The sequence below is a fragment of the Cornus florida genome, unplaced genomic scaffold, assembly GCF_030987335.1.
Source record: "Cornus florida cultivar Cherokee Brave unplaced genomic scaffold, ASM3098733v1 CherokeeBrave_3.0.0_Hap2_Chr11, whole genome shotgun sequence".
Taxonomy (NCBI): domain Eukaryota; kingdom Viridiplantae; phylum Streptophyta; class Magnoliopsida; order Cornales; family Cornaceae; genus Cornus; species Cornus florida.
The window spans coordinates 43,912,855-44,057,033 of NW_026775581.1; the positions used below are offsets into that span (position 1 = coordinate 43,912,855).

At 35.7% G+C, this 144,179-nt stretch overlaps 5 protein-coding genes and 1 pseudogene across 13 annotated transcripts in view; all 6 read left to right on the forward strand.

Annotated features, from left to right (window-relative positions):
* Positions 1-11, forward strand: part of LOC132281009 (uncharacterized) — a 465-nt gene extending 454 nt beyond the window's left edge. Inside the window, exon 1 of the mRNA XM_059782751.1 lies at positions 1-11. This exon is cut by the window's left edge and continues 454 nt beyond it. Within this exon, the coding sequence (XP_059638734.1) occupies positions 1-11 (11 nt within the window).
* A 23,573-nt stretch (positions 12-23,584) lies between these two features.
* On the forward strand, positions 23,585-23,683 carry LOC132287384 (small nucleolar RNA R71; annotated as a pseudogene).
* Positions 23,684-30,436: 6,753 nt separating this feature from the next.
* LOC132284346 (uncharacterized) lies at positions 30,437-41,018 on the forward strand. Of its 2 annotated transcripts, none has more exons than XM_059786443.1 (9): positions 30,437-30,601; positions 31,308-31,388; positions 32,115-32,174; positions 33,424-33,526; positions 34,442-35,033; positions 38,237-38,372; positions 38,557-38,724; positions 38,804-38,923; positions 40,522-41,018. In XM_059786443.1, the coding sequence occupies exons 2-8, from the start codon at positions 31,308-31,310 to the stop codon at positions 38,858-38,860; spliced, it is 1,197 nt and encodes a 398-aa protein (XP_059642426.1). In that variant the 5' UTR covers positions 30,437-30,601; the 3' UTR covers positions 38,861-38,923; positions 40,522-41,018. The 2 variants fall into 2 exon arrangements, with proteins under 2 accessions (XP_059642426.1, XP_059642427.1); XM_059786444.1 differs by having other exon boundaries at positions 40,531-41,018.
* A 3,114-nt stretch (positions 41,019-44,132) lies between these two features.
* LOC132286351 (SNAP25 homologous protein SNAP33-like) lies at positions 44,133-53,918 on the forward strand. Of its 3 annotated transcripts, none has more exons than XM_059788674.1 (6): positions 44,133-44,560; positions 45,618-46,203; positions 52,523-52,616; positions 52,865-52,995; positions 53,388-53,485; positions 53,620-53,918. In XM_059788674.1, the coding sequence occupies exons 2-6, from the start codon at positions 45,727-45,729 to the stop codon at positions 53,717-53,719; spliced, it is 900 nt and encodes a 299-aa protein (XP_059644657.1). In that variant the 5' UTR covers positions 44,133-44,560; positions 45,618-45,726; the 3' UTR covers positions 53,720-53,918. The 3 variants fall into 3 exon arrangements, with proteins under 3 accessions (XP_059644657.1, XP_059644658.1, XP_059644659.1); XM_059788675.1 differs by lacking the exon at positions 44,133-44,560 and adding an exon at positions 44,692-44,877; XM_059788676.1 differs by lacking the exon at positions 44,133-44,560 and having other exon boundaries at positions 44,910-46,203.
* Positions 53,919-75,559: 21,641 nt separating this feature from the next.
* LOC132281679 (uncharacterized) lies at positions 75,560-99,448 on the forward strand. Of its 6 annotated transcripts, XR_009471731.1 has the most exons (6): positions 75,561-76,177; positions 76,448-76,509; positions 93,875-94,005; positions 94,131-98,875; positions 98,967-99,168; positions 99,271-99,448. XR_009471731.1 is itself a non-coding variant. In XM_059783358.1 (5 exons), the coding sequence occupies exons 1-4, from the start codon at positions 76,117-76,119 to the stop codon at positions 98,846-98,848; spliced, it is 291 nt and encodes a 96-aa protein (XP_059639341.1). In that variant the 5' UTR covers positions 75,562-76,116; the 3' UTR covers positions 98,849-99,168; positions 99,271-99,448. The 6 variants fall into 6 exon arrangements, 3 of the variants coding, with proteins under 3 accessions (XP_059639341.1, XP_059639339.1, XP_059639340.1); XR_009471730.1 differs by having other exon boundaries at positions 75,560-76,177; positions 93,879-94,005; positions 94,131-99,168; XR_009471729.1 differs by having other exon boundaries at positions 94,131-99,168.
* Positions 99,449-114,878: 15,430 nt separating this feature from the next.
* LOC132286188 (uncharacterized) lies at positions 114,879-117,101 on the forward strand. The gene is made up of 4 exons (XM_059788468.1): positions 114,879-115,104; positions 115,696-115,826; positions 115,982-116,147; positions 116,250-117,101. The coding sequence occupies exons 2-4, from the start codon at positions 115,717-115,719 to the stop codon at positions 116,541-116,543; spliced, it is 570 nt and encodes a 189-aa protein (XP_059644451.1). The 5' UTR covers positions 114,879-115,104; positions 115,696-115,716; the 3' UTR covers positions 116,544-117,101.
* The last annotated feature ends 27,078 nt before the right edge of the window (positions 117,102-144,179 follow it).

Sequence of the window (144,179 nt, forward strand, 5' to 3'; positions counted from 1 at the left end):
AGAGGGTTTAGATAGACCCAGGGAGTAGTGCCAACATCATCACAAAGGCAGTCTTTGAGCAGCTAGAGATTCCATCATCATCAATTCGGGCCACCTCCAGCCCATTGATGGGGTTCGACGGTACAAAGGTGGACCCCCTTGGGGTAATTGACCTATCTGTAACCGTGGCAAAGAGGACACTGAAGGAAAACTTTGTCTTAACGGAGATCCACCCTTCCTATAATCTTATTATGGGAAGAAGTTGGATCCACCAAATGAACGGGGTTCCGTCTACCCTTCACCAGGTGATGCGATGTTTGTCTCCGGACAGGAAAGAGGTTATTGACCTCAGGGGAGATCAAGTAGCTGCCAAAGAGTGCTACATGTTAACACATAATGAGGTAAAGAAGGTAACAAAACAGTCCTAACTGATCACACCTCCGAGAGGCAAATCCAAATAACAATTACAGAATCCTCTGCCGAGATATCTGAAAGCAGAGGATGAGGCCGAAGCGAAAAACCCTACCGAGGAGTCTCTGGAAGCTGTCGAGGTAATCCTCGGCGATCCTCAGAAAATCACCTACATGGGTTCTTCCCCCACAGCCGAAGAAAAATAATCATTAATTAATGTCATTCGACGAAACGCAAATGCATTTACTTGGGAGCATTCAGACATGGTGGGGATCAATCCTTCAATCTCATACCATAGCCTAAAAGTGGATCCGGTATACAAACCAGTCAAGCAGAAGCACAGAAGGTTCATTCCAGAGCGCAACCAAATTATAGCTGAAGAGGTAAGCAAGTTACTTCAGGCAGGCTTCATCCGAGAGGTGTACTACCCACAATGGCTCTCCAACGTGGTGGTAGTTCAGAAGAAGAATGGCAAATGGAGGGTTTGCATAGATTTTACTAATCTCAACAAAGCCTGCCCTAAAGACAGCTTCCCGTTACCCAAGATTGATCAGATGGTTGATGTCACTACTGGTTTTGAGAGGCTCACATTTCTTGATACATACTCCGGCTACAACCAAATTCTTATGAATCCAGAGGATGAAGAGAAAACTACTTTCATAACAGAGAAGGGCACCTACTGTTACAGAGTTATGCCTTTCGGGCTCAAGAATGCTAGAGTAACTTACCAGCGCCTTGTTAACAAGATCTTCAACGAGATGTTGGGAAAGACGTTCGAGGCCTATATCGATGATATGGTGGTTAAAAGTGTGAAGAAGGAAGAACATCATAGGCACCTCCAAGAGGTCTTTGACACGCTAAGAAAATATGGCATGAAGTTAAATCCTTCGAAGTGTTCCTTCGCAGTTTCTTCAGGATAGTTCCTCGGCCATATTGTGAACAAAAGGGGAATTGAGGTGAGTCCAGCTCAGGCTCAAGCCCTTATACAAAATCAAGAACCAAAGACCCGCAGGGAAGTACAAGTATTGACCGGTCGAATCACAGCTCTTAGTCGATTTATCTCTTGATTGTCTGATAAGTGCAAACCATTCTTTGATGCAATAAGGTCCAAAAATAAAGATATATGGGGACCTCAACAGCAAGCTGCTCTCAATCAACTGAAATGCTACATGGTGAAACCCCCAATTCTATCAGCTCTGAAGCCTGGTGAGACTCTTATCACGTATTTAGCCATCTCCAGCATAGCCACGAGTGCAGTATTGATCAAAGAATAAGGTAAGAGTCAGTATCCAATCTTTTACACTAGCAAGACAATGGCAGATGTAGAAACGCGGTACAGCAAAGCCGAGAAGATTATACTAGCATTGGTATATGTAAAAAGGAAACTTCGACATTACTTTGAGTCACACAGCATCAAAGTTCTTACCAACTACCCCATGCAAGTCATTCTTTCTAAACCGAATTTATCCGAAATGGGCAATCGAGCTTAGTTCCTTTGACATATCCTACGAACCAAAGGTGTCGCACAAAGGGCAAGCACTAGCTGATTTCCTCTTAGAGTATGAAGATAAACCCGACGAGCCAGGCCCTTCTGAACCACAATGGGAGCTTCGGGTGGATGGTTCCTCAAGCTTAATTAGTGCTAGGGCAGGAGTCGTTATCACAACTCCCGAAGGCACCAAGCTGCAGAATCAATCCGATTGACTTTTCCTACCACTAACAATGAGGCAGAATATAAAGCCCTGCTCGCAAGACTCCGGTTAGCAAACCAGCTTCAAGTAAGGTGTCTAAAAGTTTTTAGTGATTCTCAACTTATTATGAATCAGGTAATAGGCCAGTACCAGCCCAAGGAAGATAGAATGAAAGCTTACAAAGAAGCTGTGGAGAGTGCCTCACGAGGGTTCGACCAGATCGAATTCCATCAGATACCTCACAAGAAATTCTAAAGCAGATCAGTTGGCTGCAGTAGCATCTTCTTTGGATGAATATCTGGTCCGGATCGTACCAATTGACATCCTGGACGAACTAAGTATAAGCCCTCGGCAAAAGATAAAGGTGATCCTAGATGTCCCACGCAAACCATGCTGGATGGATCCATTGAAGGCTTACCTTAAGGAGGCGACTCTCCCAAACCAAAAGGCCGAGGCGTGGAAACTCAGTCTCACCGCAATAACCAATTATACCGAAAGTCATTCTCAGGTCCTTACTTGAAATGTTTAAGCCCCACTGAGGCTTTCATGATTCTGAAGCAAATTCATGACAGGGATTGTGGCAATCACTCCGAAGGAAGATCTTTGGCACATAAAGTTCTGACTCAAGGTTATTTCTGGCCTTACTTAGCTCGGAATGCTGAAAAGTATGCCAGAATGTGAGATAAGTGCCAGCGACATGGTCCAATGAAGCATCAACCCGCCGAAGATTTGCACACGATGGCGAATCCATGGCCATTCGCTTAGTGGGGGATCGATATGGTCAGTCCTTTGCCCAAAACGGTGGAGAAAAAGTAATACGTGTTGCAAGCCACTGATTACTTCACTAAATAGGTAGAAGCCGAAGCCTACTCAAGCGTAACCTATGAACAAGTGAAGAGTTTTCTCTGGAACAGCATAATTTGCCGATTTGGGGTGCCAAATGTTATCATGATGGACAATGGCCCAAATTTAGATAACCAAAGCACAAGAAAATTCTTTGCCGAGCATGGGATTAGGCAAAAATTGGCTGCAATTAACCATCCTCAGGGGAATGGACAGGCAGAAATAACTAATAGAACCATCTTCAGCGGCTTAAAAAAAGAGTTGGAAAAGCTCAAATCCAAATGGTACGAGAATCTGCCTCAGGTATTTTGGGCGTATCGAACCACCCCCCGCAGGCCAACGGGAGAAAGCCCTTTTGCCATGGCCTATATGTTAGAAGCTGTCATACCCACGGAATCAGTAGTTCCGACTCTTCGGAACCACTTGGTACTCGAAGGTAACAATGATCAACAACTCGAACACAGCCTCGATCTCTTGGAAGAAAAGAGGGATGCCACGACAATTAGGCTCGCTTCGTACCAGTAACAGTTGCGTAACAATTACAACAAGCGCGTTAAGTTCAAACGTTTTGTGAAAGGAGATTGGGTGCTGAAACAGGAAACGGCCCATGTAAAAAAGTTGCAACCCAATTGGATCGGACCTTACAGAGTCACTGAAGTAGTGGGGAAAGGAGCTTACCGATTGGCAGAAGCTGATGGGCGTCCAATTGCACGTCCATAGAATGCAATACACTTGAAAATGTACTATCATTAGATGATATAGTTTGTTTACTTTCTACTCACAGACAGCATACATCTGTTTTCTATCCAAGTATGGCTATTTCTAGGCCTATATAATAAAAGTTTCTTGAGTTATGCACATCTTTACTCCTTTAGTAGAGTGGGGTCTTACTTCTTTTGTCATAATAGGGGGCAATACATGTACCCTACTATTGATATTACAACAAAAGCATGTCTCATACACCCTACTGTTGATATTACAACAAACGAAGGATATCAACACAAAGCAAACAAAACGAATAATTTTGACTTTTTACTGGTACTTACATATCCCTTTTTCATACAAAAGCACAAAAGTACAAGTATGTACCCTATTATTGATATTACAAGTCCTTTTTTTAAATGGACATTTAGGCTCTATCTAAATCATGAGCCCAAAGGTGCTTTACAGTTTTTTCATTTTTAGACACAAACCACAAATATGTGTAACTCGGAGCACTTATCTACTATGGTCCCACATCGAAAAAAAAAAGCTATTTCTGTACTACCTTTATATAGGGAAATATTAAAGTATTTGGGTGCATTGCAACGAGGGCCCGTTGGCAACAGTAACAGCCCAGCCCAAGTTGTGTTCAAAGCCCTAGTACCAACGGGCATTCTTTACAATAATTTTTGTTCTTTCCGAGCAAACCAGTTTTGTGGCTCATATATCCTTTGTCCCACATCGAATAGGAATACCAAAGGTATGTAGTAAATATAGAGTTGGCAAGCTGCGTTTGGTTGCCACAAAAAGAGTCCTTGTGAAGGAAAGTCTCCCAAAACAAATGAAAGGGGGACTTCCCAGTCACAATTACTCTCTTTCTTGGCCTCATATCATTTTTGAATCTTCGGCCAGCCTGGCATATTTAATGATTTTTCCTCTCATACCCACAGCCGAGGAACATCTCGCTTCGAACCCCAAGAGTTCAACTTAATAAAGTTCCTCCTAGGCTCACAGCTGAGGAATACTTCGCTTTGGACCCTAAGAGTCCAGCTCAGAAAAGTTCCTCTCAGGCTCACAGCCGAGGAACACTCTGCTTCGGACCCCAAGAGTCCAGCTCAATAAAGTTCCTCTCAGGCTCACAGCCGAGGAACACTCCGCTTCGGACCCCAAGAGTCTGTCTCTGTAAAGTTTCTCTCAGGGCCACAGCCGAGGAACATCTCGCTTCAGACCCCAAGAGTCCAGCTTAATAAAGTTCCTCCCAGGCTCACAGCCGAGGAATACCTCGCTTCGGCCCCCAAGAGTCTAGCATAAAAAAGTTCATCTCAGGCTCACAGCCGAGGAACACTCCGCTTCGGACCCCAAGAGTCCAGCTCAGTAAAGTACCTCTCAGGCTCACAGCCGAGGAACACTCTGCTTCAGACCCCAAGAGTCTATCTCAGTAAAGTTCTTCTTTGGCCCACAGCCGAGGAATAACTCGCTTCAGACCCCAAGTGTCCAGCTTAATAAAGTTCCTCCCAAGCTCACAACCAAGGAATACCTTGCTTCGGAGCCCAAGAGTCCAGCTCAGTAAAATTCCTCTCTGGCTCATAGCCGAGGAACACTTCGCTTTGGACCCCAAGAGTCCAGCTCAAAAAAGTTCCTCTCCAACTCACAGCCGAGGAACACTTCACTTCGGACCTTAAGAGTCCATCTCAACACAGTTCCTCTCCGGCTCATAGCCAAGGAACATAACTCCTCGAACCCCAAGTGTCCAACACAATATAATTCTTCTCAAGTTGATTGCCAAGGAACACAATGATCGGACCTCAGGACTCGGTTGCAGTACAGCTCCTCCCAAGCTCATTGCTTCGGACGTTAGGAATCCAGCATAATACAACTATTTTTAGGCTCCTAGTCAAATAGTATATCACCTTGGACGATTCAAGTTCAAGGTTGAGCCAAAAAGTGCCACTTCGAACAATTTAAGTCCGAAGCTGCGCCAGCAAGGTATAAGACCAAGCGGGGGCAAAAGTTCTCTATGGCAACACACCCACAGATCCTTACTTAATTGGCTAATGATACATAACCCGTGGAAAATTTCATCCCACATCGAAATAATATAAGGAAAACAAGTATTGATATATCTATTCCTTACAAATCAGTGGCAAGAAGGGTTCCCTTGACGGTTGGAATGTTAGATGAAGAAGCCTTCCTCAAGTAATAGCTAAATAGTCAAAGGGATTCCCTTCTTATCATCTGTCCTATTTTTGCTTCGGACCACAAAAGATCCAAAGCTCTCAAGCAATAAGCTTTCCTCCCTGAGGCGATGAGCATATTATTACAATATAATTGTATAAAAACAAGAGGCATTCATAAACATGAAGAAAACTTCAGAATAAATGTAGTCATTGCATTGTAAAAATTATGGTTTCTACATTTGTTCTTTCAAAACAAGGAAAAGAAAAGATAATCACACAACTCTACTTCTTTTTTGGATCAAAGGGAGTAGAGTCAAAGGCATCCACCACATTTGGACTGGTGGGAAGAGGAGTCGGCAGGTCAGAAGATAGAGGAGCTGGCAAGCTTAAAGCTGGAGGAACCTCTAGATGAGCTTTCACCATTTCAGCAAAGAGCACCTCAGCTTCCTGGGCCTTGAGACCCTCAGCATAAGGAAAGAACACCTCCATGTCAGCATTGAAGGCTTCTGGGTCCTTCGATATGTCACCAGAGCCCTGGCTAAAATCGAACCTAAAAGCCTTTGCATTGGATAAGCATACGATGGTGGAGTATCATCCTTGCATTTGCCTCCCAGCAGTAATGCAGGTACCAATGGCATCATTCAAATGCTGGACTTTAGCCTCCAGAGCTTCCACCTTCGCCTCAAAAGCTGTCAGGCAATTCTTATAAACATCCATCACATCAGAACCAATCTTCACACTCATAGCCCAGTGTGAAGACTTCTTCTCAGCGTTGCCTAAGTCCCTTTCCAATTTCTTAATGAAAAGGGACTGGGCTTCAGTAGTGGCACATAGTGTCATAGTCTGATACAGACTCTGCATGGTTAACAATAACAATGTTAGTAGATTTGTGGTGAAAAGAAATCTAAAGAATTGAACAAGTAGATGGAAAAGAGTAAACCTTCACAGCATCAATTGGGGCAGATGGTAGCAGCTGGTCCAACCCCGGATTCCCAATGATCTCCTCATCCTTGGGAAACCACATCCCTCAAGCAACTGCCAATGCAGCAGAGGGGTCAGAGACTATAGAATCCCGGAATAAAAAACTGACTTGTCAGCCCTTGAGACTCCAAGGTTCTCCAGACTCAGCCTGAATGTAAGCCCGGACTTCCTCCTCCGGGTCAGTCTCTCCAGCTTTCTTCCCCTTGCTTTTGGGGATGGTCTTGCTCTTGCTACTGGAGGGAGGATTAGATCTTGTCTTTTTGAGAGGGGGTTTATCCACCTCCTTCTCGTGCTTAGTTGATCTAATGACCAACAAAGGTTGCTCCTCAGCAGCTTTCTTCTTCAGAGCTTCAGCTCTCAGCTTTTCCTCCTTGGTCAGGGGGAAGCTATCGAAAGAGGGAACTGCCAAGTCCATGAGATCTGCAGCTGAAGCACTAGCAGAAATTTCCTAAAGGTTGGATGAGGTGAGTAGCTCCTCAACCGAAGGGGGCTCGCTCTAAACTTGTGCTTCGAGAAAGACAGCCTCTTCTTAGCTACGGATAGACCTGTCAACGGATCGGATTTGGACCGGATCATGGTCAATCCGATCCAAATCTGATAAGCATAATGAGTGATCCGGTCTGGTCCAATAATCAGACGGATTTTTACTGAGTCAATCCGTATCCGATTTGTTTGATTATCGGATGTCCAATCCAATAATGTAATTTGCACAAATCAACAAACAAACAACAAATTAGGGCATCTTGTAAACATAAAAACCAAAAAAACTGAATAATGTCTATCAAGTTCGATTCGTCGATTCGTAAACAATACAGGTAATATAGTACGAAATTTCAACATCACAAATACGAATTGGTGTAATTCAACATATAATATATATATATATATATATATATATATATATATAATGATGCAGATAGAGTTAACTCGAAAGAGCTCGGTTTGGATATCAATTTCAATGTTAAATCTCATACCAGTACGCACTTATCTATTGCTTATAGCCTTTTGGTTTAGGGCTTAACTCTTAAACCACAGGCAAGGCTCGAAACTGGTACACATAGAAGGGAAAATTTACACCCCCAGGTTACTTTGAAGTATTTCAAAATACCTCTCCTTTTTTTACTTTCAAAATAAAATAATATGAAGAGGAGAGAAGTGAGATCAGACGAGAGAGAAAGGAAGAACACTTACCTGAGAGTAGTAATATTTTGCAGCGGTTGCCAATCGATGAGTTCGTTTCTCAGCTCTGCTACGTGGGAGTGGGGAGGTTGTTTTGTGGCAAGGGTAGTGAGAGAACAGAATGTTGTTGTGTGATATGGTTAGGGTTTAGATATTAAAAGAAGAATGGGCTTGGGCTTGGGAATAAGAAGTGGGCTTAGAGATGGGTTTTGGGCTGGACTCTTATATATATATATATATATATATATATATATATATATATATAATTTTAATTCGGATCGGATCGGTAAAATCCAAATCCGATTTGTTAAGCAAACGAGTTATCGGATTCGGATCATAAACGGGTTATCGGATTTTTTGTTCAATCCATATCCGACTAATCGGATCGGATTCGGATCAGAATCCGATCCATTAACAGGTCTAGCTACAGAGGAAGGAAATGTTGCTAAAAGAAGACCAAGAAATTCATAAGTATGGTGAAATAATAAAACTTGACATGGGAAACAATCAGAGCATTTTTCTTGAAATGAGGGAAGATACTCTATACCTAACTTCTCAAATTTGCGAGAAATGGGAAGGGAATTTGATTTATCCACAAACCAGTTTCCCTTCACGATTATCATCCTCTCCTTCCACTTCTTCTCGGAGGAAGGGAGGTTCGTGCATATCCTCTGCTGAAGAGGAGAAGTGAGATAAAAGAGGCCAGGCTCAGTCCCATGCCTGGCGATGGTGTAGATAGTGAGTAAATCAGCAAGAGTCAAGTTAAGACTTTCCAGCCTTCGGCGAATTAGAAGAGCCAAAACCACTCGAAGGAAATTAGGATTCACTTGGAAAGGGGCAATCCCTAACTTATTAAAAACTAGATGATAAAAGGGATGAAGAGGGAAACGAAGAGCGTTGAGATGCCCAACTGATAGAAGCAATTCATTGTCTCCTACGCCTTCACCGAAACTAAAATCAGCCCCTTCTGGGTATACGACAATGTCAACTCCATCAGGAATTTCATAATCTTTTACTACAGACTTGATAGAGAACTTGATGCGGTGAACAGACAAAATCAACTCTCTCTTTCTCTTAGTAAACACGCAATCGAACCCTGAAGTGGATGCTTCAGCTTGTGAAGGGGAGACATCCATCTGAATAACTGAATTGTTCATGGTTTCAACGAGGTCAGAAACCCTAAAGGGAGGAATCCTGATGAGATTGGGGGAAGAAGAAGGGGTGGAATCCGAATCTACCAGGTCTATACAATCGTGAGTGGATGAGGAGCTCATGATGCGAAAGAAATTAGACAAATGAATGAGGAACTAACCTGAGATCGTGCTGAAGTAAAGAGCAAAGTGAACGTCACAAGGTCAGAAACGAACTATGAAGAGGCCTTTTTTGTCAGAATGGCAACAGGCACACCTCGAACCATCTTTTGAAGAGTTGGCAACCGTGTAACTTCAATTCCCTTTTAATTAGGAGTCGTGATCCAATTAAAAAGGGAATTGGGGGCAAAGTGTGGAGGGAAAAAATCCCCCTTCTAGTAAGACTCGTCCACGTCGTCACACTACAAAAATACTCTAGATACCACAAGGGCCCAATCGGTGCCGAGCCCAAATTGGATAAGCCCAGTCCAGAGTAAGCCCAGACAAAGCCTTGGCTCCCACATAGATCACAGACCCAGACCATCCGGCCCAACTTCCAAGCCCAGACGTCAGCAGCCTGTGACACCAACGGTGAACTCCAAGCCCATTAGTTGAATCGTCTGGGTCAGCCCACATTTAGCCCAGTCTTGGTCAAGGGAAGTGCAGTCCTGCTAAGCTAAGGAATCACAAAAAGAAGCAAGTTCTGTACAAGGAAAACTCCGCATGGAAAGAACTGTAAAGAGGAAAGGATTATAATTGTAAATAAAATCATATATGGAATGAATTGGAGGACAAGTCATGCGAATCCTACCAAAATTTCACCACTTTATTTCTTATAAATAGAGGCTTAAACTTCCAATAAAATCATCGAGCATTATATACTTATTCTGAGTTTTATTCTTGCTTATTCTGAGTGAGTTGTATATTTCTCTTTATTTATTTCAATAGAGACAAATTTTGCACCTATAGTAAGGGTATTTTTGGAAGAGTAAAAGGGTAAAATGGGCATTATATTAATTGAGGAATGTTTTCACACAAGTTAAAAAGAATAAGGGTATTTTTTGTACACATTTTTAAATATAGACTAAAAGTGCTATGAAATATATACTTCATGATGTTTTTTCGCACTTACCTCGTATTATATCTATGATGTTAATTAACTAAGTTTGTGCTTGTTTTCCTTCTAGTATAGGTACTGAGAATGAATTTATGATAATCGTGCTCCCTATTTGTTGAGCTCCCTATTTGTTGAATCTGATTCATGCATGTAGGATGCAAACCTAAACTAAAGAGAAGTATATATTGTAACCTGCAAACTCGCTATCAAGCCTAAACGGTCTATAATAAAAATAAAAATAAAAAATTCATAGGAATTTTATTCTCCATAGGAAAGTTTGAAACAAAATTTGCTATAAATTAGACTGAATATTTCACTAGAAATAAATAATTTATTTTTGAATAAAAGTTAATAATTAAATTAGTTTTTGACTTTGTGGCTCTGTTGCTAATAGCTTTTTCTTGGTACTGGTAATCTTGAACTGGATAAACTTTTGTGTGGGCTGTTGTTGACATTGGCTCGGGTTCTTTGAGCACATCCCTTAGGCAAACAAAATATATTTTTTTTAATGCTTCAAACAAAACTCTCTTTTTGTAAAACAATTATATATATATATATATATATATATATATATATATATATATATATTTATTTATTTTAGATTTTACAAAAATTCATTAATTGGTATAAGCTAGTTATATTTTATTTTATTTTATTTTAAAATAATAAAATATATCTTTCCTTTAATATAATTCAAACTTTTTATTTAGTCTAACCAAATATGAGAATGAGAATGATTATTCCATTCTTATATCATTCTTTGGTTAGAGTCAAACAGTGGAATGAGGTTCAATTGCTAGTTAAAAAGCTCCAATCTAATCTTCCAACCTCCTAAAACATGTGAGGTGAGAGTAACTTGTCCAACGGTTGCTGAGCCGTTTTTGGAGAGATTCAGTTTCTAATTAAAAAGCTCTAGAGTAATGTTATACGCACAAAGCTGAAAGTTGAAATCTACTAAACATTGCAATTAATAAACTGAGTATTAATATGTATCTTCATGTGAGATTTATATGATTTCCATTGATTTTAAGTTTTTTACTTCGAAATGGGTATTTTAATGGCTAAGAATTTAACATTTTTGTTTCTGCAGATTCCTCAAATTAGTAATTTTATAAATAAACCTAACTTATATGGCCTCCAAAACTCAATTATCAAAAAATTTTCAAAACCTGTATTTTAAAAAAATAGAAACAATTCTATAAAAGAAAGAAAAAATCATATTGTTTCCTTTCATTACTTATTAGGGTTGTGGGGTACGAGTGTGGTTTTGAAGTAGAGACACTGGGGGGATTTTATTAGGAATTATGTCTTAAATTCTTATTTTAATTAGTTTTTTATTTTAGAGAATTGTAATGTTTTTCGAACTCTATAATTAGATGTGGGGTTGAGCGCAGAAGGTTGTTAGGAGAGAAGAGAGTGGATGAGAGAGATCCCAATTGACTGGTTGGGCATTCTGCATAGTTATATATTATCTCTTCTTGATTCAATCTAGTGAAAAAAAAATTCTCTCCATCAACTTAGCCCTAATATTAGATGAACTATGTAAATTTTGTATTGTATATTGTTTGATTGTTGCGTGATTGGATCACCATGTTTGTAATAGTGATTTGTTTACGCTATGTCAAACGGAGGAGATTCAAATCCCAACACGTTTAAAGATTACATAGAATTGTTTGGAGCCACGAAAGATGACACAATATTCATTTACACATTTTGATTTGATTCTTTGGATTCTTTAAACATTTTTATATATGCATTCAAACTAGGTTAATTACAAATAAAAGAAAGAACTGATTAATTTGCCCATCTCTCTCTATTTTTGCCTATTCCATTTCAACAATTACACTTTAACCGTTACACCTCTTAATAGTTCTTGATTTGTCCATCGTTGTTACTCTGTCTTAATTTTTCATAATTTATTTTATTTATACGATGTGAAATGCCAAGAATACTACTTATCTCTGCTTAACGCCAAAAGTAAAATGTATATAAAAATAAAAAGAAATAAAAAAAAAAATGTGATATTTGCACTTCCTTTTTTTATAATTGCACTCTACTTTCTTTTTTCTTTTGAAAAAATTTCTTTTGAAAAAAGTGACAAAAAGGTCGATAAACTCATTAATACATTACTCTTTATTCTATATTATCATAACTACCCTTTACATTACAATTTTTTTTTTTTTACCTTATTTACTTCCTTTAATACATTTTTTTTCTTGTCAAAAGTGATAATTTATTTAATAAAAAGAACATTTATCAATACTAAAATGAATTGTTACAAGGCATAAAGGGATTCAAGAAGCAATGGAGAGAAGTCTTTTAAGTCTTATCAATATATTCGTGTGTGTACAGTCTGTGTTTCATCTTGTTGGATTTGTTTGACTGTCTCATTAAGAACGCAATTTGAAAATGCATCGTTGGTTGGCCATGAGAAATAAGTCTTTCTCGATTTCATGCATTTCTATATATTGATAAGAGTTAAGTGAGAAAGACATAAGAAATTATAAGATTTATATGATCATGTCATTGAAAAAGAAAAACGAGGAAATATATAGCATAATATGGAAGAAATGTTAAATCAAAATTTGATTAGGTAGGATAACCATTCAAAATTTCTCCATAAATTAGTTAATTTGATTTTTTTGTTTAGCTGGTTTATACTGAATTTGATTATTATTTATAGTTTATTTGATTTTAATTAGGTTCGCTTAACACCCCTGTAGTATGCATATAACAAACCTCCTAATGTTTATTGTAGGGATAAATAAGGACCTCCTATCAATTGGCCTTTAATGGAGTGATAAAAATACTAAAATATCCTTTCTATAATTAAAAAATAATAAAAAAAATTAAAATTTAGTTAATATAAAATTACCATTATAGCCTTTGTTTTTTAAATTTATAAACAAAAGGGAAAGGCATTTTGGGAACCAATTAAGGGTAATTTTAGTATTTATTAAATGTAATCAGTCATGTGTCAGGCACATGTTTTTTTAATCATTCAATTTTAACAGTAACAGTCAAAAAGTCTTTCTTTACAACATTTTTAAATTTTTGAAGAAGTTATATACCCAAAGCAAAAGAGGGGTGTTATTTGCTCAAAAAGTAAACCTAGGAGTGTTTTAGATGCTTATCCCTTTTAATTATATTAATAGTTACATTTAAAGAATTGATTCAATAGGAGCGCATTATATTTAATTTTCATGATCTCATAGATTAAAATAAATAATAGTGGAAGTAAAAAATTAAAAAATAAAGTTTTTAGTAGAAAGGGTATTTATGGTAATATAAAATATGAGGTAATACATTAATGAGTTTAAGGACCTTTTGTCATTTTAATCGAAGAAAAAGAAAAGTGAAGTACAAATATCTCCACCAATAAAAATCTATGCACGTTTAATAGTATGTTATTTTGAAGAAGTGAAAAAAAAAATAATAATAATAAATAAAATAAAATTTGAAGAAGATTCATCAATATGTTTTAGATATTTATCAAACTTTGCATTTGTATTAAAAGATAATTATTATTCATTTTTATACTTTATCTATGGTGATTCACCATAGATTTTGAATCCCGTACAAAACACGTGCTCTTTCTTAATATAAATAAAAGGTCTCCGTTAATAGGAACCACATATGAGAATAATCCTTTTCAATTTCTCCATGCCTCTTGTTCTCCCTTTATATTTCTTTTTGAAAATTTTGTTAACAAGTATGTTGTCCCTTGTGGTGAAATTAACCAATGAACACCACTTTTTTCAGCAATTAGACAATAAATAGTATTATTAATTGTACAGATATTCAATATTTTTATATGATAAATTATGAATCTTATAAGTGTTGTTCATAACTCCAAAAGTTCACAAATTATTGAAAAATAATGCACGTTGATATAACGTCGTCAAAATTTGTTCCCTTTGAGATAAAAATGGTTACATGGAAGGATCTTACTTTTTCTTTCTCAATGATTTTTTGGGTACATTATTCTTCTTTAAATGTTTAAAATAGTAAATATTAGTCACATATGGAATGCATTTAAACCTAAATGATTATGTGGGCGCGGCGCCGGGGGGGGGGGGGGGGGGGTCCCTTCTTAAATTAATTAAAAGTGGAATAATGAAATGTTTTAAGGTTCTCAATATTATATATGTAACTAGTTAGTGGTTATATAACTTCATGTAGTTTGTTTTCATTTTACAATTTTTTTTTTTTTAACGGCTTTATTAAATCTTTTAGGATCAAAGCATATTACTTTTAGGATTTGGGTCTTAAATTATATTTATATTTTTGGAGTTATCTTATATGGTAATTTCTTGTAAAACATGTCTTGGCCTCTAAGGAATTTTATGTAGGGCAAGTATTGTCCGTTAAGAAATTATAATCCTTCTCCACCAAGAAATTGGGTGTGAGAGAAAGCTCTCGGTGAGAGGGAGTATACATGTTATTTCGTTGTTAATTCTCTAAAAATTTTAATATCTCCTCATGATTATAGTGGAATCTCCTCATCCATACATGTAACTCTTATTCATGTGAAGGGGGGTCCCTTCTTAAATTAATTAAAAGTGGAATAATGAAATGTTTTAAAGTTCTTAATATTATATATGTAACTAGTTAGTGGTTATATAACTTCATGTAGTTTGTTTTCATTTTACAATTTTTTTTTTTTTAACAGCTTTATTAAATCTTTTAGGATCAAAGCATATTACTTTTAGGATTTGGGTCTTAAATTATATTTATATTTTTGGAGTTATCTTATATGGTAATTTCTTGTAAAGCATGTCTTGGCCTCTAAGGAATTTTATGTAGGGCAAGTATTGTCCGCTAAGAAATTATAATCCTTCTCCACCAAGAAATTGGGTGTGAGAGAAAGCTCTCGGTGAGAGGGAGTATACATGTTATTTCGTTGTTAATTCTCTAAAAATTTTAATATCTCCTCATGATTATAGTGGAATCTCCTCATCCATACATGTAACTCTTATTCATGTGAACGATGTATATCTTGTGTTGTGCATGTGTGCTTTTGCTTTATTGTTTGGTTGGATCTTCCACATGTGCTTAGGATTCGACTGCGTATTCTAAGAAGTGAAACCGGCTGCACTATTAACAACTGGGCGCACTTTCTCGGCTATGATTTCTTGCAGAGTTCAATCAATCGCACTATTACCAAAAGGTCACACTTGTTTGGTTCGTGTTATTGTGATTTGTTTGTGCTTCTTCTGTTGTGCGTGTTCCTTTTAAGTGGTATTAGAGCCAATGGTTCAGCTTGGAATGTTTAGTCTTTTTGTTCAAGAAGATCCAAAAAACACGAAGTCTCAACAAGTGTTGCAACGAGGTTCCATTACAGGTGGAGTCAATCGATTGGCTTGTTTGATCATGATGACCAATAAGGTTTGCTCTTAGCCCTGAAATTCTCTCTTAGACAGCAAAAGAGAAGGTTTACTTTTTAGCCCACAAAGGCAACATGTAAAGAAGTGATCGATCATAGATTAACTAGTATCCATAGAAGCAAGACCACAATTCATTATGGGTTTACATGGCATGGAGCTCGAGTCAAGTGAAGCCTTGAGGGATGATTAGAGGTGCGCAAGATTGAAGTCGCATGAGTTGTGTAACCTATGTGGGGATGAAACTTCAACATTAATGCAATAAAACATAGAAGAAAAAAAAAATGTGTGAGCGCTAGATAGTATTTTGAAAAATTTATCTTATCTTCGTATTCGGCTGCTTTCAACATCTGGTTTCTTGTTTGTGGCATCAATAACAACTTTGGTATTCACTAAACCAAACCATCATGGATTAATCTATAAAAGCTTATAATTTGAAGATTAATTAGATTGTGTTGGCTATTAGATGGGAACCAAATTGAATTCCAAGCATGAGTAGATGAAACTTGAAGGAAATAAAATTTGATCTTTAAGTAAATTAATTCCAATGATGGGTATACATGAAAGAAAAGGGTAATGAGGATAGGTAACAATTGTGGTTTTCTGAATCAAAAGATTGGAGCTTTTAGTTGCTTTTGATAGGCGTTTTAGGAAGTGAGAGAAACCTATTTGAGAGACAATGATATTTAATCAAACTCGGTTGACAAAATAATAATAACGATGGATTAGTAATTTCATTCCTCCAGTGAACAAAGTCAGCCAACAACAACCGACAAAGGGTTTGATTGACATTATGCAAACTGTGGGGAATCTAACTACTGACATATAGACAAATTGCAGATGGTATAAATAAATTTGGACAATACGTAACTACTCACCGGCGAGTAAGAAGTACATATTTATCCTGATGTGGCGCAAAATTAGTGGAACGTCCCTACAACATAAAATTATAAAAATTAAAAGATTTGACAGGTTATCCGGATTAATTCCAATATGATCCAAATCTAACTTTCTTCCCCTCTCTCACGCTACTCTTTTTGTCCCGGGAGTGAATGAGAATGGGATCTTGACTGTAATGTTTCCAATTTTTACTATTTTTTATTTTCTGGAATTTTCTGTTTTTGCAAGGGCATTTTTGTCTTTTTTTGTTTTGGGTGCCGGACACCGTCGGGTGATCGGTTGGTCAATTAAACATCAACCTTCGCAATAGCACGAATTATTGTAAAATAGGGCTATTGGTCGGGTAAGTCAAACCACTGGGACTGCGCTAGTCTATGGCAACCTAAGTGTCTAGAATTGTTCTTAGAATGATAAGGGGTTTATAGAGGTTTTGTTGGATGTCACTTAAGCTAGGAAAGTAAAAGTGCATAAAACAATAAATTGCAAGAATTCAAGGGAGTGAAGTACAAGTAAAGAAGGCTAGGGAAATGAATCCACCTCCATCCCTATACACATGCTAGGTTAAGATTAATTTAAAGGAAAAACAACATATATGATAGTCATGATACATAACAATACTAGGTTGCTATAATATCCTCAAGAAGTTCATTTAAATAGGAAAGCAAGAATAAACCATCAAAGGTTCACATGATCAACTACCTAAACTAAAATGTAGCTTAGAACATGCTTACTAAGTCAAGGATTATCAAGCCCTAATTTAAATGGTGAATGCACATAAAGCAAAGAATCAAGTATAGACCATCAAAGGGAAACCCTAAGCCATGAACTATCTAGGTTCTCCAACTCCATGCCATTAAAACCATTCCATGATCTAACTTCCATTGTCACCATGGAAGTGCAAGCAATATGATTAAGAAAAGTAACCATCCAAGACAAGATGAATAACTCACAATAATCATTTATAAACATTCAACATTCATTACAACAAAAATGAGGCTCTTGATCATGGAAAGACTATCAAAAATACATTGTAATCCCCAAAAATAAACTATACTAACACATGCTTACAAGGGAGGGGTTTCATCACCTCCCTAGATGAAGTTTAGTTGCCCATTGGTGAGCTAGAAGAAGGAAGAAGCATCATCCTCATCTTCATTTTCGTGCACCCTCTTTGGAGCTTGAAGAACCCCTCTTTCTTGCTCTCTTCTCTCTCCTCTATCTTGTAAAAATGAAGTTTAATGTATTGTGTGGCTTCCCTCTCTTATCTTCTAGAGATAAGGCTCAAAAAATCCCCACCAACCAACATCTCCAACCAACCATTAAAGAGGGAAATTAAAATTGAGGAACCCAAGATGTAAGTGGCTGAAAATGGGCCATTTACGGATGCAATTCTGCCCTAATTTCGAGCACTCGAAATAAGGGCTCGAGCACTCGAAATTGGAGCAGAATGCTCCATTCTTGCCTTGCTCCGCCCAGATCTACTTCGGTTAAATAGCCATAACTTTGCGCTCCGAACTCCGAATGACAAACCGTTTAAAGATTTGGAGAGCTGATTCAGAGCTTTAAAAACTTCATGTTTTGATGAAGACCCAAATCTCAATTCTAGTTGGTCAAAAATGGGGAGAAAGGCAGTACTTTAGTGCTGCCAAGCAGTTCTGCGCACTTCTGGTAACAAGGCCATAACTCTCTGCTCCGAGCTCCGAATGATGAACCGTTTGAAGATTTAGAAAGCTAATTCAGAGCTCTAAATCTTTCATGTTATGATGGAAGTCCAGTTCTCTAGCTTTCTGGGTCAAAATGGCGAGCAAAGTCCTGACTCCACTGCTGATCTCGTGAAGCAATCTGCCCTAATTTTGAGCACTCGAAATAAGGCCTCGAGCACTCGAAAATTGGCCAGAATGCCCTATGCTTGGTTTGCTCCGCCCGGACCTACTTTGGTAAAACGGCCATAACTTTGCGTTCTGAACTCCAAATGATGAACCGTTTGAAGATTTGGAAAGCTAATTCAGAGCTCTAAAAACTTCATGTTTTGGTGGAGATCCAATTCTCAAGGATGGTTGGTCGAAAATGAAGATCAAGGCAGAATTTCATTGCTGCCAGGCAGTTCTGCGCACCTCTGGTAACAAGGCCATAACTCTCTGCTCCGAGCTCCGAATGATGAACCGTTTGAAGATTTGGAAAGCTAATTCAGAGCTATAAATATTCCATTCTATAATGGAAGTCCAGTTCTCGAGTTTACAAGGTCAAAATGGCGAACAAAGTTCGGGCTTCACTGCTGCCAGAATTTGGCACCTTTGATGTTCAAAACTCCACAAAGCATCCTTCTTGCTTCTTTTTGGCCAATGGACCTGAAAATGTGCAAAAACATACAATTGGAAATAATCTATATAAAATACACAAATAAAGAACTTAACTAATGCAATTTAGGGCGCTTGAATATACAAGATTCGGCGCTTATCATGGGGTGTGCCGTGTGTGTCCAAGAATTGGTTGGGAAATTTCCTTGAGTTCAGGACTCTTGAAAATGTAACGGTTGTCATTTCGGCATTTTTTCATTTTTCGAGCAGGGCGGTCCCGTGTGGGACCCGCTACCGGAATTGTCGTGTACGGGAGTTTTGGTGGGGTTCATTTGCATTTCATTTAATACATTTTATCTGGGTTTAATTTAGTTTGTATGCAATTGTGTGTGTGGAAAAAAAAGAAAAAGAAAAGTCAAAAAGGTAGTTTTTAGTGGTGGGACCCACCACTAATATAATTTATGTGGCCAAGAGGCCACTTAGCCTTACATTTCTCTCTCTCATTCTCTCATCCCTGGCACCATTTCTCTTCCCCCTTTTTCTTTACATTTTTCTTTTCTTTTTCACACAAAGCTTCAAGCTTCAATTAATCTTCAATTCTTTGGAATTTTTTGGGTGCCGTTTGCGGCAAAATGGAGAGCACGGCGAGATCTATAAGTGGGTGTAAGAAATCTCAGCTTTGGTGCACCCTAAGATTTTCAAAATCTAGGGTTCAAATTGGGGGTTTTCATCATTTTGGAGGTAAGGGTGTTTAATTTACAATCTCTTGTATTTTTGTGAATTATTTCCCTTAATTTGTGGTTTAGCATGCTAATTGTATTGATTTTCCTCTAAAATGATGAAATTGTTGCAAATAAAGTATGTGACTGTGTTTTAGTTGATTTTACATGGACTAACATGCTTGTATGAAGTAGAATTCATGCCTTATATGTTTGCTTTGCCAAATTTTTGTTGAATGCAAGTATGTTTTATTTATTTGAAATTCTTGTAAAGCATGCTATGTGTTTTAAGCTTAAAGTAGTTGTATAATGATGAATATTAGCATAATTCATTCATATGTATAAGATTGTGAAGCATGAGGCATCCATGCATAAGCATTGGGAAAGAAATGGGAAGTTGTTTTGAAATAAATGAAAAAGGGGGTTTTGGGAAAAGTTTTGATAAAGGGCTTTTGTGAAAAACTCAGACGCTGGGGAGGTATTAAGGGTTCGTGGCGTTAGTGTAACGTAGAGGGAATTAGGAAAATCACCCTAGCGTGGTTAAGCAATCTGGGCCCCAAATGACACCGCAGGGTTACCAAGGGTCAGGGACAGTAGCCAATCCTTCTCTCGTGTCGCCGAAGAATCACCGAGGGACAGGTTCTGTTAATGGTTTGAAAAGTGATGGATTGGATTTAAAAAAAAAAAATTGGAGAGTGACATACATGGCATTTCATCTCATGACATGAATTTGTTTTATTATGACTTGAACTTGTGTTGTATTTTTCCTAGTATGGCATGATCACGTTGCCTTTATTTCTATTCATTGTTTGTATTCACAGGGTCTCAAGAGGTGTGCCTCAGGCACTTCCTACTGAGTCATTGTGCTCACCCCTTTATTATTAATATTTTTCAGGATACGGAAAGGAGGTGGCGGACGACTATCCACCACAAGTTTTGACGGGATTGGATATTTATATTTTGCTATTTTTATTTTAGAACTTTAATATTTTGTAAATGTAAATCTTGACTATTCTATAAAACTATAGTATAATTTGTATAATATTGTAAATTATGGACTTTTGATTTCAGCTATATTTCATGGACTGTAAATTGATGTAATTAGAGTATTTCCCTTATAAATGAGTATAGGACTAGGTAGTGGACTGGCGCTTCGATGTTTTTTTTGAAGGAATTGGAGGAACGAGACTCTTTTTATATGTATGTTGTTTTTTTGGGAATGTTTTATATTATCTGCATTGTGTGTAGGGACAGGCCAGTTAGATAAGTTTTGAAGGTCCAAGAAAGGTCATTGCATTTTTATACATTTAAATAGGTTATTGTACGACTCTTTTTAGCAGAGGTCATGCCGAATTTTTTATTTATTTATAATAGGTATTATTTTAAAGTCGTTACAAAATTGGTATCAGAGCAATGGTTCGAAAACCATTAGGACGACGGGTAGAGGCCTACCTAGGGTTGTGTGGGAAGTCATATGCATTATTTATGTGACTATTTGCTAAAGTGTTTTGTTGTTTGAAAAACATGCTTAACTGTCTGCTTGTTTACATGTTTATGTGCTTACGATTTTGAAAGACATGTTTCCTTGCTATGTTTGCACATTTATATGTTTATATGCTAAAGTTTATGTTACATGGCCATGTACAAGGAATAGTTAGATGATCTAACCGTGTAAATGAAATGTGAAAGAAAAGAAAAGCATGCTGATTATTTATGTGACGAGAAGTGGTAGGCACAGTGTGTGCAGTTCTAATTTAAATGCTAATGTGACAAGTAATAAGCATGGTATATGCAAACATGTTTCGTGAAGTATTGTGGGCTTCATTTATTTTGTATACGTATATGTCTATATCCTTATGTAGTTATACGGTTAAGTATTGGGATAGTTGCTAGTATATTGGGGTACTTATCGCAGCATTGAGAGTTGTGTAAGTTTTGACTTGAGTAGGCGAGGAACTCGGTTACTCCAGAGTTGTTTGGGTACCGGTTCTTGTCGAACTAATGGCATGGGCTTCTGGCTAGTGGATTAAGCTATTTGGCGTGTAGTCATCCTGATCTTGTGATACCCCTCGAATCCGAGACATGGGTTGATCAGGCCTAAGCCCAAACCCGAGGAATATCAAACAATTAATACTTAAAGGAACACAGATTACAAAATGAATTAAAAAATAAATAGTTAAAAGCTGAAAGAATTCTAAACTATAATCCTTTGAAATTAAATACTTAAAATCCAATAATCCAAAACCACCAATAGTTAAACAACTCGGGAATCCATCTCTAGTGGACTCCTAATAAAAATCCAAACTGAAATGTAAATAACTGAAAGAACATCTAAAGTTAAACCACGGAGAGAAGTCTTACGTCATCGGAAGAGTGAGTGATAGTCTCTGCTCAGCACGATAAAGCCTAAGACTAAAACTGTCGAATACTTGAAAAATAGAAGTGGGTCAGACCCACGAATAAGTTCTATCCTACTACAATCCAAACAGAGACTCGATACACATGTACATCCTAAATAACTCAACAATAGCTATATAGTCCATACATATATATATCCACACTACGGGACTCTCACTGGACTATGTAGATGGTCTCAACCTGAATAGAAGGCAACATGCAAAACGCACCTGAGTGGGCACGAGTACCTAAGCCTAACAGGGTATACCTCAACCAACATAGCCAGCTACGCATCCTACTGCATATACGCTCCCTAACCGTCGACTTTGAGACTCAGGCTCATATCGCGGTACCATAAAAATATATTTAAAGTCCTATCTTATCCATTCATAAGAAATCCAGCTAGCCGTTCAGGTTGTTCAGCTGCACAGACTTACATATAAGTAGGATTTAATCTTATAATCCATTCCCTTATTCTGGTATAGGTAGGATGTAGTATTTTGAAACTAATCTGTCCCTAATATGCCACCGTCCCATACCGGTGCATACAATCCATACATTCAGTAATTGATAATACAGATAATGAAAGTAAATATTAACTAATCCATACAACCAACAATTGATAATTAAAATATTAAATATAAACGTCAATTGTTCCATACTAAGCATGATAAAACTTTGTAATTAACAGGCTTATTTGATACTACTCTACATAATCCAATAATTAATAATACAGATAATACATGTAAACATCAATTAATTTCAAATAAGCATAATAGAATAAGTAAATTCACATGCTTATTTTATAACATTGGAACATGATTAAACTATAAAACCATTCTCGAAAAATTGCTAAGATAATGCTGAACAATTTAAATCCTCCGCATCCAAAAACAGTACATCAATTTATGTAAGAATTTTATATTGGTCAAGCTATAATAGAAAGTGGTTTATTATGCATTAACAAGGCCCTTGGGAGTTTTAAATAAGCTTAGGACACCTCTGAAAACCTCCAGTATAGTTTCTAATTAAACTTAAAGTTCAAAATCCAAGTACCGAAGCAAAACCATCGCTAAAATTAAAAAAAAAAAAATGAAAATCCACAAAGGAGCCGACTCCAAAAACATGTGGAGCCACCTCCAATAAGGTGTGGAGCCGGCTCCACTCTAACGGAGCCGCCTCTATTGAAGGGTGGAGCCACCTCCACTCTTCCCAGCCTCCTTGTTGGTGTGTCGCCGCACCACAAGTTTAAGAGTGTGCAATTAAGGCAAGGGCCAAGTTTTACATTTATAAAAGCCACTACTACCTTCACTAAAAATATAGTTAGGGTGAGTAGGGATCGTCCCAAGGGATTGGAGTCGTACTAGTTTGTGGAATCGTAATTAGGGTTAGTAGGTCGAGTGATCAAACAAATGGTTGGTTGGTTGATTAAACTAAAGAACAAATTAAACTAAATAATTGAATGCAAGAGATAAGGACTTCATTTCAACGGCTATTTCATTTGAGTGGTCGACTTGATGTAAGCTAACACTCTTCCTACCTTGTGAATTTCTACCATTCTTGGATGATAATGTTCTATGCCTATCAATGTATGAGCCACCCATGGAAACATCAACCATGCCTTTGTAATTGTCCGATAAGCTCTCAAAGAAATATTGAACTAATTGCCATTTAGGCATGTCATGATGTGGACACTTCCTAAGCAATTCATTAAAGCGTTCCCATGCCTCATGAAACATTTCTCCATCCCCATGTGAAAATTCTCGAATTGAGGTTCTCATGGCATTGATCTTAGAAACCGGATAGTACTTCTTCAAGAACTCTTGTTACATTTCTGCCCAAGAAGTGATTGAAAAAGGCCTAAGATTGTTAAACCAATACCTTGCCTTGTCTTTTAAGGTGAATGGAAAAAGTTTGAGTCTTAAAACCTCTTCCGGCATGTCCGTATATTTCACGGTGGAACATACTTCTAAAAACTCATCCAAATGCTTGTAAGGTTCTTCACTTGGAAGTCCATAATAGTTAGGAAGCATTTGAATGGTTTGTGGCTTAATTTCATAGTGATGTGCTCTAAATGGTGGCAATTGAATGCATGTGGGTGCATTATATTCATTAGGCAGATAGTGATCTCTTAAAGCAAGTGGAGGATTAGTAATTTGAGGTGCAACATAGGCACATTGATTTTGATTTCCTTGAATGATGGGAGGTTGTGGAGCATACATTGGCCTTGGCATTCCAAATGGAACTTGGCCCTGTTGTTGTTGTGGTTGGTGAATGAATGGCCTAGGCATGCCTAATGGTGCTTGAATGTTCTCATGGTGCACATTTGGATGAAGGATACCTTGTTGGTCTATGTGACCAAGGTCCTCTACATTCTCTTCATTATGGCCTTCCATTGATGTAATGGATCGGATAAAACTAGAACTTCCTCTTCCTCTAGGATTTCTAACTACGGATTCAAGATGCAAATCAAGAGGGACAAGAGTTGGTCTTAGTGATCTACGACCATGCATGCACAATGTAAAAACACATAAACACAATGAATGATCAAACACTTCAATTTCATAACAATTTCAATGAAACTTCCTCCACAAACACTTAACCCATACTCCTATGCTTTAACAACAATGATGCAAAGAACAATTAATGATACAAGCCTCCACGCGGGCTCACGATTTATCTAAGAAATTAAAAACAAGCCTCCACGTGGGCCGACGATTTAACTAAGGGATTGAGTAAGAAAAAGCTCACAAAGGTCCTTTAGCACTTCAACTCCAAATTTATAGCTTAGCTTAGCAATTTTTTTAAATTTTTAGCATTTTTCCTTGCTTGCTTACTTGGATGCTCCCTCAATGCTCCTTGGCAAAGATGAACAAACACAATAAGTAATCAAAAGAAAAATAAAAACAAAGTAAAGACACAATCAAAAGAGTACTAATTCCTAATGAATTCCACAAATACGACGTTGCCTAATCCCCTGCAATGGCGCCAAAAACTGTTGGTCTGTCGCCGCACCACAAGCTTAAGAGTTTGCAATTAAGGCGAGGGCCAAATTTTACATTTATAAAAGCCACTACTACCTTCACTAAAAATATAGTTGGGGTGAGTAGGGATCGTCCCAAGGGATTAGAGTCGTACTAGTTTGTGGAATCGCAATTAGGGTTAGTAGGTCGAGTGATCAAACAAATGGCTGGTTGGTTGATTAAACTAGAGAGTAAATTAAACTAAATAATTAAATGCAATAAGGAGTAAGTAAGAGAGAGAGAAATCTTGGGGTTTAGAGGTCACCACCAAGCAATGCTTTTCTATACCCTTGACAAGTGACTAATGAGGGTAATGTGTGTTGCAATATTGATGTGTGTGTGTGTTTGGTTGATTCAATTAGCAAAGGTGACCAATTAAGCATACATTATCTAATCAACATGTGAAGAGCACAATATATCTAGCAATTAAGTATATATTGTCTAAATAGCATGTGAAAAGCACAATATATCTAGCAAGTCATTAATCCTTTCATTAAACTCACAAGCCAAATATACCACAAGGTTAGAGACATATGCTACTTGCATTCAAAAGTATGGAACATTAAACAACAAGCATGGATTGTCCTCCCATCTAACAAATATGCTATCACTACACTACAATTAAGCTAATGACATGAAATTAAACTAATTAAGCTAAGGGAGAGGCACAATCCATCAAGAAATGAGCATGGACTATCTAGAAAATCACAAGAGCATTCCTTTAAGCACTATGTTTTGACAATCTCTAGATCTATAGCCTTAATACACATAGACATGCATCAACAACACAAGAAATAGAGACAAACACATGAACATCTATTCTAGCATACATAGACATATGGATAGAATGAAATGATCAATTGGAAGCATTAAACCACATAAATCATTGAATAAACAAAATCTATATATATAAAAGTGCCAAAACATGCATTACAACACTAATCCCTCAATAATACACAAAATCAAGATATAGAAAGCATGTTTGGGGCTAACTCTAGCCCCAAGAGGATGTCTAGCCACTCATGGTAGTGCTTCTCCAACCCTCAAGGGCTAACTCCATGGTAGAGATTTGCTCCTTGGTTGATGAAAAGTCTCCAATGGTGTCTCTAGCCTCCTCCTCCTCTAAGCTTGCTCTTCAAGAGATGGTATGATATGGTATGATGTATGATGTATAATTAGCTCTTTTGTAAAAAACAATCCTTATCCTTATATAGGTATGTCAAATGACACCCAAAATGAGCTGGGGTCGTGCATACAATATTCCCCAATGATTGGATAAAAGACAACTTTCAATGAACTGAAAATTTAACTTTTTCGCACTGGAGGAAGTTCGATCGATCGAACCTTGGACTTGGATTGATCGAACATGGCTGAGATCCATCGAACTTATGCTGGATCGATCTTCATTGGTGGCGCTTTTTGGATAAAGACAAATCTGAGATATTTTGAAGATATTTTTGGGAAAAGACAAAAGTGGTTGGTAGAGTGGCACAACTAGATAAGATCAATCATTTGGATAAGGACAAAGCAGTTCGATTGATTGAAGAATGATGTTGGATCGATCGAACTTTTGAGATCTCTGAAAATGTCATTATGGCTCTAATCCATCTTGAAGTGCTGAGATCGATCATGTTGGATCAATTGAACTTTGATCTGAGATCGATCGAAGATGTTGATTTCCACCTTTTTCTTCCTTTTCCTTCCACTTGGCTTCTTTCTTTAATTTATCCCAGAATTGCTTCATTTCTGCTCTTATTTGGCCGAGTTAGCTTATTTTCGGGATAAATGCCTGAAAATAGAAATAATACGAAATCAATCTAAAACGGTAAAGTAAGATAGATAAAGGTACTAGAATGCTTAAGCTTAAGGGGTTTAAATACGCACTTTTCAGCACTCATCACTCCGTCTTCTCCGACGCCGGCTAATTTCTGACTTTCTGATCATCTGTCCTCCATTCCTAAAGTTCCTAGGTGTCTAAAACTAGGTCCAGTGTGTTCCAGAAAATATTAAATTCATTATGCATCAATTAACATCAACTAAATCATGAATTACACAATAAAGATTTAAAACAAACAATTACTAATTTATGAACACATACCGATTTAATCAAATCTAACATGCAAACCAGATTAATCATTAATATTTATTTACTCCTGGAGTTGTATTAGGCATGTAAAGAACACGAGCCCAAGGAAAAGAGTTAGGAGTAGAACTTGCCTTTAGGTCTCAGTTTGAAACCTTGCACTGTCTTCCCAAACTGTTTCCGGCGATTCCTATTGTTCGCAACTCCTCTGTTTCTCTCTGCCTCCAATATGTGAATAGGGTTCTAAAAACCCTTGGCAGACCAATACTAGTATATATATATATACGTCTAAAACCCTAAGTCTAATCCTACTTAGAGAAGGAAAAGAATACTAAACATATCCCTAAGTCGGCTAACCCATAAGACCATAAAACATAAAACCCTAATAAAAATTTAATAATTAATAAAACTAATTAAATCAATTAAACCAATCAAGTCATTTAAATAAAATAAATACTACAATTACCATGAAATAATTAAAACAATGGATTCAAGTAAATAAAATAAATAATACCATTAAGTCAATTAAATCACCACAATTAAAACAATTAAACAAATTAGTAAATAAAATGCCAAATAATCAAATAAAATGCCATAAAATAATAATTAAAATGCCGAGACTATCCTTTTAAAATTAGGGGTATTACAGATCTTTTTAGTTGCATTTTGTGCGGTACTTAGAACACGACTTTAGAACGGGTTCATATATATTTCATGGCAAGGTGCCCTTGTTATGTGTGAGTTTCATGTGTTGGTGTATGGGTTCTGGTGATCGTGGAGGTCAAGTGTACGAGTGAGGGTTTCGGTATGACCTTAAGAGGTCAATGTTTCTAACTTAAGTCACGGTTTGGTGTGGAGGTTCTATTTGAACCGGTCGTGGTAGGTGTGACGGGGGTTGTTTGAGTCACGAATGTAGTCTATGGATTGTAAATGTGTATTTCGAGCATTTTGGAACGGCTTAAGGAAATGTGTTGGTTTTGACTGTCGTGGGAACTTGTTGGATTCTGTAAGTCTATGGTGATTTAGGACCGGTTACAAGATGTAGACCATTTCATAGTCTTGAAGGAGTCTGTTTTAAAGATTGGTTTGTCGAGGAGTGATTCTCATTTCGGAGAGTTACAGGGGTGTGCTATGGGTAATCGACTCTCGGTAAGTCGGTTGCATGGCTCGGTCGATGAGTGGGGTTCTGGATTGGCGTGGCTATCTAATCTTGAGGTGGTGTATAGCGGTTACTTTTAGATGTGTAGTGCAGGATTGCACAATAAGGTAAGTAATAGGGGTCATTGGAGTATTTGGTTGTTTGCAGATGAAGTGATAGCTGGTGAGTATTGTGCTATCAAATAAATTGTGTTCTAGAATTTGAAAGTTGTGGATTAGGGTTGTATTTCAGATTGCATCTGGAGTATCAGGAGATAGTGCATGTTGTTTGAGGATTCGAAGAGATAGACTAATGATTGGAGTGATTGGGACGAGATTGATCTTATAGGTTAGTTGGTAGCCCCATTTGATTTTTTTGTCGGGGCCAAGGATGTTTTAAGGAACGGGAATAAGGAAAAGTAACGATGTTGAACTTAGGGTATGAAGTTTTCTTGTTTAGATGTGTAGATCATTTAGAAAGAGTGGTTTGATGTTGTCGGTTAAGCGTTAATGATTGATGGCATCGTTGATAGTATTGAGGTGACAATTGGGTGTTGAGTATTTTGAGATTTATGCTCATTTTGTTTTGAGGGTTTATAGGCATGACATTGTCGTATGGAGGTTCTTTTCTAATGGTAAATAATGACCATCCACCACAAGTTTTGACGAGATTGGATATTTATATTTTGTAAATCTTAACTATTCTGTAAAACTATAGTATAATTTGTATAATGTTGTAAATTATAAACTTTTGATTTCAGCTGTATTTCATGAACTGTAAATTGATGTAATTAGAGTATGTTCCTTGTAAAAGAGTATGGGACTAGGTAGTGGGCTAGCGCTTCTATGTTTTTGTGAAGGAATTGGAGGAACATGACTCTTTTTATATGTGTGTTGTTGTTTTGGGAATATTTTATATTATTTGTATTGTGTGTAGGAACATGTTAGATAAGTTTTGAAGGTCCAAGAGATGTCATTGCATTTTTATGCATTTAAGCAGGTTATTGTAGGACCCTTTTTAGCAGAGTTCATGCCGAATTTTTTTTTTTTTTTTATAATTGGTATCATTTTAGAGTCGTTACAATCTTGTTGAAAAAAAACATTTTAAGTTAAAATTCTTAAATAAAATAATATTACAAGATACAAATAAAATTTTGGATGATGAATAGAAAGAATAACTATAAATGTACATAGATATTTGTTTTCCGCCAAAAGAAAAAGAAGATCAGAAATAAGCAATAACAATCTATCCTGCAATCAACAAATCATCTATCAAATCATGTGAACCAGATTTTATATAATTTGGTGTACTTTAAATAAAAATAATGATAAGTATATATAAGGATTACACATTAAATTATTAAAGATAAAAGTCAAAACTTCCACTAGGGTTTCAGCGGAATAGTTTGAGAAATAAAAGGAGGGGGAGTTAAATTAGGATTTGATTTACATTCATTTAGGTTGACCCGATAAGCATTCAAATTTTTTAATTTTTATTATTTTTAATTTTAAGGACACTTGTCACACTATTTTTGCGCCACATCAGCGGTAAGCTTATACTTCCTACTCACTGACGAGGAGGCAAATATTATCCAATAAATTTTACCCCAAAAAAAAAAAAATCATCTTGTATTTATTAAATATAGCAATGGTGTGATATCTTAGTTGTACTTTTGGTGGAAACAAAAGTGAGTGTGCAAAAAAAGTACCACCTATTTATTAAATATTTGTCCGTTGGACAGGGACGGACCCAGCAGGGGACTAGGGGGGGGCAGATGCCCCCCCTGAATTTTTAATATTTTCATTTTATACCCTAATGTTTTTAAAATTTATGAAAATGCCCCCCCTAAAATTACAATTCGCCCCCACTGGATTCTTTTTTTTTTAGCATTTTATACTTCAAATTTTGATAATTTATGAAGATGCCCCACTATAATTATAATTTGCCCCACTGATTTTTTTTTTTTCATTTTATACTTAAATTTTTTTAAAATTTATGAAAAAACCCTACTAAAATTACAAAAATAAACCCATCATATAATTTTGTACCCACAAATTAAAAATTCACCCCCCCTCACCAAATTTTCTGGGTCCGTCACTGCCGTTGGATGTCTCTCATTTGTGTTTCTATGGCACAATATAAAGAGTCATATAGGTCGATAGTTTTTGTATTCATTTTCTTAAATGCATTCTTATTCAAGGAGGGCAACCCGAACCAGACCCATTGCCCCGAACAACCCAACACATCTCAAATTTCAAAATCTATATAAAACCACAAATAGGAAAGTTGAAAATAAAACATTCTTTTATTATTCCCAATATTTTAGTATATTAATATTCAAATTATTTGAAACAACAAACTATTCATCGAACTCTCAGCTTCTGAATTTTATGCTCTTCGTGTCGTGTAATCTTTAAGGAAAAAAGAAAACCCCAGAAGAGGGTACCAAGGTATGTTCTATCTGTAACTTCTGTCTTTGATTTCTTCATCTCGTATTCGATTTTCTACTCAATTTTGTTTTCTGCAGTTTAATTTTATATTACTGTGAGAATGATGAACATTGTGTGTTTGTGTGTGATGTATTTCGATTTCCTAGTTCTTTGTCTTTTAATTGATATCATAACATAGTTGTTGAACTGACTGATTGAAAAGTTTGCTTTATGGGCGCTGATTTGTGGATTAGGGCTTAACATCAACTGGATTAAACCCTTAATTTTTTAGGTGTTATCGTGTTCAAAACACAATGATTTATTGGCTTCAATTATTAATTAAATTAAATTAATGCAGAAATGCATTCCTACTGATTTCAATTAGGGTTACTTATGTATCTATGCATGCGCATGTCTGTGTGTTTATATATATATATATATATATATATATGAGATGGGGAGGCAGAGTCTAGGTTTCTCTACCTTTTATTACATTTTTATTTTTTCCTTAATGGGATGATTTTATATACTATGAAATAAAGTACATGGACAAAAGAAGGCATATCCCCTTAATACAGAACTGAAATGGAGAATGCCCTTTTTCCAAAAATACAAAATAACATTGAATGTAATTTTCTGGTGTTAGATTGTTTTTGTATACCGTTTTTAGCTAATCATAGTTTTGTGACAAGTTCTGATGGTATGTTGTATATACGTATGATTGTAGATGTCTAGTCGCACCAGCAGTGGTAGTGTCAACTCTATTGACATTGAAGAACTGTTACAGATTGGTACGAGATGTAAAGAGGTATGGTTCCTGCCCAATTCCCCACTTGGAGATATTTTCTTTCTTAAAAGTTGAAGCATCAGGACATTGTTGTAAGAAACATCGTTTTCAGGTTCAAGAGTCTGAGTGCCTTCTTTTGTTGGTTAAAATCTTTTAGTAATGTGTGTGATATATTTAATGCATATAGATAATTGTCACCTGCTTCTTTGTCGATAAATAGCTTAAAAAAGTAACCGTTAAAATTATGAAAAAAAAAAAGTAACCATTACAGCTTTTTCTTTTTCTTTTTTTCTTTCTTTTTCTTTTTTTCCCTCTAAAATTGAGTGACTTTACTACTTCTGCTTTGATTTGAAATTCCTGCGAAGTTCAGTTACAGTAATCGATGCATAGATAGACAAACCCAAGGTGCTAGTAGGAAAATGCTGGAATTGGTAAAAAAGTGAATGTGTAGAGAAAGTTAAATTGGCTGGTAAGCAATGAAATTTATGTTAGACCTTTGAATCTTCCTATCCCAATCTAGGGCAAAATTAGCAAAATATTACCATTTCTATAAAAATTGGTTTAACTGTGTCAGCTTCTTATTTGATTATGATGTCTGTGCTGTTGTTACGTTGATTGTGTTAGCCTAATGTTTCACTGCAGTGGCTGTGCTATTGTAGTGTTGCTATGTTGTAGATTTAATGTTAGTTAATTAGAGAGCTCAATTTTCATACTGATGAACTTTGCAATTATTGTTTGGCAATGTAGCTAAGGAAAGAGAAGGATATGTTGAGGGAGTCGCAATCAGAAAGCTTCGAATTGATCAGAGTAATTTTTTCTATTAATTGCTGCGCTTATGTTATTAAATTTGTGAAACATATTGCATATGATGGACTATGGCTGGTTTATTTCATCTTTGTGACACTTGTGGAATGTTTGGACAATTAGACCTCCTGCATAACTTGAATGCTTAATGATAGAAAACTGACCTCATAAGGTGAGTACAAAATCCACTTCGGGGAAGTTGGTGACGAACTGAAATAATACCAAGTCATAGAAACCTTGAAATCTCATTTTTCATCGTTTAGCAGTGGCTCAGATTTCCATTAGTAACCCTTTTATGGATTATTAACTTCAAATGTCATGTAAAGCCCATAGAGGCCATTCACGTTCGGTAGGATGTTTAAATGTGTCCTTCGTTGTATCCAGTTATGTGTGGTTAGTCGCACGAGCTTAGCTTTAGTTTCATTATTAGCTGTTATCTATTCAAAAAAGACTTATTTTTTTAATTTGTTTTGTTTTCCTATCAATTAGTGGTGCCAGTGTGAGGTTGTCAAGGAAAAAGCAACTTATTTCTTTAATTCTTTCTAATGTTAGAATTTGATGGATTCTCTTGTCTAAACCTTAATGGAGGGAAATGATTGCACTTTTAAAATCCTATTACTGCTACAAAAAAAAACTACTTGAGTTGGCCACTACTGCCTCGAGTGTCTTATTTTCAGCACATGTAGTCCCGAACCCTGATAAAGGAACAGGGTTGTGGTATGTGGATGGGTCAACATCGAACTTATAGTCGCATCTTATGATTATAGTTCCCAATATTATCTAGTTGGAGCCTTCCCTGCTAGTAAATTTGACATGGATTTAGCAAAGAATATGGCTTTTATAGAGATCCAATTACAGAAGATGGACCTGTATGCTAACTCCCAATTAATTGGGATTGATGCTCATTTAATTGAATAATAAGATTAGCCATTTGTCTTCTTCTGCTTCAAGTACAGAGGCAATTTTTTTTGCCTGAAAAGGTTCAGGATCGGCATTTACTTCCCCCACCTGTGTATAGAAAGTTATGCTGATACAAATTGTGAAAATCATATTGAAGCAACAATAAGATTTCTATGAAATCGTGGACTTTTTGGGTTCTTTGGGTCCATAGGACTCCTTTTTTAGTTTCAGTATTTGTATAGCTCTCGGGATGCGTTCCCCTTTTGAACGCTTTCTATTACACTTTTACTTATCAAAAAAAAAAAAATGATTTCTATGTAACAACCTAATTTTTAGACTTTGGTTGATGCAGAGACTGGAACAACATGCAAAGGCATTATCTGAAGTCCGCACAGAAGACAAGAGACACATCCATGATTTGGAAAAGGAGTTAAAGAATTGCTCTCAAGAAATAGGTAGTGATTCTTGTTGTAATTTTTCTTCAACATTCTTAGCTGCTTTGGTTTGCACATACCCGTGGATAGCTCTCTCCCTTCATTTTATTTGATGCATACTGTCACTTTTAGTAATTGTTAGTGCATGTAGACCGTCCTATTTGGTATGGATACTGATTGTGGTGGTGGGTGTCGACTTTGCAAGATGTAAGGAGTTCTAAATAATGTCCTCCAAGTCTCCTCCATCATCCAGGCCTCAGCAAACTATTTTGTCTAGGATGCAAAAATTCATTAAATTCTACAAAGATTATCAGTGTCATTTTCAATGTTCAACAGTCAGTTTTAGTGAAACACTTGAAGCCGAGAATTCTACCTAGCGTGTGTAGCTCTAACTTCAATAAACCCTTGAATGCTAAAGTTTATTGTAATTACAGTCTCAAAGTGACTAAGTAGTGAAGAAAATTTTCCCGTATCTTCTTTCCTAAAAGAAACCACAATGTTAATAGTTTAAAATTAGCAATGAACAAGTTTGTTTGTGTTTTCAATATGAGGAATCATTTTAGGAGTTACTGAGTTAGGGATTAGAAACAGTGTACTACGCTGCAGTACAGGTTTTAGGAAAATAATATATGAAGCTGTGGCCTTGTCAGTGAAATGGCTTGTGCCAAGTTGTCAAGAGTTCACCCTTCTGATGTTTCTTATCATGTGACACGTACGATTTTCATATCATTTTCCTTTTCCTTCAGAGTTAAAAAAAAGCTTACTTATGAGGTATATCTCTTGGCGCTTGTTAATTGATAATTTTATTTTATATGTGGGTTACAACTCTGACCTATTAAAAAAATATGTGGGTTACAACTCTGGCAGCCTGGCAGGATGCTCTTCTGTGTTTATGATTGTTTTATAAGGCTTAACCCAATTACAATATCCTCACAGATTACCTGCAGGACCAATTGAATGCAAGGAACATGGAGGTAAACTCTCTGGGTGAGCATGTACACAGTCTCGAGTTAGAACTTGCAGACATGAGGAATTTAGAGGAGAATGTGGGCAGGTTAAAGGAGGAACTGGAGAAGTCCACTTCAGAGCGCTTCTTGTTAATGCAGGAATTAGAGAACAAAGAAGCGGAGCTACAGAAGTCAACTTCATGCATAGAGAAACTAGAGGAGTTGAACTCATCTATTACACTGGAGTACCAATGTGAAATAGAGAGCATGAAGCTTGATCTCATGGTCTTGGAGCAGAGTAATTTTGAAGCTAAGAAATTCCAAGAAGAAACTGCTCTAGAAAAAGCTAGGATGAATGAGTTGATTCAAGATTTTGAGCTTCAGATTCAGGATGCACAAAAGGTTATTGAATGCTTAGATAAGGAAAACAAAGAACTGAGTGAGAAGCTTGAAATTTCTGAAATGAATGCCAGCGTATTTTGTCGAAAGATGGAAGAACAATTTGGAAAATATCTGGAAAACAGCGCTGGAGTTCAGTCAAGCACCCAGTTTTCATCAGGAGAAATAGAAAAAGATACAAGGTATGTTACATTATACGGAGTCTATGTTTATATGTGTATATATATATATTCCTTTTTAGTTTAATTTATAAATTTGGTACATCTAATAGACTGTTGTATTAGTGTGTGATATAAGAAGAAAGAGAAGCAGCATGCTTTATGGCTTGCATCTTGCTGATTGGCAACTAATATGCTTAAGCTACACTTTAGCAGATTTTCACAATTATATTTCCACCTTCAGAAGCATAGTTGTTGAGACTATGGGATTACAGCTTCTTTTTCAAAATTGGCCATTGCCTCCTACTTAGATTTGATTTTTGCATTGGTCGCGTATCAATGTGTGTTTCTCTTTACTATAAATGAGTTTTCAACAGTTGACTTAATCATAAAAAATAAAAATAAAAATCTGAGGCTTGAAATGTGGCCTGACCCTGGCTCATGCCAGTTCGGTACTTTGGCCCAACCCAGTAAGCTGATGGGCCCTGCCTGGTAGTTCATATTTTTCTGAAAATAAAACTTTGAACCTCAACGACCAAAAGGACAGTTTAGCAATGGGTTTGGCAGCTGAATATTTTCCCCCTCAAATTGTGATAAAACTGCTGAGAGTTACAGATAGAGAGAGGAAGAAGAAATCGATTTAGGGTTTTGGAGCTTCTCTCAATTACAGAGAACCCTAAATAATTACACCATTACCCAACATACCCCCTCAAGCTGGAGCATAGATATTTATCATTCTTGGCTTGTTACATAATTCTGAAAATTAGGAATTTTTCCAATGCCTTGGTAAATACATCTCCTAATTGATCTTTCGATCTCGCATAAGTAGTAATTATCCTTTTACTCATCACCAAGTCTCTCACAAAGTGACAATCCACCTTTATTTGTTTAGTCCTCTCATGAAACACCGGATTACTAGAAATGTACGCAGCAGCCTGATTGATTATCACAAATCATTCTCATAGTCATGGTGCTAAAAAATCTCATCTCTCGTAAAAGAGATATTACCCAAATCATTTGTAAGTTGTATGAGCCATTACTCTATACTCTGCCTCTGCACTTGATCAAGCCACAACATTTTGCTTTTTATTTTATCATGATACCAAATTACTTCCTGCAAATGTGTGGTATCCAGATTTAGACCTCCTATCCATTTGGCTTCCTGCCGAATCAGAATCTATGAACCCGACAATATTTATGTTTATTGAGGACTTAAAGACAAGCCCTTTACCAGGAGCTTCTTTCAAGTATCTTAAAAAACGATATATTTCATCCAAAAGAGGTCATCTGGGTTGTTGCATAAATGATTACCACCCTTACAACAAAAGTTATGTTTGTCACAATCAAGTATATTAATTTTTTGACAAATTTTCGTTATCTTCCCGGATCATCAAGAAGATTTTCTTCATTGGATTAAATTTTATAGTTGAATCCCTGGGATTATCACACGGTTTTGCCCCTAACATTCTTACATGCATACTTCATTGAGATATGCACACATTCCTTTCTGAGATGTTAATACCTCTATTCCCAAAAAATATCTCAATCGGCCCAAGTCTTTCATATGAAAATGCTTGCTCAAAAATTGCTTCAGGTTATCAATACCATTTTCATCTTTTAATCTTCACAACAATATCATCTACATTAAATGCTTGGATGATGGTGCTACTTTTGCAATGTCTCAAAAAAACAGTGTGTTCCATTGCCTTGGAGACTATTTTAACCCATATATACCTTTCTTTAACCGACACACTGGGTGTGTCTCTCTGTGAGCAATAAGCCTGAAGTGGTTTCTCCGTGTAAACTTCTTCATGAAGATCTCAATGTGAGAAGGCATTTTAAAGAAGCAAAAATGGCCTATAAGAATTTCATTGTCTTGATCGAGGAGGAGGGGCATAAGGGTTGATCAAAATGGCTTAAACAGATACTATTCCAATTTCTTTGTTCATAGTGATGGAGAATAGAGGCCTTCCAAAAATGCAAAATGACATAAGAAGCAAAAGAGAGAAGAAGAAGAAGAAATAATTTTATAAGCATACCGTTTAAGTTAAAAATCCTTTATAGAGGAATTTTAGAAGTGATTAATTGTGATTAGGTGATATATTCCATGTTCGATATTGATTTTATTGAACAATAAATAACTTTTTATTTTTATTTTTAAGTGCAACATTTGTGCAATGCCAGACGTGTTTTGATTATTATTATTTTGGGTATAACATGTGCACATCACCAAACGTGTTTTCTATTTTTCTCGACAGCAAAGAAACACAAGTACAAGTATTTTGCTTCAAAACACTTTCACAAAAACAGCAGCAACACCAAATGAGTCCCAAGTCTAATAGTAATTACTATACAAAGTACCTCATACTTATCATAAGCACTTAATATGTATATATTTGTAAATATGGAGTAATAGTTTCTAAATATAGTTATATGGGAAGTTGTATAAGGTATTTAATTTTTATATGTTTGTTTAAGACTTGTTATTGTTCTGAATTAACCAAGCCTAAAACGGACTAGGATGAAGCCTGAAAGGAGGGCTGATTAGCTTCATTGAGGCCGTAGCCCAGCCCAAATTAGGCTGTAAGATGATAACAAGGCCACCCTAGCGCCGGTGTGCCCGTGCTTTGCATCTTCTTAGCCAGTCTGATTCATTGACTGGTCAAAGCTCGCTGGGCTTGGGCCTGGGCCTCAAATCCTAGGGTTACTTATGTTGACTGCACTTTTTATAAATCAACTTTTTCATGTTGTGAAGATAACATGCTGTAGTAAATATGGAAAGCACTTGATTTGATATTATTATATCATAAACTTTTTAGTGAGAAACACGTATCGAAAATTGAATCCGAAGAAAGGGTTAATCAAAGGATGATTTATGTTAATTATTAAAATGAATGAGCATTCCAATATCTTCCCGCTGTTAGATTTTTATAGCTTCTGTATCACCCAACTTTAAAGGCCATAATAATGCTTTTCTTTTGACCATTAATTGCTAACCCATTGTTGAACCAAAAAAATCAAACCCTCCAGCTAATGAGATATTGTCAAGATTGCGTTTAGAATGAAGTGTCCTATTAATTTTTTATTTTCTATAATCCAAAAAAATATTAGCAGCGTCATATAGTTGTGCACTTGTCTGTCTAGTAACCGCAAAGCTGCTTCATTTGGTTGGTATCAGGAGATTCCATCTTCACATCGTCTCTAACAACGTACTATTGTTTTTGAAGCATTTGTGGGAACATTCTGGGTCCACTCCTCTCCAGACTGGCGATGATAGGAGCACCGGACAAAATTTTGAAGGACAAGATGGAGGAAATGGCATGCCAGATCCATGAATATGAACTTCTTGTGAAGCAGCTTAAGGTATGATCATATGACCATTCATGGGAACAAATTACATTGGACTGTTGGACATGACATGATTTTAAGAGATCAATTTGTGCACGCCAATTTGTTTTGTCGAATCGACCAAGTTTGGATTCAATGCAATTATGTCACAGCATAGCATGAAACTTCCTAAAGCAATATATATATATATGGTTTCTAGGAAGAATTGAGGGAGGAAAAGTTAAAGGCGAAGGAAGAGGCAGAGGATTTAGCTCAAGAGATGGCTGAGCTAAGATACCAAATAACAGGTTTGCTTGAAGAAGAGTGCAAACGTCGTGCTTGCATCGAACAAGTGTCTTTACAGAGAATAGCAGAGTTGGAGGCTCAGGTATGGGTATTTTGATTTGTTCACTCAAGCATTGGACTTTTACTCAAGTGTCTCAACTTCATTTTTCCTGTTGATTTAGATTCAAAAAGAACGGAGGAAATCCTTTACTTCCATCAGAAATAGCCGTGAAGCATAAAAAATGGCTGTATCAAAAGATTCAAAACAATGGGGGTTCAGTATTTACAAAATGTGTAAAGAGGTTTGTTTCTTCATGATCTTCTTCTTAATCTGTTTGTCTTTAATCTTTCTCTCTTGTTCTACATGATACTTATCCATGCTTCTTCTACATGATATTTATTTTTGGCCCCTTTGTATGAAGCGATGGATTTAGTTGATATGAAAAAAATACTAACCAGAGGACATGGTTTCTTCGTGTGCAAGTGTTTTGCATTTTTGCTTAGACATGTTTAATACTTGTCCATGTGAAGGTGCCTTGCGAACCTAGAAAGAGTAACACCTTTAATTGCCATATTAAAACAGGAAAATAAGGTGGGAATCACAAGCTGTTTTTTTACATTGGATTACTTATCAACTATTTCCATATAGCGTAGTTAGCAAAAAAAGCCTTTACCAGATGATGGGATCCTGCTTATGTGTGCGTGTTGAGAGGGAAAGGATAGACTGGATTTAAATCTAACTTTTAGCATTTATCCTCAAACTCAGACCTTTATTGTCATGCTGGGGTGGGAAAGTGGAGGAGTGGGGAGGGGGTTTGGAGAAATTATTAGCATTTATCTTCCATTGAATTGCCTTTCACGAGAGCAAGGCAGTCACGTGTCACCTTGACACATCACATGGGAGACTTTAAGGAGGTTGTGGTTTAGTGGACGAAGATGATATGTGCTAGCTACTTGGTTATACCACGGAAATTGCGCCACTGAGTTATACCACGGACAATACTGAAGCATGTGCATGAGGAGGCATCTTAGATTGTGGGTACTGGCTTCATGTGCCTGGCCATTACATGCGGCCTTGTCTATTATTACCTCTTACACTAATGACTAAATGTTTCCCGTCACTCTACACACTACAAGACAAGGGACAATGTTCTCTCCTTCCCCTCCTTTTTTTCCTTCCTCCAACATGACATTCGTGTACCCCTAGTTAAAATCTTCAACATAATTGCCGTTGCTGTTTACTTTGGGATTATTATTATTTTTTTTTGGCATTTGCTGGTGGGCTCTGGCAAGATGCTGAATTACCATTATGGTCAGTTGTCCTTACTGTTGGGGTGAGGAGAGACCCTAAGATCAAATGCACAATACACACATTCATTATTTGTGCTACAAAATTTTCCTTGCAATTTAATTGACATCAAATAGATGTCTATTGAACACTTCCCGTTTTTGATTATTCTCAAAGGACTGCTGACTAGTTGTGATTCCTTATGGTTGAGTTGAGAAGAGACCCTAAGAACGAATGTACAATTTCACAACTGAAAGCGGAAACATACATTAATTATTTCTAGTATAGAATTATCCTTGCAATTTAATTGACAGCAGATAGATGTCTATTTCTTTTTATTTAGTTTATATAATCAAGGACAACTATTATAACACCGTATATCGGTATATGCCCCTTATCCTAAGACTGCTGACTGACTGTAATTGACATGGAGTCATTTCCACCATCTGAGCCTGATTAGGTCTAATATATTAATCTCTTTTGTCGGTAAGTATAACATTCTATTAAAATTCTTTGAACTAACTTTGTCTTCTTCTTTTTATTTTATTTTATTTTTTAGTATCACTATCTCCTTCTAACCCACAAAATTTTGTACAATCCATTTTTTCCCAGAGGTTCCAGCATTTGTCCTGCACACTTAAATTCTGTAAGCAGCAGCTTTGGTTTAGACTTTAGAGGTGCTGACAGTTTCGGGTTTCTAACAGCTTCTGCACTGACTCTATTCTAAGCCTTTGACAAACATGGTATTGCACAAATGTGGTGAGTGTGAAATCTTGAAATGTTTTTGTTAAATTGCTACAACAAAGAGCCTCCAGAAGCGAAAACTTTCAAATTCAGTATATCAGCTGGTGCAGTTCTTTGTGGGGCCTCTAGATTATAAGAGTGAAGAAGTCGGGTAACCAAAATTGGTTGTCGGCGAACAGTAAATTGTATTTATGCAAATGTCTCTTGTTTGTTGTGATGTGTAATCGAATTTTTCTTGAATACTCATCAGCTTCCTGAAAACTGTATAGTGCAAAGAGTCCTGTAAGAATATATTTGATTATGTGCATCACATTGGATGTGGAATATTTAATGGAGTTGGAAATTGCCAAGGACTGCATTTGTAATCATCAACTGTAATGTTATAACAATTGCTTTGTTAAGTTAAAGCAGTAGTTGCTCTGGTTTATGTTTGAAGATGATACATGTAGCAAAAAAATTCTAATTCCCACTTTTTCTTCACTGATCCATCCTTTAGAACTGAACCATATTATATTTATAATTGACAAAGTTGAATTTTTTAATATTAAATACTCCCTCCGTTTCAATGGGTATTTTGAAAATTGTGACTCATTTTAGTACTTATAAATAATTGACAAATATTAATTTTTGAAAAAAAGTAGTTATATATTTCAACTTTGTCGATTACTCATACTAAAAGTTAGTTTAGCTCCTAGTGTGCTTGACTTGCTTTCCTAACTGTTTTCCATGTTAGTCCTTCAATTTGTTATTAGGACTTTATAAGGGAAGATACAGCATTTTTCTCTTTCAAAATTATCAAGATTTTATTTTAAATTTAAATATGTATATTACTTGGTTTTGAAATTTTTAAAAACTTAAAAGGGTAATTATGGAAAGAAAAAAAAAACATAATTTTGCTTTGATTTTTCACATGAAACATCCTAAATGGAGAGATAGATACAATTCGCGAATTGAAAGTCTGAATTGCGAATTCAAAAATTTGAGTTCGTGAATTTAAGACGAATTCACTCCCAACTCGTCTATTAACACGCGGAGTGTGTGACTGGCTACCCCCTTCTCATCTATTAGCGCGCGAAGTGTGTGACGGGCTACAACTTAGCTAGCAAATGGTACACTGACTACCCTTTTCCAAATTATACGACTTAGCTAGCAGATGGTAGACTTGATGGACTTATTAACTGATTCCCGTATTAGGAATTGTGGGTTGGGGGAGCCAGACTCTAGGTAATATAGAAGAAAAAAACACAACAATAATAGATGGCGTCAAGTACTGAACTATATACACTTAGCTTGAAACAAAATCACTCATACTACGAGAAAATAAATTTTGAAAGCAAACAAACAGTGTTTCATAATCTTATGAGTTAAAAATTAAAATCAAACAACTAGTGTTCCTTTTTCTTCTTTTATCATTTTTTCTTGTGTTTTTTATTAGAACAGTTTTAAGAAAAAGTTATCTAAATTGCCAAGAAATAGTTCTTTGCATGAGCAAGAGATCGATGTAAATTCACGGGTCTCGTATCCGGTGTGAGTTTTTCTTCTTTTTTTTTTCTTTCGAAATATACTATTTACAGATAAACTTTAAGTGTGATCCTAAAATTTATTGAAAATAGATAGTTTGAAAATAAATATAACTTGATTCTTTATAATTTTTTAAAAAATTCAAATTGGACCATTTTGACCATATCTTGAAAGAACAATTATTGTGAAACAAAATTTAAGTTAATTTTTATTGTAATTCTTACCGAAAAATACATGCTAATACTTTTAATTGTCACTTGCTAAATGATATTTGTATGACTACTTCTTGTATAACATACTAAAGTACAATAAGTATTTTGTTTTCTTAAAAGTTACGAAATTTTGTTTAGTTAAAATTATTTTGTTTTCTTAATCTTTCAAGGTAATAATGATATATGAGTATATATTTTAGAGGAAAATCAAAGTACTCTAAACATTATGAGAATTGGAATTTTGAAAAATAAAAACAATTCCTGAAAAAATTATTTAGGTTGCTTTTATTTTTTCTTTTCAATTTTTAGATTCACTTCTTGATTGGGTTGGTATTACCAATACTCAGTCATGGGAGTGTGGTCAGACCATAAAGGTGGGAGAAACCGGCATGAGGAATTTGGGAAGCACGAAAGTAGGGGTATTCAAAAAATTTCCGTAAATTGAAAAATCGGATCGGATCGGATTGGACTGAATTGGACGGTTTGGGCTAGTTATATAACAGTTTGTTCCAGGGCACACCACCCAAAGATGCAGAAGACCTTTAGCCAAGGAAACTACAAGAAGTTCACTGGGAAGTGTTTCATATGCGGCAAGCTAGGACACCAAGCTAAAGACTGGGTCCAAAATTATGAAATCGTAATTTTTCGGTTCGATCCTGGTTTAGGTTCCTACTGGACCAACCCGGCCCAGACCGAACCGTTATATAACTTATATTATATTTTATATATATATATTCTTTTCAATTTCATAGTGATTAGTGAACTAAGTCTATATACTTTTAGTCACGGCAAGAAAAAATTATGATAGTTGGGGACTTCAAACATTAGCTATTTCGTATTTGATCTTTATTGTTTTTTGAAATTTTGAGTTATTTACTTTTTTCCTTCCCTAATACCTCGTAAATGGTAAACAAGGAATGCTGTATTTTTTTATTTGTGGTCATTTGGTCACTGTCTGTTTGTTTTTTTCCACAGGTGCTTGATATTATTGATAATGCATATGTGATTGTTATTTGGTCATTGTTGGTTTCCTGATGTATTATATACAGGGAAAAATAAGAGAATTTATTTTTAAAAAATAAAATAAAAAGGAAATCAACTTAAACCGAGAAACCGAACCGAACCGAACCAAACTGGTTTTTCGCGGTTTGGTTTGGTTCCATAGACATTATGGTTCGGTCTGTTTTTAAAAATAGTGAAACCGATATAAATAGTTTGGTATCAAAAAACTCCCAATCCAATCCAAACCGAGCGTGTGCACCCCTACATGAAAGTATGTGTGTTGAGAGAGGAGTAAGTCCTTTTTGTCTTTTAACATCATCTTAATGTTTTATTTTTTTTCACCTTATTTTTTTTTTTTTTGAGAAGGACATTGTTGTCATTTTACTACTACATTAGCAGAGTCACTAAATGTCATTATTTGCACAATTTTAAAATTTCGGGTGTTTATTAACTGTCAAAGAGGTATTTGCACAAGTTTTATATATTAGGGATTTTTTTTTTTTTTCTTTTTAACTCTTTAACCTTCAAAAAATTCTTATAAAGTTAAAGTGAAGAATAATGGACTATTGAGGGAAAAAAAAGTAAAATAAAATGATAAATAGATATTTAAGTCCAATTATAATGAACCAACATTTTTTTTAGTACACTTATATTTTGTGGTATAATCATGATGATTGACATCAACTCAACAATAAGCATCCCTATTGAGGAAAAGGAAAAGGAAAAGGAAAAGGAAAAGGCGAGTGGTAATTTAGTAATTAAGGGCAACACTTAAAAAATGTACGGAGTACATTATTTATAGAATTAAAAATTTTTTAATTTTTTTTTTTCAAAAGCAGGACTTAGTTGTCTCATGAAAATTTTATGTCGGACTAAAGAGTAATTTTCTCTTATTTTAAATCGTTCACAATCATGACATGAGGAGGGCATCTTCTCACACACAAGTTCAAAATCTGCTTCCCAAAAAATTCGTAATCAAGAAACCCATTTAATTAAGTATCTGAAATTTCTTACCAGTTTCCTCCTACTTAACATTGTTCTAGACTTCTATTTGTACGTGTTCCCCTTCTTTTTCACATCCAATATACTCTCTTTCTCTCTCTAGATTCCATTTTGGAGGCACGCTTTATATCTAGTCCAAGATTATATCCACCCTTAGTGGAATCAAACAGGTATTTTCACTCATTTTTTCTTTTCAAATTTTTATTTAAATTTGAACTTAAAACTCTATAACCGTTAGATTTTAGTATATGGGTATGCATATACGGATAATGCCTGTGGTGGACACTTCAAATAACGACTATTAATCTTTTTTTACTCTTCTTGAAAGCATCGTCCGGTTAATTTGTCTTCATCTTTGTTTTGTATATATTTTTCATTTCATCAGATTACATGAATACAGGTTTTGTTCTTTTGTCTTGCTATATATAGACATCTACATTTGATCTTTAAGTGATCTTTTTCTTGGATTCTTAGTTCAGAATTTCAGGTACTTTTTGTTGATTTCTCCATGGGTTTGGGGTTTTTTTTTTTTTTTTTTAGGCGTGTTTTGTTGCTAAGGAAACTCAGGATAAGTATCAATTTTGTGTTTGCTATTTGTTTGATTAGAACAATTCATTCCAATTAAACCAAATAGATGTGTTAGTCACATACTCACAGTGGCTGGAAGTTTATGGTTTTCTTGGTCCCAAATCATGAAAAATTGGAAAAGTCCAAAAATCTCCACTTTTTCTGTTAATTTTTTTATTTTTTATTTTCTTTCTCTCTCTCTCTCTCTCTTGATAACAAATAGTGCATATGGCAATCTGAATTTGTATTTTTTTTCTTGTTGTTGGACATAAGTGATGGTATAGCTTAATTTGTATTTTGGCCATTTAATGTCTCTTGAGTTGATTTTTTTATTATTCTCAAATTATTATTCATTTTGACAATGGGAAAAAGTAAAGGAGCTGAATCTTAGATGCCCTTGTCAACTTCCATCTTCTTTCCCTTTATTGATTTAGGGTTTAGTCTTGGATCACCTTTTTTTCCTCCATGTTTGTGTTGTTTCATATTGGTTATATTTGATGTTTTAAAATATGGTGTCTCAACCTATCTTATAGTAATATTACACCTTTAACAGTGGAGTGGTTTCTTACTTTGGTCTTTTTGTTCTTTATTGTCATTTTCTATCCCTAACATAGTCTAACAGTTTGGTCTTTTTTTTCTTTTTCTTTTTTTTTTTTTCAGGCACATCGTGAAAACTCTTATCAAAATTTATTGCAGCTGTTTAATTTTAATTCCGGTTCTTCAACCCTTCAAGGGTGATAAAAAGTCCTTCATTTTTTCCCATTCAAAGATGCTTGGTCTTAAGAAATCTCCATTAAACAAGGATCCTAAACAGAACTCAGTTAACCCCGGTTTCCGCAATCCATTTGATTCTGACGATGAGTCAGATAACAACCAAACACTAAAACCCTCAAAGAAAACTTCTGAACCCAAGTTAGTTACCCCAAATTTGGGTACCAACCCTTTTGATGACAATGCGGAAAAAGGGACCTCCTCATCTTTGTACTCTCTCACTTCAGCAGCAAGAAGCACATATAGGAATGATTTCCGTGACTCAGGAGGAATAGAGAACCAGACTGTCCAAGAATTGGAGAATTATTCTGTATACAAGGCTGAGGAGACTACAAAGACAGTCAACAACTGTCTGAAGATAGCTGAGAACATAAGAGAGGATGCTACCAAGACTTTGGTTAACTTGCATCAGCAGGGTGAGCATATTACCAGGACTCACACAGTTGCTTCTGGCATTGAGCATGATCTTAGTAGGGTATGGCTTGTTTACTTTTCCAATATTATTATTCTATTGTCTAATATCTAAAAATTTATAGGTTTATCTACAAATGTTAGAAATATGCAAGTTTAGAAACATATAAAATGAACTTCCTAATATAATTAACCGGACATTTTTCTTACAATCTGCTTTTCACCAGTTAGTTTACAGTTTTGGGGATCTGCATGTTTTGGGATGCATTTGAAGTTCTAATTTAATATTTATTTGGTTAAAAAATTTCTGTATTGCCCATTTTCTTGGATGCTATGAACTTCAGTAAACCAGTGGATTATGACGTTTAGGACGTGCTTATAGAAATTTGATCAAAAATGCATCTCTGTTGGCAGTTGGATCTTTCCCTGATTCCTCCTAGTCACATTACTTGTATGAGAGGTTTTATACTTTAAGCCTTAAGGATTAGGAGAGAGAAATTTATGAGTGCATATACTTTGTGAATTGTGGTTATAGTGGGACTAGTACTGCCAGCACTAGTAGATATAAGTTTTTAATTAACTTCAATGTAACACCACTGTCATCACCCTTTGCTACTTAACCTCAAATATACTTTATGAAGTTTTCCAGTAAAAGAAAGAGGAAAGGGGGGGAAAAAAAAGACTAGCAGCGGAGCAAGCCAGCACTTGTAACACAATGAGTTGTTAAACAATGCTGCATGCATTGGGATTTATAAAAAGGTTTATAGGGCTTCATTCTGACCACATGCGCAGTTCCAAGGAAATAAAAAATCCAATACCATCACTATCCCCTTCCTGCCTTGAACATGAATCACAGGTGCCCAATCTGTGTGTGCATATATATTTCATCAAGAAATAATAATATGTAAGAAAGGGTCTGTAGGATACCCTGTAGCTGTAAAGGTTAGATATGCCATGATAAACAGATGAGGTTTCACCCATCAGTTGATGGAGTTGTTTTAATAAATTACTTGTCTAAAATTCTTAATTGATGGGGCTGGCTTTCATTATTTTACAAGAATTTATAAGAGTACATAAATTATCAGCATTGCTTACATGGAACTTTTTCCCATATTGTGGTACTTCTATACAAGCTTGTTTATCCTGTGTCTTCATTGTTGTGCCAGCTGTTGTACTCTTCAAACCACAAACATGAACACATGAATCAACCAAACCTGCCTAATTATATGATTTCTGCAGATGTATATGTTAGGCAGACATCAGAAATGCATAGAAGCTAGTAACATACATTCGTGATCATTTGTGTCTGAATCTTTAAGTTTGTTTTTTGCCATTTGAAGAAAAGATTTAATTGATCACACAATTTGGATGACTTAATTGCTCTAGTTGATTGTTTGAAACAAATTATTTTTTTTTGTAGATTTTTTTAAAAACAAATCCATAGTTTTTTAGTAGATCTTACTTATTTATTAGGACCCACCTTCCTTTTCATCTTCAAATTTCCTGCTTTTGTTCTGTACATTACTATTATTATTATTTAAATGAGTCCACATCTACTTCATAACTTCAAGGCACTTCCATTTAGTGATTTTGCGTGGCTTCTTGAAAGAGTTAATCTCCTACGCCAATTGCTGCATAAAATTATTGGCAATAGAAAATGTCATAACAGTTGGAAGATTCATTGTTATTGTTGTATGGTTAGCAATGGGATTGGAGTCCTTGCATCCATTAGATTTACAATTTATCAGTTAATTTATTGGACTTTGTCGATATACTTTATTTTACCAAAAGATGATGCAGTCTTGTTGAACCCTTTTTCGCATGTTTTATGACCAAAGGAGATCTTGTCTTTTTAAATGTTAGAAATAAAGGAATGGAAAAATATGATATTGTATTGTATTGAATGAAGATTACATAAAGGTCCTATATATAGAAGGTTTGGGGGTAGGTGAGTGATGAATAAGTAACCTATAGATACTAATATGGTAGGTATAATCATATATGGTAATTTGTAGTATGCAAGAACTTATGTGGTTGGTAAAGGGGTAAACTTGTAATCTAACATCCCCCTTCAAACTCAAGGTGAGTATGAACCTAACTTGAGATTGAAGGCAAGATCATGAAAGCAACCTGACGAAAATTTGGTGGAGATGGGTTTTCACCCATGATGCAGATGGAGGCACGGTTAACAGTTGACGTGGCACTACTGCTAGCATCGTTGCTGACTAATAGGGCAATTGTCATGGCAGGTGATGCAATAATATTGTTGACTGTGTCTGAGGATGAAAACGAAGCGGAATTCTGGCACTATTGCCGTGAAACTGCGATGATGTGTCTTGGAGGCTGATTAGGCGGCCAAATAAGGCTTTTGCTGATTATGAACTTGAGATTGAAGGTTAGGTGCAAAAATATAAGTTTGAAGGTTGATCGCCGTCAAGGATGGGGCTAATGGTGCCATCCCCGGCGGTGACTACGATAAATTGGTAGATTATTTACCAAGAGGTTCTGATACCATGTTAGAAATAAAAGAATGGAAAAATATGATATTGTATTGTATTGAATGAAGATTACATAAAGGTCTTGATTTGGGGGTAGATGAGTGATAAACAAGTAACTTATAAATAATAATATGGTAGGTGTAATCATATATGGTAATTTGTAGTATACAAGAAACTTATGTGGTAGGTAAAGGGGAAAACTTGTAAGGGATAATTCTACAAAAATGTTGTTTTGGTGATCAAATGCCAAAAAGGTGGAGTCAAAGTCAAGTTTTCCAAATTAATGGAGTTTTATGAAGTGCTGACATAGATATGGAAATTTACTGTAAATTTTCTTTTAATTCCTAAACTGCCTTGTTGCAAAATGACCTAACTACCCATTCAATTGATTGCCCTCTCTCTCTCTCTTTATCTCTCTTTATCACTTTAGGGTTTCTTATTTAGTTATTGTCGACGCCTCTTTGTCTCGCCATTGACACAGCCGAAGAAGAGAAAAATTTCCTACCAACGAATACTAACTCCTGCCATTGCTAGATAACACCGGCAAGTCACTCATTTTTCGATATTTTCTTAGTTTCACTTCTCGGCCATTACAGTATTGTAATGGGTGATTTGTCTTGGACTCTTGGTGCTTGCTTCAAATATCTTAGTTTCTTTCAACTTTGATTTATTGGTTGATTGCTTGTTTGAAACTGCCCTATTAATTTTCTTTCTTTCTTGGTATCAAAGCAAGCAAAGCATAACTAAACAAACTAAAAATTCAAACCACAATCTGCAATCATTTTGTGAATAACTAAAATTTAAAATTACTATCCCCAAGACCTATCCATCTCCTCTAGGTTATATTCGAAACATATATGCCACCCTCGTACCTGGTAAATGTGTAGAAATTTCACTACTGTCATAGCTATTACTCAGATTGGCTGAAGTCCCAGGAGGATTCTTTGGAGAAAAGTAAAAAAAATGTAACAGCAACTATATACTAAAAGGGGGTTAAAATATCAATGAGAAATTGACAGGAGTATTTAATTTTTTTTATAAGTGAAAAATTGACCAGAAGTCAATTTTTAAAGTTGGTAAGGGGTAGTAGTATAATTTCACAACAACAATAGGATGGGCAATTTGGGAATCAAAAGAAAATCTACAGTAAATTTTCGTGTCCAAGTCAGATGGTGTAGCTTAGGGCGTCAACCCAAACCCACGGTTTGTGATACCAAAAGATAATGGTATAGAGCTTTGGTGAATGTGGCCAAGTTTTACATTTAGAAATTGCCACTACTACCTTTCACAAAAAATATAGTTAGGGTAAGTAGGGATCGTCCCAAGGGATTGGTGGGTCGTACTAGGTTGAGGAATCAAGATTAGGGTTAGTAGCTCGAGTGATCAAAAGATTGGTTGGTGATTGAATTACATTAAGATGCAATTTAAACTAAGGTAGGAAATTAAATGTAAATGAGAGAAAATAAGAGAGAGATCTTGGGGTTTAGAGATCACCACTAAGCATAGCTTTTCTACACCTTTAATGAATGATTAACGAGGGAGAAAACACGTATTGCAACAAAGTGTGTGTGTGTGGTTGTTTCAGCAAGCATGGATGGCAAATTAAGCATACATTGTCTAAGCAACATGGTGGATAGCACAATATATCAAACTAAGCCATTAATCTTTTCTTTAAGCTCACAATCCAAACACATCATAAGGTTAGAGATATGTGCTACTTGCTTTCATAAGTATGGAACATCAAACAACAAGCATGGATTGTTCTCCCATTTAACATCTAAACTACAACTACACTACAATTAAGCTAATGACATGAAATTAAACTAAGGGAGAGGTACAATCCATCAAGAAATGAGTATGAACCATCAAATAAACCACAAGAACATTCCATTAAGCACTATGTCTTGACAATCTCTAGATTTATAGCATTAATACACATAGACATGCATCAATAACACAAGAAATAGAGACAAACATATAAACATCTATTCTAGCATACATAGACATATGGATAGAATGAAATGATCAATTAGAAGCATTAAACCATATAAATCATTGAATAAACAAGATCTATATATATATAAGTGTCAAAACATGTATCACAATATAAATCCCCTCAAAAATACATAAATCAAGATGTAGAAAGCATACTTAGGGCTAACTCTAGCCCCAAGAGGATGTCTAGTCACTCATGGATGGTGTCCTCCAACCCTCAAGGGCTAACTCCATGGTAGAGATTGCTCCTCTTCTTAGTTGATGGAAGAACTCCAAGCTTGTGTCTCTAGCCTCCTCCTTTCTTTTCTTCTTCACTCAGAATATCAATATTGTGCCTCTCAAGTATATCAAAAGTCTCCCTCAAAAAGTGGCTCATATTCCTTATATAGGTAGGTCAAATATCACCCCAAATGAGCTGGGCTCGTACACCAATATTCCTCCAATGATTGGATACAAGACAACTTTTAATGAGCTGGAATTTGGATTTTCTCGGGATTTGGGAAGTTCGATCGATCGAACTTGTGGTGAGATCGATCGAATTAAAGTTGGATCGATCCTCTATGACGACGCCTTTTGGATAAAAACAAATCTGAGATATTTTGAAGATATTTTTGGTAAAAGGACAAATGTAGTAGGTAGGGTGGTACAAGTGGATAAGATGGAATCTTTTTAATCAATCGGAAGAAAGTTGGATCGATCGAACTTTGTAGGATCTTGGATAAGGACAAGAGAGTTTGGATCCATCTTGGAATGCTGAGATCGATGAACTTTCAATCGATCGAATATGTTCTGAGATCGATCGAACTTGCTGAATTTCCACCACTTGCTTCCTTTTGCTCCCACTTTGCTCCTTTCTTTGATTGATCTCAAGATTGCTTCAATTATGCTCTTATTTAGCTGAGTTAGCTTATTTTGGAAATAATACAAAATCAAGCTAAAGCGGGAAAATAAGATATATAAAGGTTCTAGAATACCTAAGCTTAAAGGGTTTAATGCGCACTTTTCAGCGCTTATCTTCAGCATTTGATAAAACTCCATTAATTTGGAAATTTTGGATTTGACTCCACCTTTTTGGCATTTGACCACCAAACCACCATTTTTTTGGAATTATCCCAACTTGTAATCTAACAATAAAGAACCTGTTGCTAAGATCTCTATCTATTCCAACAATATATATTGTAATAATTAACACATTTGGCTCAATATTATTTCCACCGTCATCCGCTCAAATTTATCCCTTCTAAGCAACTTACTTCTATTCAAAAACTGGTTTAATTTTTTCAGTTCATCATATATGAGTAAATTCCAACATAATATATACGAGTGGGGACACATTTGGTAAACAAGTACTTGGATGAAATGACCTAGACTAAGAATTAAATCTGATTGGCATTTTTAACTTGTTAGCATTTTATTTTCGGCTTCCCTAAACTGATTGGCTATTAGTGTTATGTTCTGGACCTAGAAGATATTACTTCCACATTTAGGCTTCGTTTGTTTCGACGTAAAATATCTTCCTTGGAAAACATTTTTCTCTCTGTGGTAAAATATATATATATATCTTTTGGTGTTTGGCAAAGGTCTAGATCGAGGTTGAAGTCAAGTCATTGGGTTGGGCGTGTAAAATAACTTGCCGAAAATTGAAGGGTAAGTTATTTTTGCGATGTTTTAATAAAATATTTTAAGTAATAAATATTTTACTAAATTTTTTGACAACCAAACACCAAAAAATAAAAACATATTTTTAAAAATATATATTTTACATCCAAACAAATGGAGCCTTAAGTTACAATATTGGTCATCTTTTATCTTTGCAGCTGATTGTGTTGGATTACCTTCATTGATTTTTAATATCTGAAGGGAGACTTACATGCTTATGTTTGATTTTAGAGTGAGAAACTCTTGGGAAGTCTTGGGGGCATATTCTCCAGGACCTGGAAGCCAAAGAAGACTCGAGCAATAAGGGGGCCTGTTATCACAAGAGGTTGTATACCTTGCATACTCATCTCATTTGTTTACTTATATGCTCATCTCATTGTTCTTTTCTCTCTCTGCTAAGAAATCAAGTTGGATCATTTTGAATCCAGAGAGAGGGTGGACCTGCCTGTCTCTCTCTCTCTCTCTCTCTCTCTCTCTCTCTCTTCTTTCTTGTTTTCTTTTTCTCCTTCTAGATACAGTGACTAGGTTCACCAATCTCTCGTTCTTGTCTGATTTTCTTGTTAAATATTTCAGATGATCCAGTTCAAAGAAAGGGTAACCACTTGGAGCAGCGGGACAGATTGGGATTGGCTGCAGCTCCCAAGGGATTGTCAAACGCACAAACACCACCTCCCGAACCCACCAGTGCACTGCAAAGAGTTGAGGTTTGTGTTTATGATTACTATTATGGCAAAAAATAAGGTTGTTTTTCTTATAGTAACAACTTCTTCACTTTGAGATTCTTGGTAGATTTGCTTGTGATGCCTATCAGCCATTTGTGCACAGAACTGGTGCAGTCTTTGAATCCTGAGATCATTTCCTTCCCATCATGCAAAACAGATATTGCTCAGCATTTGAATGTGTGATCGCTTCGGTTTCTTATTCTTTTCGTCCCCATTTTTTATGACCATTATATCTCATGTTACAGATTCCTGCTACCTTGTCCTATGGAAATCAAAATTAAATTAGTTTGTATTCTTGATTTAATGATTTTCAATTAGGAAAAAGTTACTGAACTATCAAACCCACGGACTTCATTAATTTGCGATGATAACAGGTAGAAAAGGAAAAGCAAGACGATGCACTTTCAGATTTAAGTAATGTGCTGGGGGAGCTGAAGAATATGGCTATTGATATGGGAACTGAAATTGAAAGGTTAGTTGTTTTGATTCGTCACATGAACGTATACTCTCTCTCTGAAATGGTTTGTTGGACCAGCAATGTCTTAAAGACTAAATCGTGGTCATGGTACCATCAAAATTTATTTATAAATGTTGTGATTATTGCAGGCACAACAAAGCTCTGGGTCATCTTAATGATGATGTGGAGGAGCTAAATTTCCGCGTGAAAGGTGCCAACCAGCGGGGACGCCGTTTGCTTGGGAAGTAGAGCGCACTGCGACGCTGTCTAGTCTTGCCTTTTGACATTGGTTTGCTGCCTACCTTGCCTGCTCTCCATCATTTTGTTCTGCGTATTTTGGATTGACATAATTTGCTTTTCATGCAATCTTTTTTATGACATTGGTTTTGTTGTCCTCACCAATATACACTCAAAAAATTGAGACTGGATGTCTTAATAAGAATAACCGTTCTTGAAACACATAATTGTCCACTGTTTGCGGCAGATTGATAGCTCATACACTTGTTAAATATATGATGCCAACGATTAACACCAGGAGGGCTCTATGAACCGAGAAACGCGAACACCAATACACCCAAAAATTGCCTGACCACACTATAATATTGCCAGTCCTCTGCTTGATTCAGAACCTAAACCGACCTTAAACTCTTTTTAACTTCCCGGCTGAACTTTTCACACACGACGCTAGCTCATTGTTAAAATTGAGACTTTTTCCAAATTCTCTTACCATGGCAGCATTTTCTTGGCATATAAAACGTTGCCGATTTCAGCATTAAAAAGCTTTGTGAGTCTTTGGTAAAACCAGAATCAGCCACTAATGTCTTAGCCAACTTCAACATCTGCCAAAAAGGCGTGGCCAACGCTAGAAAAGGCTATTCTTTTGATATTTCGAAAGGTAAGCAAATTTTTGATCATTTAATGGTTAACAGCATTCATTCGGCTAATGAACTGGAAGGAAAGGATTCTTGCAAGTATCACAATTCTTGGCGCCCTTCCACTAACAATTGTGTCGTCTTTTGAGATGCCTTACTGAAAGCTATTAATGATGGCATTTTGAAATTCTCATAAAAGAAGCTGGAGGTCACAGGAATCCATAGTGACCCATTTCTACTGATGTATTCAGTTTTGCTCCGATCATCCCGAAGAAGATTAACCTGGAGGAGCAAGAATCTGAAGGGAAAGACCAACCGATGCTCTTTGAAGATAGTCTAGTCTCATATTTGGGTTATAAAGGGAAGTATTTCCCATTATTAGGTTACCTTTGGTTACTCCCATTTTAAATGATATTCAAATTTGTTTTATCCAACGCACTTAATTATTTTTAGGGGCTTAAATGATTATATTCTCCAATTCTTGAGAGCAGAAAACAAAGTAAGATGAAGACACAAAGAAAGTGAGATAATATAGAGTATGTAACCTATATGGAAAGTCTCATATAAGTAGGATTTCAGTTTGGGCAGATAATATATACGTAAATTATATGGAAAGTCTTATATAAGTAGGACAAATAGCCAATTTTGGTAAGGTTTGGGCAGAGCCCAAGTAATAACTGGGCCACTTATATATTTATTCAATGATTGCGACTCCGTTAATAGCAAAGTACAATTGATTTTTATTAGGGCCATCTAACAGTAGAGCCCAATTAATAGCTGGGCCGCAATTGTATATTCTAATTTATGTGCCCAATTAGTAGTTGGTGTGTCCTTCTAGTTGTTTGTTATCCGTTGTTCAGTGCATAAAGATTTTGCTTAGGAAAAACAAAGTCCCTAACATAGTGTTGCTGTTTGGATAAAATAAACTACATACAAGTCCTATAATAGGATCCACTTAATTCTGTCAATAAAGTTAGATAACTAGTGCAATGTAAGACACGATTTTGACGGGAGTTGTGGAATTCTAATAATGCAGCCAAGTTGAACCCACGAGTATTTGACATTTAGTGAACCTACCAATCAGATATTTATGCAAAAGTTTTTCTAAGCAACCTCAGAATATGATCACAATCAGTCCACCTTTGTGTTTTAAGCAACTGCAGAATATGATCATGGTTAGTCTACCATTGTGAAAGACGTAGTGTCTTTATACATCCAATTTTGTGTCGTATTTATATTAAACATAAAGATATACTTTTAGAATTGAGAGAATTTTAAAAGGGATAGATGTGAGTGGAAAACATTAGCCCATCACTATCGTGTAATATATGTGCCCCCACAATCCTATCTCACATTCTACATCCACAAATATGCGTTGATAATTTCAAGTTGCACAAAATCTACTAGACTATTGAATAGATAAAAACACGTAAATTTATAGAGCAACTTTTAATGATCAACACAAATTATATAGTTATCACAACAATCTAGCTAAAGAATATGGCTGTTGATCGCAATGAAAATAGGGGTCGCTACCAATCTATAGCTGTTAAATTTCTACTTTTAACATATCTCATTACTCCACTCTCTCCTCAACTACATACTACAAAGTATCAGCAGAAATAACTTGGAAATATAACTAGGACAAGACTTAAAAATTATAATAGGTCACCACTTGTATATAGATTTCAATTCTCCTTGATAAAAGCATATTTCAAATGCAAGGTCTGTATCCCATACATTCCATGTTTAAAGTTTTTTTCTTTGTGAAATAAGTATTTGTGGGGTCCCTCTCAAGTACTTCTCCAATGCCTTCTAAAAACCCCAGGTACACCATACTCCCGGTATCTCCCCGCCATCCATCAGGTGGACCCCACCACTACATTCGACCACTACAAGAGACCAAGAGGTATTCCAATCTACGCTTTGCCATGATAAACCTTCTGTAAGAGCTGATTAAGGTAATTATTGCAACAAATATCTAAAATTTAACGAGTAAAACACAGCAATTTCTGCAATGTATATATATATTTGGACAATCTGCAATGTACTTCAGAATGTGAACTTTGAGTGGGGAAACATCATATTACAAGAAGAAGAAGAATAAAACCCCATGTTTTAAGGATCTCCATTTCTTGGTAGCAACGAATAATTGTTTTTTTCCTAAAAACAAAACAGAATAATCAAAAAATGATTCTATTTATAGATTAAAAATAAATAAATCTACAGACAGCAGCAGGGCCACATTTTGGGGCAACATGAAAATACCTAGAATGAGTAATCACTTGCTTCAAATGTCACATATTACAAGGCTAACAAGCAAGCAGATAAAAAGTATTTAACTATGTTAGAACATGAAACACAGTCTGTCTGATTGCAACACAAGCAATTCCCCATCAGGATTTTTCTGTTTAATTGTTTGTACACAATTGACCTTGGGTTCTATATATACATCATTTTTTTTTTCTCTTTACAACTGTAATATAAACTCTAATGTAGCAAATAAGATTTACACATACATATACGCATATAATATAGCTAAGAGAGGCCATTACCCATGTCCCACCTAAGAAGGGTGCTGGGAGGAGGGGGAAGACCAAAGAGAGACCCAAACTTTTTTTTTTGATAAATATTGAAGAAAGTGGCTGAATAAGTGAGAATATGGTGATACTCATCAACCCAAATGTTTATCATTAAACCATGTAATGACCCCTATACATATAGCTATAAACACTTGCATTCATAATCTCTCACTACTCTGGAACTAAGGCACACTAAACATCTAACGACAGGAAGAAAAAAACACATCAATTCTGAAACTTATGCAACTTGTAAATGTAATTCAGAAATTGACACCTCTCTAAACACAAATGGTCACAGTAAGTATAAGGCCAACATGCGCTAACACACCCAGGTTTCCTGAACCTAAGCACAAGGCATAGTACTATGTATGGGCCTAAACGAATTAAGGTGCACGTATGGCAAAATGTATGTCAAATGAATTTCGAAATGCAAAACAAACCAGTCAAAATCAAAATAAGGGAATTTCCGACATCAATTTAAAGAATCAACTAAATCAATGTAATTTTATATTCTTTCCACTATCATATTCAATCAATTAAATTACTATACAATTAGAATTGACTCACAATATGCAACAGAAAACCAGTCCAATACAATTGATAATGTACAATAATACAGAATAACAATCATTAGATTTTAAGCATACACTGTGGTAAATATTTAGGATCAAACTAGACATATTCAGTGCAAGTAATCACTCGATGTAAATGAATTTCAAATACCGAATATGTAATATGATTAAACAATATGATCTATCTAATCACACAGTAATGTGACAACATGCCTTAAAAAGGAAAGAAAAAAGAAATTAAATGATTAAAAAATAAAGCCTTATAAAAAGTGTGTTGAGTACCAACTAGGGCAAAAAAAAAAATTGAAGATTTTCTTTCTAATAATGATGAGTAATCAAAGTCCACTAAAAGCGCCAAATGAAGATTTGCAAAAGGATTGTCAAACGATTCATACATCAATATTTAAAGCCAACTAACATTGTAACATGAATTAAAGCTTAGAGGGATACAAATAGCCTAGACTCCGATTGTTATCATAGCATGGGAAACCTTTATAAAGCACATTATCACGTGCTTTCATGAATTTTGAATTAAGCCATTCGCCTTTCTCATTCAGCCACACAGGATTGACATTCTGAGGGCAGGAAAAAATTAGAAGTTATTTTCATTTCTACTAATCAACTTAAAAGTTGACTGCCAAAGGTGTTAGTTACCAGATTTTCAAAGCATTATATTCTAAAGGCTCACAGCAATTTTTTCAATGAGTTGGACCAAGAATGACTAATCAAGAAACAATCCATATGGATGACAACAAACAAAAACAAAAACAAAAAAAAAAAAAACACAAAACACAAAACAAAACAAAAACATGATGTTATCATATATGAACTACATATCCCTGATCCACTCATTATGTAAAGCAGGAAGACTTGGGAAACATTAAATTGGCCAGCCTTTCTGAGAATTATGCATCCCTGGAAGTCAAATAGGTTTTGTTGGGCACCATGATACAAACATTGAAGATCCAGGATCACAAGTAGGCTGCCAACTGATGTACACATCGCATGACAATTTCTATTTCTAAAGGTATGACTATGAGTATATCAGAATATCACTTTCAAATATATCTGGAGTGAAGATGGAAACATCATGGACTTCTTACAGTAACCTCTTCTATTTCTAAAGGTATGACTATGAGTATATCAGAATATCACTTTCAAATATATCTGGAGTGAAGATGGAAACATCATGGACTTCTTACAGCAATTTTTTCAATGAGTTGGACCAAGAATGACTAATCAAGAAACAATCCATATGGATGACAGCAAACAAAAACAAAAACAAAAACAAAAAACACAAAACACAAAACAAAACAAAAACATGATGTTATCATATATGAACTACATATCCCTGAGATCCACTCATTAAGTAAAGCAGGAAGACTTGGGAAACATTAAATTGGCCAGCCTTTCTGAGAATCATGCATCCCTGGAAGTCAAATAGGTTTTGTTGGGCACCATGATACAAACATTGAAGATCCAGGATCACAAGTAGGCTGCCAACTGATGTACACATCGCATGACAATTTCTATTTCTAAAGGTATGACTATGAGTATATCAGAATATCACTTTCAAATATATCTGGAGTGAAGATGGAAACATCATGGACTTCTTACAGTAACCTCTTCTTTTCTACAAAATGGTGCGAAATGGAATAATAATGTTTAAATTACAAAAAGCCATTTTCCAGGAAATAGGACCGCAAATACTAACTTAATCAGCACATAAACCAATCAGGTCCTTATAAATCATAATTTAGTAAAACCTTCACTACTTACATCATGATTCACTTACCCTTTCAGTTTTAACACAACTAATGCACCTACGTAACATCCAATGATGAAACACAAAAATACAATTATAATAATTTCAAATTTCCAAGACAATCGTTCTTCATCTTCTAAAGAAGCATGGGACTTCTGAGAAGCCGTGACCATTTCTGCCACTGCCACTTCTTGGATAGTCTCATACATGTGTCTGACACATCTTGGACATGCCCGGAATTTAAAATTACACTTCTTAGTTTGGACACATAGTGGTAGACACTAATTGGACATGGGGTAAAAGACATGATTGAAAAAAAAGAAAATCAAAATTAAAGATCTAGACAAAAGTTTGACCATAAACAAAAGATATAGCAAGGTTTTATTGAAGGAGTGGACAAGAAAGCAAGAGGAAACACCAAATTGTGTGTGCATATATATACATATTTAATTCATACATAAGCGCACATACGGAGTTACATGCCATGTCCTCCTTATGTTTTCAATTTGTGACTGAAGTGATGATAGTTGTGACTCATAAATTACATATTTCATGTTACAGTAATTGAATATATTTTATTGTCTTGTTTGTGCCTTACCATGTCAACATGCCCATGTTATATCATGTACATGTCCATAGCTGTGTCCTGTGAATTACCTCTGTACCCATGCTTCTAAATAGGTTTCATACACATTTATCTTATCATGAAAATTCACAAACCCAAATCTTTATGTGGCTATTCACTTACGCAAATCCATCTTAGTATTGAACCAAATACCAACACCAAATATCAAAGCAAACCACTTTGCACTGCTTGTTAAACATTATAAACCTTAATTACTTTATCTAGGCCTTCCTTCCACAAAACTAGATAATAGATAACCACCCTCAGAGCACTTAGAAATCAATAAACAATCATCATTTAATATTATACCCATCTACGAGTGGAAGGTGTTTGGCAACAAAATATTTTAGTTAATTCCTTCGGCCAGTACATAACGCGGCGTCTGCTAGGACTATCGCCGAATCCAATTAAGATACCAAATAATATTCCTATTGTGGTAAAGAGATTGATTTTCAGGCAACTGTAAAGGGTCTAGAATGACCATACTTTGAGGATTTTTTTTTTCGCCTTTAACAAGGACTTACAGAATTGAAAATGGTGGAAGAATAACACGGGAAGATTTCACAGAATTTGAATTTAAAATGGGATTTCAGTTGTTTGGAACAAAAGGAATTTTAAAAAGAATCGGATTTCATGGGATTTCATAGGAAATATTGAAACTTTAACAAATCCAGGGAAATTTAATATAATTTCATGGGATTTAAAACCAACTACTTAACAAGTTTACAAAAATATCACAACTTTACCAAAATATCCCTCCTCTTTTCACATATCTCTTTCTCTATAAAAAGTTGTGATACTTTCGGTAAAGTTGTTAAGCAGTAGGTTTCAAATCCCATGAATTCTATCAAATTTCCCCGGATTTGTTAAAGTGGCGATATTTCCTGTGAAATCTCATGAAATCCGATTCTTTTTTAAATTCCTTTTCTTCCAAACAACAAAATCCCATTTTAAATTCTAATTCTGTGAAATCCTCCCGTTCCAAACACAATCCATAAAAGTTTGCTTCACTTAACTAGGGATCCTTCCATGGCTCTTCCTAAGAATAAGCGCTTAATCAAAGCTTCACCCAGTTGCTCTGTTCTTCTGCCAAGCATTTGATGAGAAGAAATCTCATGGCTACCAAGCTAGTAATATCTTCTCTAAAATTTCCATTAATAAAATCTACCAAGGTCCCTTAACTAAGCTACACTCCACTCAGACTGGCCTTGGTCCCTCTTTTCATCAGCCAAATTCCCTCTGAATTCTCAGACATCTACCCCATGGCCAAACCTTATCTGCCATTTTCAAAGGATTTCACCTCAAAGATAATCAATGACAAAAAAGGTAAAACTCCCTGTTTCTCTCTCCAATGTTGGTTCACTGCAAAGCGGGATTGGAAATCATGGGTCAAATGACTCTCAGATGTAGAAGGACAAACCTGGAAAAGATCTTGGGATGCATGAGGCAATCCAACTGAGTAAAACCTCCATGGCCGTTGACAAATCATTGTTATTCTCGGCCATGTTTTTCTCGTCTACCACCACCAATTCAATACATCTCAAATGTGGGAAGATTTCTCCCACTATAAAGGACATTTGCTGCACCACCGGACTCAAAACTCAGGAGGGAGATTTTCACTCACTAATGGACAAGGAGGATGTGACATTTAAATTTTCGCCTAAAGAAATTGGCACCAAGAATGTAGTCGGTGCTTTCATCAAGGCATACAGGAAGACCTCCAACACCCTGTCTCTCACCAAGAACATATAGCTTTCTTGATTTGTTGACTAACTCTATGCTTATTCTGTGTTCCTTCATGTCAAGCCACAAAGGATTTCGTCAACGTGGCAATTGCCCTATCCAGAGGCTGACGAGTAGCTCCTGCCCCACATAAATTGATCTCTCTTATAATATTCCTTTTCTTCCAACAAAATTCTTTCATCATACTCACTTCTCTTTCATTGTTGCAGAACTTTATAATGAAGATGATGAAGAAAAAGAGCATGCAGAGGAAGAAGAGGTCGAGCAAATAAGAGACAAAGAAGGAACATAACAATTTACCTTCAGTCTGGGTCTTCCTAAGAATCAATTTATGTCCATAACTATGTGTATATTTGTCTCCATAACTATGTGTATATTTGTCTCAATACAAAACCCAGAAGAAAAAAAAAATTGAGAACCCTATCACAAATTAACCAGTAAAACCTATATCTTTAAAATATATATATATAGGTTTTATCACTTGATCTTTAAAAAAAAAAATCCATAAATTCGAAACAAAATTTCCTGATATATGTGTAACCAAAACTCTAGCCTTCATCTGAAACTAATAACAGAAAAATTAATAACCTACACCTCTTGAATACTATATATTATATAAAATATATATATATATCAAAATTCACCTTGCAAATTCACAAATCCCCAAATAAATCACAACAATATCCCAGATTCTATAACGAGGGCTACAAAATTCAATTTAACATAATCAACTAATAAAAGCCGCAATATTAGCTCCAGTGTAATTCCGAAAACTAATAATAAATAAATAACATCAGTGTATAACGGCTACAAATACCATTCAAAATTGGGTCTTCATCAAAATTAATGGTTTATCTCCATGATACTCTTCACTTTGGGTGCGTAGAGTGAGTACACAATGGCCTGTCTGCTCGCAACCTCCAGCTGAGACTTCCCATCAGAGAACGCGGCCGAGAGAGACGATGGGTCAGAGATGTCTTTGTTCTGGCGAAAGGCGTCGATGGTTCGACGCTTTGTGTACTCCCTGATGTTGTAGTCCGGGAATCTACGGGCTGTGCGCAGGAGCGAGCGGAAGAGAGAGAAAATTTCTAAGCGCGAAGGCGATGGTATGACAGACGCCATTTCTAGGGAGAGATTTTGTTCTTCGCAGAGTTATACGGATGTCACTCGATTATCCTTTTAAAACACATAAAATATTTGTTTATTTGTGAATAAAACAAAAACAAAAGAAACCCTCAATAACGATGCAGATGACTCTAACACCCTGTTATATATTCTAAAATACACTTTCACCCCTTATTTAAATAAAAAATGATTTCAAATTGTTTTTAAACTATAAAATATATATATATATTTTTTATAGTTTAAAAACAATTTGAAAATTCCTCCCAAATCACTTTTATGCAAACTCTATAATTGTCGTTAGACGTTTTGTTTGTGGTTAAAATAAAAACAATGTTTTTGATATAGGAGTATTTTGAAAAAAAATAGGAAGCACGTTTGGGAAATGTCGAAAACAGTTAAGCTACTGTTATGATTTTGGATCATGAATAGTTGTCAAAACAAAAAAAAAATAATTTTTTGATGTTTTGGTTTTGGGTTACTATTCATGAAGTGTTTTAATACTGTGTAAAATAAAATAAGACCATACCAAACATGTTTTTGTTGCCAAAATCGACACAACAGCAGTCCAAAAATAAAAAATAAAAAAACAGAAACAAAACACATGCCAAACGGGGCCTAATATGTTTGTTTTACTTTTTTCCTTTTTTGAAAACGCCCAAGGACAACGTAGTAAAGATTTTAAATGCATATTAACCCTACTTAATTAAAGAAAAGTATATAACAAAAAATAAAATAAAATTTATAATTATGAATACAATTACGTGTAAGTAAAGGTGGCAATTCGTGTTGGCATGTCGTGTTCGTATCGACACGATTACGACACGGACACGATTAGGGTTGACACGAACACGACACGATTACTAATCGTGTCTAAGACCCTTGACACGAATACGACACGATTATTATACGTGTAACACGACACGACACGCATAACCTGTTTAATAAATGGGTCAAGACTTGACACGACACAAAAAGACACGTTTAAGTCATTTTTTACACGAATACGATATATTTATTCTATACGTTTTGCTAAATGGGTCATTTTTTACACGAATACGACACGTTTATCTGACACGTTTAGTTAATCGGGTTAATCGTGTCATAATCGTGTTTACATGGTCAGACACGAACACGACACGTTTAGTTAGCGGGTCAATCCGTGTCGACACGATTATGATATGAACACGATTAGCCCAAACCCAAACCCGCTTATTTCGTGTCGTGTTCGTGTCGTATTAGTGTGTCGTGTCAAATATTGTCACCTCTACGTATAAGTTGAAATTTTATAAGCTTACTCATATTATATATTATATATAACATTATTATATTAGTTATATTATATTTTTAATTTTATACAATGTGTAATTCTATGAGATAGACATTTGATCAAAAAAAATTAGATCGACAAAAATAAATTTTAATTAGAAACAGTAATTGAATGGCATATAACAATAAGTTTTTCTCTAATTTTTTAATAGAAAATAGGAAGAAACAATATATATAACATGATTTAACTATGCTAGACATATGCTAAAGAATTAGCATGTAGTTGCACTCATAATTATGAAATTTATTTTAAAATTTTATTTTAAAATATTTTTTATTAAAATTATGGTGATGCATCTAAAGAAAAATATAAGTTCAAATATTATTATTGAAGAAAGAAAAAAAAAACTAAATTTTTTACGGGAAAACCACCAAACTCACGCTTACATTTCCGCACTCCAATATCTTTATATACCCGTCAATGGAAGCCTCGTCGTTTAAGTCTTCATTCAGGAAACCCAATGAGATGTCTCGTTCAGAGATGCTCAACGTATCGGATTAGTGGGGTAGGTGATGGTGGTGGAAGGCAGTGGTGTGGTGGTGGTGGAATGCGATAGTGGTGTAAGTGGTGGTGGTGGAATACAATTGAGGTAGTGGTGGTGGTTGTGAAAGGCAGTAGAGATGACTGCGTTGGCGGAAGACGGCAGCGATCGTGGTAGTGGAAGGCAGTGGAGGAGGTGGTGGCGCGGTGGTGGTGGTGGTGGTGGATGGTGACAATGGTGTAGGTGAAGGTGGTGGAAGGTGGCGATGACGGTGGTGGTAGTCATGGCGGTTACGGTGATAGTGGTGGAAGATAATGAAGGTTACGGTGCTCGAAGGTGGTGGTAGTGGTGGTGGCGGCAGCGATGGTGGAAGGTAGTAGAGGCAACGGCGGTGTGGTGGCTGAAGGCAACAACAATGGTGGCGGTGGTGTACACACAAATTTTGTACTCTGCAATAAAGACAAAATATGGGCAAAATAATAATTTATTAAATCAGAAATATTTGGAGTACAATCCTTTGTGATATCTTTTACAAAAAGAATGGTCATTTGATTCGATCTCCTTTTTGGTTGGTTGAATCCAAGGGCTGCACGAGTTTGATCTTGAATCACCGTGGAATTTGGATGAAAAACGGCACGTCTTTGGATGTGCTTGTTGTTGATCACCGTGGAATTTGATGAAAAACGGCACGTCTTTGGATGTGCTTGTTGTTGATCACCGTGGAATTTGATGAAAAACGGCACATCTTTGGATATGCTTAATGTTCTTCGTCTTCAGAGAGGAGAAAATTTGTTGAATTTGGTGAAGAACGACATGACTTTCGATGTGCTTGGTGTTCTTCGCCTTCAGGTTTATTCTCGAGATTTCTGAATTCTGAATTTCTGAGTCTCTGGATTTCTGGACTCTGAATTTTTTGTCCCCCTCCTTCTTCCTCCAGGCCTCTATTTATAGGCTTCTTGGATTGATAGGATGATGACACGTGTCATCTTCTGAGAAGGTAAAATTGTAACTAAGCCGGACCAGTTATATTATGATAATTATCTTTAAAAATAATTATTTCAAATATATTTTATTAGGAATAATTATCTTTTTATTTAACCATCTGGGTTGGGCTAAGTAAATAATTTAAATGGATCAAGCTTGGGCCAATTAAATAACTTAATTAAACATTAAGCCTATAATGGGTCAATTTGTCAAATCCAAAGCCCACTAAATTTTTAGTGTCTACAAAGTGCCCCCATTTCAAGTCTCAGGTTTGACAGGACTTGGTCTCCTTTTTCAAGTGGGACTTGAAGTATCCAACTCTCCTTTTTCTTTTTTTTTTTCCTTTTCTCTCCAACTTTGGGTGGTAAGATTTCCTCTTTTGCTTTTCTATCCAACTTTGGATTGGAATTTTACTTTCATATTTGAACTAAATTATATAAATCCAAATACAAATAGGATGTATTTTGTTGCCTATATATAACCCTAATAGTATAGGGTTTGACATCAATTCCAATATTCTCTGAAGACTTGTCAGATCGCAACTTCTGAAGACGGTGTTTTTTTTCACGTTTGTCCTTTCCTTTTTTTTTTTTCCTTTTTTTTTCCTCTCTTTTTCTTTTCACGAATTTTTTTTTTCTTTCCTTTTTTTTTTTCTCTCTTTTTTGTCAGGAAAGTTTTTTTTTTTCTTTTTTACGATTTTTTTCTTTCCTTCATTTTTTTTCCTCTTTTTTTTCACGAAATTTTTTTCTTTCCTTTTTCCTATTTTTTTTTCACGACTTTTTTTTTCACGAATTTTTTTTTTCTTTTTTACGATTTTTTTTCTTTCGTTCTTTTTTTTTTTTCTCTTTTTTTTCACGAAATTTTTTTTCTATCCTTTTTCCTTTTTTTTTTTCACGACTTTTTTTTTTTTTTTCTTTCCTTTTTTTTTTTCTCTTTTTTGTTTCACGAATTTTTTTTTTCTCTTTCTTTCCTTTTTTTTCTTTTTCTTTTTTTCTTTTTTTTTTTCACTTGCCTTTTTTCTTTCCTTCTTTTTTTCCCTTTGTTTTTCTCTTCGTTTCCTTTTTTTCTTTTTCTTTCTTTTTTTTTTTTTGTTCACTTGCCTTTTTTTCTTTCCTTCTTTTTTTCCCTTTCTTTTGTCTCTCTTTTTTTTTTTTTTTTTTTTTTGCACGATTTTTTTTTTTTTTTTTCAGTGGTGCTAGTCAACCTTGGTATTTTTCAAGAGTTTCAAGCCCCATACTATCACCGTTTTGGAGCGAGAACAAACTCTGAGATGTCATGCCACTAGCACAGACAATGTCGTCAGCAGCCACGAATCGACTTGGAGCGCAGTGAGATATGTAGACCCAGGAGGCTTTACCAACAACTCAGACAATATTATCAACACCTATTGCCAGAACGTCTTTATCAACCGTGGATCATTCTGCAGCCATTAATAGAGCAAAAATAGACTCCGAGAGGTCATGCCACCAGCACAGGCAGTGTCGTCAACAACCACGAATCAGCCTAGAAAGCAACGACAGATGTAGTTGGAGAGAGGTTTTACCACTAGCTCATACAATGTTGTCAACACCCACCACCAGAGCGTCTTCATCAGCCATTGATAGAGCGAAAATAGACTCCGAGAGGTCATGCCACCAGCACAGGCAGTGTCGTCAGCAGCCACGAATCAGCCTAGAGAGCAACGACAGATGTAGATGGAAATAGGTTTTACCACTAGCTCAGACAACGTTATCAACACCCGCCGCCAAAGCGTCTTCATCAGCCATGGGTAGAACGAGACCAAACTCCGAGAGGTCATGCCACTAGCACAGGCAGTGTCGTCAGCAGCCATGAATCAGCTCAGAGAGCAACGACAGATGTAGATGGAGAGAGGTTTTACCACTAGCTCATACAACGTTGTCAACACCCGCCGCCAGAGCGCCTTCATCAGCCATGGATCATCCAGCAGCGATTGATAGAGCGAGACCAGACTCCGAGAGGTCATGCTACCAGCACAGGCAGTGTCGTCAGCAGCCATGAATCAATCCAGAGAGCAACAACAGGATGCAGTTTTCATTAACCACATATCAGACATCAATTATTCAGAGAGTAAGAACAAATTCCAAGAGGTCATACCACCAGCATTGTTAGCCATCGCCAGAACGTCTTCATCAGCCATGGATCATCCATCAGCCATTGATAGAGTGAGACCATACTCCGAGAGGTCATACCACCAGCATTGTTAGCCATTGCCAGAACATCTTCATTAGCCATGGATCATCCAACAGCCATTGATAGAGTGAGACCATACTCCGAGAGGTCATGCGACCAGCACAGACAGTGTCATCAACAGCCATGAATCAATCCAGAGATCAGACATCAATCATTCAGAGAGTAAGAACAAACTCCAAGAGGTCATACCACTAGCATTGTTAGCCATCGCCAGAGCATTTTTATCAGCCATGGATCATTCAACAGCCATTGATAGAGCGAGACCATACTCTGAGAGGTCATGCGACCAGCATAGACAGTGTCGTCAACAGCCATGAATCAATCCAAAGAGCAACAACAGATGTAGTCTTCATTAGCCACAGATCAGACATCAACCATTAAGAGAGTAAGCACAAACTCCAAGAGGTCATACCACTAGCATTGTTAGCCATCGCCAGAGCGTCTTCATCAGCCATGGATCATCTAGCAGCCATTGATAGAGTGAGACCATACTCCGAGAGGTCATACCACTAGCATCATTAGCCATTATTAGTTTTGATGATGATTTCAAGCCGAAGCTCCACTAAAAGATCTGACTCAGTGTACAAGTTTACTTATGCATCAGACACCAGTAGCCACTTGACATGAAGTTATCGAGTTACGCAAGTGTGCTTGTGCATATCTATCTCAAAGATAGAGCTCTGTTGCAAATGCTGTAAGGATGTGGCAGACAGAGCTTGCATGCCTATGCCTCCGTGTGGGGATTTGTTTTTACTTCAGCAATATCTTGGCGACGTCGTGAATTTTCCTTGACGCGATAACTCAATAGAAAACCAAATTTCTCTTTCAGCAACACCTCGGCGGCAAGCAAATTTTTTTTAGCAACACCTCGACGATGAGTCAAAATTTCGAATTCTTCAGCGACGCCTTGTCGGGAAGTCAATTTTATTTATTTCTTCTAGCCTTACCTCGATGACGAACAAATTTTTTTTTTCTTCAACGATAGCTCAACGAAAATCTTTTCCAGCAATACCTCGGCGGTGAGCAGAATTTTTCTTGGCACTTACAGTCTGGCGACGAACCAATTTATTTCTTCGCAACTACACTTTGCCGGATCAAAATTTCCTTTGTAGCTACAATTATGGCGACGAACCAAAATTCTTCTTTGCAGCTACATTTTGGCGGTGGGCCAAATTTCTTCCTTGCAGCTACAATTTGGCGACAGACCAAAATTTTCTTTGCAACTACACTTTGGTGGCATGCCAAGTTGTAATACCCCTAATTTTCAAAAGGATAGTCTCGGTATGTTGTTTAATTGTTTTCTGTTCATTAATTGTTTTTGGTTCATTAATTGTTTTGAATTATGTTTTAATTGACTTTTTAATTATTTGATTTACTTGACTTATTTGTGTTATTTGAATTACTTAGTTGGTTTATTTGTTTTCTTTGGTTTAATTAATTATTTGAATTATTTACATTAATTGTGATAATTGTGATTATTTAAGTTAATTGTTTAGTTATGTGTTTAATTGTAATGGTGTTATATTTAATTCTTTATTGTAAATTTAAATTGGTAATTGTCTTGATTTAATAATTAGGGTTAAATTGGTAATTGTCTTGATTTAATAAGTAAGGTTTTACTTTTAATCAGTTTGTAAGCCGTCGTAGGTTTCTCAGTGTGTTGGATGGGCCGGTTAGGATTTCAGTTGGGGCTCGAATTAATTTAGGGTTTAGTAAAATCCTATAAATATATGTTAGATGTTTGGTTAGGGTTTGAGAAACATAACAAAACCAAGTATACGACTGTGGAGACAAAGGAAGAACAGAGAGTGTTCACGTTGGTTTTCGTCGGAACTTTAGAGACGGCGTAGAGATTTTTGGACAAAGATCTCAAAGGCAAGTTCTAACCTTACTCTCTCCCTTATACTCGTGTTCTTTGCATACTCAATAGTTCCAAGATGAATTACATGTTTAAAAATAAAAACGTTATCTGTTTCATGTTTAGAGTTTAACTAAAACTGAATTTGTTTTAAAACTGTTAAACTGGTTAACTTTGAACTTTCTTGTTTAATTCTTGGTTTAATCCATGTTAGTAGCATAATAAGGACTGAATTAAGGGTTGGAATCTTCTGGGATTAAGCTAAACTCTCTGAAAACCTATACTGTGAAGTGTCGGAGGCGTAAACGACGACTGGAGAGGAGAACACGAAGAAGAGGAGGGAGAGAGCTGGCTCCTATTGGATTGGAGCCGGCTCTCCTTGGATTGGATGCGGCTCCAATGGTCCAGGAGCCGGCTCCAAGGCCATTGGAGGCGGCTCCAATATTCTGGAGCCGGCTCCAGGTTGTTTTCTACGTGGGTTTTTGGTTCTGTTGTTTGTTTTTCCACTTTTCAGTGATTAGGCTTCATAGTGATTGTTTTAATATGTTTTAGTGGGTAATGAATACTGTAATGGATGGTTTAGGAGTGGTCTAGAGTAAACATAAATATTCAAAGATCAGATTAACATAGAATTGGACACAAAGCATTAATCATTAGGATTACATGGAGTTAATTACGAATGTCTTGTAGACTTGTGTGGATTTGGAGTTTCTAACTTCTAGATTATAATGTAAAATTTCTTGTGAGAGTTTGTACACTGCTAATTGCAAATTCTTAGAATATACATACATACAAGGAATATGTATTTTTACTAAAGATTAATTGATGATTAAACTTAACATTTAATTCGTCAATTTTGTTGAATATGAGCTTAACAGTATGATAAATTGTCTAGATTTATTATGCATGCCATGGAAATAAATATTATAACATTTGTTTAAGCTCTATTAATTATGGATACCGGGAATAAACTTATATTTACAGACACAGTCCTGTGGGTGATCAGGTAATAGCTTATTGTTGGATTAATTAAGCATGTTTTTCTAGTATACTTTAATGTGCTTAGTTTGGAACTGTGGGTTTTGACACTGATACTGTTAGTACTTAATCAATGGTTGGATTTATTAAAGCATGATGGTTAATCTATTCTAACATGGTTAGGTTGGAATTGTTGGTTTTGGCATTTATAAATTATTTAAATGTGTGGAATAGAGTAATTAATATTGATATTTATGTTTCCAATGTTAATCAATTTGTTGGGACTATATAAGAACGGTTGTTAATACATTCTGATATGCTTGATATGGACTCGTTGATATTGTTATGTACTTGTATATGCTTTATCAACTATTGGACGGATTGGATTGTATATACCGGTATGGGACGGTGATATACTAGGTTTGGATTAGCTCAAATTGCTAAGTCCTACCTATTTTGGAGTAAGGGCACGGGTTATAAAATACAATCCTCCTTATATATATAAGTCGGTACGGTTGAATACGCCGAGTGACTTACTGGATTTCTTGTGGATGGTTAGAAACGGAGTTTAGATATATTTTTATGTTACCGTGTCATGAGCTTGAGTCTCAGTGTCGACGGTTAGGGTGCGTATATGCAGTTGGATGTGTAGCTGACTATGAAGGTTGAGGTATACCCTGTTTAGGTTTAGGTACTCATGCCCACTCAGGTGCGTATTGTGTGATGCCTTCTATCCAGGTTGAGACCCCCTTCTTGGCCTAGCGAGAGTCCAGTAGTGTGGATATATTTATGTACGGATTATTAGTTATTGTTGAACTATTTAGTATGTACATGCGTATCGAGTCTCTGCTTGGATTGTAATAGGATAGAACTTGTTCGTGGGCCTGACCCACTCTTATTTTTTAGGTGTACGTCAGTTCCAGGCTTGAGCTTGTTCGTGCTGAGCAGAGACGATCTTCCATTCTACCGACGATGTAGGTTTTCTTTCCAGATATTGGATTTGGATTTAATCTTTCATTTTACTTTCATTCAGTGTGAGATTTTTATTAGGGGTCCACTAGAGATGGATTCCCGAGTTGTTCAACTTATGGATATTTGGTTTATCAAATTTAAGTATTTAATTATATAAGGATTATCTTTTAGTTTTCTTTTCAGCTTTAAACTTTCATTTCTTAATTCATTTTGTATTCCGTGTTCGTTATAAAATATTAATTGTTTTATATTCCCTCGGGTTTGGGCCTGGGCCTGATCAATCCGTGTCTCGGGTCCGAGGGGTATTACACAAGTTGACAGGTGTGACGAGCACTTTTGATATCACATGATGAGTGACAACATCTTGAGAGCGAGCCAAATTGAAAATTTGTGATGAGCGACAACAATATCTTGACAGTAAGCCAAGTTGATTAATTGCGACTAGTCATTTTGATATCTTGTGACGAGCACACTTTGCCATTTTGCATACTCTGAGGATTTTTTTTTTTTTGTTTAGCGTTGTACTGAACTTAAAATAAAATTCTAAATTACCTACGTACCCTCAAAAGAGGGATCAAGTTATCACGTAGTTCAATAGAGACATGAGTTTTTTTGAAAAAAATTTATACTCGTGTCACAAAGTTTTTTTTTTTTGGTAAACAGTTTATACTTATGTCAAAGAGTTCTTGATTTTTTTTTTCTTCAGGTGGACAATTTATACTCGTGCCAAGGAGTGTTGTTTTTTTCTTCTTCAGATAGACAGTTTATACTTATATCAAGGAGTGTCAATTTTTTTTTTCCAGGTAGACAGTTTAAGCTCGTGTCAAGGAGTGTCATTTTTTTATTTATTTGGGAGACAGTTTAAACTCGTATCAAGGAGTTCTTAATTTTTTTTCTTTTCTAGGTAGACAATTTAAACTCGTGTCAAGGAGTGTCATTTTTTTCTTTTCAGGTAGACAGTTTAAACTCGTATCAAGGAGTTCTTGATTTTTTTTTCAAGTAGACAGTTTAAACTCGTGTCAAGGAGTTTTTGATTTGTTTTTCAAGTAGACAGTTTATACTCGTGCCAAGGAGTGTAATTTTTTTTTCAAGTTGACAGTTTATATTCGTGCCAGGGAGTATCATCGACAGTTTAGGCTCATATCTGGGAGCACTTCAAATTTAATTATTTTTCAACTTTGCAAGAATCAGATGACAATCCAAGCTCATACTGGAGGGCATGGACTATCTCGTCATCACTTTGAGGATTTTCTTCTTGGTTTCCTTGACTTAATGCCTCTTGTGATTTTGCACTTTCGGTTGAAGTCATTGTTGTAACATGGTGCGTTTTTTGATGCAAGTCTTTCGAGATATGCTTATAATGAAAGATGAAGCTATTTCGTCATCCGAGTTAGGAAGTATATTGTCTTATTCTTTGGACTCACTTTTCTCATCTTCTTGAAGGTTGTCGGATATATCAGGAACATCTTCTCTAGTACCATGATTTTCCATGCTAAGCTCCATGTCGTGGGCTCAAGTAATAAGCTCTTCAAATGTCGGAGGCTTAATCCCTTGTAGGATGTAAAGAAGCTCCCAGCGCATGCCTTACATACATGTTTCAACTGTAAAAATTTCAGACAAATTAACGATCCTTGCAGTCAAGACTTAGAGCTCGCCAACGGTTGATGTAGTTAACCACAGGTTCACCCTTCATCTGTTTTGTATTTGTAAGCTCCAGCATACTTATAATACGACGAGTGCTATAGAAACGGTTGAGAAATTCTCGTTCCATCTGCTCCCAACTGTCAATACCTCTAGCTTTGAAGTCTGTGTACCAATCAAATGCATTCCCTTTGAGGGAACGAACGAATTGCTTGACAAGGAGATCTCTATTTGTACCAGCATTGCCGCAAGTTTCTACAAAGTGTGCGACATGTTGCTTGGGATTTCTTTTTCCGTCAAACTGTTGAAGCTTTGGAGGTTGATACCCAACCGGCATTTTTAAGATGTCAATTCTTTCTGTGTAAGGCTTTGAGTACATGCGAGCACTTTGAGGAATGCCACTGTATTGTTTTCTTATGCAATTCACTATCATGTCTTGAAGTTGTTGGACAGAAAGTAAGGTAGCAGAGGCAGCATCAATTGTTGGATTGGCGGACACGTCATTTTGATCATCAATTGGAGTATTCTCTAGCATGCAATTAGAATAAGGAATTCGGCCTTTGCTTGACTCAGCATTGTCGTCACGCAATTTTAACTTTTCTGTCAGCGAGGCAATTTTTAGATCTTGCTCCTTGAAAGAGTGTTGTAATTTTTCGATTGCACAGGCCATAGTTATCAATTGCTCTTCATACGAAGTAGTACTCGTCATCATGACTTGCATAGTGATGGAGTCAGAAAAAATCTTTGGCCTTGGGTGGACCAGCCTTGAACTTGTGACTGGAGCAACTTTTGAGGTTGTAAGAACCTTCATTTTTGCCCCTAGTGAGGTGGAACTTGAACTTGTGATTGGAGCAACCTTTGAGGTTGTAGGAAACTTCCTCCTTGCCCCCAGCGGGGTGGAACTTGAACTTGTGACTGGAGCAACCTTTGAGGTTGTAGAAATCTTCATTCTTGCCCCAAGCGAGGTGAAGGAGGTATGAGTTTGAGTTGTTACTTTGATAGATTTGACAGAATTGACTCTCATCGCATCGTGCTGTCTTTTGGCAGGAACGGATGATTTGACCATACTCCACATCATTGAACTTGCAAAGGTGTTTGTACCACTTGATGAAGTTGCAACCTTCTTGCCACCTTTTGTGATTGTATTGATGTTGTGCGTCATGACTGCGATGTCTTTAGTGGTATTCTTGTTCTTCGTCTGAATCTTATTGGACGTCATAGAATCTGACGATGAATTTGTTGAGGATTTGATGTAAGAGAAAGAGATAAGAGGCAGAGGATGTCCCACTGGGCGTGCCAGAAATTTGTACACACAAATTTTGTACTCTGCAATAAAGACAAAATATGGGCAAAATAATAATTTATTAAATCATAAATATTTGGAGTACAATCCTTTGTGATATCTTTTACAAAAAGAATGGTCCTCTGATTTGATCTCCTTTTTGGTTGGTTGAATCCAAGGGCTGCACGAGCTTGATCTTGAATCACCGTGGAATTTGGATGAAGAACGGCACGTCTTTGGATGTGCTTGTTGTTGATCACCATGGAATTTGATGAAGAACGGCATATCTTTGGATGTACTTAATGTTCTTCGTCTTCAGAGAGGAGAGAATTTGTTGAATTTGGTGAAGAACGGCACGACTTTGGATGTGCTTGGTGTTCTTCGCTTTTAAGTTTGCTCTCAGGATATCTGAATTCTGAATTTCTGAGTCTCTGAATTTCTGGACTCTGAATTTTTTGTCCCCCTCCTTCTTCCTCCAGGCCTTTATTTATAGGCTTCTTGGGTTGATAGGATGATGACACGTGTCATCTCCTGATAAGGTAAAATTATAACTGGGCCGGACCGGTTATATTATGAGAATTATCCTTAAAAATAATTATTCAAAATATATTTTATTAGGAATAATTATCTGTTTATTTAATCATCTGGGTTGGGCTAAGTAAATAATTTAAATGGACTAAGTTTGGGCCAATTAAATAACTTAACTAAACATTAAGCCTATAATGGATCAATTTGTCAAAACCAAAGCCCACTAAATTTTTAGTGTCTACAGGTGGCGATGGAGTGGTGATGACGGGGTGAAAGGCAATGGAGGTGGTAGTGATGGTGGAAGGTAGTGGTGGTAAAAGGTAATGGTAGTGCTGTTGACGGTGATGGTTTATTGATTTTTTGGGAATTTAATTTTTATTTTTTTAAAAAATATTTGGGAATAGAATTGTCATTACACAGGTTTAGTTGTGAAATGAATTTTCATTATAATGAAATGACCATTTCCACTTTATATTTCATATCAAACAAAGAAATAGTTAGAATATTCATTCCATTCCATTTCCGTACACCAAATGCACTTAAAATTCTTGCCGTGAAAAAAGAAAAAGAAAAAAGAAATCCAAAAAAATGGCAATTGCAACTGATTTTAAGCATGCAAAGGTCAATTGAAGGTTTCACGAGGATCCCCGTATAATTTTTATTTTTATATTCCCTTTTCCTTTTCATATCTATTCTTGTATTTTTGTTATTATTTTATTTTTTTTTGCCAAACCAAAGATCAGATTTTTTTTTTATTTTTTTGAAAAAAATAAATCCCTGTGTTCTATTTATCTTTCCTTTTCTTTCTCCCAATCTGCCTTTCCTTCCTTCTATCCTTTGTTTGTGTTTGTGGTTTTTTTCTTTTTTATCCACTCTCTCAGCCAAACACCTCCATATCTGCTTCTATACCCTTCTTACATTCTCTATTTCCCTTCCGTTTAAAATGCAGCATTGACGACAGCGACGTGAGAATCTAGCGACGAAGGCCTGGCGAGTGACCACGCGACCCCTTCAATCGGTTCCGGCGAAGGCAAGGCAATGCTAAAACCCTAATCCTAAAATCCACAGGTGAGGGGTTTGCTTGACGTTTAAATGGTGTTATGCTATTATGGTTGCTGTTGTGGCAATTTCAAGGGTTAGGCATGTCCCCTCAATCATCAGGTAACTGACTTCTCTTATTCTACTTCTTATTTTTAAATTTTGATGATGTATTATTTAGCAATTAGGGTCTGCATGCTTTTTCTTTTTATTAGCAATTAGTCATTATGAAATTGAGTCAAGTTTTTTAGCTTCAAATTCTTTTACTTTCTGTTATTATATTATTCTGATTTGATGAATGGGAATGAAAATGCTTGTGAATATTTAAGTCTTAAGTTTTCAAAAATTTCAGAAGTTCCTTAACGAAGTTTAAATTTTGTTCTTTTAAAATAGGTTCACTCCCCTCAAGGGTGAAGCTAATTGGAATGAGTGGCGTCGGTGGCGGTATAAGTAATGTAAGTTGTTTTGTGTCTATATTTTATTTTTTCTTTCATTTTTTACTTGAACAAATTTAAGGTCATTTTTATAAATTTATGTAACTGTTAATAAAGACACGACAATATTGACTACAAGCTTTTGATAGTTTTAGAAGTTGGGTTGCAAAAGTTTAATAGTATAGGAAGTTTTTGCAATTAGCTGTCTATGGGATAACTTAGTTGGCTTTGGTTATGCCACATAATATATGATGATTTGTGACAGAACAAGCTATATAAATAAGATAACAACAATTTGATTCCACAAAGTCTAGAACACAAACTTAATTTACATCAAATGATAATACGTTGAAATTTAATTTTTGCAATTCACTCTTCTTTCTGCCCTCTCTTAAATATTGAGTCATGTGGGAAAAAAGTCTAAAAATCCCCATAAGGTTGGGGGTTAAGATTAGTATTAGAGTGATATTTGCTCTTTTAGTTGAAGGGTGTTTATTTCAAAGGATTCCATGTAATTTTTCTTCTTCCGGTTACCTTATTCTAGTTCAAGGGATTCCATATATAACTAGTTTCACATAAAATCCCAAATTTATTCCTCTTTTTGTTTGTTTTTTTTTTTTTTCAATTAATAAAATCACTAATTCTGAATTAACAAATCCTAAGTCCAACAAAAAATTAATAAATCAAGAAAAAACTTCACAACATGCATAAAAAATGAAAAAAAAAAAAATTCATAAAATTGACTTTTAGAAGGAAACAAATCCTAACCCAACATATAACAAAATAACATTAAACTGCTTCAATTTGTTTATATAATTAAATTACTTTATTATTTTATAATTTTGATTATTAGTCATGTGCAATGCATGTGCACATTTAACTAGTACTTATAAAAGGGTGGGTGTGTGTATATATATATATATAGGCTGGCTGCTGCTTGAAGAATGAACTCCAAACGTAGTACTCATGGCCCAAAATTTCAAGTTCTAAGGAAACAAAATGGTCATATTGGGAGACATATTTGTATTGCAACATTGTCTTCCAATCTTCTCCGACTACCACGACCTCATAGTTGGGTTGTGGTCACATGCATTAGAATTTAAAAAAAATTGATGACGAGGTTGTCACATTCAGTTGAATTTGTGATGGTGGATATTTTTGCTTCATAGATGCACATACACAGACCCACAGAAGGTTGTGATTGTAAGTGCTACACACTTACTCTCTCTCTCTCTCTCTCTCTCTCCCTCTCTCTCTTTAATATTCTCTAATCAAACCCTTAGTCAGTCTTTCTCTCTCTCTAAACCTCCCCCTATTCCATCTCTCTTAAACTCTATAAATTTAAAGGTAACTTTATGAATATATTGAGTATAAATGTATTATGGATATGTTGAAGTGAGGAGGGAGAGTGAAGAGAAGAAGTGTATGAATATATATATATATATTTAATTAAAGAATTCATATATGCTAAATAGAGGGGACATCAGTCTAATTTTTTCTATTATTAATTACTCTTGTTATTTATGCTGCTTCTTTTCCCCCTTTTCTTCACCTAAAGGAGGAACTCATATTAGTTCATGACCGTTCAATCTTCACTTATTAATAACCCAATTGAAACATTTTAATTGTGATATTGCTTATTTGCTTTGAGATGCATGTCACCTGATGATAATGTAAAAAGGCAATTCGGATAACCATTACACAAGCCTCGTAAACTTTCTTTTTATGTAAGGTCATTAAATAATGGTTGTCTCCTCGATTTGGGGCATTAAGAAAGGTGGATTGTGCAGAGTTGCAGACATGACCTTTTTGCTTTATTTAGACATGGTGGCTGCCCTCAAATGTTAAAAAATATGAAGTCAAAGAAGTATTTGAATAAGTATAAATGGACTTGCAAACAGTATTATTAATTTCATCTTTTTGTGCTGTTTAGAAGGTCACCAGGAAAGCTATTTTTCTTATCCAAGTCACTAAACCACTCGAGTTACTATGTTATGTAATTTGTTATTATTATTATTATTTTTTGATAAGTAATAGTCGATTATAAAAGTGTTCAAAAGGGGAACGCGTCCCTAATACAAAAAACGAAAGCTGAACCTAAGGACCTATAGAGTCCAAAAGATCAATTAAGTCATCAGTAGAGGAGCAAACGCTTCCTTTCACATAACAAAAATAGAGCGAGAATATGAAGTTTCAAGGTCGCCAAAGGCGATTCCTTTCCTTCGAAAATTCTACTATTCCTCTCTTTCCATATGCACCACCAAACACAGTGTGGAACTATCCTCCAATATGTTATGTAAGTTGTTATTACAAAGCAATGAACATTGGTTTCACAACGATATATCGTTATTCAGATGCTTCATTTACAAAATGGCATCTTTTCTCCAAACTTTACATTTTGGGGGTATAGTCAAAATTAGCACCTGATTGCATAGTTGAAATGACCCGCTCATATATTGCAACTAAGCTCAAAGAAGCAAAAATGAAAGAAAGGGATTAGCAACATAAACAGATCTAGATTGCGGACTGGATTGCAAATGTCGATGATGTAGCAATTTAAGGATGTGAGATTCTTTCTTCTTCTTCTTCTTCTTTTTAAATTTTTATTTTTTTATTTTTGATAAGTAATTTAAGGATGTGGGATGTAACGGGAATTACGCAAGTATCGGAAGTTACAGTTGTGAAATTTTATCAACCTATGGATTGAACAAGTTAATATGAAACTTTTAACTTCAGAATCTAATAAGTATTTGGTTTTTGATATATATATATATATAGTTTAGTGATTTTGATGATTAATTGAAGGTTGTTTAATATGAATTCTGGCTACATATTTATTTTAAGCTTTAAAACATACTAATTTGGAGTTTTCACTTAACTTATATGTCTATATGTACTAATTTGGAGTTTTCACTTAATATGAATCTAGGTATCTCTAGACGTAGTGAATATAGTGATGTGATGTTTTTTAAATCTTAAATATAAATAAATAAATTGTTTGATTCAAGATTTAGCATTTTGTTTGTTTTTGTTTTTAAGTATGTTTGGTAGATTTAAGTTTTTCTTCGCTTTAGAATTGACAGAGAGAGATTTGGAAAAATAAAAAAGAAAAGGGGCTTGGCTGGGTAGACTGTGCACATTATTGGGTCATTTTATGCTTACTCAGCCGAGTCTGTTTTGATTCTAATTCTCATCAATAAATAGGTGACTTGGCCTAGTCTCAAAACCATGGCCACGTAAGATTTAAAGAAATCACAAAGATGACGATAAATATGGTAATTCCTTCGCTACAAGATTATAATCTTCTTTAATAGGTGAAAAGATTATGAGAAGTGAATATTGGCATTGGGAAGTCAAAGATACTATATAATACTCTTAGGTTGAGTTTGGTTCTCCAAAATATATAGTTCTGAAAGGAGATAGGATTTTTCAAATATTTGGGCGCAATAATGGCTCAGATAAGGATAGTTACTTCAGTGGGTTTCCATGTCACTTGTATGATGAACTTGACAAAAACACCTGTCAGGTAAGTTTTGCGTAGCTGGCACATTGGAATATATGAAAAATCCGAGCCAGTGTTATAAACGCCTCTCCCCTTCTCCTCATTATGCTATCTCAGAGAGAGAGAGAGAGAGAGAGAGAGAGAGATTGTGCTGTGTCCCTGCCGCCTTACCTACAACTTGCTGTCAATTTGTTCACCGGTGTGTACCACCTCCTCTTGTGCGTCATTTGTTTGATTCAAGTCCTATAAATTTGAGTTGCTTTTGGGAAAGATCACTTTGATCTCCTTTGATTTCAATATTTATATCCAGATCGGAAAATTAGCATGTATGTATATAGTTGATATAATTAGATTGCACATTGTAGTGAAATTTACTAAGGGTTTTGAAATTTATAGACTGCTATATATATATATATGTCTATATATATTTTTTTTCAATTGAATGATGTAGTATGTATGTCTAAAATGGAAACTAAAAGCTCTGTGTATTTTTATTTATTAATCGATGGGAGTGATTGAGATTTAGTGGGGTTTGGAGGATATAGATCTTGTGCATGTGTCTTGTCTTTCTTAATGTCCACATCTGAAAATTAGCATGTATGTATATAGCTGATATAATCAGAATTCACATTGTAGTGAAATTTTCAAAAGATTTTAAAATTTGTAAACTAGTTTTTTTTTTTTTTTGTTTCACTTCAATTCTATTAGATGGTATGAATTATAAGGCTTTGTGTATTTTTATTTATTTATTTAGTCTTATAGTATCAGTGGGAGTGATTGAGATCTTGTGGGGTTTGGAGGATATAGATATTGTGCACGTGTCTTATGTTTGACTGTCTTCTTCTTAAAGGAGTAACTTTTTCAGGGAAGTGATCAAGGACTTCTTGTTCACAAATAACTCATTTACGGTTGAAAGGATTAATTGCAATGACCTTTTGGCCACAAATTCAATATATGATTTTGAAGTAAGGATTCATTGCTTGGTGCAATGATAGGAACTCGGTTGCCAAGTGTGAGAATGAAGGTTTCATAAAGTGCTCTTATCCGGGTGCGAAGCGTGAAGGTCTTATCAACCAAGCTGTTCGAGACAGACTTAGAGCATGAGGATAGTCACTTTGTGCAGAATGTATAATGTTATGGTTGTTCGTAGTCCACTCTTCCCAATTCTCACAATTAATGGGAGCCAACATTTGATTACGGTTTTTGTTATATCTATATGGGGATTATGTACTTACCACCAAAAAAAAAAAAATGAAAAAATGGGATTATGAACAAGGTATATGGAAAAAATAAAAATATGGTATATTTGAGCTTGGCTTGAAAAACCTTCTTCAAGCTCTTAGCCTAACTGAGCTGTAGGTGAACTCAAAACATAAGGTTAAAATGTGATCAGTTGTTGGCAAATGGATTGGTTTACAAAGCTTGTGATTCTGTGTCATTTTTTTAATTCTAGTGAATCTTAATCAGGATAATTAAGGATACATTTAGTTCTTTCTTCTCAGGGAAATGGATGACAATTTGAATTTGCTTTGAAATTTACAGTCAAGTGTGATCTACCTTAAATGAAGTACAAAAAGTAGAGTCAAGTACCTCTTATGGCGATCAAAAGTCTGAACCTTTACTTTTTATTTATTATTTTGTATAAAAAGGTTTTTTGAGAATGTAATACCCAAAACCTATGTTACCCGGATTTGGGTACGGGTGTTGGACACGGGTACGTGTCTAGAGGTCGGATCTACCAATCTATTCAATTATAGGACACGGGGACACGGAATAAAAGTGTCCAAAATTCGGACACGGCATACAAAATATTAAAAAATGAAAAATCATATTAGTGATAGTCTGATAGATTTAATCATATAGGCAACTAAGCATGTCATAAGGCAGTAGGCAGCAACTAACAAGATAACTTAGATAAGTAAGAGATGATGTTAATTCATAATTGTTAAATAAGTTAAATAACTAAATAAGTACCTTATTGAATTGAGTCAATTGACTGAATTCTCACACTTGCACCACATAGATTCGGATTTCAGTCTTCACTCTTCATTCACACAGTATACATATACAACACCACAGGTCCACAGCCAGACTCTGCACTTCAAAAGTTTGCACCTGAAAAGGCTGAAATGTTATTTGAAATTTATGTTATATTGACATTAACATATTGTTATGAACTATTGAACTTATGAAAAAATAGAAAAAAATAAACAAATGCAAAATTGTTGAGTAGAACTGTATAAAGATTAAAGACAGAGATGTTAGAAACTTAGGAATCTTAGGACTTTAGAGTTTAGAATTTCATAATGAACTCAAAGACTTCAAACTTTAAACCATAAGGTCCATAATTATATCATTCATATCATAAAGTCATACAGTAACAGATTACCAATAGGCAATAGCAACAATACCAATTGCCAAGTGCCACCAACTACCAAGTAAGCAAGTACCAACAACTTGCAAGGCAACATTCCAAAAATTTAATAAATTAATAGTGATGTAAAAAAACAAACAAAAAAATGTAGTAGAAGAATATCTATGAAAGTCCTGTTAAAGATATTTAAATTTAAAAGTAAGTTTATGAACTTACACAAGTCCCAATACTTTGTTGGCCCTTCCTTGTATTCTTTCTTTTTTCTTGACAAGAGACGGAGGTTGCAATGTACAAAGACCAAATCCTCAGCTCAACTTGTAGTCAATCTGTTTCTTTTGATGCTTTGAATAAGAGAATATGTACTCCAATTTCTTTCGCAACAAGATGATGATGCGGGTTGTGAAAGCAGCTTGAATGCTAAAGCTTGTAACATTGGTGTTGAAGCACCATGATTAGCCCACCATGAAATTGGTTCCTTATATAAGTTTGCATCAATAACATGAGACTCATTAAAGTAACCAGATCCCCACTTGAAAAAGCTCCATATTCGATATAAACTTTTCAAAGATCATTTTGATTGCTAAACAATCGTTTGAAACATTTGCTTCTATTTAAAGAGACCTCTTGATCTTCATGTGGTGAGAGCCGTGGAACTCCATCACTTCCACCTCCAATCCAAGCTTCAGTGTAGTATTTAGAAACCAATGAATGAGCCATACAATGCAGTGGATTGTTGCTTTTATTCCATCTTGTCTCCAAAATATTGTGAATGACATCAAAGAAATTAGATTGCCAGTGAGCAGATCTTGTTTTTCATGTCCAAATATTCTAGATTTAACTTTCTCAATCATTGTGTCCCACATATCATAAATCAAATGGAGAACAGGAGCATCAGTGTCTGCTAACCTTAGAAATTCAACAATAGGCTCAGTAAAATCCAAGAGATATTCCAAATCAGCCCACCAACTATCACTCACAATGGAAATTTTAACTTCCCTAGCCTTGATTTCAATTGCTGATTTTCCTTCCCATTTTAGCTGCATTCTCCAACTTGGATCCATCATCATCTTCTTAAGTGCATCCTTCACTTCCCTCATGCGTTTTGCCATAATAACGCTTGATGCAAATCTTGTTTCCGCTACTCTTAGCAAACCCAATTCCGAGTAAGTGTTGAAAATTGAAAGTACCATGCCATGGTTAACAATGAAATTTCTTATATTTTGCACACTACTCACCAAATCAGCAATCCACTTACATTCAACAAATTGAGGTGAATTTTCAGATGGTTCACAAATACTTTTTAAAGCTATATTTAGGCAATGCACAACACATGGAGTCCAAAATATGTGAAGATCCCAGCAGCCTTAAAGTTACTTCCATTATCAGTAATCACTTGAACAAAATTTTGTGAACCCACTTCTTGGATCACGGGTTTGAACAGATTTGCTACATAATCAGCATCCTTTATGTTGCCACTTGTATCAACTGCCTTTAAGAACATTGCACCACCTACTGATGTAGCCATTATGTTTATCAGTGGCCTTCGTTGTCTATCCGACCACCCATCAGAACAAAGGGACATGGCTTTCTTTTTCCAAGTATCTTTTATCGGTTGGAGCTTGCGATTCACATGTGCTTTCTCTTGGGCTAGCAATGTTGTTCGTAATTTATCGAATGTTGGAGGAGTATAGCCAGATAACTTGCTGTTGACTAATGTGAGTGAATATTTTCTGAAGTGAGGGCACCTTGCCAAGTTGAAGGATAAACTAGACGCATAGAACATGCTAGCAGCTTGCTTATCTGCCATATCTCTTTGTGCTACATTAAATGCATTTTCCAGCATTCCTGGAGCTGATGCCCTTCTTTTTTTGCATTGCAACAAATCTGATCCTTCAGGCACGGACAAATAATCTTCCTTCTTTCTCACATTCAATTCTTCTTGAGCTTTTTTGCTTTCAGAATGGCCATGTTCCTTCTTTAATGCTTGAAATACATCATTATTGATAGACTTGCAAGCTTCAACCCCTTGATTAGGAATCTTCAATAAATGACCCTTCACTTTTGAATAGGATCCAGGTTGCAGTAATTGCAAGATCAGGTTCTGTTTCCACCTCCACGTATTGGTAGGTTGAGAACCTTCACATGATTCCATAATGGTTTGTCATCAAATTCTGACCCCAGAGCTTTTGATGGTCGTAGGTTTGTCTTTCCTTTCTCTTTGACAGATTGTTGAGATGGAGAGGACATTGTTTCCAAACTCTAAAGCACAAGTGTATATATAAATGCATGATATATTTAATGAGCAGAATAAAACTTAAAAGAATAAATTATCAAAAAAAATTCTCAAAACTTAAAAGAATAAAATTATTCCAGTATCAGTTAATTCAGTTGTCTCAGTTAATTTAGTTGTATAACCAATGAATGCATAAAGGAAATAGTACGTACGGTTACTATATTCTTGGCAGAGACAATTGATTCTAACTGGCGCCTTCCCAAGTTACTAAAAGGTGGCTTTCGGATTTCTGACTACTGGCAGACAATTGATTCTATGAATAGTGACCTTCTTCCTCTTCTTTTCTGTCTTACTAGTTTTGCCATGAGAGAGAGAGAGAGAGAGAGAGAGAGAGAAGTTATATATACCTATTGTTATAAATTATAATGAACATAATAAAATTTAAAAGAATAATATTATCAAAAAAAGTTCTGAAAACTTAAAAAAATAAAATTATTTATTGGAGGTGCATAAAATAAAATTATACAAGTATGGGTTGATTTAGTTGTATAATCATATATATATATATAGAGAGAAGATATATATACCTGTTCAAGGGTTGTTTGTGTTGCAGTCTTTTGCAGATGAGAGTATATAGAATAGCAACATAAAAAATATACAGGTCGGAGCAACATAAAAATGGTGCAGGAAGAAGAGAGAGAGAAGATGAAAATGGCGCAGGTGCAGGAAGGAGAGAGAGAGAAGATGAAAATGGCGCAGGTGGCTGGAGCTCTTCTGAAAATGGTGACGTGTGAGAATGGTGCACTGCTTTGAGCCACAAAATATGTCACAGTAGCATTTAATGACTGACTAAGCCATCACCCCCAAACAGCCTTTTGATTGATATAAAATCTAATATTATATATTAAGTTAAAATTCAAACAACTTTCGTACTTGTGAATCTATGATGATGTGAAGTCACAAAATTAGTGTATATAATTAGCAACATTAATTTAATAATAAGTATTTTATTTCTTTACCTATAATGTAAGCAATTATTCTTAATTAAATATTTCATTATCTAACTCAATTGATTACTATAGTCTCTCAATTACTATATAATTATCTATTAATTACTATGTCTCATGAACTCAATTACTATATAGTTATCTATTGATTAGTGATTATTATAGTCTTATTAGTTAACTATTGATTCCTATAGTCTCATAAGTTCAATTACTATATACTTATCTATTCATTACTGTAGTCTCAATAGTAAAGTAATAATTATTATAGTCTCGTGAGTTCAATTATTATATAGTTATCAATTGATCAGTGATCACTATAGTCTCGTTAGTTAACTTTTAATTCCATGTGTTTAATTATATAGTTATATAGGATTAGTATACTAGTATAGCCTCCTTAATTCAATGTGTTTGATTGTATAGTTATATATAGATAACTATACTAGTGTGTGATTTTTAATTTCATGTCTTAATTATATAGTCATATATAATTACTATACTATTTTAGCCTCCTTAATTCAATGTGTTTAACCATATAGTTATATATGGATCATTAAACTAGTGTGAGATTTTTAATTTCACGTGTTTAATTATATAGTTATATAGGATCACTATACTAGTATAGCCTCCTTAATTTCATGTATTTAATTATATAGTCATGTAGGATTACTATACTATTATAGCCTCCTTAATTCAATGTGTTTCATTAGGACAAATATAATTCAATGTGTTTAATTATATAGTTATATATGAATCACTATACTAAGTGTAACCTTCTTAATTCCATGTGTTGAATTATATAGTTAAATGCTTAAATATAAGCTTTTTTTTTTATTTTTTATAGTTAAATACTTAATTTTATTCTAATATTTTTTTAAATAAAATAAATAATTTAATGTGTAATTATTTATATAATTATCTTACTAATAATTGGGTATGTGAGATTTAAATAGAAAAGAAACTTGAGTAATATAAATTTATTTAATTTTTTTTTGTAGGATATTTATACCCTTAAATATGATTAATGAGTAATAAGAAAATTATATAATTTTCTTAGCAATAAGTGGGTGTGTAAGCTACCGAGCTTTAAATATGGGATAAAAAGTTAATTAATTTAAATATAATGTATATAATATTTTTTAGAATATTTAAAAATCTCAAACATGATTAGTAATTAATGTGAAATTAGTTTACTTTCAATATTTTTTATATTGAAGTTATATAAAAAAGGCATAAGTATTTATTTACCCTTTTTAATGGATTTATGAGATTTAATTATGGAAAAAACCTTTTATTATTTTAGACAATATTATTTTTAGATTTCTCATATTAGTTGTCCACTTTAAAAAGTCAAAGCAAATAAGTCTTATCTTTTGATCATTGTCCTTTATATTTTAAAAAAACAAGCATTAATATTAATAAATAAGTATACACGTAAAGTTAAAAACTATTGTGTATTTTATTGTAACATATTTGTATATATTTTGTTGTATTGATGATGATAAAATAATGTACAAAGCCCAATGCCCAAAAATAACCTTGTCTAAATTATTATTTTAATGGACAAAAAGTGACCCACAGTGTTTCTTGGGCGATCTCACAGTGTTTCTTGCACTGCTGGCCTGTAATATAAACTTTGAAAAAAACAGGGAGGGAAAAACAAAAAATAAAATAAAATAAAATTGGGGAGAATATTTTCTATGAATACAAAATTACATAATTGTTTTAACTTATAAACGAAGAGTAATAAATAGTTTTTTTTTTTTTTTTTTTTGGGAAGGTAAATGTATTGTATTGAAAGAAAGAATTTACAGGGCCAAAGCCTCAACCAATGGGCCAACCCATAAGTTAAACAGCCCATAAGGCCTTACAGATGGATTAAGACATATTCAGTCTAGGGTTTCCTAAACTAAAGAAGTCTAAGCCAAAGATCATCCGGTTCCAAGCGGCGATGCAGGTGACGCACTAGCCGCACCGTGCTCATCAGGAGGCTCTGCTGGCGGCCGTATAAAGGAATCAGGCAGATCCCACGTGAGTATCATTCTCCTAGCACAACCAGAGTCTTTAACCACCATAGATGATAGTCTCTACCTTATCAATAATAAATAGGGTTATTCTTAGGGTTACTCTTGTCAAACCACCCCCCCCCCCCCCCCCCCCCCCCCCCCCCCAACACACACAGATACACACACACACAGATATACACACAAGAGGGAAGAAAGAAAAGAACACTCAGATCTTTTGAAGGTGCAAAAACGCAACAAATGGTTTAATTAAAGGTTAAAAATGTAAATTTACACCTATCTAATTATGTTAAAACGATCAGCATAATTGTGGTGAGTGGGTTACAGCTGGTAACCCACTAACCACAATTTTTATTATTATATATATACTACCATATAAATAATTATATATATATATATACTACCATATATATATACACACGTTTCTCAATGACAATGACAATGACAGGCAGCTGTCGGCCGAAATTTGTTTACGCGTGAGAACGTGAACAAGACGCGCCAAATAGGGTAGGTTTCTATGCAAAACCAACGCGTGAAGAACCCTTGTCTTCTCCAAAACCTCCTTCCTTGAAATCGCGGCGAAACTAGTAATTTCCGACCACAATTTTCGACCACTGAAACAAGGGTTTTCTTCAACGGCCGTGTCCGATCTTGATCGTACAAGGTCGGACGCGTATCTCGAGTCCGTGTCCGTGTCGTGTCGTGTTGACACGGACACCCTCGTTGGAAACGACGAGTCCGGTAACATAGCCCAAAACTAGATTTAAATATGTTCTAGATTTATTTATTTATTATTTTTTTGAAAATGTATTGACCAAAATAGATTTACATGTATCCCAATTACAACTTTAGTTTCTGAAAATCACTAGTTTAACTTGTTTGATTTTAGTTGATACATATAATTCAATGGGCCAACCACTCTATCTATTGAGCCAAACCTAAACATTACTCAGCTAAGTTTTGCTCACCCATGACCCTATTTTCAATTTCCACAATCATTCTCACAATCACGCATGAATAGAAAATAAAGTAAAGTAGAGTTGACACACACCAACATAATGAAAATATCAAAATACCTCAATCAAGATAACTTTGAAGTCACTAGAGCGCTTTAATGTATAAAGATTGAATCTTTGAAAGAAAATGAGAGTTCTGAGTTAAACTTATTTGAGTTTTGAATGAAAATACCTCAATCAAGGTAACTTCGAAGTCACTAGAGCATTTAAATGTATAAAGATTGAATCTTTGAGAGAAAATAAGAGTTTTGAGTTAAATTATTCGAGTTGCCTTTGAAGTCACAAAGAGTGTTTTAGTGAGTAAAGATTGAATCTTTGAATGAAAACACTTCAATCAAGGTACCTTTGAAGTCATTAGAGTGTTTTAATGTATAAAGATTGAATCTTTGAACGAAAATGAGAGTTTTGAGTTAAACTTAATCGAGTTCAAATTTACGTGGAAAACCTAAAGGGAAAAGTCACGGGACCTAGTCTACGTAGATAAAATTAACTATAAGAAAACGAAGTTGCAACTAGGTTGATAGTTCTCACAATCTAGAATCCCTAGTTACCTCTTGACATAGACTGATGCCAAACTTTCCAAACAAGTCTTCATGTTGTTCGTTCGTTTGTTGCCTTCAGACTTCGCTCCTTATTGTCAAGGCACACTGGTTCTTTAGATCATCCAACCCTTCGATCGATGACTATTGGACTCAACTCGATCGATCGACACTTCAACAACTCGATCAATCGACACTTCAACAACTCGATCGATCGATTGTTTTGAAAGATGTTTCGATCAGTCAATGCACCAATTTATTTAGTTTAAAATATACTCCCTCCGTCCCATATTAGTAGTCCATTATTTCATTTTTACATGTCCCAAATTAGTTGTCCTCTTTGAAAAGTCAAAGCATCTTTTCTTTATATTTTCATCATTGTCCTTTATCTTTTAAAAAATTTCAAACTTTGTAACTATATATATTTAAATTAGAAAGGACAATTTGGTAATTTTAAAAGGGGACAATGCATTAATTGCATGTCTCTTTAAAACTCCAATTTCTATAAATGGACCTCTGCTGTGGGACGGAGGTAGTGGTTCAAAAAATTTATAAAAACCTAAATAAATTTGTTAACCTCACCAAGATCAAACTAGGTAAATTTATGTCTTTCTATGGTCATTTTACTTGTGCCCTAGATGTATGGCGCACCCGCAGTAGAGTTCATGTTTTATTCCTATTTCATTGCAATAATCAGTATTTTCATTAAAGAATTCTCTACCTTTATCATTTATGGTTTTGTCAATTTAATATACTTTCTCCTTTTGGATTCTTTGATAAATTGTATTAAAACTATTTGTTAAATTTGGATGTGGAAATAAGAAATGCAAATAGGAAAAGGGAAGAGAGAAATATGGAGAACACAAGTATATACATGGTTCGGCACAAAGGTCTACATCAATGGACAAAGAGCTACTAAGGGCTACATTTCTATTATTCAGATCTGCATATTGCTTGATAAGAATATATAAAAGGTGAACAATAGTCAGAGGAGGCACTGTGATTGGTGGAGGATTTTGCTCCATGATTATATAGAAATATTTATATATTTCAACATTACCCCTCAAGTTGGAGCATGAATATTATGAATGCCCAACTTGCTAAAGAAACACCTTAAAAGATGATGAGAAGGTGTCCGGAACAAAGCTAAGAAATTGACTAGATCTTGCTGTGGAAAATAAACTGGAACTCATCGGGGAAAATGGCCGGAAGTAAATGGGAAAGGTCAGAACAACGTCGGGAAAGGCCAGAACTAAGCCGGGAAAGGCTGGAACTAAGCCGAGAAATGGCCGGAACTACGCCAGGAAATGGCCGGCTATGTTACATGGACTCAGGTACGGGTGTTGAACACGGGTGTGTATCCATGAGTCGGACGTGTCAAATTTTCAAACGGAAGGACACACGGACATGGCTAAATATTCATTTTATTTTATGTTCTAGAGTAAAGTAATGTTTTTATCTAATATAATGTTCAATATAGGCATTTAACTCATTTTAAAGTAATAATATAATGTATTTGAATGATTGGCTATGCTTTTTAAGCATATGTCCAACCAAAAGTGTTGAACACATATCCCATACCCATATCCGAGGAACATGTGTCTGACACGAGTACTTCACTACTTTTGAAGAGTTCATGTAACAGAGATGGCCGGAACTAAGCCATGGCCGGAACTACGCTGGGAAAAGCCGGAACTACGCCGGAAAAGGAATGTGAAGACATAGAGAATATGCTCCATGATATTAATTTCAATACTCCCCCTCAAATTGTAGATGGGATTACAAGAACAACTTGGCTCTGATACCATGTTAAATTAGGATGTAGAAATAAGAAATGCAAATGGGAAAAGGGAAGAGAGAAATATGGAGAACACAGACATATATATGGTTCGGCACTAAGGCCTACCTCCATGGACAAAGAGCCACTAATGGCTACATTTCTATTATTCAGATTTGTATATTGCTTGAGTACAAAGAGTCTATATATATGCATGGTAAAGGTAAGAATATATGGAAGGTGTACAATAGTCAAAGGTGGCACCGTGACTGGTGGAGGATTTTGCTCCACCGTTATATAGAAATATTTATAGTTGGAATGAAATTGACTGAATCACCGTGATTGGTGGAAGATTTTGCTCCACGATTATATAGAAATATTTATATATTTCAACACTATTAAAGGTATTTGATTTTTCTCTTAGAAAAGCTACCCCTGGAAAACCATAACTAAAATATGCTTCATACCACCTATACTTTCAGTTTATATTGGACCCATCAGATCTATGTGTATAAGATCAAGTTTTTTAGAAGTGTTTATTGTTTGGAGTTTCTTGTGTGATATTTCTATTTGTTGTCCTAACTGACATGGACCATAGGGCTTTTGGATATTATTTTGAAAGTATTAACTCTTCATATTGTCATCAATCTTTATTTGAATTCTGTTAGTTAATTATGTTGATTGATATTTTAATTATAGTTTTATTCCAGTTAATTTTCAATTTCCATCATAGTCATAATTATGCATCAATAGAGAGTAATGTAAAGTAGAGCATGGACACACCAATTTTTACAAGGAAATTCCAAACAGGACAACCAAGGTGCTAGTCTAGGCAGGCACAGTGCACTGTAAGAGAAACAAGTCACAATTAGGTTGACAATTCCCACACCCTAGAACCCCTAGTTAACTTTGGACACTAACTAAAGTCAAACTTCTCACGCAAGTCTTTAGAATATCCTTCTGCTCCTGAACAGACTTCGCTCCTCATGATTCCGCTTCTCTAGTGATTGTTTGCTCTTTCTTCTCTGATAATGATCCGTTGAATTGGATAAAATTTTTGAATTCCTCCTTGATGACCACTCAATTACATATGGCGAAATTCATGGAAACCTAGATTGGGCCATTTTTGAATTCTTCTCTCTCTAGATGATTGAAGACTTCAAAAGCATGTCTAGATTGACTATAAATCCATTTTTATAGCCAATATAGGTGGCCCATACATTCTAGTCAGTAAAATCCTAGTAAAAATTGTGCTTTGAGAGTTTATTTATTTATTTTATTTTTTTTCTTCTACAAAAAAATATCCGTTAGGTTTGATCGATCATTTGATCGACCCTTCAATCAATGACTACTGCTGGCCTCCATTGATCAACCCTTTGATTGTGGCACACTCTTTAGAAAATCAATTGATGCGACCAGTAGCTATTTGATTGATTGAGACAATAGTCCAACTGATCTCATGATATCCAGTAGCATGGACTGCTTGTTTTTGGAGCAATTGGTCTGACATGATAAGCAGCATACTTCAGGTATTTGCAACTGGTGGGAAGTTTGTATGCCAGAGGTTAATCAATATAGTGACTCTGAGACGAACTTATAAAGTTATTTTTCTATATAGAGAATTATTGAGCTTTGGACTAGCTCCCAAGGTTTTCTCCCTTTGGTTTTTAATCAAATCTGCATGCCTTTTATTGTTATCGGTTGTTAGATGGTTGGTTGATGATCTCCTTGATTCATATGATTATTACTGATTGACTAGGAATCTATTGAATTAAAAATTGGGATTGTTTAAAGTAATCTAAAATGAAATTGGGCAAAAAATTGATCGAGGTTCAATACGGAGTTTGGACCTAAACAGCATCATGTGTGATTCTATTAAAAAAAGCTTATCATTTGGATTACTTGTTTTCTACCAAACTTCCCAGTGGATTCCAAGTAGTTAGAATAAGTTTTTGTTGAGTTGTGTCACTTCATAAAATCAGTGGACAAATGCGCTGTAATTACTTTGCATATATTTTTTTATTAAAGAAAAAAGTCTTGCATCTAGCTGAAACTTCTTGCCTCATAATTACAAAATATATGGTACTAATTGAAATAATTACATTAACTGACGGGCTGCTCACCCCACTGATAGTAGAATGAGCAGAATTCCAGTCTCCAACCAAGGCTTGTAATCCTAATGTGATTTTTGTCCCCCCGAAAGTTCAAGCAAACACACAGCCACTATATAGTTTTTGCCCCCGCCGGGACTCAAACACTCAACCTTCCCAAAGAGGGAGGAGAGGTTTTCTTGTCTAGGCTAGAGCCCGTTGGTCTTGTAATCCTAATGTTGCTTGATCTACTCCGAATGGAATTGTATGTTGCGAATCAGAGACGAGTTAAGATTTATGATTAGATGTTTAGCTTGCTATCATGAGAATTATGCTTTTTATCTGATTTGTGTGGTGATGAAAAAATTTATCGTCATCATCATCACCGTCCCTTTTAGGTTTAGAATCATGTTGGTTTATAACTTGTTTGTTTTCCCACTGGAACCTGTCCAGATGGATAATCTTAGGGTGAAAAATTAAAGGGTTTTTTAATAAGACGACTCTATGTTGGTTAATATGCAATGACCGTTTTCTTCTATTACAAATCTTTGGACCTTCACTTATATTTGATGTCTATATGTGCTGCAATAAGGTTAAGCTGCTTGTCGATCAAATCATGAACATTTAAGGAGATTTAATGCTATGTGGTTTATATGCGAAGACCACATTGTTTTATTTTTATTTATTTATTTTCAATCCTTGGAATTTCAGATATATTTGGTAGCCTACATATGTTGTAATATCGTTAATTATGCTTATTGATCATTTTATGATTTTCTTTTTTCTGATATTCTCTGATATTCACGACCATTTACGAATTTGTTTAGGCAGTTCAGTTTCCAACAAAGATGAACAAGATGGTAATAACTGACTTGAACCCTGATGTGCTGAAAATTCTTATGATTTTGGTTGCGAAATCATCAAATGGGGCTGCAGATCTGGCAAGGGCAATATCCGTGTAAGACCTTGCTTCTTTTTAGCCCTTTAAAATGAAATTCTATGTCTCCTTACAACTAGGCAACTAGTTGTTTATGTGGATACTTTGCTCTAATGGTTTGTTTTGTCTTACTAATAATGACTCAGCTGTAGCTCTACTTAAAGAGCTTCGGCTCTTTGCTGCGGTTGAAGGTTTGAACAGTCAATCATCTGAGAATGAGGTGACTTTGTCAATTGAACATGATGCTTCGGAAACAGAGGGGAATATGTAGTTAGGAGTGGTTGATGCTCCTACTCAGCAGCACTGTTCTAAAGATTCTTTTTCCGGGACGGATTTTGATCAATCTGAAGTGGATTTACTGGAACCTCTGGCAGTTGTGCGGCCAGATTGTTTGGAGACGACCAGTGATCTGGGTATGGAATGGGTTATTGAGAATATTGGAGCAGTAAGTGAAGCTTTTGGTGTCTCTGCAGAAGGTTATGAGGAACAAACCTTGTCTATTCTTCACAAAATTGTTGCAGGAAATGGTATTACTGAACCTAATCGTGGCACAAAAGAAGTCAAAAGTCAGAAATTCACATCGGAAAGGCGAACAGGAAGTGAAGAATCTGATTTCTTGTGTTAATTATGACGGGAAGAATGGGATGACCAAAGAAAGGGGAAGAACCAAAAGTGGTAAACGGGGAGGAGGAGAATTGATCGTTTTTGGTTCTACATGAAGCTACGACTTATAACATGGTATGTTTGTGGTCTAAATGATTCGAAAAGAAGAAGAGTTGTCAAGGTAGCTTTGAGGAAGTGGAGTGCTCATGTCGTATGTTTACAAGAAACTAAGATGGCTGCTATCACCATTGAGATTGTTAGGAGTCTTTGGGGAGGTAGGTTTGTGGAATGGGAAGTGTTGAACGCAACAGGCACTTCAGGTGGTATTCTTCTCATGTGGGATCGAAGGTGGTTGTCAAGTTTGAATTGTTGGAAGGGTATTTTCTCTGTGTCTTGTCTGTTTCAGATGGAGGAAGACAATTTCAGGTGGGTGTTTTCAGGTGTTTATGGGCCTGTTACTGATAGCGATAGACCAGTCCTATGGGAAGAGCTTTGCTATGTTAAGGATTTATGGTCATTGCCTTGGTGTTTAGGTGGGGATTTTAATTCTGTTAGGTCCCCATTTGAGAGGTCCACAGGGGGCAGGTGGTCCTCAGAAATGACTATGTTTTCAGAATTCATTGATAGTAATTTCCTCATTGATCTACCATTGGAAGGAACGGCCTTTACGTGGTCTAATGGTAGGGAACCGGTTACTTTTTCCCAGTTGGATAGATTTTTGATTTCTGGGGCGTGGGAAGAGCATTTCCCTGGCGTGGGAAGAGCATTTCCCGGATGTCTCTCAGGCTGTGTTGGTTAAAGTCACATCTGATCATGTGCCTTTAGTTCTTAATTGTGGTGGTTTGAGTTCTAGACGCACTCCTTTCCGCTTTGAAAGCATGTGGCTTAAATCCAAGGACTTTCAAGGGAAGGTTCAGTCTTGGTGGGAGGAAGCGAATTTCACAGGCTCTGCTAGTTTTGTGGTAGCTAGAAAGTTTCAGTTTCTTAAAATTGAGTTAAAGAGGTGGAATAAAGAAGTGTTTAGGAATCTTGAATGGAAGAAGAATAGAGTTCTTGCTGATATTGCTGAGCTCGATCGTCTTGATGAGGTGGGACAGAGTGGGGAATCATTATGCTCTAAAAGAGCCTCTTACCAAGCGGTTTTTGCTGAGATTGCTCTTATGGAGGAGATTTCGTGGCGCCAGAAGTCTCGGGCTTTGTGGTTAAAAGATGGGGATCGTAATACAAATTTTTTTCATAGACTTGCCAATGCTCACAGAAGATGTAATCACATCGGGCGTATCCGGGTCAATGGTTCTGAATTGTGGAGGGAGGACGAGGTGCGCGGGGGAATTGTTTCTTTTTATCAGCAGCTTTACACTGAGACTTTGGATTGGAGACCTACTCTTGATGGTCTTCCTTTTAATTCTATTTTTGCGTTGGATAGTGATAGGATTGAGATTCCATTCACGGAGGAGGAAGTTCATAAGGCACTTTCTAGTTGTAACGGGGACAAAGCTCCAAGGCCAGATGGGTTTACTATGCGATTTCTTAAGAAGAGTTGGGAGGTGGTGCAAGTTGAGGTGATGGGCACCTTTCAGGATTTTTATTCTCATGGCACATTTGAGAAATCTCTGAACGCATATTTTATTGCTCTCATTCCCAAAAAGGGCGGTGCCTCTGATATTAAGGACTTTGGGCCAATTAGCTTAATTAGATGTTTGTATAAGCTTATTGCCAAGGTTCTTGTCTCCAGGATGAGTAATGTTTTGGATGGTCTTATTTCAGAATTATAGAATGCTTTTGTTGGTGGGAGACAGATTTTGGATTCTGTTCTTATTGCAGGGGAATGTGTTGACTCTAGATTAAAAAGTGGGGTTCCTGGCGTTTTGTGTAAGCTTGATATTGAGAAAGCTTATGATCCCAATATTGAGAAAGCTTATGATCATGTTAATTGGGAGTTTGTTCTGTATCTGCTTCGGAGGATGGGGTTTACTGACAGGTGGATAAAATGGATTGAAACTTGTATCTCGTCAGTTATGTTTTCTGTGCTTGTGAATGGTTCACCTGCGGGTTTTTTTGCTAGCTCGCGTGGTTTGCGACAAGGAGACCCATTATCATCTTTTCTTTTCCTTATTGTCATGGAAGGTCTGAGCAGATTAATGAGAAAAGCGGAAGATTTGGGTTACATCAGGGGGTTCAGAGTTGGCAGAGATGTTGAACATCAGATGTAGATCTCTCATTTGTTGTTCGTGGATGATACTTTGGTATTTTGTGATGCTGAAGTTTCTCAACTCATATATCTGAGGTGCATTCTTGCTTGCTTCCAAGCCGTTTCTGGGTTAAAGATTAATGTCAGAAAGAGTGTGCTTGTCTCAGTGGGGGATGTTCCGGATATTTCCTCCTTAGCTGCTGTCCTAGGGTGTGGTGTTGGTGCTTTTCCTCTTCCTTATTTAGGATTGCCTTTGGGAGTTTCTTCTACACGAGTTGGGACTTGGGATACAGTGATTAATAGATATGAGAAAAGATTAGCAGGATGGAAAAAGCAATATCTATCTAAGGGGGGGAAAGTCACACTCATTAAGAGTACTCTCTCATCCCTTCCTACCTATTTTTTATCTTTGTTTCAAATTCCATGCTCTGTTGCTCAAAGGATTGAAAAAATTCAGAGGGATTTTCTCTGGGGTGGAAGGGGAGAGGAGTTTAAGTATCATCTTGTTAATTGGGATCATGTTTGCCAACCTTTGAGGTTAGGCGGGTTAGGCATTCGAAAAATCGTTCCTTTTAATCGTGCTCTCTTGGGAAAGTGGTCATGGAGATTTGGAAGGGAACGCCATCGTCAGTGGAGAAGAGTTGTCTCGTGTCGTTTTGATGAGGAGAGTGGGGGCTGGTCATCTCTTCCAGTCATTATTACGGGAGGCGTTGGTGTGGAAATTCATTCGGAAGGGCTGGGATATTTTCTCCACACACATTAGACTCAAAGTTCGTGATGGCAGACATGTCGTTTTTGGGAGGACCTTTGGTGTGGAGATCAGTTGCTGTCTCACTCCTTTTCTAGACTTTACAGTATTGCAGCCAATAAGCATGTTTACGTGATTGATTGTTATCAACTTGATAACAGTGGAGTTATGTGGGATGTGCGGTTTAGGCGCTCCTTTCAGGATTGGGAAATGGAGGAAGCTTGTGCTTTTTTGGATACGTTGTATAGGCAAAAGGATATTGGCAGAGGGCGTGATGATATTTTGTGGGTTCCTCTAGCTCATGGTAGGTTTGGTGTCCGATCCATGTTCTTGTGTTTGTCCAATTTCGTTGGTCACGAGTTCCCTTGGAAGTCTGTTTGGCATTCTAAAGCTCCTATTCGAATGGCATTCTTTGTTTGGACTGCCACACTGGGAAATATTTTGACATTGGACAATTTGAGAAAGAGAGGCAACATCATTGTTAATTGGTGCTGTTTATGTAAAGCTGATAGTGAATCCGTGGATCACATTCTTTTGCATTGTCCTATGACGTATGATTGTTGGAGTTTTATTTTTTGCATGTTTGGCGTTTTTTGGGTAATGCCTAAGCACTCCTCACAATTGATTAACGCTTGGAGAAGGTGTCCTGATAAAGAACAAGCTCTTGATTATTGGAGGATTGTTCCACATTGTGTTCGGTGGTGTTTGTGGTGTGAGAGAAATAACAAATCCTTTGAAAGAAAATAATCGTCTTTAGCTAATTTAAAAATTCATATTCTTTGTCCTTTGTTCTGTTATGTAAGAGGAAATGCATGTTCCTCGATTGATGATTTCTTGGATTTCTTGGATTCTTTTGGTCCTTAGATCATTTTCTCCTTGTATTATGGACGTGTTCCCCTTTTGAACGTTTTTCTAATATATTTTTACTTATCAAAAAAAAAAAATAATGGTGCTATTAGGATTTTGTCAAGATAAAGCCCCACGTACTCCATATGACTTTTGATTGGGTTTCATGCGTATGATTGTACAAGTGTATGCTATTACTGTAAGTTGCGAATGTAATAACGTAGGATGAGTCTGGTTTAGATAAGGCCTAATGGCCTATTTGACTATGCCTTCATTGTTTGGACAACACACTTGTGCATATAGTGACCTCAAGTGTGTGTACACTTGTTTGCATGAATTACAAAAGTATTGACTTCAGTCACTTGACTAGACACTACTTTTGCTGAAACCCTTCCCATGATGGCTGGAAAGTTGACCCTAGGTTGGGTTCATTGTCCAGGATTAAGAAGTTCCACGTTGGCACAAGTTTGGGATGACGACTTTGTCGTTTTCAGGCTTAGGTGGTATGGGTTCTGAAACTGATAGTGTTAGACTTCTTTTAATTTTCTTTTGTCTACCTTTCTAATGTCAATCATTGGATTTTGTTGTCAAAAGAAGTCCTTATTCTCCTCGCAATCTTTCTAATGCGGTTGCAAAGCTTTCATGAACATTGCTGCCAATGAGGATGTGTTAAGAGAAGTCAATTTCAGCAATGTAATGCTGCCAAATCGCTATGAATTATTCCAATACATTAACGGCCTATTAAACAGATGTGCTCAGGCTGGAAAATGTTACTGCCCAGTATATGTTAGCCAAGGTAACCAACTTTTCTTGGCAATCAATTGATTTTTATTCTTCAATATTTGCTTGACCAACTATTATTAAAATTCTGAAACTGTTTTTCTCATTTTCATTACAGACAGTACTGGTGAGTGCTTCTCAGTTTTTCGTGATAAATATTCCTCACGATGTTTCAGAAACTGACGCTGCGGATCAGTACATTATAGATCGAGCAAGTGGCAGATTAGTTTCTGTCAATCATGCTCGGAGTACTTTCATAGCTCATTTTATAGTGGATCAGGCATCTACTAGCGATACTTGGACCAAATAGAAGGTTATGTCATACTCAACTTGTGAGGTTGTTCTTGTGCCAATGCACCCCTCATGACCTCATTGAAATGCGTCCACATTTGGTCAAATACTCCAAGTACTTCATTAGATCGAGGAGGGACGTAGATGGCTATCTCAAGTTCTTCAAGAATATTGGAGGGATGTGTACAATTGTCGACATTCTTCGATATTTTGAGAAACTTTCCAAGAAAATCATAAAATTGGAATATCCACTCGAAGATTTGGAAGGGATTGTAATAGAGTCGGAGAAGGAAGAGAGTGCATCTAATGCAAGGTATTTTGGCCTGGGAGGGAAATTTGATTCCTACACTGAAGAGTTCAATAAACTTCATGCCTTGAAGGAGTTGGACGGAAATATTGGGGAAGCATCTCCTTAGGCGAACGGGACACGGTCTTGCCCTCGATTTGAAGAGCTCAAGGCAGCATATCAGAGCGCGGCTGCAGATTTCAAAATATTTCAACTTGGTGCAGTTGTAATTTTTGATCACTTATTTCCGGCGAGTTGATGTACATAAAGGCATGTGTCCTCTAAGCAGGACACAGAACCTCTTGAAAAGAACTCTAGCTAGTGTGCAACCTTTCTGTTCCAGAAAGTTAAAAATAGTACCCATCTCAGCTTGAAGAAGTTTTTCGCCTATAACTTGTGTAATGTTCTGTTTTATTCTTGGTTATTTGCTTAATTTTTCTTTGCAGGTCAAACTCTCACCATCATAAACTTCATTTTATGCAGTGCAATCAAATGAATGAATATTACATTTTATTTTCTTCTCTTTAAATAGGTGGTGGCCATGGCCGCCTCATTCGTTTATGGGGGGTTGTGATATATATAACAGGTAGGAAACACACACACACTTTTGTCCACACCGGGTTCCAGGATCGGAAGGTCTTACGATTGGGCTAGATGTGCTTTGGTGTGATGACTATTTACTCCAGGATTGGGAGGTCTTACCATTGGACTAGATGCGCTTTGGTGTGATGACTATTTATCTAGCGTCAATTATAAGAAAAAAAAGAAGTAAAAAAAATACAATAAATAAATAGATTTAGTTTTCTATGAACAGTTTTTTGAAAATTGTACAAAAGTAATGTCTGGTTCAGTTTTTTGAAAAATCAATCTTAAAAAGGCATGTTTTTATGTAACTGTTTTCTCTGAAAGTAATTTTAAGAATTCTTGAGAACTGTTTTAAAAAAATTAAACCAAACACATCTGAAATTTTTCACCAGGAAGAATTGGAATTTTCTATGAAAGAGTCGTATCTATATCTATATTGTGTCTATGTAGGACATTATAGCTTAGTGGTACTGCTGCACCTTCCAAGCATAACCTATTAAGAGCCTTATGGCTTAGTGATACTTTTTCACCTTTTAAAGTAAAAGGTTGAGGGGTTCAAATCCACATAAGAACAAAAATAGGTATGTGAATATGTTTCTTCCCAATGAAAAAAAAAAAAAAAAAAAAAAAAAATTGAAAGACTATTTATCTAGCGTCAATTATAAGAAAAAAAAGAAGTAAAAAAAATACAATAAATAAATAGATTTAGTTTTCTATGAACAGTTTTTTGAAAATTGTACAAAAGTAATGTCTGGTTCAGTTTTTTGAAAAATCAATCTTAAAAAGGCATGTTTTTATGTAACTGTTTTCTCTGAAAGTAATTTTAAGAATTCTTGAGAACTGTTTTAAAAAAATTAAACCAAACACATCTGAAATTTTTCACCAGGAAGAATTGGAATTTTCTATGAAAGAGTCGTATCTATATCTATATTGTGTCTATGTAGGACATTATAGCTTAGTGGTACTTCTGCACCTTCCAAGCATAACCTATTAAGAGCCTTATGGCTTAGTGATACTTTTTCACCTTTTAAAGTAAAAGGTTGAGGGGTTCAAATCCACATAAGAACAAAAATAGGTATGTGAATATGTTTCTTCCCAATGAAAAAAAAAAAAAAAAAAAAAAAAAATTGAAACCTTCTTCTGCTGGATCGTGGTTGTGAGTCAGAAATTATAAAAAAGGACAACAATCCTTCATGGTTTTTTTTTTTTTTTTTCAAGAAAAGAAATTTTCACACATCCACTTACCTTTAAGATAACTTAAACCACTTTTTATTCTGGAATGTAAGAAAGTACTACCAGACTATAACGTTTGGTATTTAAACTTTTATCAGATCCAAGAAAATGGCTCCATTCATCCGCGTCTCATGAGTGGGAGCATAACAACTGTAATTAGCATAATCTCGGAACTTTTTTTTCAAAAATCAGTTGTAACCATTAGAGGAAATGTCATTCTCAAATTTAGATCTTTTATGAGATTCAAATCGCAAGCTGGTAATCCGGTTGTTGATTTCGAATTTGACATGTCAAGTTGATTAAGTCGATTATAATTGCAACTTTTAGGTATTTTACATTTCATCATCTTGTATATGATTGCTTGAGATGAAATAGGCTGGTTTTCTTATTAAGGCATGATATTGATATTGCATGTTGAAATGGGATGACGACTATTATGTTCCCAAACTTAGACGTTAGTAAGCATAATCCCTTTGTATTATCTAAAATACTTTTACGTTTGTAGGATCCAAGAAATGTAGCTTATTTGTATAGCATTCTTTTCTACCGGACTTATTTTGGAGGACACACTTCATCCATAGCCCATGTTGTTTTGGTGGAACTTTTAGATGTTCTTTGATGTGGTTGACTTTCTTTCAATGTTTTTACTTTTGCATTTGAAATTTGGATTAGGCTCCATTTGTTTTGACGTAAAATATTTTTAAAAAAAATAATTTTTTATTTTTTAGTGTTTGGTTATCGTAAAATATTTACGAAGAAAAAAAATATTACAATTTAATAAAAATAATTTATTTATAAATTTCTGACAAGTTATTTTACATGTCCCGTTCGATGGATTCGGCCCCAACCTCGATGTAGACTTTTGCAAAATACAATAAAAATAAAAGAATATTTTACGTTGAAACAATCGAAACAAACGGAGCCTTAGAGTCTGATGTATCTTTCCTTGTCATCAACTGGATCCTTAGGAGTCCCATCCATCAGAAGATGACATACCACGTGTAATAGATGTCTCTCACATCAACATCAATCTAAAATAAAGAGAAAAATAACATAAATAAAGACATATTCATAAGGTGGGGTGACATAAATAGAGAGAGTTTCTTTAGGTTTTAGTGGGAAGTATCCAAAAGAAGAGTATATATATATATCTTAGGTGAACTACATTAAATCTCTCTTTTTTTTTTCTGTATTTTTCATTAAACTATTTTTTTTTTTTTTTTTTTGCTAAAAAATCCCTTAAACTGTTCAAGGGGGGTGATTTAATTAACGAAAATTAGTTGAAAGAGAACTGAAATATAAATTGACTTGAATACCCATTAAAGTCTATTTGAAAATTCACTTTGCTTTTTATTTATTTATTTATTAAATAACCTAAACGACATCATTCATAGAAATTGTCACCTTTTTTTTTTTTTTTTTTTGTTTAAAAATTTACTAGACTGACAAGTTCACATTAGTCACATAGAAGGAATTTTTTATTTTATTTTTGTAGAAAAAAATGATATTGAAATATAAAAAATAAAAAATAAAAATAAAAAAAAATAAAAAAGAAGATGAAAACATGTAGGCATAAATATTAATATAAAAAAGGAAAAATATTAAGCATTATTTCTCGTGGTGTCCCTTTAATAAATCTATATAAAATGAAAATCAATAAAAACCAAATAAATGAATGCACAATATAAAAAAAAACCTAAATTTATATTGGTTATTATAAATAATATTTAATGGTACATATTATATATATCATTATACTATGATACAAATTTTATACAATATTATGATGATGGAAGAGTACGTGTTGTTGCAATTGTGGAAGACATACGGTTAGGAGTGATAATGGAGTAGATATATATGTGAGGGTAAATTTAAAATAGGTACATGGACATTTTTGTCTAAAAAATATATAAGAAACTAAATGTCCAGACAGCTCCCTTTCAGCTAATTTTCGTTAGTTAAATTACCCCCCTCGAATAGTTGAGGGGAGTTTATTGACAAAAAAAATAGAAAAAAAGGGGTTTAGTGAAAAACATAGATAAAAAAAGAGGGTTTAATCTAGTTCACCCTATATCTTATGACGTGTAAGAATGGAGAAATTATTGCATATCTAGAGCATCATTTGCTTCGTTAATAGAAATTATTGATTTAGTACTCTCTTCCAGTAAAGATCCACGATTTGCTTCGTTAATAGAAAATAATTACTACAGTACTACTTAATATTAGAGTAATTAAATTACATTGTTTTCTCTTAAAATTTAAATAAATTACACACAAAATAGCGGGTTTGATCTTTATTATTTTGACTTCCTCTAAAAGTGACATAAATGTCTTTCGTATCCTTCTCTAATTTAATAATAAATTAATTTAAAAAATTTATAAAACCAATAGACACTATTACCCTTTTATTTTTTTCTCCCGTCTTCCTAATTGTTTTATTACCCTACCTAATTTTTTTTCTTTCTTTTTTCCTTTTAAAAGGTAACCTAATTAAATGTCATTAACACAAAAAAGAAAAAAAAGAAAAAAAAAATTATTTTTGTATAATTTAATTATATAAAATTGGTATGAAATATGATTTTTTTTTTTTTTATTTTTTTATTTTTTTTTTTTTGTCATTTCATATCAAAATATAAGGTTATTGAGGTCTTTTAACACAAGGACATGGTAACTTAGTTATTTTTAAAATTTTCATTAAGGGAGTGTTAGTTGAGCAAAATAATAAAGGCCCTCTACCTGGCGTATAATTTGCCTAAACTTTTAAAAGAAATCAATATAATTTACCCTTAATATTATTCATATTATGGATTTCTAGCTAATACCAATAATTTCTCACGGAGAAGCAAAGATGTCCAAACCAATCCATCACAAAGCTGCCCGAACACTTTGGCACATATTTGAGATTGCCTTTCTTGTTCATAAAGAAAATTGACTGGCCTACCATCCCACATGTAGAGAAACCCTGAAAAAACAAAATAATAATAATCAACAATTAAAAGTATGGTAAAAAAAATAACAAAAGACAAAAATACACCTCCCAATTATTAATTATTGCAATTAAACCCTCCAAGTTTCAAAGCAATGCACTGCAATTAAGAGAGAGAATATTGGGAGTTTTTTTTTACTTTTTCCTGAGTTAATCAATAGCTTCCTTAATCATGTTTAATAATAGAAGGGTTGCAGGCTAAAAACACCTATGTGGTATGCATATAGAGTGTATAAGCTCCTTATACGTTCTAAAAAGTTCTTAAACATTCAATTTTGGAATAAACAAGAACATGAATGCTAAAAAGACTAAAATGTCCCTTGATAACTGAATAAAAAAATAGGTAAAAAACTAATTAAATGTGAAATGAGTAAACTATTTCTCTTTTCTTTTCTTTTCTTTTTGTAGGTTTCTTCTTCTTCATCATCACTGTCGCTAGTAATGGAACAGCGCGACTTGATTGGTTTAGTGTGTGTGTGTATATATATATAAGGGCATCAGAAGAGATAAGGGTGTTTTTGAAATCTTATATCATTTCAAGCCATTCTTTGCTCATTAATTTCTCAAAATGTAAACATTAGGTGTGTTTTTTTCTACTTTACCCATAATATAATTATACTACGCAGTGTCTTGTTTATGAATCTATCTTCCTTGTTTAAATATGGATTTCCCCGTTGAGTTTACACTGGCAACCATTGCCAAATCAATATTCCCACACTCATCTACAAGCGTGTTGAACAACTGCTACTATTTGACATTATTAATTAATAAAAGTAGATAAGTAAAATTGCGAAAGGATTTTCTTTTAGTTTTTCAATACTGATAAATCGAGCAAAATTAATGTAAAGAAGAGAAGCGACAAGGGGTAAGTTGTTGAGAAGAATATCTATAACTGCCAAAAACAACTAAAGAATTGTGAATAAGCATCTTGGATGAAGCCACTGACGGAGAGAAGACTTCCGGAAACTGTGGAGATCAAATTAAGAGAAGCAACATGGGGTATCTTACGTTGTTAATCATATTACAAATAAATATTTGTGACTAATTTAAGCATCTTCGATGAAGCCACCTATGTTATACAGTATTGTGATGACATATAGACTTTCATGAACACAACACAATTTTTTTTTTAAAGAGACAATATACTACAGTCAACGCATGAAACTCGTTCTTGGAAAGAAAAATTGTGTGAAAGCATTGGGTTCCCAAACCTTTTTCAATTTCCAGCGGTAGAGGAGAGAGAGGCAAGAACAGTGTGAAAGGAAAATTGTGGAGAAGAGAAAACGCTGGACGGCGAGTTGGTCATCAGAATATAAATAATTACCATAAGAATAAAGAATCGGAAGCCCTTTTTATTTAGCTGCCTGCAGTGAACGCAAGAAACTGAAGAAATTCACACGTGACAGACCACCATGCACGCCGCTTAAAACTGAAGAAATTCACATGTGACAGATCTGACCACCATGCATGCAGAAAAACATCTTCAAGCAAGCCAGACTCTAAAAAAATGAAACATCAATAGGACTGTGAGTTGTGAGTTGAGCTGAGCCTGAGAGACCAAGAGCTGCATGTGAGTTGCTCTTTAGGGAATGGACGTAGAAGTTTGATATAAAAATAATTTAGAGGGGTGAATATGTTTTATTTCGCTCATTTATTTAATTTTTGCTTATTTTAATTTTATCGAAATAAAACTAAAATTAACCCACAAAACAATAAATAATATGCTAATAAAGTAAATAAAGTTTGAGAGATGACACCGGGGTATTTGTGTGTAAAAACCCTTGTTGGAAAAAATCCGATCAATCGAGATGAAAACCACAGATACTTTCGCAATCTCGAGTAAAGCGATCCACTAATTTTTGAAGTAAAGTATAACAGACTCTGACTTAGGCTCACATGCACTCCGCTCTACCAAGAACCAATTGTTGAACTCTCTCTGGCTTTGCGACTACCCGTCCAAATATTTTAGATCTCATGCTTACTCCATGACCTAATAGAAGGATTGCTGGTAGATCACACAAACACTCTGCGAATGCTCTGACCGTTCATAGTGTGATCAATTTCTCCTATCTTCAAATTTTGAATTGGTGAAGGCCAAATAAAAACCCCTGCTTTTCTGAACGGAATAGACTAAATCTTCAATATACTTGAACTCCGATTAGATAGAGAACACCACCCTAAGATCACTCTTATATAATAGCGTGTGCTCTCAAGTATATAAAAAAAATATACAAAAAAATCAATGATGATTTAATTTCTGTCAAAAATATTTTCAAAGAGGCTCTCAATATTAAAAATATTTTTCTCTTTTAAACCCGAATTAATCAACTGATAAAGAAAGTTTATATAGATGTAGAAAGTCCTCACAATAGGTAAAAATAGCTTTTAAAATCGTGCAAGGACATCCGTAGGAGTTTGGGTAAAAACAAGAAACTAAAAAGTTACTAATATCTAATTTTTTTGCACATTCAGGCAAGTGCAACCGATTGAACTTTTTACTAAAAGCTGTTTTCATGTAGGAAGTGTAACTGGTTGAACTTTTCTCGAAAGCAGTTCTTATGCAGAAAGAGCAACCGGTTCAAGTTGAAAGTGTAGCCGGTTGGACTTTACTGAATGCTATTTCTAACCTCTGCTCTTCTACCCAACTTTAAACATATTCACAAATGTTTTTCACTCGCATTGTGATGTTTCCAATTTTCGGCATTTTTTAGTTTTTCGGGTCGGACGGTTCCGTGTGGGACCCGCTACTTGGACTGTTGCGTACGGGTATTTTGATTGGGTCCATTTGCATCATTTTTATTCTTATTTGCTGTGTTTTAAGTGTTAAAATTAAATATGTCTTTATGTGTGCATGTGGTGGGAATTATAAAGAAAAGAAAAAGGAAAATAAAATTTGGTTGGTGGGACCCACCTTAGCTTTTTAGGAGACCATTTGGGTCTCATTTCCTCCTCATTCCCGTAACTCTCTCTCTCACTTCCTCTTCTTGAATTTTCTTTTGGCCATAAATCTTAAGATCTTGATTCCTCCTTCAATCCTTGGTCATTTTGGAAGCCGTTTGCGGCTATTCGGAGCTTACGACGAGAACTACGAGTTGATTGGAGCCAATCTCAATTTGATCATCATTTGAGGGACTTCTAAATTCTAGGGTTGAGGAAGAAATTTGGGGCTTTTCATTGCTTTTGAGGTAGGGGTCCCTAATCCACACAATCTTGCACCTTAGTGAGTTGATTTTACTTGGTTTATGTCCTAATATGTTAATGTTGATTATCTTTTAAAGTAACTAGAATTGTGTGGATGAAACCATATGATTATGTGAAATAATTAAATTGATATGAAAAACATGCTTTACTTTAATTGATTGCCTTGAAAATAACATGATTGTTGTGCTAGAAAATCTATGACTATATGTGTTAATGAATTTAGGTGAAAAACATGCTTAGATGTTAATTTACATGCCTATGATGTCTACTAACCTTTTAGATGTTGCTATGAAAGAGCATGTTAAATTGTGTAGTGTGAATTTCTTTTATGCTCATATTATTGGAGAAAAATGTGACATGCATTCCATGGCATTAGGCATGAATAAAAAGGGCAAGTGTTTGAATGAAAATAAAAAGGGGATTTTGGGAAGAAATTTTATGAAAGTGGTTTTGAGAAACCCGGTCGCCGCGGAGTTACCAAAGAGCTGGTGTGTTAATATAGCCTAGAGGGAACTAGGGAGATTGCCCTAGCGTGGTTGAGCTATCTGGGCCCAAAATGACGCTGCGAGGGTACCAAATGTCAGGGACAGTAGCCAATCCTTCTCTCGTGTCGCTGCGGAGTCACTAAAGGGCGGGTTATATTAACAGTTTGTGAAATGACAGATGTTTTTCTGAAAATGGTGAGTGACATGCACGGCATTGCATTCATGGTACGACATTTAATTGTTTTGAACTTGAGATTGATATTGTATTTTTACCCGGCTTTGCATGACCCTAATTCCTATTGTCCTATTCATTGTTTGGATTCACGGGATCACAATGGGTGTGTCTTAGGCACCACCTACTGAGCAATTGCTCACCCCTTTTATTTAACATTTTTCAGGACACGGAAAAGAAATAGCGGACGACACTACGCCCTTGCCATAGTTGGGAGTAGAAAAATGTTTCTTTTTGCTATCTTTTGTAATTGGGCCAAATTTTGTAAAGTGTTGGCTTAAAATGCATTATTTTGTAACATGTAGTATATTTAGGTCTATTTTGGGAAATGTAATTAAGTTTTGGTTACACTAAAACTTTTAGTGTATTTTCTGTAACGTGTTGTAAATTACGTTAATAATGTGGTTGTTGTTATAGTAATTAGATGTTAAAATGTGTTTAAGTATGTACGTGAGTGTAGTGGTGTGGGTGATTGGCTTTCAAAGTTGGTGTATCTCGGTGACAGTGAGTGAGGATAACCCAACTAGCCGACGTAAAATCCCATATGTCGACTGAGTAACGTGAACCCGTCAACGTGTAGCACGTCCCAAACCAGTGACTTTTTCATGTTGCACGTCCCAAACCAGTCGACGTAAAATCCCATACGTCAACCGGTATCTCGGTAGTGGGTTTTCCATTGTTCATAACCCAAATATATACGTCGATCGGTTCCTGTCCTATATGTAATTTCTATTTAGTTTCCCTAATTACATTTTGGCACCCATTTGATGTTGTGAGTATTTACCTGATGACCCAATTAAAATACAATAATTATATTTTAATCATAGAAAAGACTATATTGCCCTTAACTTGAACTCATTTATCATGTGATATGAGTAAAATGACAATTATGCCCTTGAGTCTCAAATTATTGAATTGTGGCAAATTACCATCTTGTCCTTTTTGGAATTTAATTTATAAAATTTAACGTGAAAGGACCGTATTACCCTTGAATGATTTTGGGTCAGGTAAGGACCCGTTTAATGGTCCGGATCCAGTGGATTTGGGTCGTTACAAATTTGGTATCAGAGCTTGGTTCGAAAACCATTAGGACGACGAGTAGAGGTCTTCTTGGAGTTGCATGGAGGAGTTGTTTGTATTGTTATGTGATTATTAGCTACGTATTTATTATTTGAAGAAGCATGCTTAACTGCTTATTTGTTTTTGTGCTTACATAATTATGCTAAAGTGTTTCTTGCTTAGTTTTGCATGCTAAGAGTTGGTACAACATCATTTTGTGTTGAGTTGTCCATAGTGGACCATAGTATCATGTCATTGAACCGTTTTCTCATCTTTCTAGCATGATGTCACGACGTGAAGAACCCAGGGAAGTTGGCCCTAGGCCAACAAGGGGTGATGTTGGCAAAAGTTCTAGCTTCAATCTGGTGGAGCCAGTGGAAGAGGACATGCTTCTTCGCGATTTGATTGCCCCTAGAAGTGTTCCTACAAGGAGAGATGATGTTGAAGCACCCGATGAGGAGGGTGAAGGTCCGGTGGAACTTAAATTGAATCGTTTGTTACAGAAGGCCTTGAGGGCCACCATTGCTACTCATCTACGGCCGGTACCTCAGCCAGTACCGCATCCCGTTGCCCAAGTTGAGGAGACGCCAGCACAGAAGCGTCTCAAGTTGATTTCTGGATTTTCTAAGTTGATGCCAATGATGTTTGAAGGCGGTGCAGATCCCATGGTAGCAAATGACTACATGGATCAAGTTGAGACTCAATTGACCTCTATAGATGTGATGGATGATCACTTGAAAATCATCCTAGCCACTTACAAGTTTTCAAAGGATGCCAAGTTTTGGTTGAAGTCGGTCACAAATCAGTATAGGATTAAAGAGATGGGTTGGGATAGATTCAAGGAGCTGTTCTATGAGAAGTACTTCCCTGCTCCCAAGAGGTAGGAGTTAAAGAATCAGTTTATTGGCCTCATCCAAGGTAGTATGTTGGTGACAGAGTATGAGAACAAGTTCACTTCTCTTTCCCGCTTTGCTCCAGAAATGGTGAAAGATGAAGTTGATAAGATTCAAAAGTTTATTTCCGGTATTAATTACAAAATGAGGCCGTTGTTAACGGCACAGGGCATCAAGGTGTATTCTGAGGCAGTGGAAAGAGCATTGATGCTGGAGGCGGAAGCCAAAAATAGAAATGCAGGAAAGGAACAATGGAGGCAAAAGAGGAATATAGGATCATCTTCAGAGGGACCTTCAGGAAAAAGGAACATGGGTGGTTCATCTCAATTTCAAGGGCAGCAGTCTGCACGATCCGCCCTTACCACTTCTATGCTAGCTGGGTCTGATAGGAGTGGAGTTGTTTGCTTTCAGTGTCAGCAGCCTGGACATTACAAGTCCAATTATCCCATGAGATCGTCTTCAGTTTCTTCAGCTCCGAGGACTTGTTATGGGTGTGGCCAGCAGGGCCATTTGATTCGAGACTATTCAAGTCAAGGAACAAGCACCACTAGTGGCAGAAGGTTACGACAGAGGCCATCACAGTTGGCTATAGTTCAGTCAGGTTCCAGACCATCACCACCACCACAGCCTGCCATATCTTTTCAGGGTTCACAACCAGCTAGGAGGGATACTCCTACTGTATCGGTACAGTAGTTTGGTGTTCAGATTGGTGGTTCTCAAGTACAGGCACCGCAGGGACGTGTCTTTGCACTTGCACTGACTGATGCATCTCCTGGACCGTCAGTTCTCTGAGGTATCTTTCCAGTGTTTAGTTATTGGGCCCGTATTTTGTTTGACTCTGGTGCATTTCATTCCTTCATTTCATTATCATTTGCACTTGCATCGGGGTTAGAGGTCAGTTTTATGGATCAAGCATTGTGTGTTGATACGCCAGTTGGGGTTTCAGTGTCTTTGAACAGAGTTGTGAGGGATTGTTTTATCGTGATAGCCGGGCGGACTTTTGTGTTTGACCTTATCCTCCTAGAGATGACTAGTTTTGATGTCATTCTCGGGATGGATTGGTTAGTTTCGTTTCATGCCACGATCGACTGTTTTAGAGGTAGAGTTACGGTTTGCACTCCTGAGAGAGACTGTTTCTTTTTCATGGGAGATCGAAGTGATTCCCAACCCTCATTATTGTATGGGATTCGTGGACGGAATCATGGTGATTAATTCTTGGCTAGTTTTTTAGTTGAAGAAGATGATGTCGTGGAAGAGGACTATTCTGCAGTTGTTCGTGATTTTTTGGATGTGTTTCCAGAGGATTTGACAGAGTTGCCTCCACACCGAGAAGTGGAGTTCACTATTGATTTGATGCCAGGTACCATGCTAATTTCTATGGCACCGTATCATATGACACCAATTGAATTGGAAGAATTAAAGAGGCAACTTGATGATCTGAGGATGAAAGGTTTCATCTGACCGAGTGTGTCACCGTGCGGTACACCAGTTTTGTTTAAGAAGAAGAAATATGGTTTTTTGAGGTTGTGCATTGATTACCGGAAGTTGAATCGTGCCACCATCAAGAATAAGTATCCTTTGCCAAGGATAGATGATTTGTTTGGTCAGTTGAGAGGAGCCAGTTGTTTTTCGAAGACTGACTTAACGTTAGGCTACTATAAGTTATGGGTTAGGGATGAGGATATCCCAAAGACAACATTTCGTACACGGTCCTTTTGGCTTGACTAATGCGCCGGCGGCATTCATGGACTTGATAAACCGCGTCTTTTATAATTACTTGGACTAGTTTGTGATAGTTTTCGTGGATGACATTCTCATGTATTCACGATCTCGGGAGGAGCACGAGGTCCATTTGAGTATTGTTTTATAGATTTTGCGGGAGCACCGATTGTATGCCAACTATGAGAAGTGTGAGTTTTGGCTACAAAAGGTGAAAATTTTGAGACATGTTATTTCAGAAGGTGGAGTGTCAGTGGATCCATCGAAGATTAAAACAGTTTTGAATTGGGAGCAACCCAAGAATGTATTTGAGATCCAGAGCTTTCTTGGCCTAGCAGGTTATTATCGGAGATTTGTGAAAGATTTTTCCCGATTGGCAGCGCCTATGACCCGTTTGACTCGGAAAGGGATCAAGTTTGTGTGAAATGAAGCCTATGAGTCATCCTTTCAGGAATTGAAGACAAGATTGACTACAGCTCCAGTGTTGGTGATACCTGAGCGTGGCTTGGGTTATGTGATTTATTGTGACGCTTCATGTGATGGTTTGGGATGTGTATTGATGCAAGATGGTAGAGTAGTGGCTTATGGGTCTTGACAGTTGAAGACTCATGAGTACAACTATCCTATTCATGATTTGGAATTGGCGGCAGTTGTGTTTGCTTTAAAGTGTTGGAGACACTACTTGTATGGTGAACGATTCGAGGTGTTCTCAAATCACAAAAGTCTCAAGTACCTTTTCTCCCAAAAGGACTTGAATAATAGACAAAGACGATGGGTTGAGTTCTTGGAGGACTACAATTTTGACTTGCAGTATCATCCGGGCAAGGTAAATGTGGTAGCTGATGCCTTAAGCCAGAAATCTCGTGGAACTTTGGCCGGTATGGCCATTCGGAAATGGAAGATGCATAAAAATCTGGCGGAGATGGGGTTACAGTGTTTTGATGATGATATTTGCAATGAGTCGACATTCTTGTTTAGTCTTGTGGCTCAGCCTACTCTTGTCGGACGAGTGATTGAGTCACAGAGATAGGACCCGAATTTGGATGTCATTCACGCTTTGATCTCCAGTGGTGAGACAGTGAATGATTAGACCTTGCATGCAGATAGAGGCTTACGGTTCAGAGATTTGTTAGTTGTTCCCACAGTCTGTCGTGAGGATGTTCTACGGGAGTTTCACACTTCCCGCTTTGCAGTTCATCCAGGTGGTACGAAAATGTATCACAATTTGAGACGTCAATATTGGTGGAATGGGATGAAGAAAGATGTTGCACAGTTTGTGGCTAAGTGCTTTACCTACCAACAGGTGAAGGCCGAGCATTAGAGACTAGCAGGATTGTTGCAACCATTGCCTGTAGCGCACTAGAAATGGGAGCAGATTGCTATAGATTTTGTGATAAGTCTTCTAAGGTCATGGAGAGGCAATGAAACAGTATGGGTCATCATTGACAGATTGACCAAGACGGCTCACTTTTTGCCTATTAAGGCAACAGATGATGAAGAGACACTTGGTGTGCTATATGTAAAAGAGATCGTAAGGTTGCATGGAATTCCAGTAACCATTGTTTCGGACAGGGATGCCAAGTTCACTTCGAAGTTCTGGGAAGGACTTCAAGCAGCATTTGGTTCAGCGCTACATCTTAGTACGGCGTTCCATCCACAGACCGATGGTCAATTGGAGCGTACCATCCAGGTCTTGGAAGATATGCTTCGGGCATGTGTACTTGACTTGGGTGGTAGCTGGGAAGATCATCTACCACTTATTGAGTTTGCCTACAACAACAGTTACCAGACGAGTATTGAGATGGCTCCATTTGAGGCGCTGTATGGCAGACCTTGTAGGTCTCCTATTTGTTGGACCGAGGTGGGTGAGATAGCCGCCTTAGGACCCGACATAGTACTCCAGACTACTGAAAAAATTAAGTTGATCAGACAGAGATTGCTCATAGCTCAAAGCCGACAGAAGAGCTACGCAGATAAGCGGAGACGACCGCTACCTTTTGAGGTAGGAGACCACATTTTTCTACGGGTTTCTCCACGGAAGGGTTTGATGAGGTTCGGGAAGAGTGGCAAGTTATCGCCACGATTCATTGGACCGTTTGAGATTTTGGACCACGTGGGAGAGGTGGCCTACAAACTTGCATTGCCACCACAAATGGACAGAGTCCATAATGTCTTTTATGTATTGATGCTAAGGAAGTATGAGCCGGATCCATCCCATAATTTGGATTGGGTTGATGTGGACATCGATGAGGATGTCTTTTATGAAGAGGGACTAGTGCAGATCTTTGACACACGGCAGAAGGTGTTAAGGGACAAGACGATACAATTGGTAAAAGTTCTTTGGAGACACCACGGAGTTGAAAAGGCTACTTGGGAGCTTGAGCAAGAAGTTCGCTCCAAGTATCTGATGTTGTTTTCTTTCCCAGGTATGGCTGGATTTCGGGGATGAAATCTTTTTAAGTTGGGGAGATTGTGATAATTCCAATTTTTAGCATTTTTCAGTTTTTCGGGCCTGACGGTTCCGTGTGGGACCCGCTACCGAGACTGTTGCGTACGGGTATTTTGATTGGGTCCATTTGCATCATTTTTATTCTTATTTGTTGTGTTTTAAGTGTTAAAATTAAATATGTCTTTATGTGTGCATGTGGTGGGAATTATAAAGGAAAGAAAAAGGAAAATAAAATTTGGTTGGTGGGACCCACCTTAGCTTTTTAGGAGACCATTGGGTCTCATTTCCTCCTCATTCCTGTAACTCTCTCTCTTACTTCCTCTTCTTGAATTTTCTTTTTTCTTTTGGCCATAAATCTTAAGATCTTGATTTTTCCTTCAATCCTTGGTCATTTTGGAAGCCGTTTGCGGCTATTCGAAGCTTACGACGAGAACTACGAGTTGATTGGAGCCAATCTCAATTTGATCATCATTTGAGGGATTTCTAAATTCTAGGGTTGAGGAAGAAATTTGGGGCTTTTCATTGCTTTTGAGGTAGGGGTCCCTAATCCACACAATCTTGCACCTTAGTGAGTTGATTTTACTTGGTTTATGTCCTAATATGTTAATTTGTGTTGATTATCTTTTAAAGTAACTAGAATTGTGTGGATGAAACATATGATTATGTGAAATAATTAAATTGATATGAAAAACATGCTTTACTTTAATTGATTGCCTTGAAAATAACATGATTGTTGTGCTAGAAAATCTATGACTATATGTGTTAATGAATTTAGGTGAAAAGTATGCTTAGATGTTAATTTACATGCCTATGATGTCTACTAACCTTCTAGATGTTGCTATGAAAGAGCATGTTAAATTGTGTAGTGTGAATTTCTTTTATGCTCATATTATTGGAGAAAAATGTGACATGCATTCCATGGCATTGGGCATTAATACTATGTAGTTTATATGCAAAGACCACATTGTTTTATTTTTATTTATTTATTTGCAATCCTTGGAATTTCAGTTATATTTGGTAGCCTACATATGTTGTAATATCGTTAATTATGCTTATCGATCATTTTATGATTTTCTTTTTTCTGATATTCTCTGATATTCATGACCATTTACGAATTTGTTTAGGCAGTTCAGTTTCCAAGAAAGATGAACAAGATGGTAATAACTGACTTGAACCCTGATGTGCTGAAACTACTTATGATTTTGGTTGCGAAATCATCAAATGAGGCTGCAGATCTGGCAAGGGCAATATCTGTGTAAGACTTTGCTTCTTTTTTTCCCTTTAAAATGAAATTCTGTGTCTCCTTGCAACTAGGCAACTAGTTGTTTATGTGGATACTTTGCTTATTCTCCTCACAATCTTTTGTTGTCAAAAGAAGTCCTTATTCTCTTTGCAATCTTTCTAATGCAGTTGCGAAGCTTTCATGAACATTGCTGCCTATGAGGATGTGTTAAGAGAAGTCAATTTCAGCAATGTAACGCTGCCAAAGCGCTATGAATTATTCCAATACATTAACGGTCTATTAAACAGATGTGCTAAGGCTGGAAATGTTACTGCCCAGTATATGTTAGCCAAGGTAACCAACTTTTCTTGGCTTCCAATTGGTTTCCGTTCTTCAATATTTGCTTGACCAACTATTATTAAAATTCTGAAACTGTTTTTCTCATCTTCATTACAGACAGTACTGGTGAGTGCTGCTCAGTTTTTCCTGATAGATATTCCTCACGATAATTCAGAATCTGTGGCTGCGGATCAGTACATTATAGATCGAGCAAGTGGCAGATTAGTTTCTGTCAATCATGCTAGGAGTACTTTCATAGCCCATTTTATAGTGGATCAGGCGTCTACCAGCGATACTTCAAATAGAAGCTTATGTCATAAACTTGTGAGGTTGTTCTTGTGCCAATGCAGCCCCCGTGACCTCATTGAAATGCGTCCGCATTTTGGTCAAATACTCCAAGTACTTCATTAGATCGAGAAGGGACGTAGATGGCTATCTCAAGTTCTTCAAGAATATTGGAGGGATGTGTACAATTGTCGACATTCTTCGATATTTTGAGAAACTTTCCAAGAAGATCATAAAATTGGAATATCCGCTCCAAGATTCGGAAGGGATTGCAGAAGAGTCGGAGAAGGAAGAGAGTGTATCTAATGCAAGGTATTTTGGCCTGGGAGGGAAATTTGATTCCTACACCGAAGAGTTCAATAAGCTTCACGCCTTGAAGGAGTTGGATGGGAATATTGGGGAATCGTCTCATCAGGTGAATGGGACACGGTCTTGCCCTCGATTTGAAGAGCTCAAGGCAGCATATCAGAGTGCAGCTGCAGATTTCAAAATATTTCAACTTGGTGCAGTTGTAGTTTTTGATCACTTATTTCCGGCGAGTTGATGTACATAAAGGCATGTGTCCTCTAAGCAGGATACAGAACCTCTTGAAAAGAATCTAGCTGGTGTGCAACTAGAGTTCTTTACTTGGTATTTAAGCTTTGAAGAACTATAACTTGTGTAATGTTATGTTTTTATTCTTTACTTGGTATTTGCGTAAATCTTTCTATACAGGTCAAACTCGAGAGTTCTCCATCATCAACTTCATTCGATGCCTAGTGCAATTGAATTGAATGAATGATGCATTTTATATAGGGTAAAGTGAGGAAAACAGCCCTATGCTCCGATTGTTTGGATGTTAAATATTTTTTAAAATTTTTTTAATTTTTATGTTATTTTTTCGTTTGGTTGTAGAAAAAATATATTTAAATCTAACAAAAATAATTTACTCGTTAATTTTTGACAAGTTATTTTACACACCATATTTGATAGATTCGACTTTAATCTTACATAGACCTTTTGCCAGAAAAATAAAAATAAATAAAAAAAATTTTTAATTGAAAAAAAAAAAAAAACACTTAATCATGTGCAATGCACATGATATTTTTAAGATATAAAATATCACTATTTTCCCTTCTAATAATGCACTAACGTCACTAACAAGTTACAACATTCTTGATACCTAGAATCCTTACAAATGCAAGAAAAATGTAGCCTTGCTTCTTTCGTTTCGTTTTATTTTTATTTATATTTATGACCAAAGCAATTTCGATTGCCCTTTTTAAAATGATTTAAAGTCTAACTATTAATGTAAATTGAGAATTGAAATTGCGTTTGAAGTATTTTTCAATTTAAAAGACTTGATAAGGAGTGAATAAGTCCATTTTGCTCTTGCTTTAAAAATTTTATTCAATTTTAGTGGTTTAAGCACAAAATCAATCAAATGAACACAATTGCTAAAAGAATTAAAGAGCAAGTAAAGGAGAAAGTAGAGAAAAATGAAGTGAGGGATTTTTTACTTGGAAAATCTCACCAAGTAAAAACCACAAAAACTAGTAGTTTGTGAGAAAAGAAAAGAAAAAAAACAAAAAAATAGATATAACAAGTTCCAATGTATTCGAAATTATTTTTCTATTTAACCTCTGTTATTTTTATTTTATTATTGTTATTATTATTTAATGATCTTAGATACAATCATTAATACTATCTCTCGGAAACACACAAGAATGAACAACACTCTGCTTAAAAGGTGAGTGTAATTAAGTTAAAAGAAATTGAATTAGAGAAATCTCAACTAATTCATCACTCAAAAAACTGCTTTCTCAATAATGTATATTGATTTAAGTTGTAGTTAAATTTTTATAGAGGGGTCCTTCATTTAGTTGAAAAGGTTTTTAGTACCCATAAAATGCTTATGTGGGTATATATACAAATAAATATTAGATGTGATAAAACTTTAAAATATTAGTAGTAGCAAGTAAGCTAATTTAGACAATTTTAGTGAACGATTATTTTCACCAAAAAAAAAAATATAAATATTATACAAACAACATTGAATGATTCATCGCTGTCCTTCATATCATCATATCTCTTTCCTATCAATATTATAAATTGATTAGTATGCTGAAATCACATTTGGACAATTCTATTTCCACATTAGTTTTAGTTTCCTACAATATTTCAAATATATCAAATTCATATATAAAAACTAAAATGAAAAAAAAAAAGAAAGAAAGAAAAAGTAAGCAAGGCACTTAGGGATGGCAAGGGGGTGGGGCGGGGATTCCATTCCCCATCCCTATCTCCTGTGCATTTTTCATTCCCTATCCCCACTTAAAATTTTGTCAGAATCCCCATACCCGCCTCCCGACACCTTATCCTTGTCCCTGCCCTGCCCCGCCCCCGGCCCAGTCCTCATAATTTTTTTTATTAAAAAAAAAACATTTTTTTTTCTTATTTTCATATATATAATAAATTTAATTTAGTAATAAATTATTATATGTAAGGATATATTAGTAACTTCATACTTAATCGGGGCGGGGCGGGTTTACCCCATCCCCGGCCCCGGCAGAGATTCATAATTTGTCCTCATCCCTATCCCTGTTTAGCTAAAAGGATTCCCATTCCTGCTATAAAAGGGGCGGGGCGGGGCCTCGGCGGAGACGGGAAATTTGCCATCCCTAAAGGCCCTGGTAACCATGAATAAACAAGCTACTATATATGTGTTATAAAACACAAATGAAGTGAATACACGCTATCATGCAAACCGCGTTGAAGGGAACTAATTACATTGAGGCTCGGTTTGCTGTTGGATGTAAAGTATTTTTTAAAAAATATTTTTATTTTTTGTTTTTTTATTATTATTGTTATCGTTGGTAAGAAACTCACACACATCACACTTTACTTTTTTGGAAATTCGAAATTTCACCATTCACTTTGGAAGGTAGAGGAGATACACTAGGCCACAAGACCCTTGGTATTTGGTTACTGTAAAATATTTAGAAATATATATATATTAAAAATTAATAAAAACAACTTATTCAATAATTTTCAACAAATTATTTTACATATATTGTCGGATGGACTCGACCTCAACTTCAATCTATACCTTTGTAAAACACCTAAAAAAAAAAAAAAGAGATAAAGTTAAGACCTAAGTTACACAATTCGTCGAAAAAGGCCTCGCTCTCAAGCTCCGTATGCGAATTTGCAATTTGAGAGCGAATTCGCACAAAGTCCGCAAATTCAATTTTTGCAATTCACAAATTTGTTCTCCTAATTCGCGAATTTGTTTTCCTAATTCGTGATTTTCATACGAATTTACTTTATACAACTAAATTTATTAAAACCCTAGTGATATGGAACATCTATATTACCATATATGCATTTATTACTTATACTATTACTCAACATATACATTAATTACTTAAATTTCACCAGCTATATCTCATTGCTATATTACCATAAATAAATATATATATATATTAATTATAATATATGTTTGAAAATATACTCCTAAAAAACTTCCCAATTGGACAATATTACAAATAAATCAAGTTAGCTTATTTATTACATATAAAAATGAATATATTTGCATATGGATTTAAATGAAAAAATGTATATAAATATATATGTCATTACTTGATATAATTTTATTTAAATTTAATATAAAGACGTTCTTAAGACGCTTATGCTTTTAAAAATTTTAGACTTTAGACTTTGACGCTTTCGCTCCCGCTCTGTGTGACTTTAGGTTAAGATTAGGAGTGATAAATTGGTCTATTTAAAAATTTTATTTTGTCATTTTGATTGAGTTAGGCAAAGTAATTATACATGTATTGAGAATTATTGTTTAGGTCTAAAATTCCCTCCAAACTCTTATCTCAAGATACTAAATTATCACTCTTAAATCAAATAATTTTTATTTTATTTTAAAAAAAATTAAATGTCGAACTTAATCTAAAACTCCATTGAAAAGGAATAAATATATATATATATATATATGTCACTCTTGCTGGATCCAAAGTTTTCTAAGTACAAATATAATATGTATGATAAAAAATTGACTTAGCTGCAGCCCTGCAGCGCGGGGGATATTCAAGGGAAGCCCTGCAGCGTGGGGCATATTCAAGGGAAAGCATATGAAACCTTGGACGAATTTTTTTTTAAAAATTTGACGTAGCTAAGGTCATTGCAATTGATCCTTTCTGCGATATATGAGTTATTTGGAACAAGAAGCCCTTGATCACTTCCCTGCAAAGTTAGTCCCTTAAAGCATCTCCAAACGTTATTTTCAGCTGAATCTATATTTTGACAGGTATTAAAATATTATATTTTAACAATTCTATTTTAATGATAAAATATTATTTTTTGATATAACCACTATTCTTTTTTAATTACCATTCCCACCATTCATATTTGTATCAGTAATATTAATATTAGGCACATTCTAAGTCAAGTTGTAGACATCAGAAGGAAACTAAAATTAAACCTAATTAAAAAAAAACAAAAATCTAAAATATCTTGTCAAAAAAGGACCAAAATATATATACATACATACATACACACACATATATATATATGTATGTATAAATTTATATATTTGATTATATTGTTATATAATTTTTTTTATATAAATTCTTTTTTCTTTTTCGAAAATTCATATATATTATATATATATATATATATATATATATATATATATATGTATGTATGTATATTATATATATTTGAGTATATTATTATTAAAAATATATTGCTCTCTCAACTCTCAAGCTTGGCCTCTCTCTCTGCAACTGCTAAATTGTATGTATGGGTTTTTTTTTTTAATTTTGTTCCTAAATCAACTAAATTGTATATGTGTGTGTGTGTGGGGTTGGTGTTTTATATTTGAGAAATTTTTTGACATTTTCAAATTTTGAGAGGTTAGATGAAAAGGCCATTGGAGTAGCTTTTTTAACCCATCTCTCAAATTATGGGTTTGAGAGCTCAAAATGAAAGAGCATTGGAGATGCTCTTAAGAGGAAAACACAAGACATATGCCCAAGATCTATATCGGAGATGCTCTTAAGAGGAAAACACAAGACATACGCCCAAAATCTATATTCTCCTAATCCCACTAGATCTCAATCACTCCCACCGATACTATACGAATAAATAAATAAAAATACGCACAGCCTTATAGTTCCCATTTAATATTAAGATAAGCTAAATCTTAATCAACTTGGTCCAAATTATCTGTATAAATATCTATAATTTAGAAATATATACCATATTATTCAATTGAAGGAAGAAAAAAAAAAAAAAAACTAGTTTACAAATTTCAAAACCTTTTGAAAATTTCACACCAATGTGCAATGTAATCATATCAACTATATACATACATGCTAATTTTCAGATCTGGACATATAGAAAGACAAGGCGCATGCACAAGATCTATACCCTCCAAAACCCCCACGATCTCAGTCACTCCAATTTATATATAAATAAAGAAATAAAAATACTCAGAGCCTTTAAATTCCCACCATAGACATACATATTATATTCAATTGGGAAAAAAAATTCTAGTATACAAATTTCAAAACCCTTTGTAAATTTCACTGCAATGTGCAATCTAATTATATCAACTATATACATGCATGTTAATTTTCAAAATTTTCAAGGCAGCATTCCGTCTAGCTAGAGACGTTAAACTTAGCAATCATTGTTCATATTTTCTTGCATTTTGTTTAATCTTGCTTTCATTTAAAAAAAAAAAAAAAAAAAAAAAACCTTTTTTACCATTGTGCCCTTGTGTGTATTCATGCTTTCATGTTTAGTGTAGGGCTTGCTCTCTTATCTCTACCATCTTATACTATATTGCCTTAGAATGCATAATTTGATTAATCTTATCCCAATTGATATTTGATGTAAGTTTGCTAGTGTGGTTATTAAAGTAGGTTGTTGATTCCAAGTTTGGGGGAGATATCTTTCGAATTGGATCACTACCGGGCTTCATGTCTATCCGCCACTGTATACTCCTTCCATTTTTTCCATTGTTTTCATTACACATTGAGGACAATGTGCGGTTTAAGTTTGGGGGTAAAGTGTCTTTGTTGCATTCTACTTAAAATTGAGCTTTAAATACATGATTGAGATTGGAGATCCATGACTAGCTGTGATTTTGATCTTTTGAGGACTATATTGCTTAAAATTTAAAAATTGTTTGACTTGAGAGTCCATTACTCCTTGTATGCCTTGTGGATGCCATTTAAGAGTAATTTTTTTGAAAGATTGATATCTTACTTGCACTTGTGGTTCACATCATCCTGATTTTGTGATTGTTTTGAGATTCACTCTAGGATTCTATACTAGCACAGACGCACACTAGCATTCATTTGTGGGGTACGTGCTTTGTTGATTATTGAATTGGTTATATCCCAATTGGGCTAGTAGTGTATTGAAAGTTTTTATCTTGACAAAAGTGGATAACAAATCCTTTTCATTAAGTAGCCGGGATTCTATCCTCATCAAGTACTGAATTTCTCGCGCCGAAAGGTGGAGGGCCCAAACTCTAGGTTAATAATTGAACTTGTTAAAAAAAAAAAAAAAAAAAAAAGTTGCAAAAGCAATAAAAAAAAGTGAGGACTTCTCCAAAAAGGTGAGAAGTGAGAAATGATTAGATGGAGATTGTTTTGATTTGTAACGTAGTTGATTTGAGCTTATAAGTCCTTATGGGTGTTTAAATACCTAATGCCCTAAAGCCGTCTGGTTTGGGAGTCATTGACCTAACACTTGACCTCATGGATCGCTAGAAAGCTTAATAGATCAACACATTGCACTATGTTTCCATCTTTGATTCTTAGGATAGTTCAAAAAAAAAAAAAAAAAAAAAAAATTAGTGGAAAGAATAAGCGCACATAGAACAATAAAACTTTAATAAAAGGTTTACTCTTTGTCTTAATGATCGGTACTAGATTTGTGTGCTAGTTTGAGGGTAAGGATGTGATCATTTATTTAGTTGGCTTAGATAGCAACATACTTGATGCCGGTCCACTCAAAAAGGATTTTAGAGTTGTTTTGATTTGCATGATCATTTTCTTGATGTGTGGAGGACCATACTTGCTTGCTTGATGTTGAGATTTTAAGAGATTGCTTGGAAATAGTTGAAAAATTGCATACTTGAGGTAGTTTTCTCCCAATGCTTGTTTGCAATATTGGTACCTCTTTAGTGAGAAAGAGCTTAATGTTTGTGGATATCATTTCTGGAAACCCTCACGAGACTTCACTCATCCACTAGGGGTAACCTAGGGGTTTAAAAGGCTTGTTGCATGTGCTAAATGTAATCGTGTTCCCTACGAAAGTGGCGTTATCCATTTATTGCTTTCTAGTTCAAAGTTGTATAGTTGTTCATTTCATTCCTTTACTTTGTAGTTCATTGGTATGGACTAGCAATATTTAAGTTTGGGGGAGTGATGAGCGCTGAAAAGTGTGCATTTAAACCCCTTAAGCTCGAGTATTCTAGGACCTTTATCTATCTTACTTTCCCGTTTTAGACTAATTTCATGTTATTACCCTTTTCAAGCGCTTATCCCAAAAATAAGTCAATTCAGCCAAATTAGAGCATAAAAGAAGCAATCTCAAGCTGAATGGAAGAATGAAGCAAAGTGGTGGAAATCAGCAATCTTCGATCGATTAGGAATATTTTCGATCGATCTCATATTGATCGATCTCACCTCACCAAGATGGATCAGATCCCTTGTCCTTATCCTCAAAGAAATTCCGTCTTCGATCGATCCAACTTTCTTCAGATCAATCAAACTTCCTTGATCTTATCCCCACCTACCACTTTTTTCTTTTTCCCAAAATATCCCAGAAATATCTTAGATTTGTCTTATTCCAAAGGCACCGCCAAGGATTGATCGATCTGGCTTTAATTCAATGGATCTGGCCACAGTTCGATCGATCTCATCTTAATTCGATCGATCGAACCGCCTCAAGTCTGAAATAAAACAAAGTACATCTTATTAAAAGATGGCTCGTGGTACAATCATTGAAGGGACCCTAGTGCACAAGACTTGACCATTAGGTGTAACACTTGAGCTACCTATATAAGGATTTTGAGCCATTTTTACACCATATATCTCATATATCTCAACAGAGAATATCATATACTATCTTGGAGAGGAGGCTAGAGCTTAGAGAGACATACACTATTTTGGGAGTTCTTCCATTCTTCTAAGGTTTCCATTAAGGAGAAAAGCATTTCTACCATGGAGATGGCCCTTGAGGGTTGGATGACAATATCAATGAGTGGCTAAACATCTTCTTGGTGCTAGAGTTAGCTCAAAGCGTGCCTTTTAGATCTTAATGTTTTGTATTTTGAGGGGATTTGTGTTGTAATCTTGTCTTGACACTTGATTTATATATAAATCTTGTTTTTACAATGATTTGTGTTGATTAATACTTCCAATTGATCATTTCATTCTATCCATATGTCTATGTATGCTAGAATAGATGTTCATGTGTTTATCTCTTGGTTTTGTGATATTGATGCATATCTATGTGTATTGATGCTATGAATCTAGAGATTGTCAAGGCATAGTGCTTAAATAATGTACTCTTGTGGTTTGTTTGATGGTTCATACTTATTTCTTGATGGATTGTGCCTCTAGTTTAGTTTAATTTTCATGTCCTTAGCTTAGACGTAGTGTAGTTGCTTTACTTTCTTAGATGTGACAACAATCCATGCTTGTTGTTTGATGTTCCATACTTATGAATGCAAGTAGTATTATTCTCTAACTTTTTAGTGTGTTGATTGTGAGCTTAAAGGAATGAATAATGGCTTAGTTTGATATATTGTGCTATTCACTAGGTTGTCTAGACATTATATGCTTAATTAGTCAATCTATGCTTGTTGATTCAATTAATCACACCTCTTTGTATTGCAACACATGTTTCCCCTCATTCATTACACATTGAGTGTCTAGAATGGTAATGTTTAGTGGTGACCTCTAGATCCCAAAACCTCTCTCTCTTGTTCTCTACCTTTTTATTTACTTTAGTTGTTTAGTATTGAATTTATTTATGTTGTAGTTTAATTAACAAATCAAAATACCCTTTGATCATTCGACCTACTAATCCGACCTTGTTTCTATATTAACATAGCCCCCAATCCCTTAGGACGATCCCAACTCACCTTAGCGATATTAGTAGTTAGAGGTAGTAGTGGCACTTTATAAATTTAAACTTGGCTACACTTTCATTGCAACTTTGTTGGTGCTAGCGACGACACACACCAGTGCTTTTGGAGTATCGACAGGAAGATTTTTAGATTTTTTGGTACATCAAAGGGGCATCAAGATTGATAAGAATAAAGTTAAGGCAATTATTGATGCCAGTGCGCCGAGAAGCAAGAAACAATTACAACGGTTATTTAGTTAAGTGAGCTATCTCAGGCGATTTATTACCAATACAGCTAGTAAATTACATGTGTTTTCTCCTTTACTCAAGCTGAAGCTGATGAAAGAGTTCAAATGGGATGACATACACCAGAGGGGCATTTGAACAGATCAAGAAATACTTATCGAGTCATCCTATCATGATGCCGCCGAGAAAGAAGTAGCTGATGAAGTAATATTTATCGGTTGCTGAGGAATCCATTGGAAGTATGTTGGCACAAGAGAACGAAATAGGGAGTGAACAAGCAATATATCATCTCAGCCGAGTCCTAACCCCAGTCGAGTGTAGATATATGCCAATTGAGAAATTATGTCTGGCTTTGTATTTTACGCGATGAAATTAAGAGTATATATGCTGCTTGTGTTGGTTTATATTGTTTGTCAAACAAATCTTATAAAGTATATGCTATCAAAGCTATTAATCATTGGCCAGATTGGTAAGTGGGCACTAGCATTAAAGGAGTTCAACTTTGCCTATGTTCCACAAAAAGCGATTAAGGGAAGGGCATTGGGTGATTTCGTTGTAGATCACCCCTTACCAAAAATCGAATCACAATTGTTTAATGAACTTGACTCGGCCGCTATATTCATGATCCCTTGGGCTTTAATGTTCGATGGGTTTAGTACCAGTGAAGGCTCGGGAGCTGGTGTAACCATAATATCCCCAGTGGGGAATCAAATTTCATTTTCTTTCTTTTTAGATTTCAGGTGCTTAAATAATCAAGCTGAGTACGAAGTATTAATTATCGGCTTGAAAATTCTACTGGAGATGGCAGTTAAAGATGTCCACATTGTGGGAGATTTAAGTTTGGTGATTAATCAGATCTTAAAGGATTTTAGATGTTTAAATTGGTAATTAAGGCCATTTCATTCATTGGGTCAACCAATTTCACAGTGTGACTTTGGAATACCGACTAAGAGCCATGAATAAAAAATAACTAATGATTTAACCTAAACCGCTTCAGGAATCAAAGTGCCGAATGATATGAAGGAAAGGATAATGAAAATCACAATTTATCTCTTTAATTGGTTGAAATAAGAAATCAAGTTATGGAAGAAGTCTTTGTTACTGATGTTACCGAGTTAGATGATGATGATTGGCGGGTTCCTTATGTTTTGTTCTTACAACATCCAACTCGGGCAATCGATTAAAAATTAAAAAGAAATGCAGTCAATTATGTGCTTATGGATGAAGATCTTTATAAGAGATTGGCTGATGATAGTTTGTTATTTCAATATATTTACAAGTTTGAAGGTTTAAAGATTATGGTAGAGGCACATGAAGGAATGTGTGGAGCTTACCAAACTGGCATAAAAATGAGATAGTTGATCTGCTGATATGGATATTATTGGACTGGAATGAGAAAAGATTGTATAACCTATGTATAAGGTAGCAATAGATATGTAGTTGTTAGTAAAACCTTGGCATTTCAGAGGTTAGGCCATGGACCTAATCGGTAAGATTAATCCTCATTCATTAAAGGGTCATCGTTGGATTATCTTAGCTACCGATTAATTTACCAAATGGGTAGAAGCCGAGGAATATGTATCGGTAAATCAAAATACTGTCATATAATTTCTGGAGCGGCACATCTTTCACCGATTTGGTTTGCCAGAAACAATTATTGCCGATAATGGATTTGTGTTCAGAGGAGGAGAAGTGTTATAACTCGGCCGTAATATGCAGGTCAAAATGCTAACCTCAACTCCTTATTATGCTCAAGGGAATGGTCAAGTAGAATCCTTAAACAAAATTGTGATTGAGGTTATCGAGAAAATGATTAAAGACAAGACAAGGAGATGACATGAAACCCTTTCAGAAGCTTTGTGGGCTTATAGAAACTCAAAGCGAACAGCTATAGGAACTACTCCTTATCGGCTTATATTTGGCCATGATGTCGTTTTGCTGATGGAGTTAAATGTAAAATCGGCAAGGGTAGCTTTGTAATATAATTTAATTTCTGCCGATGACAATGAGGCTATGCTTACCTAGTTGGAGGATTTGGATGAAGTATAAAAGCTTGCTTTAGATCACCTTATGGTCCACAAAGCAAAGGTGATGAAAGCTTATAATAAAAGGGTAAAGTTCAAGTCATTTGCAGAGGGTGATATGGTTTGAAAAACAATTCTTCCACCTAGAAAAGTGGATAAAACTTATGGAAAATGGTCCCCTACATGGAAGGGACCATATTTGGTTCACCAAGTGTTACATAGAGGTGCTTATAAGTTGAAGGATTTAGATGGTTAAGTTCATGAAAGGTAATAAATGGAATGTATCTTAAAAAATACAAACCAACTAATTTTGAACTTATAGAGGAAAAGAAAACTTCCACTAAGTTAAATTTAAGGGGTGGGTATTAAGCTTCGATTGTTTGTTTCATTTTGCTTTGTGTAAGATGTTTGAAGCTAGGGCTGTTCAGTTTTATGCAGTAAATAAAGACCTTAGCAAATAAAAGTTTCAAGCATCATTATTCAAAATACCATATTATAGACTCATAAATGTAATTGTTTAAAGGAACCCATAATTGTTCAAGATTGGCTAAAATTCTTATGAAAATCTTCAAATGTAGCCTTGAAATCTACCCACGAGGCTTGGGATTGGGTGAATTTGGTTTCTACTTGTTTTCTGGAGCGTTCCAATTGTGGTATCTGGATTTACAACTCTTTAAATCTTGGAGGAGCAATTTCTGTTTGTTACTTCAGCTCTGCTACCTTGTTACCGAGTTGGGTTTTCTTTAGTTGTACTTGGGCAAGTTCGGCTTGCAGCTTTTGTTCTTTGTTGTCTAACTCAGCTGATTCTTTCTTTAAAGACATATGCAGTTCTTTCCCTGTCTTCAAAGTGCGGGCAAGTTATTCTCTTTCTTGGTGTTGGGTAAAGCAATGATTGATGGTTTGAGTAGTCAAAACAAGTGGTGATCATTGAAGGAGCTTGGAGTTGAAAGTTTTTGAAAAAGGTTTGGTCACATATGGAAAATCCTGGGTAACTGCTTAGGAAGGAGAGTGTCTCAGTGAGGTCATTTTTGAACTCAGGAGATAAGGAGATATCTTCTTGTAACATTTGAGAGAACAAGTTAACAGCTTGGACAACTTCTATAAAGATTTTAGTGATATTCTTGGCTGGGGTTACAACAGGTTCAGGATATAATGAATCAAACACAGAATCCAATAAAGAATCTAAAGTGTTGAAATATGAAGTTGGATTGGCACTTACAGACATGGTAGGGGCAGCAGAATCCTTCTGCACTTGAAATATCTTTGGGTTAGTCTCAATAATCACAAAGTTACATGTACTAGGTGTGAAAACTTAGCCACTTACTTCATTAGAGTCTCCCGCTTGTTCAACAGTAGGGGTACTTGCTGCCAGGTGTTGGGATGAAGTTGGAGATATGGTCCTTTCAGGAGGGAAGTGGTTTTGCTCTGCAGATAATTCAATTATTTCCTTTTTATCATCACTTTCCTGACTCAACTATTGCTTTGCTTGCAAAATTGGTTTAGCTCAATTTGGATACCATAGGGTTACAAGTTTAGTTTGTAAACATTTTTACCTTGGGAGTATCGGTAAAGCCTTGCATTTTCTTAGTCACAGTTCCCTTTCCATCTGTTTCTTCATAAACCAAAATAAAGTTTCTTTTGGCTCTTTGTTTCTTTCCAGGCTTCTTGCTAACAATTTTGATATTCTTCCTTTTCTGTTGTCCCTATTCAGAAGATTTATTAGAAAAATTGACTTGAGATAAGTATCAATCAAAACCAAAATTAAGTGACTTACTTTGGGAGTTGATGTTAGGGGTATACTCTGAAGGGGAACATAAGGATCCAAAGGAATGTCTTCTGCATCGGCTTGAGTTGCCATTTCTGAAACAGTAGAGGGCACACCTATAACTAAGATAGCAATGAATATCATACGAAATATTTTTTTAAAAAACTTACCAAATCTCAACTGTGCTATTCTTTTTGGTGCTAGGGTTTCCTAGGGTTTCAGGGAAGAAGACATCACGATGGATGAGGGGTGATGAGTGCTGAAAAGTGCGTATTTAAACCCCTTAAGCTTAGGTATTCTAGAACCTTTATCTATCTTATTTTACTGTTTTGTATTGATTTCGTGTTATTTCCATTTTCATGTACTTATCCCCAAAACAAGCTAACTCAGCCAAATAAGAACATAATTGAAGCAATTCTGGGATGATTAAAAGAAAGGAGCAAAGTAGAATAAAAGGAAGCAAAAGGTGGAATTTCAGCAACTTCGATCGATTTCAAAAAAAGTTCGATCGATCCAACTTTAATTCGATAGATCTCAGCCATGTTCGATCAATCTCACCTCAAGTTCGATCGATCGAACCTCCCAAATCCCGAGAAAAATCTAAATTCCAGCTCATTAAAAGTTGTCTCATATCCAATCATTAGAGGATTATTGGTGTACGAGCCTAGCTCATTTCGGGTGATTTTTGACCTACCTATATAAGGAATATGAGCCATTTTTTGAGAGAGCCTTTTGGATATACTTTGATACACATACTTAGTGAGGAAGAAAAAGAAGAGGAGGAGGCTAGAGACACCATTGGAGACTCTTCATCAACCAAGGAGCAGATTTCTTCCATAGAGCTTGCCTTTGAAGGTTGGAGGACATCATCCATGAGTGGCTAGACATCCTCTTGGGGCTAGAGTTAGCCCTAAGCATGCTTTCTACTTCTTGATTTATGTATTTTTGAGGGGATTTGTATTGTGATTCATGTCTTGACACTTATATATATATAGATCTTGTTTATTCAATGATTTATGTGGTTTAATGCTTCCAATTGATCATTTCATTCTATCCATATGTTTATGTATGCTAGAATAGATGTTCATGTGTTTGTCTCTATTTCTTGTGTTGTTGATGCATGTCTATGTGTATTGATACTGTAGATCTAGAGATTGTCAAGACATAATACTTAATGGCATGTTCTTGTAGTTTATTTGATGGTTCATACTCATTTTTTGAGGGATTGTACCTCTCCCTTAGTTTAATTAGTTTAATTTCATGCCATTAACTTAGTTGTAGTATAGTTGTTAAATGGGAGGACAATCCATACTTGTTGTTGATGTTCCATACTTATGAAAGTAAGTAACATATATCTCTAAACTTATGATGTGTTTGGAGTGTGAGCTTAAAAAAAGGATTAATGGCTTAATTTGATATGTTGTGCTATTTACCATGTTGTTTAGACAATATATGCTTAATTTGTCATCCATGCTTATTGAAACAACCATACACACACTATTTGTTGCAATGCATGTTCTTCCCCTCATTAATTATTCATTAAAGGTGTAGAAAAGTATGCTTAGTGGTGATATCTAAACCCCAAGATCTCGCTCTCTTTTATTCTTTCTATTGCATTATTGTTTACCATAGTTTAATTTGCATCTAGTGTGATCCAACCAACCAACCACTATTTTGATCACTCGACGTACTAACCCTAATTTTGATTCCTTAACCTAGTACGACCCTCAATCCCTTGGGACGATCCCTATTCACCCTAGCTATATTTTTAGTGAAAGGTAGTAGTGGCGATTTCTAAATGTAACGTGGCCACATTGCATAAACTTTGGGTTCCAATCGACGGGAAACGTCACACCAAGGGGCAACCCTCTTCTCTGGTGGGTAGTGTTCCACCTGCGGCCAATCCCACTGTAAGTCGCCCTTTATGGAGTTCTTTGTTGTTGAATTCAGTTTCTACTGGATTCACTCCGTTAACTTATTATAGTGAGTGTTGAGGAAAGGATTATGTTACTATTGAAGATGAAGATATTGTTGAGGAGTTAAAGTATTGGAAGAATTTCGTGGTCTGTTATGTTCTTGGGAGCAAACCTTATTATCCATATTTTAAAGTGTACGCTTAGAAGAGATGGTATAAGGATGTGGTGGTTGTGTCCATGAAAAATGGTTTTTTTCAGGTATGGTTTCCATCAAAGGAGGATTTACTTCAAGTTCTATCTAGATTCCATACCTTCTAAGGACGTGCTATTATTAGGAAAAAGTGGCATAAGAGTATTTAACTAGAAAGAGATATTTTAGCGACTGTCCCTATTTGGATGAAGGTTTGTAATCTGCCTATGCATGTACGAAGTGGTACGTCTATTTCCAAGATTGTATTAAATATTGTCAAACCTCTGTATATGGAAGATGTAGTGCAAAGCGGTGATAAGGGTTTCTACATACGTGTTTTGGCTAAAATGGAGGTCGACGGTGATTTTCCAGAATTGATTCAAACTAAACTACAGGGACTGTCGTGTAAAGCGAAGGTTGAATATGAATGGAAGCCACATGTGTGTAAGAGTTACAGGAAAATGGATCACAATGAAGCTATGTGTCCACTAAATAAGGTTAAAGCTACTAAATCAAAGGAGAAATGGGTTGTGAAGAACAAACCATTAGCACAAGGGGTCACGGATTTGATTACTATCCAAGAAGTGGAAGTTCCAAATGATGCTCAAGAAGATTTAAAAGGGTTTACTATATAGAAGAAATCAAAAGGAAAATCGAAGTTGGAATAACCAGTTATTCAACAGCAGATTATTTCAAAGAATGCTTTTCAAGTGCTTGAGGAAAGTGCTTATAGAGAAGAGGTGGTTTTGATATACACTCTACATGAGGCATATAAGAAGCAATGTTTTGATGCATTCAATTTAACTTCCCCAGAAAATGAGGGAAAAACTATTGATGATTGTGTTGTATCTTCTCAAGAGGTGGTTTTTGAGACACAAGATGATAACTGTGAAGTTGTTGGAAGACAAAATCATATTGAAGTGAATCCAGTCTCACCTGGTGATGGTTCATCTACAAAGAAATAGAAGAAGAAAAATAGGAAGAAGGAAGTGGAAATTGATACTAGTGTCAGAATTACTAGGGGTATGTTGGCAAGTGGGGTTGCACCACCAAATTCCATTTCTCAATGATAGGGCTTTGGAATGTTAGAGGACTCAATAGGCAATCAATGCAGAAGGAAGTTATTGCTTGGTTAAGTTGTTCCTCGATTTATTTATGTGGGTTGGTTGAGACCAGAGTTGCTATTAGTAAATTCCAGAAGATAAATGATAAGATTAGAAGGAATTGGGAATGGATTAACAATTACAATACAGATGATGGAGGCTGTATTTGGTGTGGATGGGATTCTCTAAAAATTGATGTAAATGTTCTTTCATCTAAATCTCAATTGGTGCATTTGAAGGTTTTGGTTAGAGGGATGAATTTAATTGTTTACGTTACATTTGTGTATACTAAGAATACTGATGGTGAGAGAAAATAGCTGTGGAAGGACTTGATTGATTGTGCTCAGATAGTGGATGGTCCATGGTTGTTATTGGGCGACTGGAATGTTGTTAGATTCAACAGTGAGAAGAAAGGAGGTAGAGTACATCTTCCTAGAATATTTGCAGACTTCAATAATACTATTGATAAACTGGTTTTAATAGATATGCCCACTGCTAATGGTCTCTATACTTGGTGTAATAACATATTTAGCAATAGAAGGATTTATGCTAAACTTGATAGGGGGTTGATGAATGAGGAGTGGTCTCTCAACTTTCCTGATTCACATGTTCTTTTAACTCCCCCATTGACATCCGATCACTGGGATTATGTATCAATATGCCAATAAAGATTGCTTCAGGTCCTAAACCTTTTAGGTTTTTATTGGTGTGGAATAAGCAGCCTGTAGTGAAAGAGTTGGTGGCTTCTATTTGGACTAAGCAGTACAAGGGGGATACTATATCAAAGCTGTTATACAAGTTAAAACTTTGCAAACAAGCTGTGAAGCAGTGGAATATAGAGAAATTTGGTTCTGTTTTTACTGAAGTGATATCTTGTAGAAAGAATTTAGCTGACTGTCAAATTATTTTGGTAGAGGATCCAATGAATGAGGATCTAATTCCAAAGAATTAGAGTACATGGGTGAAAATATTGTTCTTACTTAGAAATTAAGGATTACATGGGTGAAAGACCAAGATCGATGCTCCAAGTTTTTCTTTCAGAAAATTAAACATCACAAGGCTAAAAACAATGTGACAGCTATTCAAGATACAGGGAATGTATCTACTGAACCTACTGTGATTTGCAGAAGATTTGTTGATCACTTTCAGCAGGCCTATTCAGAGGGTTTATGTTATTTGATCTTGATCCTAAGTATATTAGGAAACCTCTTGGCATTGAAGATAATGGTTTGTTGGAGGCTTTTGTCACAAAGGAGGAAGTGAAGATTACAGTTTTTGGTATGGGGGCTAACAGAGCTCCTGGTCCAGATGGATTTACAGCCAGGTTCTTTCAACAATATTGGTCCATCGTTGGTGAGGATTTTACAGATGCTCTTATTCAGTTTTTCAAGAAGCCAGTATTGGGAAAGGGCAATAATAGCACCTTTATCATGTTGATTCAAAAGAAGAAAGATGCTACAAAGGTGGAGGATTATAGACCTATTTCATTGTGTAATGTGTTTTACAAAGTGGTGGTTAAGATTTTAGCTAACAGATTAGCTAAGGTGTTAGGAAATGTTGTAGGCAAGGAAGAATCCGCTTTTATTCAAGACAGAAGGATTCAAGATAATATTATTATGGCTAATAAACTTATGAGAGGTTTTGGGGCTAAGAGGGCTAAACCTACAATGGCATGGAAGATTGACTTGAAGAAGGCTTATGATACTATGCAATGACCCTTTTTATTTACGATTTTGAAATTATTTGGCTTTAGAACTCAATGGATAAGCTGGATTCAGGAGTGTATCTCTTCTGTTTGGCTTTCTATTTTGATTAATGGATCTCCTTATGGATTCTTTCAACCTGGTAGAGGTCTTCTCCAAGGATGCCCTCTGTCACCTCTGTTATTCACTTTAGTTACTGATTATTTCTCAGGAATGATGGAGTGGGAAGTGAATAGAGGTAAAGTGGTTCCTTTACAGGCTGTTATACAAGTTGGAATTCCAATCACACATCAGTTCTTTGCTGATGACTTGCTGTTAGTGGTGACAGCTAACATGGGTAGTATTTTGACAGTGAAAAAATTGTTGATGCAATTTGAAAAGACCTTTGGTTTAGCTGTTAACAAGGATAAATCTGAAGTGTTTTTGACTACAACAGTGAGAAGAAGATCTACTATCCTTAGAACTCTTGGGTGTAAAGCTGGTACACTGCCTTTTACCTATTTAGAAGTTCCAATTTCTGATAAATTGTTGAGAAGGGTTGATTGTCTAATTTTAGTGGACAAAGTTATAGTTATAAGTTCTAGATGGAATGGGATGCATAATTCCATGGCAAGTAGAGTGGATCTAAGCCGAGCAGTCATTACTCCAATGGTACAATATTGGACATCTGTTTACTCTTTACGTTTGGCAGTTTCAAGTATCATTGAGAAGAGAATGCGAAATTTCATCTGGGGTAATGTGGAAAATATAAAAAAAATTTATGGTATAAGGTGGAGTAAGATCACAGTTCCAAAGGAGGAAGGTGGGTTTGGATTGAGGCGAATTGTTGATATTGACACAGCTGCGAAAATTTGTCTTGCATGGGATTTTCTTCTATCAAAAGATAGAATTTGGGTAGCTTGGTTTCAGCATTGTTACTTGAGGATATCTACCTTTTGGAAAGTTGTTCCTAAAGGTACTAATTCATCTGTTTGGAAGAGTATTCTTGCTGTCAGAGAGTTTTTACAAGTTAACTGCAGATTCAAGGTTGGTAATGGATAGAAAATTATAGTCTTCTTAGATCCTTGGTGTGATAGGAAGTTCTTGAGTGACATTTTTAACCACAGGTTGTTGGGGGTATCTAAGCAGAGATAAAAATATTTTTATGTAGGAGTTTATTAAGGATGGACAGTGGGATAAAGACACATTACGAAATACTACAAAGGAATTGGTACAGCTGTTCAGGAATCGTTTGATTAATAGAGGTGAGGATATAGTCCAGTGGATTAAACCTTTTTGTTTTAAGGTTGCTTGGGATGCTGCTAGGTTGAGGAATCAAGAGGTGGAATGGGCTGGTTTATGTTGGAATGGAGGCTGGCCTAGGTAGTCAATGCATTCAGTTTTGGTTATGCACAAAGCTGTTTTATCTCAGGATTTTCTGAAGAGAAGAGGTTTTGCTCTTGCAAGTAGATGCTATTTGTGCTATACAGAAGGAGAAACTTTGGATCATATTTTTTGTGATTGTGATTACACATGGAAGGTGTGGAGCTTTCTCTTTGAGGCTTGTGGATGGACTTTGCAAATGGTTCATGGAATTACTGATTTGCTTGGACAATTTACTAACCATTTTCAAAGGCAGCATACAAGGAAGATGGCTATAATGATTTTTACTCTTTTTTTCCTATGGTGGGAGAGAAACAATAGATTACATGATAAATGTGTTAGAGAGGTTAAGGATTTAGCTAAATCTATTTTTTGGGAAGTTCTTGATGTCTTGGGGCATTCTCTTCAGGATATTTTGTAATCTTTCTTTTAATGTCTTTTTGAATGTCCTTGTTTAAGGATATTGAGTGTCCTATTTAGGATTTTGGTTGTTTTTATTTTATAAAGGTATGCCCTCATATTATCCCTTGTACTATCTTGTTTATATTTTAATATACTCCTTCATTTAGGAAAAAAAAAAAATATCATACGAGGAGATATACGTATTAATTGAAAAATCAAGAAGATTGTAACTTACTTTGCCGAGAGCGAGACCTTGTCCTACCTGCAGGAGTTGTAGGAGGTGGCTGACTTGTTGATTTCATTCGTTTGCTCTCTGGTGCAGGAGGTGTTGTAAGCACAATAGATAGAATGGTTTCTCCACCTTGAAAAGACAAGGATATGAACTTGTATAACCCAAAAAGTGTGTGAACAAGTTGGGTGGACTCTTTTGTCCTAGTAAAACTAATATATGATGACCACCATTCTTCAAAGGTTGGATCAGTATAAGGTTCTGCTATAAATTCTTTGTATTGAAAATCTTGTAGGGACTGTTGGAACTTGTTGGTCACATCTCTGATTTGACCACTATCAAAGAGTTTCTCTCTTTTGTGATAGTTCTTGTTGTATGAAAAATGAGGAGGTACAGGAATCAATTGGGTTAACCCGAATTGCCTAACCAACTATGAAGGGTTGTAGAATTCTACCCCAGTTCTACTTTTTGCAATATAGGGTGCAATAGTGTAACAGGAGAAGTCTCTTGCAATTAAAAAATGGCCCCATAAATTTTTATAAGCTTCTACTTGCTTAGGTGAAGACTCGGCAGTAGGAGGAAATAGCCAAGAAGGGGCTAATCGATAGTTTACGAATGGAAGAAATTAAGAACGGGTTCGGATGGTACATTGATGGTAGAAAAAACAGAAACAGTCCAGGAAGGATTGATCTTTGGGTTTTGCTCTGGCATAGCCAAAAGATATTAGGGAATCATTCTGCAAATTGAATTGTGGGTGATAATTTCAGGAAGTATGCGTGTAACTAGAACTGATAAAGAGAAAACAGTCCTCCAGACTGTGAAAAGTTTGATACAATGAGATCTGATAACCCTTGGTATAGTGATGCCAAGAAAAATGGCGCCAAAGCCATAGCTTTACCCTTGGACAGAGCTAGTTGAGTAAAGTCCTTGGTAATTTGAATGGCAGGAGCGCACAACAAATGTCTGTACAACCATAACAACAAATATCCTATATGTTCTTGCTCATCTACTTCGGTCCCAAATTTACCAAGCATTTTTTTAGGAAAGCGTCGTGAGATTGAATATGAAGTTTTGACCCTTCTTGTTTGGGAAAGTTAAAAGTTGTTTCTGAATCCTGAAGGAGATAATTGATATCATCTCCCCCAGGTTTCAGACTTGTTAAAAAAAATATATCTCGAAGAATATGGGACATCATCCCACAGTTTAAGTGTAGTGAGTTGGTCGTGGGTGACCAGAAATGTAGAGAAGCAAAAAATAATGGCTTATCTAGAGTCAAAGAAAGCATACTAAGTTGGATAACGTCGAATATGCCTATGCATTTCCATAAGTCACCTTTGGCTGTAGACACACGGTCCACCCACTCAGTCCATTGAAGTATGGGAGGGTGCCAGTTTCTAATTGACGGCGATGGTCTTTCTCCTTCAGCAGTTTGGTAAATCGATTCAGAAAAAGGACATTTTCCTCCCCTTGGGGGTAAAATGAGGACAACGAGGGGGGAGATCGATTAGTAAACGTTTGGCCAAGGCCTTTTGTGACGTTTTGAATTTTCGTAAACCCAGATATGCCAATGTAACCCGAAAGTTGACCTGATAATAGATCTGGAATGTGGAAGCAAATAATAAACATAAGGTCTATGGGGATATTCAATATCCCTAAGACACCATGGTGACTTTCCATGAAGTCACAGAAACAAAAGAAAATAAATATGGAAGCAAAAAGATAAAAATAAACCAAGTATGCCTCCAAGGCCAAAATGGTCATTTTACATGAAAATAAAGTCTCGAGAGATGTACTTCATCCTTAAGACACAAACATGACTTCCTATGAAGCCACAGAACTTAAAAGAAAATAAAATGCAAAAGCGACGTTTTAAAAATGGACAAGTTTAGCCTTAGGGGCAAAATAGTAATTTTTAAAAATTTATGGGTGCTATCGAGTACACCATTGGATAGACATCGAAAAATTAATGAAGTTAGACTCAACAATCACTTGATTCGGAGACCAGACGGGAGAGAAAAGCCAAAAATAAAAATGGGCGTCGTTGCGGTTGAGGGGGCACCAAGGCTAAGCCTCATACGCGTGCGGCGTGCCCCTGCGCCCTGGCCCTTGCACGCGCCATGCAGGTTGCTGTGTGAAAATTTGGAAAGTGGAAGAATGGAGCAAAGTGGAAGCAAAGTGGTGGAAAACAACAATCTTTGATCGATCAGACCAAGCTCAGATCGATCTCACAGTGATCGTTCCAACCATGCCAAGATGGATCGAGCCTCTTGTCCTTATCCTCAGGAAATTTCCATCTTCGATCGATCCAACATTACTTCGATCGATCGGACTTCTTTGATTTTATCCCTACCTACCACTTTTGTCATTTTCCCAAAATATCCGAAAATATATCAGATTTGTCATTATTCCAAAAAGGCACCGCCATAGTTCGATCGATCTGACCACCCTTGTGATTGATCGACCCTCTTTAAGTGCGAGAAAAGTAAAGTTCCAGCCAATTAAAAGGTGTGCTCGTGGTGCAATCATTTGAGGTCCTAGTGTACGAGGTCTGACTATTGGGTGTGACACTTGAGCTACCTATATAAGGATTTTGGGCCATTTTATACATATACAATCTTGGAGAGAAAAGAACCATACACACAAGAGAGATTGGAGGAGTCTAGAGATTAGAGAGACACACACCATTTGGGAGTTCTTCCACTCGTCTAGGGTTTCTGTCAAGGAGAAGAAGATCATTCCTATCATGGAGATGGCTCTTGAGGGTTGGATGACTACATCAATGAGTGGCTAAACCATTCTATTGGGGCTAGAGATAGCCCTAAGCATGCCTCCTAGACTTTGATGTTTTGTATTTTGAGGGGATTTGTGTTATAATTCTTATCTTGACATTTGATTTATATATGAATCTTGTTTCTACAATGATTTGTGTAGTTTAATACTTCTAATTGATCATTTCATTCTATTGATATGTCTATGTATGTTAGAATAGATGTTCATGTGTTTATCTCTAGGTTTTGTGATATTGATGCATGTGTATGTGTGTTGATGGTATGAATCTAGTGATGGTCACGGCATGGTGCTTTAATGGAATACTCTTGTGGTTTGTTTGATGGCTTATACTTATTTCTTGATGGGTTGTGCCTCTTCTTTAGTTTAATTAGTTTAATTTTCATGTCCCTAGCTTAGTTATAGTGTAGTAACCTTACTTTCTTAGATGGGAGGATAATCCATGCTTGTTGTTTGATGTTCCATACTTATGAATGCAAGTAGTATATTTCTTGAATTTGATGATGTGTATTGATTGTGGACTTAAAGGAAGGAATAACAGCTTAATTTGATTTGTGGTGCTATTCACTAGTTTGGCTAGACAATGAAAACTTATTTAGTCATCCATACCTGTTGATTCAATTAATGACACATACTAGTATTGCAACATATAATCCCCCTCAATTATTACACATTGAGTGTCTAGGAAGGTGATATTTAGTGGTGACCTCTAAGTCCAAAGATCCCTCTTTTTATATTCTCTACATTTTACTCTACTTCAATTGCTTTACCCTGCATCCATTTAGTTGACATTGTAGTTAATTAACCAATCAAAACATCTTTGATCATTCGACCTACTAATCTAATATTGATTTCCAAGCTAAATACACTCCATTTCCCTTGGGACGATCCTTACTCACCCTAGCTATATTTTTAGTTAGTAGTGGTAGTGGCATTCCATAAATTCAAACTTGTCCACACTACACTCCATTTTGTGCTTCGTGCTAGGCGCGCACCAATTATTCTATAAATAAATGTAAAGGTATGCTGAGAAAGAGGTCCAGCACCCTAAGAATCTTTGTATTATTATTATTGCTTTCTCAAGCTCTTCCCCATATAGCAGCCTTGCTATTTCTATCTCAATTTTTCTCTCAATCTTTTTATCTCAATCCCATTCTATCTCTCCTTCTCTCAATCTCTTTCTATATCTATTTCTCTCCCCTTTTTATTCTCAAATTGTTACTATATTATTCACTGTTAAAAGTCCTTTTAATTAAGGCAATCCTGAACTCACAAGAGGAGTTTTATTATTCTTTTTCTCTTCGCATCGCCTGAAAGTCAACGTTCTCAAAGAAACTACAGTTGACAATTTACACTCGAACCATACAATTGGTTTTGGCATGCCCATAATCATCAAAATTAGAATTGGCTCTAGCCAGCCGATTTTAGCGTCAACACTAATCCAGACAAGCAAATCACTGTCGATAAAGAGTTCGGTAGACGCTAAAATTTCGTGGAATTCTGTTTTGACAAGTTGAGCCATCAAATATGGGTCTCATGTTTAATTTAATTATTTAATTAGCCCAAACTTAGTCAACTTAAATTATTTAATTATCCCAGCCCAAGTGATTAAAGACAAAGATAATTATTTTACAAAAAATATATATTGGAATAATTATTTTTATGGATAATTATCACAATATAACTGACCTGACCCAGTTATAATTGTGTCATTATCAAGAAAATACACATGTCATCATCCTATTCATCCAAGAAGTCTATAAATAGAGGCAGAAATTCAGAGACTCGGAAATCCAAAGAGGCAGAAATTCAGAGACTCGGAAATCCAGAGGGGGCAGAAATTCTGAGAAGTCCAGAAATTAAGAATTCTAGAAATCCAGAATTCCAAAGAAAAACATACAAAATGTTTTGCCAACATTCATCCCCAACACCCAAGCCTAAGCCTTGAATAGGAATAGTAACAAGCATATCCATAGCCGTGCCAATCCCCAACACCCAAGCCTAAGCCTTGAAGAAGAACTACAACAAGCACATCCAAAGCCGTGTCATTCTTCATCAAATTCAACAAATTCTCTGAAGACGAAGAGCAACAAGCACATACAAAGTCGTGTCGTTCATCCTTAAATTCAACAAAGAATAATAAGCACATCAAAATTATGTCGTTCTTTCCTTGCAATTCAATAAGTTTAAAGAATCACCAAACAACATTGTTCGAGATCAAGCTTCTTTAGCCCTCAATCAGAAATCATTGACAGTCTTCCTCAACTACAAATACTTGAAGAAGATTATCAACAACCTGATTCAAGATCAAGCTCCAACAGCCCTTAGATCCAACCGATAAAGGAGATTGAATCAGAGGATATTTCTTTCTTTTACAAAGAATACCTCAGAGGATTTTACTTGAATTTTCATAAATCAATAAATTATTATTTGCTTATATTTCATTCTTTAATTTGCAGATACGAAATTTGTGTATACAAATTTTTGGCATGCCTGGTAGGACATCCTCTATCTCTCATCTCCTTTTCCTACATCAAATCTTTAATAAATTCTCATTGTCAGAATTTATGGGTTCCGACAAGATTTAGATAAAAAGCAAAAATACCCCCAAGGACACCGCAGCCATGGCGAACAACATTAATACCACCATAAAAGGTGGTAAGAGGGTTGCAAGTTCGTCAAGTGGTATCAACATCTCTGCAAGTCCAATGATGCAGAGCATAACCAAAGCATATGTTCCCATCAAAAAGCAACATGATGCGGTGAGAGTCAACTCCGTCACATCCATCAAAGCAACAAATCAAACTCATAACACTTTTGCCTCTCTAGGGGCAAGGGAATAGGTTTATGCAAACTCAGAGGTTCAACTTATCTTAGAGAAATTGTTATCAAGTCCAAGTTCAAGGCTGGTCCACCCAAGGCCAAAGACTTTTTCTGACTCCATCGCTATACCAGTCATGATGACGAGTACTACCTCGTACGAAGAAATAATTGACGAGTATGGCCCGTGTAATTTAAAGATTACAACAGACTCTCAAGGAGCAAGATCTGAAAATTGCCTCACTGATAGAAAAGTTAAAATTGTGTGACGACAGTGCTGTGTCAAGCAAAGGCCAAATTCTTCCTTTTGATTCCATAACAGATTTCACTCCAATTGGCAATCAAAATGACATGTCCACCAACCCAACAATTGAAGCTGCCTCTATTACCTCACTTTGTGTCCAACAACTTCAAGACATGATAGTGAATTGCATAAGAGAATAATATAGTGGCATCCGTCAAAGTGCTCGCATGTACTCAAAGCTTTACAAAAAAAAAAAAAAAAAATGACAGCTTAAAAATGCCGGTTCGGTATCAACCTCCAAAGCTTCAACAGTTTGACGGAAGAGGCATTCCCAAGAAACATGTCGTATACTTTGTAGAAACTTGCAGCAATGCTGGTATAGACAAAGACCTCATTGTCAACCAATTCGTTCGTTCTCTCAAAGAGAATGCCTTTGATTGGTACACAGACCTCAAAGCTGGGAGTATTGATAGTTGGCAGTAGATGGAATGAGAATTCCTCAATCGTTTCTACAATTCTCGTATAATAGTGAGCATGTTAGAGCTTACTAACACCAAACAAATGAAGAACAAGCTTGTGGTAAACTACATAAACCATTGGCGATCTCTAAGTTTTGATTGTAAAGATTGTTTGTCTGAAATTTTTGCAGTTGAAGCATGTATGCAAGGCATGCGCTTGGAGCTTCTTTATATCTTACAAGGTATTAAGCCTCGCACATTTGAAGAGCTTGTTACTTGAGCCTAAGACATGGAGCTTAGCATAAAAAATCATGGTGCTAGGGAAGACATTCCTGATATACCCGATAATCTTCTTAAAGACAAGGGAAGTGAGTTTGAAGAGGAAGACAAAATAATTCCTAGTTCAGATGATGAAGTAGCTACATCTTTCATTACAAGCATCATTTCCAAAGACTTGAATCAAGAAACGCATCATGCTACTACAATGACTTCAATGGAAGGTGGTCAGTTGAAGGGGGCATCAAGTCAAGGAAACCATAGTAGAAGACTAAACTTGTCAAGAAAATCTATTTTCAAGTACAAGAAGATTCTTACAAAGTTGAAGAATAGTTAAAGATCAAGTGCTCCCAATACGAGCATAAACTATCGATGACACTCCCTTGACACAAGTATAAACTGTCTGCTTGAAACCAAATAATAATAATAATAATAATAATAATAATAATAATATTTCCTTGATATATAAACTGTCTTAAAAAAAAAAAAAAAAAAAACTCCTTGGCTTGAGTTTAAACTGTCTTCCAAAAAAAAAAAAAAAAAAACTCCTTGACACGAGTTTAAACTTTCCAAAAAAAAATATACATATTGTGAATTACGTGATGACTTGATTGCTATTTAGGGAACGTACGTGTAATGTTTCTGATTTTTCTTATTTTCCATTTTTTGGGATTTTTCTAGATTATTTTAGTTTTGCTTCATTTTGCATGCCAGACACCGTGGGGTGTGTCAGGTGAGTTGCGAGAGTTGGTTAAGACATTTGTTTGAATTCGGGACTCTTAGAAATGCATCGTTTGTTATTTCGGCATTTTTCAATTTTTCAGGCCGGGAGGTCCCGGCGGGACCCGCAACCGGAGTTGTAGTGTATAGGGATTATTTTTCGGGACTTGTTGCATTTCATATATTATTATTTGATGCATATTTGTCTAGGAATATGTTTAGATGTGTATTATATCATGTATATATGTGTTTAATGTGATAAAAGATATATTTTATAACTGTAGGACCCACCATTTGCCTTAGTCATATGTAATGACCATTATCATCTCCTTTCTTCTCACGTAGCTATTTCTCTCATTCTGGTTTCTATTTTTTT

Coding starts and splice junctions, on each gene's coding strand:
- LOC132286188 (XM_059788468.1), top strand. CDS start 115,717: ATGAACAAGATGGTAATAACTGACTTGAACCCTGATGTGCTGAAACTA. Junction 115,827..115,981: donor CTGGCAAGGGCAATATCTGT/GTAAGACTTTGC, acceptor TTTCTAATGCAG/TTGCGAAGCTTTCATGAACA. Junction 116,148..116,249: donor CCCAGTATATGTTAGCCAAG/GTAACCAACTTT, acceptor TCTTCATTACAG/ACAGTACTGGTGAGTGCTGC.
- LOC132284346 (XM_059786443.1), top strand. CDS start 31,308: ATGTCTAGTCGCACCAGCAGTGGTAGTGTCAACTCTATTGACATTGAA. Junction 31,389..32,114: donor TTGGTACGAGATGTAAAGAG/GTATGGTTCCTG, acceptor TTGGCAATGTAG/CTAAGGAAAGAGAAGGATAT. Junction 35,034..38,236: donor GAAATAGAAAAAGATACAAG/GTATGTTACATT, acceptor TTGTTTTTGAAG/CATTTGTGGGAACATTCTGG.
- LOC132286351 (XM_059788674.1), top strand. CDS start 45,727: ATGCTTGGTCTTAAGAAATCTCCATTAAACAAGGATCCTAAACAGAAC. Junction 52,996..53,387: donor GTGCACTGCAAAGAGTTGAG/GTTTGTGTTTAT, acceptor CGATGATAACAG/GTAGAAAAGGAAAAGCAAGA. Junction 53,486..53,619: donor ATGGGAACTGAAATTGAAAG/GTTAGTTGTTTT, acceptor TGATTATTGCAG/GCACAACAAAGCTCTGGGTC.
- LOC132281679 (XM_059783356.1), top strand. CDS start 76,117: ATGCTATTATGGTTGCTGTTGTGGCAATTTCAAGGGTTAGGCATGTCC. Junction 76,510..93,874: donor TCGGTGGCGGTATAAGTAAT/GTAAGTTGTTTT, acceptor GAATTTGTTTAG/GCAGTTCAGTTTCCAACAAA. Junction 94,006..98,966: donor CTGGCAAGGGCAATATCCGT/GTAAGACCTTGC, acceptor TGTTGTCAAAAG/AAGTCCTTATTCTCCTCGCA.